Source organism: Struthio camelus, chromosome 3 (genome assembly GCF_040807025.1).
Source record: "Struthio camelus isolate bStrCam1 chromosome 3, bStrCam1.hap1, whole genome shotgun sequence".
NCBI classification, from domain to species: Eukaryota; Metazoa; Chordata; class Aves; order Struthioniformes; family Struthionidae; genus Struthio; species Struthio camelus.
The window spans coordinates 71,409,608-71,537,724 of NC_090944.1; the positions used below are offsets into that span (position 1 = coordinate 71,409,608).

Here is a 128,117-nt window from a genome sequence, read left to right on the forward strand (position 1 = left end):
TTCATATGTCGGGATAATTGCTACTGCAGCACAGAGTCAAAGTACTCATGGACGTGACAGACTTGAATGGGCTGAAAGAAGACTGGTTTCAGTACTGAAAAGGTAACCTTGTTCTTCCTATTATGAAGGTGGGTAGTTAATAAGAAAGGGGTATAAAAGTAAATACAGTGCCTTTAGGCACTGTGATAGATGGAATACACTCTGAAAAGGAAGCATTTATTTCCAGGACTGGCCTGAAAAGTCCTGAGTGAGTCCTTGGCCCCAGAGACCGGAATACCCACACCTTTCTCACCAAACTTGCAAACAGAGAGAGCACTGGATGGTGCGGTACAATGTAAAACTTCTCTCTCTAAAGATGTCCTTTCTTTCCTTTGCTCTGCTCGGGACAGCAGAAGAAAATAACTATGCTCCATGGGAAGTATCTGAGGCAAAACCAGTCAGTATCAGGGCTAGAAAATACCCTTCACATAACAGCAAGCTTTTACAAAGGGAGACGTCACATTTGCTACAGATGAAATGCAGCCATGTAAAAATAATTATCATTAAGTCTACGAATACTTCAAGCAGTTGTAGGGCCTCAGCCCTTAGGAAGAACTTGTCTCTGTGCAAAGAGAAAACCAATGCATTTGTCTCATATCAATACCTTCCTAATGACCATGTCCATAGTCCACTGAAACCAATAAACTGAGGCTTACTGGGTGTGGTGGTTTCTGGATCCGGCTGGTAGCTGCTGAAGTCTAAGTAATTTACTGGAAGAAAGAACATCTGAACCACTCAAAGCTGCTTTCGTAAAATCTTTTTCAAACTTACACCATCGTGTATGCCACTTTCTACTTTGCATTTGACATCTGCACTTCTCATCACCATGACAACATAGCAATGTGACCCATCATAGATTCTTAAAAAAAATTTAGAGCAATATATTTTATCAACTTCATAATTCTGGACTAAACCTTTCTGAACAAAGAGAACAGCAAGACTTTTGTTTGCCAAGCTGAAATGCAACTGCACAGGGTTTCTGGGGTTCATGGTAAACAGAAGTCTGCAACACTTTCAGATAAAATGATAATTATTTTGAATTACTTTTGTGTTCAGGGTGGAAGTGATGAACTGTTTTTACTTCATCTCTCATTCTCTCAAATCATTGTGTTCGGTACTTAAAGTTTTTGGTTTTTTCTTACATTAAAAATATAAAAAAGAACTAAATGATAACATGTTGGAAAATATCCAGCACTTTAAAAGACAAACATACAATTAAATGATTAATGGATTTTAATATGATTCAACTAAAATTACACAAGTTTCAAAGACTATAAAACAGATTATTCCTTTCTCCACTACATGCAATGCAGTGTAAGTTACGGATCACATGTTGCTCACTTCTCTGTTGATTTATACAAAAAAAGGAAGTCCCATTCCAGCCAAGGGGACTAACTTCACAGACAGATTCAGCCAGCCACTTGTGTTGAAGATGGGTGTACTCAAAGAAACCCATGCTCAATATAACATTCAAAGTATCTAACACTCCTGGCCATCAGTCTTCCCACTGACAAGTTCCTTAGGTCCCTGCTTGCTGCTGCGCCAGCCAGAGCAGAACCAGCACCCCACGGCCTGCATCGATGACCTACGGGGATGCACAAAGAGGCAGCTTCCTTCCCCATCCCATGTACAGGACCTGCTGTGGTAGGTAGAGTCCAACACCTATCACCTCTAGAGAATGAAAATCATGCCGCTGCTGGGCTGCCATCCTTTTTACTACCCTACTCACTTATTAGAGAGCTCAGCCGGCATAGAAAGGTCCGAGTTATTTTCTTTGCTACTTGCATGGCGCTAAACCCACACCTCCAATGTATTAATGGATGATATAGCCGTGAAATATTCTAGGATAGGGTTCCTCAAACCTTCTGATTGAAACTGTACCATTTTGCATGGGATAAGGAATGATGGGAAATGTAATTCATTTTAGAGAGCTCCCTTCTTACTTGCTGTATTTTATTGAATTATTTCTTACACATTTAATTTTCCCTATGAATATGATAAGGAAATTAATAGCCTAGAGAGAAACATGATTAAAAATTAAGTATTGCAATGGCCCATTGGCCAAAGATCCTTGTAAATATTTAGGTGATTACCTCCACTAAATCAGTTTCTTACGCAGAATTGTTCCTAACATGATATTGCTGCTTTCTGAAAGACTAGTCATAAGAATTAGGATGTTGGATCAGATATGGAAGCCTAGGAGGACTTCAGGAGTGGTTTGATCTAAAACACTCCAGTAACATCTTTGAATCATCAGCTCTAGTGATACTGAGTTATGGAAATATCTCAGCTGGAGAGTAGGGAAAAGAATCTCAAGCTTTAGTCTAGCAAATCACAGAGTGACAGAATAATTTAGGTTGGTAGGGTCCTCCTGAGGTCATCTGGTCCAACCTCCTACTCAAGGCTTGGCTACTTGTTATGTAATGCCAACATTTGCAGCATCAGGAAGAAGATCCTAAGGTATATTTATCTTACACAGTAAAGGGCAGCCTGGAGGTCACCGAGCTGCTGCTACCCTCACGTGGTGCAGCAACTCAGTTTAGCTGTGTCAGCCCAGGCCTGAAGCATCAAAGTGACACTATGTCATTCTGGAATTGACGCTGCTGCTTTAAGGCCTCACCTTGTATGCATGAATCCTACTTGGCATGTTACTCTACCATCCCTGATCCAAGCCTATAGAGGCCCTAAAAAGAGCTCTGCTTGGTCTCACCTGCAAATCACCTTGAAATCAGTATTAAAGTATTAAACTGGAGTATAACCCTGAGTAAAAGTGATTTCTTTTTTTTTTTTCATTTTTGTATTTCATGTTGGCCCCTAAAAATATGCTGGGATGTAAGTAATACATCCTCAGTGCTGAGAATTCACTGCATATAGTTTCATATAGGCTAGTAGTTAATATTTGAGACTTTTGGTAAGTAAGGTGGAGGTAACTTTGAGATTTTACCCAAGTCACTCCCATTTTCAGCCAAATCCTGATGCCTAATATTTCCTGTCAAGTGTCCTGACAGGTCAGAGTGAGCCAATAGGAAACTCTTGACTCAAGAATTTACATAGGTTTTACACACTTCTTAAATCTAGACCTAAAGGGCTGAGCTCACATCCCACTAAAGTTCACAGGACTCTTTCTATGGACTCTAACTCAAGTGTGCACAGGGGCAGAACACACTCACACAGAGGAATGTAACATGAGCACAGTGGGTACAACTATTTTATGCCTTCCTTCGCTGCTGCTATGCTTTCCAGTGGATAGTAAGAGGTATGCTAGCAACTAGATTAAAAGCCACGATTCCTTTAAATCATATTTCTGAAAGAGACTGGATAGCTGATACAAACAGAGGAGAAAAGTTGGATAGAAATGAGTAATGTCACAATTTGGCTACCAGTAATTGATGCCCCGATGTTAGACAGCAGTTTAGAGACTGAATCTGTAGGAGATTAATACACCGAACTTCTCTTCAAAAGACTGTGAAGAAGAGAAGGCTCAGAGGAGACCCTGCAGCTACCTGATCAAAGGATCTGAGAAGATGGAAGACATAGGAAATTCTGATTAGATATTGGGAAAAAAATTTTGCCATGAAGCTGAGTCAATACGGGAAAGGGGCCCAGGGAAGTGGGAGAATCTCCATCCTTGGAGGTATCCAAGACCTGACCGGACACAGCCTTGAGCAACTTGATCTGACCAGACCTGCAGTGAGTGGCAGGTTGGCGTAGAGGACCACTGGAGGTACCTTTCAACCTAAATTATTCTGTGATGATTTTCTGAATCTGTGATTCAAGAGATGCAGAACTTTGCAAGGCTGGGTCTTTAACTCTTGCTCAGCCATTGTTATGCCCACTCTCTGTGTATGTTGAATAAGCAAGTCATTTTCAGTGTCCACAGGCACAAGTAGCGACAACCTAGGCAAGGTGATACTTTATTTCATTTAAACATCCTCAACGGAATTTGCCAGGAATGTCTGTATTTCTGAACTGTTGTAGGCTGCTCTTGCAGAACAACAATGCAGGGTTTGTACGTTTCTGAGAAATGTACAAATTTTGCCAGCCCCAGACTTGGGGCCTGACACACACCTCATTGATTGCAATATATCCAGTTCATCTTAAATTTCAGTGACTTTTGCCTCAGGACTTCCTGGGCCTTATCTCAACACAAATATGCTCAAAAAGGTCCTGAATGATCACTACATTACAGCTGAAGACCTGAATGTGATGAAATTAAGAGCAAAATTCCCCCCTTGACTTGCGGAGTTGTGGGATTTTACTCTCTTTTTCCTGTTACTGGTAGGTTGTCTTTAGGATTCTGCAGAAAATGCATTGAACTGCATTAAATTGCCAGCTTTTGAGGTCTGCTCGTTGTCCATACTGGCATGCTGTAAACATCTGATACAGAAGCAGGCATTAATACAGAGGAGGCTGGGACTCATTTCTCCCACAGCCTGTACAGTCAACGGTTTCCATGAAGCATCCTCTCCTGCCAAAAGTAGCCATGGTGCTTCTGATTCCCTGGGGTCTTTCATTAGGGTTACCAGCCTCACTGGAGCTGATGCGAACACACAAAGCTTCATGGTCTCATCTGTTCCCATTCAAAGTTTATAATACCTGAATTATAGGAGGAGGGGAGCAGTAAGTATTTTTGGACAAATTGAAATACTCCATCATTTACCTTGTGCTTTTTTTAATCAGCTAGCTTTTTTTCCTTCTCAGTAATGCTTTTCTCAGAGGATGCTAGTGACTCAGACAGTAATGATGCCCTTGCTTTTAGTTAATCTGCGCATTAGCAGTCACTGATGGTGTTAAAGCAAAAAAGAATGTTGTCTTCCATAGAGTACGATTCACATAGCGAATGTTAAGCAGTGAAAGCATTTACAGCAAAAGGTTTATTGTAAGGTAGCTCTTTTACCCAGATGCCTTTCTGTTTCAACCCCGTACCAAATTCATCATGAACTATTAATACCTTTTCTCCATAAATAATAAATTCCTCTGCATTTTCTTCTCCTCTGTGGAAGTGAACAGATACACAGTGGAAAAGGAGTCTAAATCAATCCCTCTGTAAAATGGAAAAGCAAAGTTCTCAGCTGAACAACTTAATTTAAGATTATATAGGACACGTAAGAAAAGTAGGGTACAAAAGAAACTTCTGAGGAATTATCCATTTACATTTTTATATTGTCAGACTTTCAAGGCTAGAATTAGGGATCTTGATCTTGAGACCCTTAGTTTTTGACAACGGTTTTAAAATCTGTTTACAATAATGTGAACATGGTGGGGATAACCTTTAGGTACTAGCACTCTGTCTTGCTATCAGGCTAGACAGAGGATGTGAAATGAAACCCTAAATGCGTGAAGTGCTGACTGAACTTCTACCATTTTGTGTGCTTATTATTATTTCTAGTTAGATTGTCAAGCGATCGCTGTTAGCTGGGGGCAAAAGGGGATTCAAATTTTTCACTGAAAGTGCAGAGACTCCCAGTGCCAAGGAGAACATAGAAATGAATGATTCCTACTGCATTCATCTGGTGTTCCCCAAATTGTGCTATGCCCTTCTTGGGTAAGGAATAGCTGGGGGAGAAGAAGGACAGATGCTTGGGAAGTTCAGGGAAGGAATCATTTAATTTGTAACACTAGAGCCGAGGTAGACTAGTCGATCTCCAGAGATTCCCTCCAACCTCAACAATTCTGTGATTCCGTGTCGCTGGGAAGAAGGATTGCGACATGTTCCCGTGGAAGGAGGACATAAACAATACCATTTGAGAAATGCACTCATCATCTTTTCTGCTCTGTAATGTATGCTCAGGGATTTCAGCCAAGCACATTGTCAATGAACTCTCAAAGCACAACAGGTATAAATACTGCCTGTCTTGGTGTTTTCCTTTTCTTGCATTTTATAAACCATTTAAAATTGATCCCTAAAGTAAGAAAAGTAAACACAACATGAAAGAAATCTCCATCTTATCAGGGGCTTCATCATTACTATCAGACCCTGCTTACTTTGCCATAAATTTGACATTCTGACCACTGCTCATTACTGGTTATTTTTCTTCAGATTCTGTTTTTGTTTTCACCCTCCACAGCTATATTGTGGACACTTTGGGTTGGGATTCTCTCCTCAGTCTTCTCTCACTGAAATCTACTTCCCTTTGACCCCAAGCCTAGGGAGCAAGAGAGATGGAGGGTGCAAAACTTTCGAGGATTTTTTTCATTTCAACGACTCTCTCTTATTGGAGTAAGTGGAAGGACTTCCGTGAATTAGGCTGGGCCTTTACCGAACACTTATCTTCACAGTGATGAAGAGAGAAGCCCTCTATTTAGCTAACAAAAGGATACAAGAAGTGAAGCAAAAATAGATCAACTGCGACTTTTTTGAATGTTTTTCCTGAAAGGAATGAAAAAGGTAGTTCAGCCTCTGAGCTAAGGAAGAATGCCAGCACATCAACTAGAATTCCTGTTTTCTTTATTTTCTGGTTGGAGTGGAGTGGAGTGGAGTGGAGGGCAATGAAAAATTGTAGGAAAAGCCCCCTGACATTTTTCAGATAATTAATTGAAGTTACAATTTTCATTCAATTTACTTTATGATCCTTATACGATATCTGATCAAACAGGAAAAGCATCCCTCCTGACAACATCCTTGTAGGACAGAGGGGCATGAGGCAAGACCCTAGAATCAGGGGAAACTCCATAAACTCTGTAAACTATGTAAACTACGTCTTCTGCGTTCTGATCTAGTGCCTTGCTGCAAGGTGATCCGCCTCCTCCAATCTATAGCACAAAAGCTTGCGTAGTGAAGCTATTCTCTTCCTATGACTTGATGTCATTTAGATACGCACCACTAACAAAGCCTGACATCATCTCACCATTCGAATACAGAAGGACGTCATCGGCATGTTATGCAAACAAGGTTAATGCAATAAAAGTGTCCAATTCTTGTGATATTTCCAACAGAATGCGCTAGAGAATTTAAGTTCTAGAGGAAAGAAGGCAATTTAGACACAGTATCAATAACCACAAAGGTATTTAGTAAACAAGTATACATACTTCTTATTTGTAAGAAAGCGTAAATCATTTTTTAATGTTCTGCCTCAATTCTGCCTCAATTCTACCTGAACTTCCATAGAAAATCTTTCTCATAATTAATTTTCAGTTTTACTGAGTCTTGCCAAAAAAACCCCAAAAGGCTCGCTCACAGAGGAGCGTCCTGAACAAGTGGAGCCTTTTAAATATTCTTTAAAAAAACATATGTATGCTCCCTGCAAGAAGGCAAGTCTTATGCATTATTGGGTCACTTCAGAGTAGTTCCAAGAAAAAAAAAATCTATTTATGAAGAAAAGCTGGGTTTTTTATACAACCGTTATGTGGATTGTGTGGGACACGTTCTTCACCAATGACAATTTCTTTTTCGTTATTCGGTCACTTATCAGATGCAGCATTTATAGGAGCATTTGGATCACTAACACTTTAGTTCCCTATCATGTTATTTGTTTTCACACCTCTTGGCTCTAGTGTGATTCCTGATCTCCTTTTGCTGGACCCTATGTACAAGTAGGGGAGCTACTGCCCCTCTGCACCTGGATGTGGGTGAAGTGCTCAGATTTTCCAGTTCAAGCAGGAATGTCAACTCCAAAACAGTGATCAAAGTATCATAGCTCTTTTTCACCATCAAACTGTGATAAATTCATTTTTAGATCTTAAAGCATTTCTGTTAAATGTCTGCCATCCCTACACTTCCTGGCTTCATACTCCATCCCCAAATCCAGCTCTGACAATGATGCAGCTTTGACTCTGCTTTGTGTAAGCAGTCAGTCAGTCAATAAACCTCTCTCATTTAAGGCCAAAGCTGTGATCTTCAGGACAATAATATAATAAGTTCATTCCCATCTTTGGCTCATGATAATATGACTGCTGATGAGTGCAAACTAGCAAATTCACAGCTAATTAACTCACTAGGAAGCTGCTTGATGTCATAATCTGCTCAGTTTGGGATCTAAATTATTCAAAGATAAAAACAAGGCAGTTTCACACCCCCATTTTTAAAAGCTGATTTGTTGTCCTGCTCCTGTTTACCAAAAGCGAAACAAAGGCCCCACTGAAAAAAGAGTGCATAAGAGAGAGCATGATACTGTCAGATAGCCTCCTCAGCCACGTTTAAGAGAGGATGACCTTGCTCTAATGAGGGAGATGCACAGAAGCCAATAGTAAAGAATAAATCTTGTGTAAACAGATGTGCTCAAATAAACTCTTCAATGTGCTCTCGAGCTGTATAAACATTCACTGTTGGTTAGTCCAAGGAGGCCTGCCACCTTTGCAGTTGCTCATTGCCCAAAGGCGATGGTGGTGGGAACTTGCTGCGAAGACACAAGACCTCCCTCCAGCGGGAAGCAGGGCAGAGGCCAGCTCACGAGAGGTCTTGGTGAGGAAGGAGCCGGAGCGAGGCTGATGCCGTGGGCCATCACTTGTCTGTGCGGGCTCAGAGCTGTGCCAGTGGGTGAGTCCAGGCCTGAGGTCCATCCTAGGAGCGCAGGGTGAGATGTCCAGGTCCTGCTGGAAGGACAACCCCCCAAAAGGCCGTGGAGCTCCAATGACCTCTCTGCACGGGACCCTTGACTCTGTCAAATGGCAGCTCAGGAGCCCAGGGGTATTTTCTTTCTTCTTGGGTAAGTTCGGTATTCATCAGTCATAATTAGACTAATTAATCACAGCTATTTATGATGTGGTTGCCTAAGATAGTAGGGCACGGATTCAGGGACCCAGGAGGTGACTTCCAGCTTCTTATTCTAGGGATGTTTCTGAGGCGCCAGTGTGCTATAGCAGTGAGGGCTGTATGAATGTGTACGTGTTACGTACAAGAAGATTTAGAGAACAACCAGACAAGATTCATCGGTTGTGATTAAACAGGACTCTATGAATGCAACTTCCAGCAGCAAATTCTTAAACTGCTGATTATTAAAGGTGGGAGGATGTGCTACAGAGAGGAGCACTTTTTATTTGCATTATTCACCAATGCTGGGGGTAGGAGGTCCCGGAGAAATGAATTAACAGATGCCTCTACATTTGCTGCAGTTGATGTTTGCTCATATTGTAGTACTGTGCATAATATGGTGTTTTAGACTTCTATTTGTTGTACTGTGACTCTAAGTTTCTGTTTCTATAAAGAGCTGGCAGCAGTTCTGGACAAGAAGGGGCCGAGAAAGGCTTTACTCTCATTAGTCCAGCACAACTATGTCAAAAAATACCTAATTCAAATAAAATGTAAGCATCAGTTTATGTCTCCATACTGCCGTTCTGCACATAGAGATTGTAAAACATATATTTAAGGACGATTTTATATTTAAATATAAATATTAAATGATTGAAATACATTAAATTATTAAATACATAATTATTAAATTATTTAAATATGTACTGAATATTTAACAGGATTTCAGTTCTACTGAGATTATGTTTTTTATCCCATGATATAATCTTACAGAAAAAACTGTGACTTTGGTCCATCTGTTGGTGGGAAAAAAACCTCCCTATACACAGGTTTTTGCTATTCTGGTGCCTTCTTGTGGCCTATTAGATTCCCACAAGATCTACAAAATCCAGAAATTTCTGTTGTCCTTCAGAAACATTTCCTTAATCTACCTTCCACATCTTTTCTGCTGGAAAGGAATGGGAGAATTTGCAGAAACTGGAAATGTGTCACAAGGGTATATGTGCTGCGTATTCGCCTGAAGATGTGTTTTTTCCTACTAATAGTACTGTGGGCCAATGACATTAATCAGTCGCCAGAGGTGCACAGAGCATGCGTTGTGCAGGTCTGTTGTCGAAGACCCCGCGCCTGTCACCAGCGTGCTACGAGGTCTGTGCTGCACACCTTGCTTTCTTGACTGCCAAGCACCAAGGAGGAGATCTCTGTACACTGATGTGTGCCTTACTTTCCTTTCTGCTGACATCCTCATTGTAAAGTATACTTACAACGATCCTTTTTCTGCTTTTATTCTTTCTATTTGCTTGTGATTTTGTGTCCTAACCAAAGCTCTTGTGAATCCCCCACTGTGCTATAGCACCAGAATTTTAGGAGTCAGGAAAATGATAATGACTTTCCCCAGCTGAAAAATAATGTAGGAACATCACTGATCTTTACTGCTAAAATAAAACTAAGAAAAATAACTGATGAATATAAAATCTTGCAAGCGATACACTTTCCTATCTTTAACGTAGGGTTTGTATTTGTGCCACAATTTGACTACTGTTCAATAGATGTTTCTAACTTTCCCCTTTGTAACTGGGTTGTTTTAGCAAATGCCAGGTTTGCATTTGCTACATCTGTGGCTTTTTGGTTGTCCCTCTTACTAGAATACCTTGCAACTTTTTTACTTTGCTAAAATCGACGCCAAATGGTTTTAGAGCACTAGCACATCAAGGATTATTATGGCTACAGCACCACTCAGTGTAAACTTAAACATACAGCCTGGATAAGTCATCTTTGGAATACACAAAGCCAAGAGAATACTAATCTGTTACCTATCATTTGCTGAGAGTTTATTTGACGAAGGTGCAATGCTGAAAGATCATGTATTCTGAAATGGAGTATGTACCCAACTTAAATCTTTTTAAATTTTCTCAGTGAGGCAAAATCCAACTCCTTTGGAAGTTAGCAATTTATATTGAAGTAGCAGCATTATAATTATGATGAAGGTTTTAATTCTTGTATAAATCCCTGTGTTTTGACTCCGCTCAGAAAGTTATATGACTTTTTTTTAATTGCATTTTATTGATTTGGTTTCAAGGATCTTAGCCAAAAAGACAAGCAGAGGATTGGCTACAGTATTGCCAGCAGAAGGACGAGCAAAGCTCTAGAGAGGCACTGTATAGACATCTCATGGAAAAGAATATCTCAGAAACTACAGATTTCAAATTCTTGGAATATCTGGGGCTTTAGAACAGCTTATGCTGCAGCATAGTTGTGCCTAAACACTCTACTGAGGGGAATTAAGCTGTGTTTTATAAGTTACTGAAAATAGATGCAATAAGAAAGACAGTTTCTGTCCCAAGGGAACTTTCAGACCTCATATGTGATGAAACACAAGACCAACGCACTAAACACACAGAGAATTTGGCCAGTGCAAAACGACTGTGTTTAGTAAAAACATCAGTTGAAGCTGAAAGATAGTTTAATATCTCACTTGAAAACTGAGGGGAATAGCAAAGCTGAATGTAATTTTTTCCATGTAACCACCAAGCTTCTGGGACTTTAAAAGCATCAATATGTTATCCATCTTCCTTCACAAACTTCTGAACCTTTATGCAAAGTTTGCCTGACACCATCCAAACGTTTCCTTTTTCATTCAGTGGCAGCTGACAAAACCAGTCCCTGCTTTAGAAGCAGTAACTTTGCCAAGACTCTGTTGCACTTGAGTAATAATCTTTTCTTCTGAATGTTCAGACAAATAATGGAAACGTGTTTGTTATGAGAGAGGAGGAAAGGAGGTAGAGGAGAGCTAACGTGATAGAAAATAAAGTTTCTCTGCACCAGAGTTCCTGAAATAACAAATTCCAGTCGCTATCTGTTACTGAACAACCATTCTGATAAGGGTGCCAAGAGATGGCGATTCGCAGACGGTGGGGAAATCAAGTCCTGCTTCTTCATGTGATTGGGAGGGGAGTTTTGCAGGCCACGGCTGTCTTACATATTTGCCTGTTGGAAAAAAACAAGCTCTATCTGCTTGAATAATTTAAAGTTTACTTTCATTAATGTGACTGTAGTTTCTGGTTCTCAGTTATGAGTGCACTAACTCAAAATAATAATCTGAAGTGCTGAAGGCAATGAGATTAGCTCTAATGTGTAAAGCTAAGCACACTGCTGCAAGCTTAGGATCTGTATTTATAAGACTACTGTAATTGGATTAACATACACTTCTAAATATAAACCCGGGTTCCCTACACCTCAGTAGAGTGCTGCTTTTGGCACACTTGGGACCTCACAGAAATGTTGTATCTGTTGGTTTGCAAAGGAACAGAAACATTTCCCTTTTTTCCATAAAAGCCTCCTCTGTTGTCAGAAAAGGCAGGTTATCGTCCTGTCGTCACAGGTTCGTCTCCGTGCCAGACTCGCGAAACCAGCAAGGCGTATGATGACCCCGTGGAGGCACGGCCCCAAATTCGGCGGGCGCAGCCAGCTGCTGCAGCCTGGCTCGGGGTGCAGCGTTGAACCACGGGTGCTAGCGCCTTCCAGGTTCCTCATCCTCCTCCTCCTTGGGACTCGCTGCCTATAGCGGTGGTCCGACAGGGAGAAAGGGGAATTCGCCCCGTGGCAAGTGGCCGCGCTGCAGCCTGGCACCCCAGGCGGGAACCCGGTGCCTCGCGCTGCTGCTGCCTCCCAGCCCGTGCTGAGAGCTGGGGTGGGCCAAGCTGGGGTTTTTAGGAGCCACATTTTCGACTTAAAGTGGTAAGCAAGTGCCTAAGCTGGCCTACTCTTTCTGTGGGCCTCAGCTGGGAAATACTTGCCCAGAAAACATCTGATCTGAAAAGCAGGGACAGCGTAAGCCGAAAGCTGAGCCCTGCTCCCTCTTAGATTCAACGGGAGAGAGGATTCAAAAGTCTTCCCTGCACAATGTCTTCTGCAGCATTTATTTAAGAAGCAAGAAGGACTATTATTGTAGAGAAAAGTGTGTTTTACTACTGAAAGAAAACCGGCTGTCTCTGTTTTCCGGTCGTGCGTGGTTCAGTGGCGGCAGCAGCAGCCGCGGCAGCAGCAGCCATGGTACTGCATTCCTGCCTGAAGGCAGGCAGGGACTATTTAACAGTGTTAAATCACAGCCTCCCTGTGCACACTGTGAAACCCTGCTCTCTCGTCCATCCTGCGTGCGGGATCACAGGGGTGCCGTCTGCAGGAAAAAAACTTGATATCCAAACGAGCAAATGGTGGATGGGAGAGACCAATTTTCCCTCTTTTAGACCGGTGGTGTAGCTAGGTCTGAGCACTTCATAAACAAGGTGGTGAGAGAGGCTTAAAAGCACCTTTGCCCAATGCATCCCAGGCCAAGCGCAGAAAATGGCTATAGGGTGGAAAAGCGTAATGAGGGGCACCATGCGTCTGCCGCTGCGTGTGCTGCAGGGTTGCACCGCTCGCACACCAGTCTGGTTAACCGATAGGAGCTCTGCTTAGGGACAAGCCCTGCGTTTCATCCTGGACTAACGCTTTGCAGCAGTTTCAGTGACTAATTTAATTCTTTGGCTGTAAAGGGAGGTGTCCATCGTCTTCCCATTCCTGCTCTACCGCTAATCGTCCTCCCTCCATCACCTGGCTGCAAAATGAAGAACTGCCGAGTAAAGGAGACTTCCTCTTGCTCCTGCGGGTAGAAAAAGATTTTTTGCCATGGCCTGGATCTGGGGAGAGCGACCCGTGTGCTGGATTAAAGGCCAGCGGTCATGAAGGGGCAGGGGAGGCACAGGAGGGATCGGATGCCGATAGGGAAAGGCGATCACGTTGGTATCCAGGAGGAAGAAGCTGCGGGCGGATGACGGTGCTGCCGCCCCTCCGTCCTGCCTCTCGCTGTACTGTAGCCCAGGGCATGGGATCGTGGCATAAGGAAGTGGGAGGGTAATGCCAAGAATAGCTGAAAAGGCCTCTTAGTGATGGGTGACCTGAAAGGAGTGACAGTGACACTCGCAGAGAGCCCAAATAGTTAATAAATTACTAATAAATTATTAGTAATGAATGCTAACAAAAATCCACCTACCAAAGGGAGATTTTAATCTTCCGCTATCTATGGAATAATGTAGCTAATCATTGTCAAAAAATTGAGGAGAACTGAGGACTGAATTCATTCGAAAGATGAGGGGTGATTACTAGAATTGCGGATAGTGATCTCAGCATGAAATATCACTATTCAGATAAACAAGGGATGTGCAGAACAGGCTGTGAAAAAAGTCTATTACGTAAAGATGGTCACATTCCTTGAATGCTTACGCCTCCACTGGAAACTTCCTTTTCTACCCTCCTTTCTCTCAGGAATTAAAATCTGCCAGTGTTTTTAATCATTCTATACTTTGACCTGAGATTCCCAAATTGTGGTAGATCTGATACGGGGCACATAAACTATGTCAGACCACATAGGTGCTGACCAGACAACTGAAAATTTTCCATAACAGCTTGGTCTGGCATAAAAACAGGGGCAGCAGCGGATGCCTCTGACAACAGGGCCAGCTCAGGAGCAAAACAAGACTGGGAACCCTTGCAGAAGAGGAAATGGACAGTACCTCGCTCATGGGAAAAGATGCTTATAGCAGTTCAGTTCATGATCTTTGGGGTTATTTTTCTCTGGCAATCATATGGCCCTCACTGCCTCAGTGCAGGAGTGTTTTGCAGTCACCATAGCCCAGCTGAAGGGTAGAGACGTGCTATTAGCTCTGTTTTACAGATGGACAATGAAAGCACAGTGAATCTAAGAGTTTCATCCAAGTTACTTGGGAAGATGGTGTCAGAGAAGAAGAATCTAGATTTCTTTAGCCCCATCTTGTACCTTGACGGCTAGCCCATCATTCCTTTGTGGTTTGACTGCATTTAATATTTTAATTTCTCAAATACTCCCACTCTGTAATGTTTCATCCAAATGCTTTTTTAATGCTGTCCTACTTTTCTGTCTTTTAGCTTGTCTAATTTCCAGGGGAAAGACAGACAACTGGTGCCAAGGAACCCTGTAAATCACTTTATATAATTCGTAACACTACCGAAAAATCTGTTTGGGATTTATGTCGCTGCAAATAAAAGATGCCATTTGCAAGCTTCCTTTTATAATTTATTAAGCAAGTTGAAATGTTCTTTAAAACAAGCTTTGTCAGCTTGTCATCTACTGGAGTAAAAAAAATGTTTGCTGATGGATCATAGGAATTGGCTTTTTATGGAGTCCCATCTATTTCAAAGGATTTTTTTTTTTCCTCTGACAAGGTTGACACAGTATGCCACTTTGAAATCACAGCACATGCTCAAGAGCACAGTTTCCATTTTTATTTCATGCAAATATCCATCCTCTATTGTCTTCAAGTTAGCTGGGCACCTTATATTCCTATATTTTTATCTGGAAAAAAAAGCAGCTAAAGTGTGTGCTTCTACTGGGGGACCCAAATCCCAGGGCAAGAGTGGCAGGATTCCCATGACCTGGGCTGATGTTTGGCACAGGACCCAAAAACGCATGTTTGAAAGACCTTCCAATTTGACGCCCTTTTTACGCGAGGAGTTTCGTCGGTGAACGGAGCAGGGACTAGCGTACGGGCTGTGCTGGCATTCTGAGATGCAGCACTAGAAAAGCCTTTTGTGTATGACAGTTTGAATACGCAACGTGCAGTTACATATGTTTCTAATGTAAATAAGGCCTAGATGAAGAACGTATACGGAAAAATCTGTTTCACAGTTTGCAGTACTGCAGGTTCTACTTGTACAGTGGCTGGAAATGTTCTCAAGCCAACATCATCTTGGAAGCTGATTTAATGCACCATGAGAAAAAGGATATAAAAAAATAGCACCCTGATAGTTTCATTTTGTCTAGAGAGCTCATTTTGAAGAAGGGAAGAAAGCGGTGGCCCAAACTGCCTCTGAGAGAGGCAAAAGCACCGTCTACAAGCTTGATAAAACTCTTTGTAGCTTAGGTTGGCGGGTGCCACGGCGGATGCGATAGTCCGTCTCCCAGAAAGCTGTGGAAATGACACAGTGACGTTCCTTTGCAGATCCCAAATATCCTGTGCACGTTCATTTGGTAAGGTGTCTGGAAAAATAAACTAAAATAATTCAAAAGAAAAAGATTTCTAGCAAAGCTCTGGGGCAAATATATTTTATTTCATTTTTCTGGGATCCTCAAGGGCTATTTTCTATTTCCTCTGAAAATAATAATAAGAAACTGCAATAGTGAATGGACTTGTTATTTTCTTGATTAATATAATTTCTCTGGTTCTCTTTTTGAAGACAGAGTCCCATGACTTCACAAAATGGTCACTTTTATCTGTGATACCTATGCTCAGCACTCGCCTGCTTCACGTGTGCTCAGAATGAGGAGTTAAGAACTGAGGAAGGCTGAATTTAGTGAAAGCAGTGGTCAGCAACCTGCAGTGCTGCAGAGGACATCTGTGATGACAGGAGTGAGAGTGGGAGCACGGAAAAGTGAAAAAAAAGGGATAATGCATGTATGGAAACTGCAGAAAACCAAGAAATTGCCTTGCGGGTGTGTCAGGGCTGGGCCATTAGCTGGGCTGTTTTGGCTGGGCCAAAATCTACATGTTTGCTTGCGGGATGAGAGAGGAGAAACTCAGCAGTGCAGAAGGCAGGTGAGAAAAGTGAAGTCTCCCAGAAAAGCAGATAAGAAAAGAGCAAGGTGCTGTGTTTGCCTGGTCTGCAGGGCCCTCCCAATACACGCTTGCTCAGTTGTGTCCTGTACCCGGGCAGAGTTTCTCATGAACTCCGAAGCCCAAGAATTTTTAATTTTTCATTGAAATGTAAAAATGCACAGTAGGGAATTGTGAAAATCTTCAGGTCTTGATTTGTTCAGCTTCTACTTCAGAAAAGGATGAATGATAAAAAACAAGAGCTAAAAGCAAAGGAAGTCCAAAGGCAATTGGAAATAGTTACCAGGGTGCAGAAGTGGCAGAGTTCTTATCAGTCAGGGGCTATCTGTCCTTTTAAAGTAAATGTCTTTGTTTACAGTAGAATGCAGCTTTCACCAATAAAAATAAAATAAAAAATTGACATAAATTATAAATAGTAACATGAGAAGGGATGAACTTTGTGAAAGCTTTGTCCTTCAAAGATAACCAAGAGGTGCTGCCCAGGATTTTACATCATGGAAACAGGCGTTTCTTAAACATTGCAGAGGTGGAATCTTAGTCATATGAAACACTGCAAATTAACAGTCTAAAAAAAAATAGAAAACAATTACTCCCTTGCAATGGACTCAAGGACAAGAAAGCAGTAACTAATGCTGGTTTTGTGCGTTTGTTTTTTTTCTGTGGGTGGAAAGCAAAACAAATCTCCTTAGAGTAATTTCACCTTTGTTATAAATGAGGTAACCTGTTTTCTGCCAGGAAGGCAAGTGAGTCTCTGTTATCTGAAGGGAAGAATCTGCTATAGGATGTGGTTCAATTCCCCAAAGGCGAAGAAGCATGACACAACGAGTGTCAAGCTGAAGCTTTCAGCTGAAATAATTGGAGCTCCTTTTCCAAAGGGACAAGTAAACAGCATCTCTGACTTTTCTCAGACCAACATAGAAACACTTCTGCTCAGAGCATGTGAGGCTGTGAATGACGAAGTTGCTACTGTCTGTGACCTTTCCTCAAGACTGCTCATTTCTTTTGTGAGAAAAAAGAAGCATCGTTCAAAATATGGAAAATGTGTAACTAGTTTTTTCTACTGGGGAGGAATAGGAGTTTTCACAAAAGTTGCTTTTCAGACTGACATTTGCCATCTTTGTTTTGAACTCAACAGAAAGGTGGTTTTGGAAAAATCAGAACTGAATTTTGTCCAGTGTTTTGAGGAGTTTAGCCCCACAGCTGAGTATCTTGCCCCATTTCTCGTCTTTTGCCCTGTTTCTCCCTCCCTCCCCCCCAGAACTTTGCAGAAATCAAAACCAGGTACTAATATTATACTGTTGTGTGGACTTGTGCGCTAAATAATAAAGGCTGACTTTTTATTATGAAAAAGGGAGAAGTTAAAATGAGGTAACTGTATTGTTTATCTACTTACATGTGTAGCGCGGGAGGTTTGCTCTTCTGAATGATAATTTGAAGAGTGGACACTGACACATAGCTGTCTTAACACAATAAAATAAGCTTACTCAGGGTTACTTCTTCAACTGGATACAGTACATAAGTGCCTCTGACATGTAAGTTTTGGGGGTCCACAGGACTCTAGACTGCAATGTCAGAGTCTGAGTGCTATATTCAGATTTTTGTCCGTTCTTCCTTTGATTATACTGGTGAAAGGCTCAGGAGGCATTTATTGTGTGTATTGATCTGTACACTAAAAATTCAGCTTGAAGCGTATGAATGCACCCACGTAAACAGAGGGGCAGGGAAACATGCTGTAACTGGTGCAATGCAACACTCCTAAATACTGTACGTATTAGTATCTCAGTTTCACAGTGCAGCTCTGCAGTGAGGGAGGAGGGGAGTCTGGGGGGCCCGAACGAGTGGAGCAGATGGGAAGGAAGAAGCAGAAGCCAGCACTGCTGCTGAACCCTTTCTATCCTGAACCTATGCCTTTCGTTACTGCAGCAATGCTAATTCTGCAATTATAGATGGATCGCTCTCGTTCCCCTTGTTTTCTACGTTTGGAGCAGTGCGATCTGCTAGAAGAGGCCAAGGTCTAACTGAATGCAGATGACAATCTGCCAGTACTCTGGTGTGTAGAGTTAATCATCTTCATTATTTTTTTCAATCTTTATTCCCCCCCTTTTAATGACAGAAAGTCACAAAGAAGAGATCTACTCCTGTCAGGGTCCTTGAAGGCTTGTTCAGCTGGGGCCTGAGAATAAAAGACACAATAAAAAAGAAATGGATTTGATAAGCTATGATCAGGTCTCTCTTGCTAAACTGCATCTTAGCAGAAGTGGTATCAAGGAGGGAAGGAGTCTGTAGGGATTTTCCTAAAGAATTCAACCTCACAGCACTTCTGTGAATATCAAGTGATTCCTTTCCCATCTGTTTATCTCATCGCCACCTTCTAAGGCCCTTCTACATTCGTTAAACACCTCCACAAACTCATTCAAGGATATCACAGGCATTCTGCTTTTGCAGTGCTCACAAGAACTGATACGAGATACTAACAACAAAATCCAACAAATTATTCTTTTTTTTCCCCCTCAACTATCTAATTTTTCCTCCTTCTGTATACTTTATTTATAACTTAAAAATGCTTCAGTGCAGGGACTGGCTCCTTTAGGGCCTTGTATTGTGCTCTTCTCTTTGACTACATTTAATAAATAATGACATGCCTGAGTTATATCTGCAGGGGGAATCAACACTGAATTTCTCAACTCCACTGCAATCATACAGATAAAGCTATGCTGTCATTTCACACTGAAGATGTTAATTTATTTTATACAACTTTCAGTAGAGCTTTAATAACTTTAAATGTACCTGCCACTGCTTTCAAGAGCAGAGTGTTGGGAAAATGTGCTACATCAAAAAAAAAAAAAAAGAAAGAAATGGAAATGTCATGACAGATATAGTCTTTATGTTAGTGGGGAACAGGCCATGCAAGCCTTGTATCTCAGTACAAGTGTTAAACAGAGGGACTGTCAAATTTCTGCATCTGCTCATTTTTCGGTGTTTGTAGTTATCAGTTGCTGTTTGTAATGATGTGAACCATGGCACTCAGGAACACTTTAACTTCCTCTCCTTGCTTATTTTGTTGAGAATTTAGCACCTTCTGGTGGTCACTGGACAGTGTTTATACAACGCAGCTTTTGGCACCTAGCCTCCCTCAGGTCTGGATAGTCAAAATAAAGTGATACGGTGCTTCTCAGGGCAATTCAGAGCAAGAACCCAACTTCAGGGGTTTGCCATCATCTCTCCCCTGGCTTCAGAGGGAACACAGGTGCCCCACATTGGCAGCCTTCTACATTGTCTTTTTATAGCAACCAGCTAGTCAAATTCACTCTCATTTATCTGTTATATACCTTATGTGTCGTTCCTAAAAGGATGGATGTGTAGTCTAACAGCATGAGGGCATCTGTGTCCTTGCTTTATTGCTTATTTCCTAGGCAATGTTATGCAAGTCTTCGCCTATCACCTCCGAGGGCAATGGACAGGGTAATACTTCCCCAGTTTACAGCTGGGCTTTATAGATACACACGTTAAAGATCGTGAGGTGTCCAAAAACCCTACTAACAGGGACTATAAAAGTATGAAGTATACGAACCTTAGTTCAGACAAGCAATCAAGAAACTGCAGCTCAGCACTCCTCCTCTGAGAGACAATAACTAATGGTGCTCCGTGATATGCACAGTAACTTGGCTTAGCTCAGCTTGCAATGAAAGAGGATCACCTCGCACTTGTGGGCTTACAGTACCACAGTCATGTTCAAGCACCACGGTAGGGTCTGTAGATGTAACTTTAATGAAAAGCAGCAACTTTATTGCACTGAAATGCATTTTTTTTCAAATTTCTTTCTTAAACCCTACTGTTACCCAACTGCAATTTGTTACTCTAACAATGGTTTTTGCTCTCAACACTGCAAGTCTTTGTCACACACAACTCTGACCCAGACATAGCTTTACACTAGTGTAAGTAGCTCTTCTGATGAGTAAAAATCATTAGGGGAGTCACATTTTAAATTTTGAATGTCAAACTTCCAATTTATACAACAAAGAAATGAAAGGACCAAGCCCCTGGACAGTGTGCATGAAAGGATATACCTGGGCACAGGGGAACTATTTAAAAATTCCTTTCTAGGTGCCTGCGTGGCCTCCCTCAGTCTCTCCTCCTTCATGCAGCTCAGTTTTGTGCTTCAAAGGCACCTGGGTTGAAATTTCACATACAGCATTAATGTATATACAGGTATGTCCCATTTCAGCTTTTTTAATTAAAAGTTAAACTACGAAGCAGCTTAGGCCTACTGAGTGCTGAAACAGAGCTAGGTCAGAAATAAAACTTCTGCCTCTCATGGTGAGGCACAGCTCAATGGAACCCACCAAGTTCTTCACACCAGGCCAACAGCCAGGATTCCCACGTTTCAAGAGACGGGGAAAAAAAATTAAAAAGAGCCCCCTTTTCCTTAAAACAACTCATTAAATCCCACATCAGCTGCACACCACCAGGTCACAGAGTAGTCGGAGAGCTGCTGCCTGCAAAACATTAATGGAATGAAGGACCAGACCTGAGCAGCACTGCAATTCACAAGAGTGTATACGTACAGACAAAACAAAGAAACGGAAAAAAAAGACAGGATGTTTCTTTCATTCAAATGACTTGAAGAAAGAACATAGAAATGCAGTTGTGTTTCTCTGACCATAGCTCTTAGCAGATGCTTAAGAGAATAAGAAATAGGAGAGGTGGAAGGGAATCTCTCCTCCTACATGGCCTCTCAGCCTCCACTGAGCAGTACGTTGCAAATATCTAGTGTTGGGTTTCTGGATCCTAAATCAAAGGCATAAACGATCTTGTGGTCTTTTTGTGCTTGTAGTTGCTGAAGGAACAAAGACACAGTCTTTGAAAAATATTCAATTTCTGGAATTGCAGACAGTAAAGTTCAGCACTGCATGAGCATTCAAATGCTCATGCATTATTTTAAGATTCCTTTCAGCAGTAGGCATGATGGAGATCAACCGTTGTGGGAAGTCACAGGAAGTTAAATTAAGAGTCAACACAGCCATCTGCAATGATACTCTATTTTTGTGTACTTTCTGAAAGACTGCATGAACTCAGTTAGCCTACCAAACCACAAATACTAGTTTATGTTCTAAAAAACCTTAGTGCTAAAAATCAAAATACGTTCAATCGTTTGCTTGCTTTTCGAGGTGTTTTAAGTATGAAAAATCTTTCATCGGCTCAGTAACTATTATATGCACTAAGTGACTGACATTTAAAGAAAATAAATCTTTTTAACAATTACAAAAGACTAAAAATCCTTTATTCTCTCCATGGTATTTGTAGCAGTGTTTCTATTTTGTTAATCCTTCTCTCAGTTTCTCTCTGTACAGCCACATCAATTAAAAAGAGGGAAAAGCATGTGTGACACATTTCTTTTGTGTCCCAGGTGCATTTTTTGGGAAGATTTTGCAAATCTGGTAGCTTTAGGGAGTCCCCCAGCAAATTTGTATGTAGGGAGCGTATTTTAAACCTCAAGGATGATAGTGTAATATAGCTTATTGGTTATTAAATCTTACACAAAACCTTTCACAGATCCAAGGAAGATTTGACAGTTCAGGATGTTTCATTATACACACAGTCAGCTAATGATCAGATTAAATTTTGTGAAGAAATCTCCCTCTGGTGGTTGAAGAGGAAATGCAAACTTTTTCCATCTTCCTCTTTTGACTCAGCTGGCCATATTATAATAGACTGTTCAAATCTCACTAAATAAATATTCTATATAAAACTCAGATAAGGTGGGGGAAGCCTGGGGCTACTGTGGCGATCACGTTCATCTTGCTATCAAAATCCAGCCCAGATACTGGAATCACTCAATTTTGGAATGGAATATCATAAACCAAACATATAGTTTATGATAGGCAGACATGGTTTTATACCAGACTACAGACTGAGTTTAAGTAAGATCACACACAATTTACTGTTACTCAAGTTACACTTGCCAGAATTTAGGGTTAAAGTACAACGCACATGACGGTAGTTTCCAGCAACGTAGTTTTGCTGTGTGGCTGACAGCCTTCAACAAAATACTTTCACTCATTCACCCAACAACTCCCACCCATAACTACAATTTTTTTTTTTTTCTCCTCATCAAAAGATATAGCCACATCTACAGCTGTTAAGAGAATGTGAGATATGGAAATACACCTGATATGGTCACTCTTCTCTTCATTTTTAAACTAAGGGGCATGGAAAATAAATAAGCTTAACAATACTATTAGTCTTTTCAAGTTCTTTTAATTAAAAAATCCTGTCAAATAAGGTGAATATTTACAAAACATCCTTTCAATTTTATCAAAACCTGCTAAACACAGTACACAGATAAAATAAAGACTGAAAGTAGAATATTATACAAATTTAAAATATAATAAGATATTAATAAAATTCATGAGATTGACTTAATAAAAATTACACCATTTCCCAAATAGGAAAGATAAAATATCATCCAGCACAGCTTTTCTGAATATACATATTTTCAACAGAAACAGCCTCTGGGTAATAATCTAACAGACTGGTTATTCATGCTAGATGAAATCCATTGCTCATTTGTTGAATGTATACTGCACATAAGAAATTCATAGAAATTTTCCAAGGGTCATTCTCAATCTTTGGGGAGATGCAATTAACCCAGTAGCATTGGTTGCAATGGCTTAACTTACATTATCAAAAGATAGGAAGAATTTAAATTCTTCCGTGGGACAAAAAAAATACAAACTTTTCATAAGGCAAAAGCCAGATTTAAAAATAGCCAGTATCAGGCTACATAGGCCAAGTATGATTTCGTATCATACACAAAAACAAAGGGGGGGGAAAAAAACTGAGATGACTCGAATCAGGATAGGGAGCAGGATACTTTAAATTCTTTAGAAATCCACCTACGTGACTGCTTGCAGAGAATCTTTACTCAGTGCTTTCAGAGAAAGGCAACATATACCTCACCTAGTGTCTGACATAAATAGATAGGAAAACTGGCATGCATATGATTAGACAGCTTCATTATGCAAAATGAAACATTAACCTGTACATTGTTATCTTCCCTGTCATATAGAAGATGAAATTTTAGATCACGTGGTTTCACCTTGATCAGTAATTAAAAAAAAAAATCTTCACATCAAGGCCAGCCTAAAACTTCATTTTACTGTGTTACTGGCAAAGCAACATTAACAGGCACTTGGCTAGGCTGTGGTGCTGGTGACCCATTATTGATAGGTTGCTGGGAAACGGCAGCTGGTTCCATTTTGCTGATGTGTGTTATGAAACGCAAACGAAGTTTCAAAGCTGGTCTTAAATTACAAATGATTTTCTCCACCTGTAAAATAAAAATAATATAAAAATAACAGAAATGCATTTGGTAAACAGGAATATTTTGACATTTTTTACTACCATATGTGAACATCACATTAGAACAATACAAAAGGAAACAGATAACAAATACAAATATGTACTTTATTTACTATGTTAACTTCTGGACCTTTTCTGATAACTCTTCCAGCAAAACAAACAAACAAACAAACAAACAATCCTCCTTGATCTAATACTAATAGTTGTATAACAAAGCTTTGCAAAATGATTCACTCAATTCACACTTGAAAAAAAAATGCCTATTGTAATAAAATAAATCTGAATCAAGTGAATTATTTTTCCACTGAATATGGATGAATTTGAACTTGAAAGGTATGGACTGAAATAAGGAAAACTTATGAAACATTCACAAGTTTATTTAGCTTTATTTCTAGTGGTTGCTTTAATAGTAGCACTCAAAGCACCCTCAAGCTATACCTCGAATTTCAGATCACAAAAATTAATCTCGTAATCTGAGACAGTCTTCTTATCTAAAACTTAACTGTGCAAACCGTACAAACTTCCTAATTTGTATTTATAGAGAATAGTCAACTGTTAGGGGTTTTGTTGTACTGCCAAAGGTGAAGACCACTCATAAAAAGATTGAATTGTCATAAAAAAAGAGAATTAAGTATCAATGTCTATTGTTTACTTACTTGGTCTTTCACACTGTCACCTGTAAACATGTACTTCATATGATACAGGAAATCACATATAGGATCCATGTAGTTCAGATGTGAGCTATACCGATCCGCATTCAGGAGCATTTCATAGAAGGCCACTCCAATCTGTTTCCACAGACACAAAACCCACCCCAAACAAAAACAGGTTTTAAAATGTTTCAGACAGGAAATACAGTTAAACATTATAATACATACATGTATTGCTTTTTAAGTATCTGAGATTCCTAACTACTTACCTTTTATCCTTGCAAGAAAGTGAGTCTAACTCATCTCATTATAACTAATTAAATGATTCTACTTTCCCAAGTTAACTTTCAACCAGTATGACAACAATATTTTGGTACATGCTGTATAAACTAGTGCTTAAACATCACTGATTGCAATATGCTTTGAATAAACACCTATGCAGCTGACAAAACTAGACCTTAATAAATAACTATGAAAAGCTGAACATACAATTTGATTCTTCTAGAAAGAAGATATCATGGACTACTGTGTTTAGCTTGTATTTAGACTTAAACAAGGTCTCAGCAAAAGCATAGAGTCCTTTTTAATGATTCAAGCATTCTCCACAAAGAGTTTATGATTAGACAACAAGTTTGAGTATACCTATTAAGGAAGTGTTGTGCACAAACATATGTCAGCTTACGGTCCTTTAAAAATGCCAATGAGAAATTTGAACTTTGTGATTGGTCATTTAAGATCATTTAAACCACATGGTAGTTGCTGCCCACTCTGAGGGCAGCAAGTCAGTAGGATTTCCTTAGACTGAAATCAGCTCCTTGTATAGGAAAAGAAGTGGCAAGAGAACGTTAAGGAACGCGGAGAGAAGACAGCTTTTTAACTGTTGTATTTAGGTGCAATATACAAAACATAGACCTAGAAAAAAAAATCCATTTCCTTCCTGACTGAGGAAGGAAGGAAGAAAAAAAAAAAACCACAGTGAAAGCAATATTTACTAGCTGTTTATAGCACTCTACAGGAATCCATAAAAAGATACTGCCCCACGCCTAAGTGGTGTTTTCTGTTGCTCTCTACTGCTTTTATTTAGGTACCACTTTATGAAAGATTTTTGAAGTGCGCTTTATTTTTTTATTATTTAAAACTACAATGAAAATATCATGGATTCCCAGAGGATGACATATTTATTTTGTTTCATATTTCCAAAGCAATATACCAAAAAAAAAAGACAAAAAAACCACCCCACACCACAGAAGGCAGTAGCAAAACTAAAGGAGAAATGGAAACAAGTATAGAGTAACACTGCCATATGATTATTTAACTACCTGATATAGCTGCTTACAGTGTCCCGAGTTCATGATATAGCCACACATTTGGAAATAATAGTGACTAAATTCTTCTCTCAGCGTGCACGCATCCCTGCATTTCATGACCTGTTCACAAAATGACTGGGGGTGGTGGGGGGGGGGGGGTGGTGGAATTTTGCAAGTACAGCTCCTAATGGGGACCTAAGAAGGTTCACGGTGAAATCCTCAACACAGATACTGGCAATTGAAGATGAAAAAGTATTACAGGTTATGCTGGTCAGACAACAGAGGGAGATGAGATCCATATTTGCCATGTAGGCTTTGCAGAAATTTACTGAGAGCAGACAAATTCAAAGACTTTGGATTTCCAAGTTTCGTGCTTCTTTCTAGAAGAGACTCTCCTGCCTGCAGGTTTTTAGCTCTTTTGCCTACTAGCCACATCTGTTTCATTTCTCCTCCCCTAACCTTATTCATATCCACATGAATGTATGGAGCAGCCTGTGCTCCACCATCCCTGTGATCCTCAGCTTTTGCAAAGCTTCCTTCCCCTGGCGAGAGGCTTTAGAAACAGGCAACTGGTCTGATGCACATTTTGCATGCCATCTGAGAGCCAGATAACATGCGTATTTGGCCCAGACAGCCTGGCTGTGACTATTTTTGCTTGTTTGTTTTTCTGAAGCGCTAAGTGTTTTTTTATCCTGACCCAAGCTGAGAAGACTTTAATTAATTAGGTAGCTGGATCCCAACACAGCACTTGAGATCCTTGAAAATAACACTACATATATACAGAATCCAGTGCTGAATCTCTATCAGAAATCTCACTCACTGCTTTGTTTTAAAATTGCAAGGCAAAAATAAAATAGATCGTAAAAATCAGGCCAAGAGCTACACCTTACCTCTATCATGCATCGTGTCCTCTCCTGCTGGAACCGTTGTAGAAAAGGACCAACAAGATGGTAAACATAGAGTAACTGGAACTCTGTTTTCACTATGGGTATCAGTACTTCTGTGAGGAACCTGAAGTATTTCCAAGATGTTTATTACTTCAACTGGACCAAGCCGTCCCAAATTCTGCCCAAAATATCTCATTGTCTCTCACAGATTTGGGCCTTCATTTCAGAAAATACAGTGAAATAATTGTTTGCTGAATTGCAACAAAGCTCTGGAAGATTTCCAGGCATTATTACTAGACTAGAACAGGCAACCTTGTCCCAAGGAAACACAGAATCTCACTCAAGCTCAGCAAAACAACACGTAAAATCAAAAAGGCGTCCTCCCAAGTTTTAACACCGGAGTCAAAACAAGGGTCACTCTTTGACAGGAACACATCTTTAGAGGAGAACTACATAGATAATAGTAGCCTCGGAAGGGGAAGAAAGGGCTGGAAAAGAACTTGTGATCTAGCTGGTAGCCTTTGGTGCTTCCCCTGTATGTGTAGGCTGGTATAAATATTACAGGTACAGCTTAGTTACCTATAATACGCATGGAATTTTAAAAAATTAAATTACCAAATGTCTACACCTACTTGGGAATAAGAGAAAGCTGTCCAATGCTAGAATGATGCCAGACAGCATGTGCCAAAGCCAAAGTGTAGCTACAGCTCATCTCAGAGTAAGATTGGTGACATGCTGTGAAGTCAAACAGCTGGAATGGGTAGCCAACCCACTCTGTCTCCGATGTCAAGCTGGGACTGTTGATAACACTCACAATGCGATCATGGAGAACAATCCAGTATGGCTCCTGGGAAAAACAAAAGGCCTAAATTATTTCTGAGAAGAGGAGCATCTAATACCGTGCTTTCGCATCTCTTCTCTATTATTGTATTATAAAGTGTTCTCAACTACATGGTATTTTACAACCCCGCCTGGTAGACATCATTCTTAAGTTACGAAGGATAATATGTGACATCTCCATGTTAGCAGAAAAGGGTGTGGCATTATCAAGACATATTTAATGAATTTAAGTATCTAATGAAAGAACGTAAAGGGCTCCAAAAGAAGTAGAGTGAAGGGTGAATACCACAGTAGAAGATAGAATTTTCTGAGTATAGGCACAAAAACCAGACAAAAATATCCAAAACGGAAAAAGAAAACAGGGAAAGGTGCAAACGTCAGGGAACAATATAGATGAAGGTTCAAGGACAAGAAATAGGCAGGACATATAAAAGCACCGTATCAAAAATAACAAGAATGAAATCTGTGTTGGCTCTTTTCCAAGGAAATGAGTCATTTTACTGAGGGAGAGAAGCCACAGGGAAAGGCTAAGAGAACTGTTGCACATATAAGCAACAAATAAACAAGATCAAAGTTATTCAGACAGCCCTAGTGTTGAATGCAATCAGCTATTGAGCCAATATATTCAGAAGATCAAAGTTTCTATAGAAACATGAACTCTTATACTGCACATATTTGCTTTTGCAGTCTTAGCCACATCTCATTTACATGGTTTAAGAGATATGAAGTGTGCAACTACAAGCGTTAATGCAAAATTAGCTTTGCATCAGAAACTCATTTCATCGCTTGTCCTCAATTCATACTATGCATATAGCATTTAATCATGTTTTCAAAAGGAATGATTTACTTCTTTTCACTCTAGCCTCAAAACATAATAGGAAAAAAAACCCAACCATGGCCATACTTTCAATGCTGGAGTAGAAAAAGATGTTTTTCAAACACCCAAATGGCCTTCAGAATGGCTTACTGAGGAATCTACAGATGCTGGCTGTCACACTGCAAACTGCAAACATTCTTACAACGTAACCCTAGAAAGGTAATAAACCTTATACGGAAGAAGAGATTTTTATCATGGAAAGAAAGAAAAGACAAACGGACTCACTGGTAAGGCTGTGATAATTAGTCCAATAGCATTCATCCAAGCTGTGATATTCTCTCTTGGCACCAGGGGCTGACTACAGACAGAAAAAGTAAATGCAAACCCTGAAATTCATAAACGCAATCTGTGCTTTTGGTATACTTAAAGAGAAAACGCATACGTATGCGGAGAATTTTCCTTGAGAAGTTAAGAGCGCTACACAGACACATGAAGCTATCTAAAAGAGGCAAGAGACAGTATGAATTTTTACGAATTTGATACTGCTGGCAAAATTTTGTTTAGATATGATTTCCGTTTTGCAGCATGTGTTCTTCAAAGGTTGCTTTTATGCTCTTCTTCCTACTGAATAACCTTGAGTGTTTAAGTGTTACTTATCCCTGGTTGATCCCTCCCCTCCATGTGTCTCAAACAAAGCAAACAACAATAAGGAACTAAGCTGAATAAGGCAGTAAAGGAATAGTTTGTTTGCCACTGTTAATCAGAGACTACATCTGAATCACTGCAGAAGCGTTAGACCCTCCCCTCCACTGCAGTTCTTTTCCACAGCGGCCAAGCCAGAAATCAAGAGAAAGAACTATGGGGTCCGCTCTAACGCATCACCACAGAAAGCTACCCTAGGAACACTAGTCTGTTTCAAGATCTCTCTAATTTTATACTAGCATCAGGAGGATTCAGAGTACTGCCAGTCACTCCTCACTCCTCCTTTGCTTTCAAAGATCGTGTGATGTTAGCTCATGAGGTCTCCCCACCCTGGACGAAGGGATGATAATTCCTTCTCAGCCTTTGTTTCACTGAACCCACTGGAGGACTATGCAGCCAGTGCAAGATGCTCCCTCCATTGATTCAACAGGATCATGCTGAATCAACTGTTCCTGAAGCAAAGAGTTGTTAGGAAAACATGGGAATCCAAAAAGTTATTCTTCTGCTTGATCCCTACAGCCCTGTTTGTTCTGCAAAAACACTTTTTATATAAAACTTTAGGTATTAATACTTAAAGATTTACAAGAAACTAAAGAAAATTATGATAACAGACTACCTAAGCTGTAATTGATGCATTATAGCTTGCACAAAACAGTTTCAGAGAGCCAACATACCTCTTCAGCACAACATTTAGTAGTGCATTGCCTACGTCCTTCCCTGGAACAGCCAGAGCCATGAGCTCAACGCATGTAACATGGAGAGCATGAGCAGCTGGGTTAGGAAACTCATTGAATCTCCAGTCACAATTTGGAAATGGACCAGGAGATTTGCCTGCCATAGGTAACAATGATTAAGGAAAAGAATCATCCTCATTAAGGATCAGTAAAAACCGCAAACTGTTTTAAAGTACACCTGTACATCCCACATACAAAATTAAATTGAAGTGAAAGATAAGCTACTGATAATGAATAACAACCGCAGTCCATGAATCTAAGACATGAGGACAAAAGTATGAACCTAAGGCAATGAATGACAGAGTCACCAAAAAACACTGAAGGACTACATAAATACACAGCTATAGATATTACTGCACATACAGGGTCATGCAAGGAATATATTTTCCTGATTAAGCGGAACAAAACACTACCAAATATCTCATTCACCATCTGCTTCCAAACCAAGACAACAAAAAATAACTAGAATTTTCTACTCTACATAATCTGAAAGTATTAACTTGCCTCACTATAAGGTTGCCCAGCAGAATTCTAAGGTGAAGTCATGCAACATGAACTACTGCTTAGTCTTTGAAAATTCTCTACTTTCCAGAACGAGATTAGTTCACGTTAGCTGCATATAGGAAAGATCTCTTAACACACTTCTGATATTTACATAAAAGTAGTATAGTTACTTAACTTGTGCTTTCCTCAGGGAGATCGAATAACCTTCTTCCAAGCTACACATAAGAGGCAAGCTGCTGAAGAACTATTGAAGGAAGAGACACGATAGCCAGAAAACTGGCCATCTTCAGTAAAGCTAACCTGAAGACAAGGTGTCCACGGAGATTCACTAGTTCTGTTCTCTAGAACACAACTGTATGGGTTCATCAGTTATTCCAAAAAGTAATTTACAGCAGTTGTATTCATAATTGTAAAAAAAAAAAAACCCACCAATAATTAAGTAAATTTAGGCTTGTGTTAAATATAATTTCTAGTTTTTCTTCCTAAAAAAAGATTCTCACTAATTAATAACAGCAAGTATACAGAATCACAGAATCGTTGAGGTTGGAAGGGACCTCTGGAGATCATCTAGTCCAACCTCCCTGCTCAAGATACTGCTCTTGACTGCACACAACCTGTTACATAAAGTCTTAAATGTGGCACTGCTGACAATATTTTATTCTTAATAATATTGATAATTGCATTAGAAAAAAATAATCTCATTTTCTAGATTATTTTTTAAACACTCATGCTTTTATGTGGAAACTAAAATTCAATTTGGAATGCATTAGCATCATTGTTTGTATTTAGAAGTGAACTAAAATATTTATACTGAAATACTTACATAGCTGTACTGTACTTATTTGTTTTCATTATATCTTCCAAGAAGTTACAACTAGGAGAGCACAGTCTCCCTGTAGAATAAAAATAATAATAAAAAACCCCACAAAACAAAAAAGATTACAGATTTTCAGCTTCCAAACAATTTCTCAAATTATGAAGCACTGCTCTGTACTGGCAAAAGTGGCCACCAATATCTAATACTTTATCATCATCTCAAATCAGTTCCGTCTGCTTACCTAATTCACTGCTTTGACTTTCTTCACACCTCTAGCAACAAACCCACATGGTTCAAATATACTGAAGCACACTGAATATGAATTTAGCCCAACATGTTCAACTAAATAAAACCCCCAAGCTTTATTTCATATCTTAACAGATGGAAATTGAACTTTATGTTTTGATGAAAGGAAGCTGCAAGACATTGACACACCTTATTTAATACAAATTTTAAGAAGGATATTGTCTACTAGTCTTCCAATGAGTTTGCAATAGTAAGTGTCATCAGGAATCCATGGATTATCTTCTCGGGCATTCATAGCACATTTGAGATAAGTATCACTTAGACACCAGCCCAGAGGGCGATTATCTTTCAGAGAGCCAATAATGGCATGAACAAGCTTTCTCTTGAGGTTTGTGCGCTCTCTGAGATGCCTCTCATAATAGTGAAGAGTGTTGTACAGGTAAGTCACTGGACGATCTGCCAAGGAAAACAATTCAAAACAACAGTAACCAAAAAACCCCCAGAAATATCTTCTAACATCACTGTTATAACTGTGGTGGCAAACATAAAATTCAATCAAGAGCTCTGCACAACTAAGTTGTATGTACTACTTCAAAATATAAATAGAACTCATTTGTGCTCTTAAATTAAATACAATTTTATTAAAAAAAAAAAATCGATTTGTCTTTGTCCTGTACATATACTTTAATGTGTGTGGGAAAGGCTAGAAGTGACCAAGGAAAAAAATCAATATTGCTAATTGTTTATGTATTTACGGTAATACTAACATAGTCATAAACAAACACTCTAAGTCATATCTTCATTTAAAGGTATTAAAAAGGAAGAACTCATGTATAAGATGACAGTAAAGAAAGAACATTGCTCTGTGATGCTCAGGCATTTAGCAATGTCAGCTATACCAGCTGCAATTATAAAAGCATTAAAAAAAACAAACAAAAAAACCCCCCAAATCTCCCCAAACTACACACACATTAAATTGTTAGAACTTTAAGGTAAAAAGGGACAGATGGAGAAACTTTTTCAGATGTTTCAGTCTGGGCATCAGGATTCTTAGGACAGAGGAGGCCCAGGTACCACTACTGGAAGGCAGCGAAAGAGAAAGGTGAAAAGGAGGAATGAGCAGAAGTTACCCGAATAAAAGCAAGTTTATTGTTAGTAGGCTGAAGTTCGCTCAACAGGGATTGTGTCTCTAGGCACAGATGTGGCTCACAAAATAGGAAAGGATTAAAGGCCACTGTGCTAACAGAAGAAGGTTCTGCTCAGCAGTCAGTAAGCTAACGCAGCCTGCTATTCAAGGTCTACAACATTTTCTTAACAACATGCTGTAATAAAGAGAATAGAATAACTACAACAGGAACAAAGAGTTTATGCCCACAGATAACTCACCATGGAATTTGTATAAACCTCCCAGATGATCCAGTAAAGTTTCTAGTGATTTGGACACCGGAAGCAATTCCAGAAATCTATGGATTACAATGTCAAACACTGGCAGAAAGCGCAGGCATACATTTCCAAAATAAATTGGCAGGTACTGGGGCTGGATCTGAACTGGGGGGTTGACTTGCTCTGCCAAGCCTTCAAAATACAACTTTTCAGGATATTTCTGGGAGGGAAAAAACAACAACAAAATTAAAAGCTCTTTCTTTAAAACCATTAGGTTAAATATTCAATACCTACACTGCTTTAAAAAGACACAATCATAACCATCACTGTCATGTAAGAGTACAATAACAGACTTCCAATGTAAAACTTACCAAAGAAAATTCATCTTTGAGTGAACTATTTAGTGATTATGAGTAACGTATAACTTCTTGGAGAAAAGAGCAAACATATGGAGATTCAGCACCACTCAAAGCGGGCATAAGAGATCATTGAGCGTACTAAGAAAAAACCAAAAGCAGCAGTCAGTGCTTGTGTCTCCCTTGTAAAGCATTTTAAGGGAGAGCCTAGGGGAAATTCAGCACTTTTGAAGTGTTCTGCATCACGTAGTGAATCAGAACACGAGAAATAATGAGCATGTAATCACAGAATCGTTTAGGTTGGAAGGGACCTCTGGAGATCATCTAGTCCAACCTCCCTGCTCAAGCAGGGTCACCCAGAGCATATTGCCCAGGATCACATCCAGTATTGCCCAGGATCACATCCAGAATCCCACCCTGGGAAACAATCAGAGCGTACTCAGATACCAGATGAGTACAGTTGAAGGCTGAGCTTGTAACATTTTACCTGTGACTGGAATTTCTATATGCCAGCTTGGGTTTGGTGACTGCACAGCTATGTTACAGCAGTGCCCACGCTAATGCTTCCCAGCTACACTTACAAGTTCAGGCACTGCTAAAACAGCGCACTGTTAAGGCTGAAAGCTAATATAGACTAAACTTCTGCATCAAAATTCATCTGTTTAGCTGCAAGAGAGTTCGCTCATATCTGCTTTGACTTGGTGTCAATGTACTGCCTTTGGTTGAACGTTCCTGCTGCTATATCCTTTTTCTAGTCAGCAGAACCCACTACCTTTGGAGCAGCATTAAAATCAAAGCAATCCTCTTCCCTAAGATGTTGGGGCTCTGTTCTTGCCAGACAGGAGATAGTAGAAGCCTTAATAATAATTAAGATAAAATGCAACAACAATTAAACCTAGTCTTTACCAGAAGTAAATCCATCTTCCCTGATGCACAAGAACTATGTTCTAAGTGAATTTTAGTACAGCCAACATATTAAAATGACTGGATTTAGATGAGCAATAATCCCCAATCTGTCAGCTGCTTCTACTTTGGAATACCACTGCATTATTATTTAAATGTTATTCCATAGACTTAAGTGATTTTATACTAGCTCAAATAAATTTCTAGCAACTCCAAGAAAACTTAGAGAGCAGGCCTATAATTTTCAAAACAAAAGATTCTTTGGCTAATCTGAACTGCACAGAAAGTATAATAGCAATTAAAAAAAAAAAAAAACACACCACATGAGCTTTGTTACCTTGTGATAACTCATATGCTTAGTATGCCAGTCATTCTGCAGCCAGTGCTCTGGTGAATTCTCCTTCACGAAATCACTCACTCTGTTTCTGAAATCGTTAGGCTTGAGTAAAAGTAACTGAATTATGAAGTAACAGACTTGAGCTTCATTTCCTTCATGACTACGCATGGCCTTTAAACAAAAAGGATCAGAAAACATGGAATTACAGCTGATGCTACCGTCTGCTTTAGAACCACCAAAATACTGTCTAAGGAACGTGGCTGCACATGAGACATATCTGCACACAAGTTCACATTGAACATATGGTCTCTCAACTGTATTTTGGCTGTGAAGACACAGAACAGAAGCAGGCTCCCTCATGTGCTGTGAAAAGCATCCATCCCATTTTCTATTCCACAGGCAGCAAGCCTCACAAAAGTCCCAGTGGCAGCATGGTGTTCAAGAACTCCAATTCCTCTTCTGGTTGTCAGATCTCTTTGCAGTGATGTCCGATTAATGATAAGGAAACTAAGCTTGCTTCAAAGTTCTGGCCACTTCCAGAATCATATGCATTCAGTTGGCTAACATGTTTGGCCTTCAGTTTGGAAAAAATCAAACTAAAATCAAAACCATCAGCTTTATGTTAGGAAGAGATTTTAAAATATAAGTAAAGGATAATTACTGAAGAATTTAATTCTCTGGATAGCTTCATTATTTCACAAGGTAAACTGAAAAGACAGAGAAAGCAATGTCACCTGCTTTTCTGATGCAGCAGGCTGAACTTTAAGCAAAGACACCATTCTCTCGTACAGCTACACGACTTTCCATTTGTTTCCCAATAATGGCATGTCATACCCCTTCTATCTTTTCGGATTGCAGAAATGATTGCATTATTCTGAGGTCAAAAGATTCAGAGCACTAACAGCAACACTTAAGAACGCCAATTTAATGGCTGCCATTATATAATCAAGGAAGCTTCTCCTGAAGATTCAAAGAACTGTAAGACGCTGAATTTTCTGTCTCTTACAGAAGCAATCCATCATTTAACTTGATCATTGGATTAGCAAATATTCACTCTTTAAAAATCAATGCATTTTTAAACAGATGGTTCCTACAAAAGTGATTCAGAAGGCAATGACCAAGAATTGATAAAAGAAACTTCTTGCATCTGATCTTTTTGGTAATACTTACCAAACATAGTATCAGCCTATCCAGTGTTACAATGTTGTATTTCCATACCATATCATTGAGTATCTCAATACATTTGTTGAGCTGCTGGCCTCCAGCTGAGGTAGAGAATTCATACACCAAGAAATCTGCAAACGTCCTGACATGTGCCACCAAAGCTCTGGCCCCAATTCTTTCCAATACTCTAACAGAGAGAAAAGGGGAGAACGAAAAGTCAAGCATGCTCACACAAATAAAAACATATTAAGAAAAGAAAAAACAATGAACAATTGTTACTAACTGGTTTATTTTACAAGATTGTTTTAAGAAAATATTTGTACAAAACCTACTCAAACAACCAACCACCTCCCTTGAGCTAGGGGACGCCAAAGTCTAGATACCAATTAGATGAAACTCTTCAAGTACACCAACATATGTCTGTAGTGTTCTTCTCAGAATCCATGCATCACCTAGATAGAACTGCATTTTCAGTTATACACCTGTTAGGAGAGGCTTCACCAACTTACTGTTATTCTCCTTCAGTGCATGTTTTAATATAACCATAGCATTAAAATATTAGTATTTCCTCACTGCACAGAAGACTAACACATGCTATATCACAAATATTAATTATTTCAACAGACCCTATGAAGCCTAAAAGAAAAAAAGAGTAATCTGTTATTCCTGACTCTGGAGCTGAAGTTGTTACTACTGAGAACAACTATGGATAATCGTAATACTACTGCCTCTATAAAAATCTTCAGCTTAATCTAACACAGTATTATTATTTTAATATTCAGCCTTTATTAACATATAAAGGCTAAGTAAATAAATGCTATTTTTTATTTATATATATAAAAACATATATATAAAAATATATAAATAAAAGTTCCTTTCTATTTATAATTGTATGAAATACTAACTCACTACAAGTAAATTGCTTAACTCAAACAGCTCACACCCTTGTCTGCAATTCTCTTACCAGGAGGAACATGCCTCGCTGATCTCTACATGATAAAACACCTGTAGCCAGGAGGTGCTAGCAGTCTTAAATATTGCCCTATTATTAAGCTACGCTAATATCTAGCTCCACTTCTTTTTTCCATGCCTTGAATTCCATTAAAAAACAAAACAAAAACAACTTTGAAATAGCACATCTTTTAAGCTCACCTGTAACCAATCTGATTAATGTGATCAGTCTCTAATAACATCTTCCATAGAAGACATAGGAAAAGAGGGGGTGAACCTTGCATGGAAAAGTGTGTGATTATATCATTCTCATTGGTCATAGATTTCCACTTTCTATATTCCTCTTCCACGTTCTTCTTCAGGTTAAAACGGCTTTCCTGGGGTACATTATTTTGTTTGAAGAATACCTGAAAGGAAGCAGGCTTTGTTGTGACTGAAAGCTCTAAAATAAAACATTAGAACAGGTAAACTTTACCCTGATTTAAGAAGGGCATCTTATGATTTTTTACCTTCATGTACCAAAAAAAAAAAAAAAAAAAAAAAAAGAAGTACTAGATAGGGTTGTTGCTTCACTGTGACGTCACAGTGATTGTCTCGTCAGTAAGTTATGTGACAAGTTGCCATGAGGGAGAGGGGTTTTTCTATAATTTTTTTTTTTTCTTTCAAACTTGATTTACTTTTGACTGGCAGAATCAGCTGGCCAAACTTGACCTTAGAATACTCCAGGAAAAGCATAATGCACTTCTGAAGAAATATCAGCGTTACAATCATATTGCTTTCTTTAGTGAACTGAGGTTGATGTAGTCCAGACAGAAGAATCCTACCAACTAGCAAAAGGCACAGAATCCTTTTAAGAGTGTGAATTCTCCCTATTTCTACTTAGAAAATTAACAATTTGAAACTATTACCTGCAAAGGGGCTGGAAAACAGCTTAGTGTATGTGACGCCCAGTTATGAGGAGTAAAACTCATGATAGTCTGCAATATGTCCTTGCACCAAGTTCCCTGAATTGAATCAGAGCCTGTGAAAAAATCTAAACCAACATTCAACATTAATAAAGCACAATGGATTGATGATATGAGATTTTCGTACCAAGACACGTTTCTTACTGGTATTCCTTTCACAGTCACATGGATCAAGGCTTTGCTGATCCAACAGATTTATCTTTTTGGCCTTCTTCCCCAATCCTTTCCTTTGAACCTTATTTGCCCTGTAGAACAAGCTGGATACTATCTTATTTATGGTGTAGAACAAGCTGGATACTATCTTATTTATGGTGTTAACAATAATGAAATTATTTTTAAGTTTTGAGCTAGAAATAAAGCAAGCATGATTTTAAGGCTTTATATTTAATTTCCTGTAATGACAATAAGATAAGCTTTTGCTGATTAACTGATAAGTCTTCATTTAAAAAATCCTGAGGAAGATGATAATCATAAAATTGCCAGATGCCATTTTTATAGATTTGGCTTAAACAAAAAAAAAAAAAAAAAAGGCCCCCTCCCCTCCAAAACCCCGTTGTTGATGTAACACTGCAGGTAGAACAAAGATCAAATAAAAAAGAAAAAAAAGAAAAACTAACATGAACCTCTTCCCTTTCAAATTTTCTCCCTGTTTTGGTGAAGTCACAACTGGTCTAACTCTACAGCAAGTCTCCAGATTAGAACTGCATTTTCAGTGTAAATGAAGGAAATGGAGAAAATATCCCTCTGAATGCTAACAAAAACCTGTCCTCTGTCACTGCAAATTGTTGAACATTAAAATCCACAGGAAATGCTTCCCTTACTCCCTTCCCCAACAAAACAAACCCAAAACTTAAACTACATTTTCTTGAAGAGAAAGAAGAGAAAGAGAGCACGGCTTCTGCATTAAACAATACACTTGCATTGAACATTCCATGTTTTTAAGGTATCCATCAATAAATCAGTCCAAACATTTCAAATTAAAAAATGAAATCAGAAATAGAAGATAGTGGGGGGAAAAGCTAGTTACACTGCATCTGTGCAGCAAAGCAACTTTTAAACAACTTCTGACTTCAGCACTACTTTCATAGTAACTTCTTTCTCTAAAAATATTGCAATATTTTGAAATAAAACTAAACTAGACTTCAAAAAAGAAAAAAAAAATTATGTGCAATGTTCTATTACGGTGTCATTTCCAGGATACAGAAAGTTGTTCTGTTCGACTGTATTTTAGAGAAATGGCTTGACTTCACCTTTCACTTACATGTTACCTCAAAGTACCACTATTACCTGTCACATGCGTTGCTCTAGCTAGAGTCAAGATCAGAGCCCTGTTGAGTTCTTCTGATTCTGCTGAAAGAACAGTTTTGGGATCACTGAGGAATCGTGTAAACTGTGGCTGGACCTCTGAGCTGCCCAAAGCTGTGATTAGCCGTAGAGCAGTACTCTCAACGCTAAAAGAAGGAAATAGTCCAGTTAGCAAAGCATGCTTATACTACTGCTCCTGAGACTCCAAAATATACACTTTTCCTCTGTTTTTTCCTTCAATTAATAGGGAAACACTTGCTTTGGAAGTGATGTTCTTAACAATTTGGAAAAGTTTGGGTTTTCCACCCTTTAATAAACTTGTTTTCAATCATTTAAATATTTAATTTCCAAATAAAGCTCCCAAAAGTTGCAATAGTGATTTCTGGATACCTGTATTTAAAAATATCCATAAAATTCCAGGTGCAGGGCCCCTGAAAAAGATCCTTAAGCCTCTCCAATTTACATCCTCCTCCTTTTGTTTGCTTTCGAACATATTTATATCTGCTAGTCTAATAAAGAAGTAAATACAAGAACAGAAGAAAAAGGCATAAATAACACATGGGAAGTTGCAAAGCAAACTACTTCCTAGAGGCAGACAGCACTAAACTGTCTTTATTAAAGTAATCAGGAAGTACTGCTTTTCATTTCCACTTTTATTTTCAACTGCTCTACTTCAAAGCGTTTATCACACTAGCTAGTTTGAAGCAATTTAGGACATTTATAACACTGCCTCTCAAATCCCAAAGCTATAGATTAGTTAACTCCAATCTAGCTGTACACATTTCAGGTAACAGATTACTGTCCAGGTTTTATATTTCAGTCTAACAAGACAAAACAAACAAAAAAAAAAATCAGTAAATACAGCAAGACCTTGAAATTAAACAGGAATGTATCCTCCCTTGTTCTCCTTATTCTTAGTAAAGGATGAGCAACTTTTAATTGAGTTTGGACTAAGAAACTACAGTGTAATTAGACCTCCTTGATATGAACGCTATGAGTGCTCTCTCTCTCTCCCTTGCATCACCCGCAAGAGGTAGCCTACTCTATCTGAATGGATGCTCTTTCCCCCAACTTTTCTACACCTGGATTCTGCATGTAAAACCATACCTCATACCCTTCTGCAGCTTAACATCTTTAATAAAGGCATTTTAAAAATAAGTTAAACTCAAAGTTTTTCCTTGCAATTAGCTGCATATCAATTATCAAGCTTCTTCACCTAGTTTTTCCATCTTTCTTGTATCCAAATTGGCTACTGGCTTATGCTGATGCAAGACATGCACTAGACAATGCAAGGGACAAACTCTTCTCTCCAGTCCTACTCATATACCATGCGAACCACCGTATCTTTGTGCTAACTAGCTCCTGTACAGCTGCAGGATGAATCATACTGTCTCACTGATCTGACTGAAAACTAACTTTGCTAAAGAAATTAGTAGAACTAACTTAATTCTTGTAATGGAATTAATACCTGCTACAGGACGAAGAATGACTAGTCCCTTTGGCAGAAGCCAATCGCTGGTTTTTCTACTGTGACTACAAGTAGCAGGCACTGGCCTTCCTCACCTGCAGTGCAAGTGACTCGACCTATCCAGCACTTCTTGACATGATGGTGCTGGTGCACATTAACGTGTTTAGACCTGCAAGACTGCTGCCACGTCTGTGTGAGAGGGACTCCCTCCCACAACTCTGCAGAGTACTACTATTAACGTTTAACTCCATTCCTGAAACACAACCAGCTGAGGTGCCATAAAACTGAACCTAGCTACACAACTGAAAAGACTGGGAAATACTTATGTCCTATTAAACAGGGTTCTCACACAACTTTCAACACATGATTACAAAAGACTCTGAGATAAGGACTAAATATGGTAACCCTCACTCACCACAGATGAAGCTGATTCTGATTAGTCTGTGGCACAGCAGCCAAGGAATGAAGATGGCTAAGCAGCTGGACTCTGTAATGAGGCTGGATGTGATGCATGCGATAGCTAAACATTTCTAGTAGAGTGTGCAAAATTCCCCAGGCGTGGGATTTAAACACTGTTGGCAGGAGCTGACCTTATGAAAAAACAGAGTTTGTAAAGTAAATTTTCCAAGTGATTACTCTTTCAAGCATACTTACAGGGTACACTGCAGATAGACAGTTATATTTAGCTGCAAGTCAGATATTCATTTTGATAACTATAATACCTCCAAAGAGCTCGTGTGCAAGCAACTATCTTTAGATGTCAGAACTGTGTAGGGCTGAATAAAAATAATCTTTTGACTGAACATATACAGTAGACATCCAAATTATTTTAAAGAGTGCAAACAAATATCACTTGCATCTGATTAAGTTCTTAAGAGTTTCCATAAGCATGTTATTGCACAATAGAGCAAAAACAGGAAAGCCCTGACCATACAAGTGACAGTGTCCCCATAAAGGGGCAGAAGCACGCTTATCTGAAATTTATTACAACACTAGGGTTACTGCTGTGAGGTTTTTTTTGTTTGTTTGTTTTTGTTTTTGTTTTTTTTTTTTTACATTAAGCTAATTTATATATGTATTTAATATGTTACATCATTAGATTTTGATTTTTTTTTCCCTATGGTTTCCAGTTGCCATTCAAAAACAGAAACATTACTGGGGGCTGTGGGGAAGAAAAGGATTTTCTCTTACTGATAAAGCCTTTGATGCCCAATGACTCTATTTCCATATAAACCAGCAAACGGCTGTAGGTTTCCACAAGAGCTGGTGCCAAGGCCAGACTAGATTTTGCATGAGCCAGTTTAATTACCCTTGTAGCTATGCTATGAATCAGACTGGGGAAAAAGAGAAAGTATTTTTAATCAAAATTATTTACTTTAAATTTAAATAATTTGTTATACAAATCAACAGCTTTATACAAGACACTGTGAAACAAAATAAAGGCTTTCCTGCTGATAATTAGTTACATAATGATTTACAGACAAAAACTTACACTCTCCACCCCCCCCTCCAAACCCCAAACAACTGCATACCGTACCTCATTTTGGCATGAACTGTGAGTGAATCCAAGAGGTTCATCGGCAATGGGGTGATAGACCCTGAGGCCATGCAATTAGTCCCTGGAAGAGGGATCCTCATATTGCCATTTCCATAAATGGTCTCTACTAGTACACCCATGGGCAAAGTGAAACATTCTGAATTGGTTGAATATGCATTGCATAACAAGGCAATCTTGTAGTCATTCATCTGTAAACTTTTATTTCTCAAACTCTGTTGCAAAAACCTGCATATCAAAGATAGATTAAATATTGCGGAGGAGCAGGTGGAAATCAAGTAGAAGAACACACAAGCATTGCAGGATTACAGTCAAAATAACCCCTGCGACAAATCCATTGTAAAACAGTGGAAAAATCAAAATATTTATCAATTGTACCACATCAAATAACTAGATTTTAAGCCCAGTTAGTTACAGCTACTGTGTGCCAGAGTGACATAGTTGGAGAAAAACACACTTAAAAAAAAAAAAAATCTTTCCAAATGAAAGCTAGTCCAATGTACTGCTTATCATATACAGGTCACCCACACTTTGTCTTTCCAAACCACAGCATAAACAAACAGAATACTCAATTTGCTTTCTGATTCTCCAGCACTAGAAAATATTTACTGCTCTTAGTTGTAATGTATGATTTAAAGTATCAAAACCGCATTTCATTTTTTATGAAATTTATTTCGACTTTGAGCTCTTAGTACTCCTTTGTTCCTTTGATTAGCCCTCTTAACAGGGCTAAGTTCCTCTTACAGAGTAACTGAATAAATAAAACTGCATCCCATCACACAACACATTCGGAATCCAGACTTGGAATTTCTTTTCCCATTATGTCTAGAAACAAAGCAAAACACAACAAAACACCCCAAACCTACTCGTGGTGAAGCTTAAGAGAATGAGGAATGGGAATCTGTAACTTGGAGTTATCGCTATGAGCCTTCCGATTCAGATGAATCCAAATACACGTCATTGCAAAAGCGTGAGTTGACTGAGGTTTGTTAATATCGGGTACAGGAATACACTAAAGAAAGAACATATTAACATGACATAGCATATGTATTTATGTACAGAAAAACAACCTAGATGAAAACTTGACCTTGTGAATACTGGCTTTTTCTGACCTGCAACACTATAAACAACATACTGAAGGGATAGATTCTATTCTCATGTATCTATGCAGTTATAAATCAAGGTATCTGGAGGAGAACATGACTGTCTAAAACCTCAGCAAAAGGAAGTTCATATACAAATTCAAGTCATGTAGTTACAAAAGAGTATGCTTTTACTTCCAGCCTCAGACTTGCATAAGATATGATTCAGAAATACTTACCCTACTTGCTTCCAAGCACTGCACAGAATACAGTGGTTCACTAGTTTTATCTGAAAATTTAACTTTTCTAGCCTCACCATTAAAATTAAAAGTCAATAGCCTTCCCATCAAAAAGAACAGGTAACACTCCAAAACTCAAGAAATTTTTGGTTACATGCTCAAGTATTTTTGTGCCATTGAAAGAGGCATTCTGGCTCTCTCCTTTTGCCAGCATCAGCACTTCTTTTTGGTATGGTTACTACTGCATAAGCATCACTGTTAGCACCTAAGTGAGACAGCAGTAACGCACAGTCAAGGGGAAAACAAGACAGATCCTTTAGGAGCAACAGCCTTGCATCATGTTTAAGCTGCTTGTGAAATTTCATCCTGAGGAACGCTCTAGTCCCATAAACACTTAAAAAAACAAAAAAACAACAACAACAAAAAAACCCTGCATAACTCAGAACCCAGAACTACAGCTGAAGTAAACACTCCTGTCACTCTCCCCATATTTGGGGAGAGGCCATGCAATAAATTGCAGCAAAGAATTTATCTGGGTTAAAACTAACCTAAAAAGGAAGGCGGAGGAAAAAAATAATAATAATTCATAATCCGTATTGCTTTGGTGAACCACACAGCTGTGTTAACCTGACCAAAACCAGAGGTACTGTGATAAGAACAAGCAGTCAGGTCCTAGTGCTCACAATGCTCAATGCTCTCAAGGTGAAAAGTTTAAGATTTTACACTAATTCCTCGTATCCCAGACACCTTCACTGTAGTGGAACGTACCAAGCACAACTGCAGTTTGCTCTACTACTAGAGAAACAGTTTTAGGCAATAATTAATAAGAAAAAAAATTAAGTGCCACGTTCAGTTCTTTTGCTCACAGAAAACATCACATAGTGCATGATTTTATATCAGCCCAGGTGAAACAAAGAAATTCCTCGCAAGGAAACATCAAGGAACATTGTTCCTTGACGGTATCCTCTGGTTCTTGAACAAATTCCTCAAAACATTAATTGAGCTGGGGTCAGGGAAGAGATGAGCGAAGAAGGTGGTTCCCCCTAACCCTTCTTCACAAAAATCACTCTGTACAAAGGTAGTTACGGAAAAAAATTAGCTAGGGGATACAGAAATGTTTCATTTAACTATGAAATGTGGCTCTCCAATTATGCAGCACACTGCTGTAACACTAACTCAAGAATGGTAGTAATACCTAGGTATGAAGGTCTTGGGTTGAATAATAATTGCATACTCAAACTTAATTTCAGAGAGAAGACTTACTTCCTTCTCAGGATACAAGAGGTCAAAAAGCTTCATAACTGGGAGAAAGTCAGCCAGTGCATTCTTCTGGATGCTGCCAGAGATGAATTGCAGTAGCACCCACATCAGATGATCTCTTCCTTTAATGAGACCACGGCCTGCCAACTGTCAAAAACACTCAGGAACAGACAAATACTGCATACAAGTTAAAAATAACTGCAAAGATTCCCATATAAGTAAAAGGGCAGACTAAAACAGCTCAATTTCCCACAAATTGTTGAGAATGCTGTAGCTGCACCTGGGCAGAAACGTAGGTTTTCAGGAAGACAGCAAACAAGCATGTTAGTCATAACCCAGGAAGATAATCTGTGAGGCTTAAAACAATTAATGGTAGGATTTAAAATGTATTCAGGTCTGGAGGGCCACAGTTTTAAAAAGCAGAAACTCTTAAATATTGAATTTAACTTACCACATTGTAGCCCTGTAGCCAAGCAAATACAGTATTGCCATTGCTAGCAGCACGCCACAGGCTTTATATTAACTCTGTAAAGTCTCAGAACCAGAACATCCCAGGCTTGCTTGATCTGGACTTGTCTTGGCCTGCTTGGATTTTTTTTGTTATGTGTAATAACAATCATCTAATAGCTAGGTTACTATTACCTAGTTTGTTTTAGTTTTAGCTTAGATTCGTGCAATTGCCTATATAATGCCTATTGCTTTGATAATTTTGATCTATTTCACTAAAGGTTAATTAATGGTCTTTAAAGGAATGCAATCATAAGACCTTGGTAGAACTAATTTTAAGGATGACAAAGAGAACAAAAGTATCCAACAAACATAAAACATATATCCGAATTTACTATGTACGGTTACATAGAACCACGAACAAAGGAAGACGGAGCAAAGCATACTGCATGCTAGGAACTGTATCTAAAGAGTTGCAAGTGGATCCTAGAGTGAGTAGAAAACTCCTTTTTCCCCTGCCACCAACATCATACTCTGAAGGCACCAGAGAGGAGAGGAGCGGTTACAGCAAGTTATTAGCATGCTGAGGTCTTTGCTGAGCAGAGAAGCATTTAGGACCACAGGTTAATTCTAGAAAGGTAAATACTAGAAAGTGTATCAGTTGTAACTGTATTATTATTATTAGGAACTAGCAATCACTAGATAATTTGGACTATAATTGCTAGCATCATGGTAACTGGACAAATACTTAAAAAAAACACATTGCAAATACTTTCATTAGACCAACCAACCATAATTTTGCATCTGCTTACATGTGTTTCTTTAGCTCACAAACCGCAGTTATGTTTAAAAGTTGGCTGTAATTTGGATGCTATAGTGTCATTTGAATTTCAGGTCATTTGAACTATGTCAGTTTATATCCTGATTTTAGCTACTTATATACTTTGTGTCCAAATATAATGCAATATCCTGTAACTGAATATACTGCAAACAGACATAACTCACAACATACAACTGGAAAAAGTGTTTTACTTCCACACGGCATAACAATTGAATTGAATTCTTACATGCAAGATACTTGACAGGGTACGACTATTCATTTGTTTTTAAAACATGTCTTACCAAGTAGGAGCGATGCAAACAATTTACCTTTTGATGGAGCGACAGGACCATATGAGGAAAACTTGCAAACTGAAAGAGCACAAAGAAAATAAGCTGGCTGGAGAGATGTTGCCATAAAAGCTGACTGGTTCCACCATCATCATACTTCTCCTCAGTCTCTGACCGTTCCATGGCATACACCACCAGATCCACCAACTGGTCCTCCAGCACAGGGCAGCGCTGCTTGTGCTGTAAGGCAGAGATCAGATACAGTATTCCAAAAGCCTTGCAATTAATTTCAGAACTACTACAGTTGCAATTACAGTACGGTATTTTGACAGAAGGCTGGGAAGCATGAAATGAAGTCTGAACTTAAGTTAAGGATAAGCCAGTGTATTAAAGCTGCACTATGTTACAGGTCACAATGATTTCTATATTTTAAACACACACTACGTAATTCCCTACTCAATCCCAATAACATAGATCAATGCCCAAGTGGCACTTTTTTTTTTTTAATTAAATAAATTCAAGGACAACGTTCTTTCTCTCATTTGCTGTTCTAGAAAAACAAAATCCATTCTTTTAACACACTTTCCCCCCACCCCCACGTCTACGTCAAAAAGTAGGGATCTACATAAAGGACAATTATCAAGCGTACCACTAAAACCAGAGGAAGCATCCCAATACACAGTTAAGCTGTTTTATGACTATTTCTTCTCTTTTGGGTACACCTACAACTAGCAGCAGAATTAACATCTAGTTAGTATCCCTGAAATCAGATGTCCTACTGATACGGCACCACTTACATTGTTGTTACAATACAACATTGAGACGACTTGAAAATAATTTTATGAGAGTGACATGTTCTAAATAGTATATAAAATGGAAATTACATATCACAGTGTGTTTTAGACTGCCACAGTCTCCACAGTGAGCTATGCAAAAACACAGATCATTTAAAATACACCTTCTCTGATGACAAAATTGTAATAATGACCAAGAAAAGAATGCATTATATAGTCACATATGCGTGTGTGTGTGTTTGTGTATGTATGTATGTGTATATGCATGCTATCTATATGTATGCTATAAATAGGCATGCCACCGGTAGTTCGGAACTCAGATTATTAGTCTTAAATTTTAGACTGCTGTGTATAAATGCCATAGTGCAAGAACCTTGTATTACCCTGTATTAATTTGGTTATACTAGTACAAACTACTGCTAACAAGGACAAAAAACCGTGTGGAATTAAACATACTTCAGACAGAGTTAACACTTCAGAAATATCAAACCTCTGATTATGTCATTAAGATCTTGATTTAAGAATGGTCACATATATATTTTCTATACCTGATGCCTGTAACATAATGCAGCCTTAAAGAAAACATTATTACTTTAATGATACAAAAGAAAAGGAACCGCTCAAACACTAATCATGAAAATGCAGTGTCCCTTTCTAGAGGCAAAAAGGCATATGTTAAAAAAAACAAACATAAAAAAAAAAATCATCCAAATATTCATAAAACATTTTAGAGATGCCTTAGTGAGTTCTTTGACTTATTAGCCAGGCAGCCTAAAAACCTTTTAATTTTAGAAATGTAATAAATAATAAAAGATAAGAAAGTTGCTGAAAGGAGATGCTTGTTCTAACCTTTGCCAATGACAGTCATTTGCCATGAAAAGGGAATCTCTTCAAATTAAAAATATAATGCAAGAATGGGAAAACTTGACAAAATATAATGAACAGCATCCCCTCTGTTACATGCTCTTTGCCAGCTCAAAACTGCAGAAAGCTACAATTCTAGCTGTGCTTTCTGGAAGCATGCTTAACACAAACTTCTAACTGAAATAGAAAGCATCAATTACTGTTTCACCTTGTCTTCCAATACACAATGCCATTGTCACAGATCAACCACGTTACAGGTTTACAGAGAGCAATATTAACATCACAGGTCAAGAATACCTTTTTTTTTTTTCCTCTCCTCCCCAAAAGCAACTAATTATGAAGCAGAGCAGGGTGCAACAGACAACACTACAGACTAGTTTATAATCCAGCATGCAAAACTATGATGTACAGGGCTTGAAATTTAATAGTTTGCTAAGCACTGGGTTAATGTCCAGAAGCCTAACCATGTTAGGCTATTTCAATTTAGAATAAAGTTATTCAAAGAATATACCAGGAAAATATTTCTGTTAAAAAGAAAGCCAGAATTTCCAGTAGGAATTTTCACTATTCTGTATAATTCTGAGACTGGGAAAAGTTTAGGAACCAGAAAATTTAAAGAATAAAGTCATCCCTTTTTCCTGAAATCATATTTTTAAAGGATAATTTCCTGAAGAAAAATATAGCAATGGTTCACAGTCTATCTCAAATTCTTTAATTATCCAGCAGTTTTTCCATATTTTCACTGAATATACTTCTCGCATAAATTTTGTGTCTAAAGTTTTGGTGCACTTAGGAGAAATAAAATATTGTGCTTAGGTAAGAATTTGCAGGATTGAGGCCTTGCTTTATTAACTTTCATAACTGAAAGACAACAACCCAATACGTATTGGGATACAAGGGTAAAAACATAAGTGAAAGCTGATCGTCTCAAAAATCTAGGAATTCATGTTTTGGTAGTGTTTAAGAATAATCCAAACAAATAATTGTGATCATTTACGGAAAAAAAAAAAATACAGCATCCATAGTCATTACATTTTTGTTTCTAAAAATCTATTATTTTAAAGAATAAACATGTTTGTAATTTAATAAATGCACATACTGCATTTCACTCTGTAAACAGTCTTTAAAGAAAAGTCAAATATACAACCTCATTGAAAACATTATTAAACAACAGAAATACAGAACATAGAAGTACTATTGTGACCACTGGATACCAAAATTTTTCTCAAGACCAGCCCTCTAATGGACTAGCATCATCTTTTTTCAGTAGATCAGAGCTTCAACTGTCTTAACAACAACGAAAAGTAAAAGTGTTCCATTAAAAAAGAAACAAAGAGTATTTTGAGGAGTTACTAAGGCTAGCTGCAAGCTAGTATAGCTTTCAAATACTTTAGAGAGATCTAGCTCAAAAATGTTTATAAATACTGCATACCTACATTTAAGAAATGGATTAGTAAGATCAAATTTTGGACCCCAAGATCCCTATAAAGGGTGCCTCCTAAAGTCAGATTCAAAACGTGCAAGTTAAATGTCTAAAGTAGTTGCCAGGAAGGAGAATTATAGACCCCTCTCTCACTTCTTTTTCCAAAACTGTATATTACTAAGACTCAAAAACAGCCTTAAAGCCTGTTGCTTAGATTGTGCCAAATCTTATTTCTACCAAGTTCAGTGGGCATTCCATTTTTAATGAGAAAAACTTCAGAATGAGAATCAACATGGAAATGGCACTCAAGTATCCTCAACACACACTTGTATAAGTGGAAATATCTCAAAAATAAAGTAATTGATTCCTAGGTCTAGGTACTTAGCTACGCTAACACTGATAACACCAGAAAGTTCAAGTTCCCAGTATCAAAAGACAAGAGCCTATGAATATAAGGGAAAGGAAAGTCAAGTTTTGGATACTGCATTATGTCATTACTTTCACTTGATGTTTTAATTCCACTTCCACAGTGGTGGCCTAATATGAAATACAAAAACCTTCCTCAGGCAAACTGTTCTGGTCTGAAGCTATGCCAGCATACAACTACTAAGTCACGTAAACAGCACATGGTATAGATAATTTCCTACTCAAAGCTGCGTATCACCATTGATGGTTTAAAAGCTGAACAGCCAAGTATGCTGCTTAAAGAGCAAAATCATTAACACAAAAGCTGCTAATTAGAAGTGTGTATAACATTATGGAAACAAAACATCTGATAATTGCCTTTCTTTTCAATACACTCCAACCCACAGAAAGCAAAGTTTAAGTTAAACTTAAAGCCAATTTCATTGTTTAGAAGACAGCATCATCCAGACTGTAATTATGCAAGCAAAAAAGACATTTTCTTTTTCATGCAAATCTGTACATACAGAGAAGGTGAAGATGTAAACCAGAATTTTCAAGTGACTTCGTGACTAGCTGAAGACATTAGTAGAGCTAGATTTCAAGAAACAAAAGTTCTGAGAGCTCTGAACAGGGGCCTGTAAACTGAATCTTAATTTGGCATCAGCAACATTAATCACTTTTCAAAAATAAGTTGTTACATACCTTCTCAAACTTATTTAAAGCTAAATAAGTATTGGGAGAATTAACCCAACTAATAGCAGAATATAAATTAACATGATGAGTTTATGAGTTTAAACCTCTACTTCCTATAGATCAGCTAGACTTCCAACAGCTATACAAGAGAAGGCAATATCCCATCTGGACTTAATGCTATACACTTGATATAGGTAAAATAATAATCATAATCTCCTAAAACCTCACAAGAAAAAAAAACTAAAATCCTCCAGGGAACACGTATGCACCTATAAGCAGGTCAAACTTAACCTTCCTGTTTCTCTCTGCAAGGTTAACAGGGCAGATGAATTTCTGCTTTTTACACAACTCAAAGAAGGTTAAATGACCATATTTTTAACGTAGATCTGCTCAGTTGAAACGGAACCCAAGAATTTAGCTGTTCATCTTCAAGAGTATTTGAGAACTAGGGTAAGTTTCCCGTTTAGTTGAACCACATCTAGTTTGTGACACCAAGAGAGTCAAATGAAGGCTCCAATCCTGCAACCAGATCTGTGTGAATAGCTGACAGGGCTTACAAGTAGCTTCACTTAAATAAAAAGGGTCCTGATCTGTAGGTGTTTCTGTATTTATTTTGAAACAAGCTTGGCACTACTTGCATTTCTGCATAGTTTTTATTACACTAACAATCCTGTGCCCTTCAATTTATTCACGTTAGTTCAGTTCTAAAAGTGCATAAGTTATACAAGTGTTTTACTGAAAGCACCAATATAGCTACACAACTTCTGAAAAGCATCACGCTATTATTTTTCATCAGGTGGCTACATTAACAAATACAAATTAACTTGATGTGATGGCTGTATCTAAACGTGTACAATTTTTAGATTTTCCACAGTTTTAAGCAGAGCATAACAATGTTTAAATAGAACATTTAGCATTTCCTCTTCTATGCCACTATAGCACCCTACACTATCCTTATACTTTCATTGGCAAATTTTCGACAGCCTATATATCTTTATGCTGGTATAACTGTAGTAGCACAGCTATAGTTCACGTTCTGTCAGCATTTCCTTTATAAGCTACATTCTTCAAGTTTGTTCCTTGGCCATAAAAAGTCATGCCAGGTTGAAACTTTGTGTAGAAATTCCTATACTAGAAAACAAATTTTAAAAAGTATACCTCAATATACTTCAATTGAAGTTATGAATTGAATTTTCATCAGTTATTTTTAGAGGATGGCAAAGCAGGAGTTAAAACCAGCATTTTTAAAATCAGTATTTTTTGACCTGAAGGCACAGACCATCAATAAATAGTTAGAAAAATAAAGTGTGCTCAATATGCATTTTAGTCTAGCTCTTGCATTATTTACCAGCTACAAGATACAGAGGGATAGTTTATTATCTAAATGTAGACAACAGAAATAGACACAGAATACAAATACTACTCATTGGAACACTAAATCTAGCAGCTCATTTCCAAGGTTTACCATTTCAGCTGCTTTAAAAGTCTCAAATACAAAAGACTGTTGTATACGACACCAGAGTATTGTTTGCCAAGATGCAGGAATCTGCGCATTCAAAAACATTGTCCAAATCCAGAAATAGCATTACTTTATTTTACTTACAATGGGAAATATACACAAGGTTTCAGAATCACGTGAATTTTATAGTCAAGTTACAAATCTGAAAAAAAGTTCTTAAATGGAAACACTGACACAACCTTCACTATAGTATTGCAAACAGTAACGCTATTTTATACATCTTTAATGATTTTTTTTTTTAAGTACGTATGGAATTGATTATTGTACCAAGAAGGGATCAACTATAAACATAGGACCTATATTTCAAATTTTAAATGAAGCCCACTTGGTTGATTTCTTCAGGCCATGAATTGTTTACAGGTAGACAAATTTTGTAACTACTTTTCCCCTGGTATTTCTATCATCTTTTCTTCACCTAGTTTAGGAAATATTTAAATTTCACGTTGGGAAGTTTGTTACAGAGGCTTCCTGAGAATAAGAAAACTCCACTAGCAAAGCTCATTTCTACAATGGTTGCATTTAGAATTTTATAATTTTACAATTGAGCGCAGCGGATGTTTTTCCATCCGTATACAGAAAGAAATCTTCAACTAATAATCTCTCCTCATCTGAAAATTCCAGCGGACAAAAGTTCTTATGACAGATAAGGGAAATGGTAGCAGTCCATTCCAAACAACATCTTAGAACCAAAGGACCACTGACTATCAGTTTTATCTTGTATCTCTTACATCGCAAGAGATTTGTAATACGAATTTGCCCTTGTTTACTATTTCTGCCAATTTCAAGCCCTGACTGTACACGTATTCTCTATCTGGAATCAGTGGCTACAAAGCGGCCAGCGTATCGTTAGTCACAATACAACAGTAAGGTTGTGAACATACCTGAGCAATGTTCAAGGTCTAGAGCATTGGAGGATGGGCAGGACAAGACAGGACAGAACAAAAATAAAGGAAGAAAAAAAGAAAAGACAAAACAGTGACTATGAGGCCAGCCTCAAGGAACCCCAAGTCAGACCAAGCCCTCCCATTCTAAGATATAAAAAGAAACAACGCAAACAAAAAAAAAAACCCACAAAATCCAGCTTTCCAATACTCTAGTATTATAACATGCCAATATAGAAAAATATAACAATTTTTTGGAAACTAATGACATGAACAACTATTTTCTTATTTTTTGAGCTAGTCGTCTCCTATTGTCTGTCAAAGGTGTACTTGAGGCTGGCCTTATAGGAAAAAAAAGCAATGCAAAAAAAAAAAAATCATATTTTAAATCTCTACTTTTCGATTTAACATTGGTAAAGCAATATACAAATGATAGGAACAACAGTGTCCAATTAACCTAATATGATCTCATTAAAAAAAAAAAAGAATCAAATCACCATCTGGACCTAAACTGTTTTGCTTAGTTAGCTATAGCAAAGAAAAGAGAAAAAGAATAGTGCAGATTCTATGCAGAATTAAATCATGTGTTGCAGCATAGTACAGTACCTGCTTATTCAGACCTAGCATATTGCAGACCATATCCCTTGAATACGGTTGTTCCAGCACATATCTCAACAAAGCAGTCTGTGGTTCAAACAGATCCTTCAAGAAAAAAAAAAAAAGCAAACACATACAAACATATATTGCCTCAACATTAGGTTTAAAACTACCAATTAACTGAGTTAAACAATAAAAGACCGAGTGCTTTTCTATGCAGACATGTATCATCGGGTGGCCAATCCTTTTGCTCTCTGATACCCAAAAGGAAGGGGGAAGTAACCACACTGTTAAGTACTGGCAATTTTATGAGGACCAAGTAGAGGGAGATTCTTTGACCAAAAAAATGCTGGTAGACTAAGAACACTACCTATGCCATTATATATCCACTATCTATATATTCTTTCTTAGACACCTAGAATACTGAGGATGGGATACTGGATAGGGTGGATTTTTGTTCTGACCCTTTATAGTTCTTAAATGCTTTCATTAAATCACTATTTCACATTCCTGGGGTTTAATTTTAAATAGAATATATTTAAATTTGAATTATGAAGTAAGCTTCCCTATAGAATAATAAAGAGCACAGAAAAGAAGAAATCACCTTCCTATTCTCCTCCTTCTCCTCATTGCTAATCTAATTTTCAATCCATTCTCTGCTCTCACTTGCTCTCTCACATGCACACACTCACAAAGCGCATGAAACATGTCTTGCTCTTCAGCACCCAGGGCAGAAGTCACACCACATGCTACTTTAAAGATCCTCCACGTATACTTTGAAGCTACTGAAATATATAACAGTGAAAACATCTACATCTTCAGTGCTAGCCCAGAGATTCTCGAGATTCTAGAGATTCTCATTTGAAACGCATTAATTTTCCCTAATGACTTAAAAGTTTTGCATTTACTGAATATAACTTGTTTCGGAAGCTTAATAAAACATACCTTATCATATGGTAAGAGACCTTTCAAAGGAAAACGAAGGGTTGTAGGATCCAGCTTCCATGAGTTACACATGGCACCCGAGTTATTTACCACAGGAAGAAGACTACAGCGACCTACATGCAATGAAACATTGTAAATTCTAAAACAGTGAAATGGGCCTACAGTTTAAGCATTCTGATACAAAAAGCACCCTCAGCCACCTTTATACTTTCATCAAGCTTCCACTAATTGAAAAATCAGCTTTCTGTTGGAAAAATAAAGCTTGAAAGCTAACTTTTTGTCTAAAAAAGTAAAATCCAAGGAGTTAAATTCCTAATCTGCTCAGTCTGGATATCACCAGAATTAAAATATTTGAAAATATTAAGCTAAGTGTGACATCAGTTCCCAGGGGAAAAATCATAGCATTTCATACTATATGCCAAACCACAAAAAGTTCTGCTCTGTACATTAACAGAGTTTTATTTCATCCTTAGAGGAGCAATCGCTATGCCCACAAACTTTTTAGTTTACCAGAAGACTATTCAATCGCCATTGCCTGACCTTGGGATGCAGTTTTGGTACACTGACTCTTTCCGAAAAGAAAATGGCATTACTAATATATGTATATAATTTATTCTTTCTATTTCCTTCGTTCTCCCCATAACAAAGACTGTGGGCAGGATTCTGTTCAAAATTAAAACAGTCAAATGCGATTAGTCTCCAGTTACAGTCAAAGGAGATGTAGTCAATTCAGTCAGTGTTGGCCAATGGGATTCAGCTGATCAGGCACCTAGAGTCTTTTGCAGGGTAAGTTTAGATTCTTTAGTTAGTGTAGATTAGACATGTGGGATTTATTTCAGTTGCTTAAACACAGACATCTGAACTGAACCCCTAGTGCACCTATATGCAAGCCAATGAAATCTAGTGTTTTAACTCTGAACTGAATCTAATTGTCAGACTGCTTCTATTGTTCAAACTGGCCATATTACTATCAAAAGAGAATAAAGCAAAATTTGTTTATATTTCTAAAAATGTATGTATGGATTTATAAAAATGTATATGTAATCCCTGAGTCATATGCATGAAAGCTATGCCATGTTTAATAAAAAAAATAACCACATGCTTTTGAAACATAAAATTTTGGGGGGACATTACAGACGAATTTACACCCTTTATCTCTGCATTAAAGAAGTTTAGTCACAATTAACCTTGTTCAGAGCTAAGAAATAATACTGCTGTTATTAAGTGACTTAATCTTCCAAGTATACAGAAGATATTTTTTATCCTTTTAAAGGAAACAGCAACAGACATCACAGTTAAAACATTCAAACTTCACTCTTCAGATTTCTAACAAGAAATAAAGTTGAGCTTTTCTTTCCTGGAATAAGGGTGCCAGTACTCATCCAAGCTATGGGATGTTCACTCAGATGTCTCCAATGATAGGGATAAGGCTAAATAGATGCAAAAGCTCCAGAGGAAATAAGAAGTCAGAAAACTTTCCATGACTAACATACCAGTGGATCTATACTAGCTTGAAATCCTTAAATATTAGAAGAGCTGCAAGTTTCTTAAGGTCTACTGCAGTTAAATAAAAAATAACTCCAGAGGCCAGATCAGAAACTATATAGCCATGTAGCAAGAAGTCCACTTCCACTATCAGTTTGTAGTCAAAAATGATTTTGAATTCATCAATATGGCTTTTGCCCTTCAGTATAAAAAACTGAAGAGAAGCAAGTCTGAAAGTAAACTGCCAAGAGGAAAGATGTTACATAAAACATATTCATCTAAGCAAAATGCTTCAGAGCTTATATATGCCCCAAAAGGTTACAAGAAATACACTTATTTATTTTCAAATCATTCATGCTTTCATCTCTTACCACAAATTGAATTTATTCTTGCTGTGGGTCTGAAGGTATCCACAAAATCCGATACTAAATTACCTAGTAACTGGGTGAGAAGAAGGGAAAAAGTAAGTTACATATATTGATATAAAATAATAAGACTAAAAAATAACTCACGTATTTTAACAAAATATACAGGCAAAATAACTAGTTTCCTACACATTTCAACAAGTCAGAAAATAAATCCAGAGACTAAAATCACAAAAGGAAAAACGTAGCCTCATAAAGATGAGGCAAGCAGCACTCTGACCTCGCACTCAAATGAGAGTTATCATATTAACTTTCTTGTAAGTGTACCATATTATTTCAGTGCACATAAATTGTTTTAGTTTCTATGTTACTAAATAAAAATTTATAATTTCTGTGTATAGCATTCCTCTATTTTCCTCTAGATAGCAATTCCACAAAGGTCAAGCACTCAGTTTACTACACCCTGGATTAAATCTTGGCTCAAGTGAGGTCAGTAACAGTTTTCCTATTGATTCTAGAGGGTCAGGATTTTATCCTTTGGAGATGTCTAGCTATTTTAACAGAATGTAAAACGAAAGACTGAATTAATATCATGTTTTTAAGGAGACATTGACTGTTTTCATTGCACCAAGTCTCAAATATTTTTGCATAACTGAATTTACACATATTTAAAAAAAAAAAAAAAAAAAACACACCCACCACACACACAGGTCTAGAAGTCTGAGTGGTTTCTTGTCCTAAAGCACAAAGCAAGCACAAAGTGGGAGCACCACCTGCATTTCCAAACTTATTCGACACAACCAACTTAGCTCTTCAAGAGTTTTCAAAAATCAGGCTAGAGGTCCAAATTATGCTTTCAGTTCCAAGCAAGAACACAGGCAGCTGCTAATGCAATTATAACAAAACTATAGCCTTAAATGAAGTGCCTAAACACAGAACTTGTTGTTAAATACAAATTTTTAAACCTTCATTTAAACCTTTGTTTTGCATGGAAACTAACTCCAGATTACATGATTTGATATCATCATTACCCAATGGGGAAGCTTTCCTTCAGGATATAGTTTCCTGATTTCTGTAACTGCAAAGTAGGCAGGTAACAAACATGCATTTCTTTCCAAAATGTAGGCTACCACCTATGAATAGAAAAATATACCAGCATGAAATATTTTAGACAAAATAACCAAAGGTGTGGTCAGCTTACCGGTCTGAAGAAGTATCATAAAAATAGATATCAATAGAAATTTAAATATTTTTTCTCAATTTGTACTCTGATATTACTACATTAGATTATAATCTATTTTTTATTACAGAACAGGAAAAGAAGTTAAACTCAAAATTAATTTCATACAACTTATCTTAGTTAAGTCAAACGTGAGGTTTGAAATCCCTTTAGGGATTGCAGTGGTTTTCTGTAACATCCCCAAAAGCGGCTCATAGTTTAAGGTTGAAAATATATTTACTGAGAAGAATTAGCAGAACATAAAAAAAATAAGCCTTTGCAGCTGATCTGTACCAGCTCTAAGAGAGCCATCTCAGTCTATTAGAAACTGATGAATATCAAGAGAATGATGCCCATTTTTTTTTTTTTCTACAGTAACATCACATAAAATTTAGATAGCTACCTCTCTTGCTGCTAAAAGCTGCTGCACAACAGCTGAGCTCACAGTGTTAGGAATTGTTAGGATTTTCTCCAGGATCACTTTCAACAGATCACGCACACCCTAAAAGAAAGCATACAAAATTAACACTCTCAGAGATTCTTTATTTCTGACAGGAAAACTACACAATGAAAATTGTAACACAGTACTTTCAGTGAAATTAGCTCTGTGCCTCTAAGCGTCAGTAGACACTTATGCTATGGATAATACGAATGCTAATGACATTAAATCCTCTATTGAGCCTCTCAATCTCAGGCTACCCCAGAACAGAAAATAACTGTTGAAATTTTGATGTGCATCCAGAGATATCCAACTTACAATGGCCTGTTCAGATTGCCCAAAGCACATTGTTGTATTATCCTTTTTTGCTCTAACATGCCTACCTATACTCATGCCGGAATCTTAGCATGCTGAAGGCCCAGCTTTCAGGGCTTTCCCCCTACATAGCAGCAAAGGGAGGAGATGGGAGAATATCAGGCTTAGTGCTTGATAGTATTACTTTTCCGTATATGCAACTTACATGCCTGAATTAGGGTTATCTAGCTTGTAAATGAAAAAAGGATAGAAGATGACCGTGAGGTAGAGAAAAAAGTGGGAGAGGTTATGCCTCCATAAAGTATTATCTATTACGGTAAAGCTCAACTATGAAAAAGTATTAAGAATGGTTTCACTGAATTATTTTTTTCTTTGATTATCAAAGCAGACCTTGAAGCACTGGAAGTCAGCAGAATAAAATTGTAAAAACAAAGCCAGAAAAGAATGCGTCTTCTCACAAAGAAAAGAATAGGGGAAAGATACCTTGTAGTCTACACCTCCAATTATTTTCCGGACCAGTTTGAAAGTTAATGCCCACAACTGTGTCCTTTCCCATTCCAGTGTATCGGAGTTTATCAGAGATTCACAAACCATCCTAGTGGAAGCAGATAATGCAAGAATGAGTGACAGAGCATAAGCACATGCTCTCCAACAAAACCTTTATAATGCCATCATAAAACATCCTCCAATATTACAATTTCCATGTGCCATATATTGACTCATTCCCCCTTAGCTTACCTGGGTGGCAATAGCCCAGTTTCTACTGCCATTGCTAAACAGTCATAAAGAAAAGAAATTCTTTTAGGACTGTGCTGGTTATGAATGAATCTTACAATCCATTGGACACACTGTTCATGGGATTCCTGAAAGAAAGGATAGAAGGGAGAAATTATTTTTTTGCCGATGGTGAAATAAACTCTAAAACATCATATACTGCCCCACCATGAAGAAATGAAACTGACAGAGGGTAAGAACTCAAGATTTGGAACATGAGGAGTCCAACTCCCTAACATCCAGTTTTCCACAAGTCTTTTGATCTTATTTTAATAGGACATCTGAAATAATTCCTTCTGAAGTCACACCTCATAGCTGAAATGAGGATTTTTCGAGTCAGTTTTGTTTTTCACATGTAAATTTTTCAGCACAGAGTAGAATAAAATAGACCTCTATTCTGCATTATTCCTTCCTTTTCACAGTTATAATCAAATTCACTGAAAATGAGGATGACCAGGTCTCCAACTACAAGAAGAATGCCTACAGGTATCTAATTTTTGGAAGGCAAACTTTACATATAAACAGTGTTTTTCATTAAACATATCTGTTTTCTACATTCACCTCTACCAGAAATTCTATGAAAAATTACCTTTTTTTAAAAAAATGACTGTTCTACTTCCATTCGGTTATCTTTATAAGGACTGCATAGCAACATTTTCTAAGCAGCTATATAATCTTATTGATGTAAAAAACCTTTTTTCTTGCAAAGTCTTTTTATATTCTATATTGTGCCACATCTGAAATCAGATTCTGAGTGACAGGAAACGGACTTTATAGGTTAAGTGCTTGTCTACCAGACAAGGTGCTGCCACATTATAAAAGTGCATCTATACAGACAACAAATTAAAAGGTAACCTGGGAAAGACTGCTCCAGAACTGTCTAAAAGCACCCAAGCAGCTGATCAGTTTGGTTCTCTCATCTTCAGGAGTGTCCATAAACATACTAATGCAAATGAGAACATTAGTTATTAGCAGTTCACCAACAAAAGAGCACAAGTAGAAAATATAATTACACAGAAAATCATGCATAAATAAACTGTCATTATACTTACCCAGGGAAAGCTTCCTCAATTACTTCTGTTTTCTGTAAGAGAAAAACCCTCAGTGAGCCTATTGTGAAAAGATCTGTTGGGAGTGCTGTGCCACCAGGATAAAGCACTAGAGAGTAACAGTTCTACTGTTACGGGGCTGTATCAGAAGGCCTTGAGGCAGATTTATGTTTTTGCTAGGCTTGACTCTTTAGAAGTTGAAACTGCTTTGTTTTTATGTAACATTTTGAGGTTCTACATTAAGGCTCTTTCTTCTTTTCTTTTAAAAACCTAAAAATTAATTATATCCCAATATTGGAGAAATTATTCAATTGTGTAATTGTGGCTTGTCTTTCATATTTTAAGGAATGAAACCTATTCTGAATAGGATTCAGATGTGGATAGGATTAAATTTTTTGTCTCAGTTATGTTCTGTCACACTGGGTTACATAAACCAATTATGCAGAGAGTTGCTTCCCCTTCTTAGTTTAGATCCATTGCTTTTTAAATTTCTATTTAATGATCATAAGGTCTTGTCCTGTGAGAAAGACTATATACAAACACCTAATTTACCTCCTCTATAACATTCATTTTTATATGCCATTTTGCTCAAAGGTTTCTACATCATTATTCTAATTTATCAAAAAAGAGCTCTGGAAAACACTACTCTATAGGTTTTTTTGCCTTCTTTAGGCATTCTGTATTATACTGCGATGTGATGTCTATAACCCACACATATTTTCATCCTTACGTGCTAGAGGTAACAACAAGTAATAAAACAATCTTTCCAGTGATTCTTCTCAGTTGTAAAGCCTCAAACTAACTGCCTCTGCTACTTATAGCTTTCTCAAGAAGCAAAAGGGAACCTGATACTAATCTGTTCTGCACAGAAAGTTAAGTGAGTTTCACTATTGTCTGCAAAGCTGGTAACAGCAACAGTGAAAGTTACAACTTCCTATGTTCTCAGTTATGGCTTTAAAAAAGCCGGGAACACAAGAGAGGTGTTCAGTATCACCAACAGTCACATTTAGATTCAATAGTTAATCATTTTACCTGACTAGGGTAATAAACATAATCTCAAACCAGAATAAATAAAACAAAACAACCCCATCAGCCTCTCAGAAGAGGCAATGAAAGTTTTTCAGGGACTTTTTTTGTTGCTGTTCGAGACAATCACAAACAGTGACAACATAGTCAAATTACAAAGTTAAACACGTGAAAGCATAATCTGAATGACAGTGCCCAAAAAACTCATCAAGTATGGGCAACTTAACATTATAAATTGCATGATATCCTTCTCTATAAAGGATAGAACATATATGCAAAAGAAAAAGAAGAAACACAGCCTTTCATCTATTGAAATTAAACTTTTGGACTTTGTTATCAGTTCAGTCTTGTCTAGCAGGCCTACACATTTATTGTTCAAATATAGCCAGTTCCACCAGATTTTCTTGTCTTAGTCAGTTTGAAGCTCCCATTCAAGTACTTATAAGCTACTGACAGGCCAGGGCTTCTGACCATAACACTACTAGCCACCAAGTACTCAAATCTACCAAAAATTGCCAGTGGGATCACCTGCCTGATTCATAGTACTACTCATTTTCCTCTTCTCTACTCCACTGCTGGCTAGTCTTGCCCCTCCCAAGCACCACTGTACTAGACACAAACTTGTAGTAACGTGCTACTCAGACATTTTAGCTATTTATAGTATACAAAACGATGACTTCTCGATCTGCTGGACCATGCTTTGTGTTGTTGGTGCCACTGTGAGGCTCATTTCCAGGATTCCCTCAAGTCATTCCATTTATTTAAGAAAAGCACCTTCTCAAGACACTCATTTTCTCATAGTCTCTTCTTAATGCCAACTTAAACCACGCTTATTTTAAAGCGAATTCAACACGTCATAGTTCGGCTTTGGGTAAGCAACCTACCTCCCACCTATATCATGCCCGATTCTACCCTGTGTCGGACTCGGGCACACTATAAAGACACACCAGGCGAGAAATGTGTGCTTCAAGAAACTCTCTCCCTCTACGGCTCCGCAGGGCACATCTCGCGACGGGCCCGACAGCACGAGCACGACGGCGGCGACTCACCGCGCAGAGGTGAGGACACAGCGACTGCATCAACGCAAACACCGCGACGCTGGAGACCTGTTTTTCCATGTTTTACACCCGGCAAGATGCACCGCCCCTAGGGGGCCCGACACGCCCCGCCCGGGGGCCCGCGCCGGGCCGGGCCGGGCCGCGCAGGGGGCCGCAGGGCCTCACGGGCTCCCGCCCGTCGGGCCGGCAGCTGCGGACACCCCTCTCCGCCCTCCCCCGCGCCTGGGCCGGGCCACGACAACGCCGGCGGCCCGCGCCCCTCCTCCCCGCTGGCGGCAGGCCGGCGGCGGACTCACCACCACCTCCTCGAAGATGCTCTGTAGCTGGGTCTCCATGGGCACCATGGGGATCGCCATGGCGGCGCCGCCGCCGCCCGAGCCGGACCGCGCCGAGCCGGGCGGCGCAGCCCACGGCCGCGGCCTTTGTCAGGCGGGACGGCGGCGCAGCCTCCCCTCCCCCGCGCCGGAAGCTCCGTGCCCAAACCCTTCCCCTTCCCCCCCCCCCCCCGGAAACCGACTTCTCGGCGAGGCGGTTCCGGCGGCGAAAGCGTTCCGCCCCCTCCCCCCTCAGCTTCCTGCGGCGCGGAAGGGGGCGCGAGGGCGGATAACGGCCGCCGCGGCCGTTGGGGGCGGCGGCTGCGGGGCCTATCTGCGGCCCAGATGGCGTGGACGAGGCTGGCCGGGGCCGGGCCGGGCCCGCCCGCCCGTGGGGAGGCGCAGCGCTCCGCCCGTAGGCGGCGGCCGGGGCGTCCGAACCCGTCAGGCAGCTCCGGCCTTTCGCGTCCAGCTGGCGCCTGCAGCCTCGTTGCAACACCGGCTGTCCCAGCAGCTTTCCTAACAGGCCTTGGCTGCCCAAACCCTTTAAAACCACTTCCCGAACTTAAACCTCCTCCGGGCTCAACGTTTCAGGCCCACGCCAGGCCGCTGATGGGGCTTCAGTGCTGCGTCCAACTGCGTTTGGCAGTACCCATGTATTGGGTCTGTATGGCAAGCGGCCAGCGTGGCTTTGTGACCCGCGTGCTTTTATTTTATTTTGTTTTATTTATCAGAAGAGAAATTACTGTAAGCACTGGAGATGTCATGGCTGCTGAGGAAGTGAAAAGACAGCTCAGTGTGGGCATATATACTGCTGCCTCTTCCATTTTGTAGGAACAGCTGCACGCACCCCCCCCCCCCATCCTCTCTGAGTCTTTGCAGAATCTAAAAAGAGAATAAGAGAATGAGGAATAAAAGAAAGAGGGAAGAGGGGATTGTAAAGCCATGTAGTTGCAGAAGAGGGAAGAAATACCACAGTAAATTCCATGCAAATTTTTTACTTAGGCTTCTTTGGTTTTAGAATAACTTGACAAAATACACGTTGTGGTCCTTCCTTTCAGTAAGGAGCCCTTACATTATTACAGGACAGTAGTTTGCTGTAATTAATATAAAGTCAGAATTACTCATTCCCATTAAAAAAGTTAGAATAAACTCAAAAGGTTTTTATTTGAAAGTGTTTGATAATACATCGTATATATGTAGTGCGTTTTAGATTAAAAATAAATGTAATTACCAAAGCAAAATATTTTTAAAATCTTGTAGCTCTTTGACGTTGTATTTTCTGACCTCTCTGTCTATGACCATTTTGACTGCGTAGTCTCCTGAAACAGCACTGAACCTGAATTCAGCTAGCACTGATAACTAGATACAGGCTTATGTCTACAGCAGAATAAAACTAATCTTCCCAAATTCTAGCTGATACTTGAAGGCCTCAGAGCAGTGAGAAATGAAAATTTCCAGATTTGAATTGAGTGGAATATAGCAGGATGTACCCACAGACCAAAACCTCACATTGAATTGGATAAATTATTTATTCTAAATGTAAACAGCTTTGGTGTAAACAGTCCCAGAAGAATAGATAATGTAAGCACTGAGATGTTATAAATAAATTTTAAAAATAAAAATTTTCAGGAAATTGTGCTATGAGTGGCACCAGGAATTACACTGCTAGCAGAGATGCATGTTGTAGCCAATAGTAATATGCATAACTGAATCAATTAGTGTATTATTGTCTGTAATGGGAAATACCAGGTTGGGAAACAAACTGTGTGTGCTTGTAAGCTTTTTACCTACATATACGTAAAATGAATGATCACTGGAAACAGAGAAAGGATCTGATTGAAGGTCCCTTTACACTTGTTTGTATCACTTTTGTAATTGGATTGCCAGCTGGCCTTAACAGAAAAACACGTATTCTGGTAAGAACTGTCATTCCTTACACTCACTCTGTGCTTATTTAAAGTGTGTTGCACAGAGATCTGACGTGCACTTGGATGTCACTGCAACTTCCAGACACAGCACTTGCCCACACGGGACGGACTGGATCGTTATTTATCAAAATAGCAACATTCAGAACAGTGTATGCTCTTAATTCTCTGCCAAATTGTCTGTCCATTCCCCCAAATGACTCGTAATGGAGCCCTGAAGGTGCTGTTTTACTTAGCATTATATCTTATCTTGGGGACCAATCTACTATTCTTACTTTCATCTGCATTAGTATTAGGTCACACTCACAGACCACAACCATTTTTAACCATGCCTTAGGCTCTGGTTAGGATCTGATCACTGAGGTAGGACCGAGGCTCTGAGACGCTACCTAGTCAGACCTAAGTAATGATGGTCCTGCTATGTCTGAGGGAACCGAATATCAAAGAGAAGAAACAGTACAGATCTTAAGCACTGAGGTGACTCTTAGGTGCCTCTGCCAAGCAATGAAGCCCTGTCAAACTGTGTTTATTAGATAACGTAAAGCCTTAGGCCTGACCAGACAAGGAAGATCAAGAAACTTTTACGTGAGAAAGAAATGACCCTCTTAATCCAGAGAGAGAAAAGAAAATATACATTTCAAAATGATTATAAAAAAATTGAGCAAACATTCTGACAAGCAACGTTGTACAATTGCTTCACAAGTATAACAAGGAAGTTATTCATCCACTCCAGCTATTGGGTTAGTCTTTAATTTAAATGTTCCTCTGGCTAATTGATACAGTATCACTTCTTTTTCCGAGCAAAACTAGCATTCATTTATTCAACAACCAACACCTCATTTTTGGCATCTAAGTGGACTTTAATTAATTGATTTTTATTATCATTCTGACCTTTTATATTAATAAAATTAATCTGTAGGCAGCAGTAAAGCATACTGGTATGTTTCAGAACATCAGATAAGACTATTTGGCATTTTTTGGATATGAAACCAGTTCATCTTGTGCTCCCTTCCAAGATCTCCGCCTTTTAAATGCAAGCTTTTGAATTTTCCTTTTGATTGAAACCAATCCAAAATAGGTTCAGTAAGTATTGTCTATGAGACAGGGTACTGAACTGTTTGAATGTTGTAACGACATCATTCTGCACAGACCGCACATTTTTTGGGACTGTGCCGTATCCTACACATATTTAATATAATAAGTGAAAGCAGCAGGTAAGTCACAGGTAAAACTGTGTAGGCTAGAGCCTTAGTGAAATTGCCACAGTTCCCTGTGTGTTAAGTTGTATGATCCAGAAATGGAACATGGCAATTTCATCTGCTGTTTTATGATACCACAGACTTCAAATGCTGTTGTGGAATGTAAGATGTACGAAGTCTTTAAGTCAGGATTTTTACTGAAATAAAATAATTTGGCCTTCAAGAGAATTCATGAAAGATGCAAAGTGCGTGTGGAATAACGAGTATCTCTCTGTATACAGCCTAGTTGGTATTTCAGTCCTTTATTCAGGCAGAAAACCAATCACCATTTGTTTAAGAATGGTAAACATTTATGCGAGAAATGGTTAAGATTTCTTTCCTTTCTTGTGTGAGTTCCATTCCTTTTGGAAGAGGGATAACAAAAGAATATGAAGGTGCCTTTTAATTTATGAGGAGGATACCTGAAGCCTATCTGGTTCTTGATGGTCTTCAAACACTTTCAGTTGCTGTAATTTATGTTTAGTAGCTTAAAACGACAGGAAGTATAGTGGAAATTGAAACTGGCTACAACACAGTGCTACATTAGGTCTTTCTACTTGTTTCCCCAAACTGCAGATTAACACATATATGACAGCGATGTCCTGCCTGTGTTGTTCTAAATAGTTTTCCTGTTTCTGAGCATGCCAGATTTACCGAGGACTGCGATTTGGACTGTAAGTAGGGCAAGGGATGCATCTGTTCCCTAGACCTGCGTTTGCATAGTATGCCAGACTCTACGCGGAGCAGTCACTTAAATTCACAGTTCAGTGACTGAAAAAGCAATGTATGATTTATAATTCTTTCCTTCTAAGTGTGTTGCCTTCTTTGCTCTTAAATATTCTCTTATGGATTACTTTTTGGTGTGAATTGTCTTTTAGTATGGCTGAAAAAAAAGTATTTTTAAACATGTGTGATGCCCAGAGTCTTTAAACTGAAAAAGCTAGTCAATGTTCATGAGGTTTTATGTTCTTACTTTATCAGTAGGAATATTCATAGAAACCTGTCCTGGGGGTAGAAACGCTTCTGAGATAAAGGTGGTAATTAGGTAAGAGCAATAAAATCAAATATATGGCATCAAATCATGTTCCATTTGCTAAACTATTTTCTTTGAGTTCATTAGGAGCAGAAATGTGCGCTGACAATTCATGCTCTCAAAGGTCAAATTTGGCAGTATACTTTTTTATGGAATACATCTAGCACTGCTGGAAGAAACGTATCATGCTGGAAGAAGTGTATGACAAAGATGGATTAAAACTAAAGGGGAAGATCCTCTGCGGCTGAAAAAAGGAAGGGAGCTCAAAACATTGGCGTGACACTGATACAGAGCAGGAGTTAAGAATCCATCTACTTAATGTATCGGTTTTGTTAACGCTTCCTTTGAAGATTACAAATAACAAGCTGAATGACAAGCTTTTAGCCAAAGATGTGAGTTTCATCTATGTTTTTTGCATTTTATTGCTTAGCAACTATTATTCCTAATCTGAGGCTGGAGTTTATCTAACACGATCCTTATCTTGAATTTGGCAAACAGCAATCCAAACATAGTTTCCCTGTACCCAGACTCTGAAATGCTTTTCAACCTTTAACCTTGCTGAGGTGTTTTCCTGGTTACTTTGTCTTCCTGCAGACCTATCATTTAAAAACTGTGATCTCAGTAGAAGCCCGTGAACAAAGTGCAGTCACACGCAGGCACGCATGCACACGCACACTTGGGGCAGTGGTATCTGTCACAGCTAGCCCAGCGGAAGAGGCAGAGGAACACAGCGTAACCACCGTGCACAGGCACCGCTCCGCAAAATGCAGCCTCACTCTGAAATCGTCATGAGTCAAAACAGCTATTCCGAAGAGATGACTTTACAACTAGGAGAGTATATTCAGAAAAAAAAGCTCCAGAAATACAAGATCCTCTGTGTTGTAAGTAGGGGCTGTTCAGGGCTGGTCTTCTGCTTTATCCTTCTGCTTTATCTAGACGCTGTTTTAACAGTCTCAGATCTGTAGAATTTTTGCTCGTTTCATTGTAGGCATAGAATGATAGATAGTCAGGGTGGTTTGGGGACTCATGCTTCAAGTTTGACAGCATGAATGCATGAACTTCACTGGCAAATTTCTGAAGTTCTTGTTGCACTTATCCAGTGGTTTTAACACTGTCAAAACTGCTGGTTTTTTCCTGGCAACTAACTGCACTTTTTGTTCCATTGTGATAAATTGTCCGCCCTTGTGCATGACAAATAGAGTACTTCAATTATTTATATTATGCATTTGTTTAAAACGAGATCAGTTGTGTCTTTGGCTAAGGCAGCCCCAATTCATTTTTGTTTATTTTTTTATGGCTTGGGATTTGTCATTAGCAAAACATGATATGTACACAAGGCGTTGGTGAAAAACACTCCAGCAGCAAGGTATAAGAAAAGTCTAGTTGTTTCATACAGTATTGTGAGCGCCACATCTCAGAGTTCTTATGTCAGCTTCTTCCTCCTTCCCCAATGCTTTAAAAGTCATACAACTACCTTGTAAATAATTGTGTAATTTTTTTATTTTTTTAAAATCTTTCAGTATAGATGATACACATCTTCAGGCTTATTTTTGTGACCACAAAAGAAACAAACATTTACAAATAAATACGTGTTATGTATAGGGGTGTGTGTGTGTATGTGTGTATTGCATAGGCTCTTAAATCTATGAACTGGAATTTAGAGAAAATGCCATATATTGATTTTGGAAAAACTAAAAACTTAATTTTAAGAGATGCAAGAGAGGCAAAACTTTTCAGCATTATGTCGTCAGAACAATTTCATATAGCACAACAGACATTTTTCCTTCAGTCTTCAGGAAAAATAAATGAATCATGAGAAACTGTGAGAAAAAAACAGAATTCTGAAGGAAAGTGCTTTCAAGAGGGACTTGGAAAAGTAGAGTTTAGGTATCTTGAAACATATTGATTCTTCCAGTTGTGTTGGTTTTCAAATACCTGCCTATATGAAAAGCAAAATGTCAGTACTGGAAGTTTCAACTGTTAATATTCTATACCATTCTTCATCCACTTTTTTGACAAACTACATGCATAAATTGTGTTTTAGTGAGTATTCACACCATATAATAGGACCTCCGGAGGACAATCAGAGAATATCCTTAAGGAACAACTTTTTTTCTGAATAAGAAGCTATAGTTCTGAATTTAGACATAGAAGTTAGTTGTATAAAGTCTAGTGATTGGACTAGTCCCTAAGAGTGTTATTTCAGCTTAAGAATGAATGTCTCCAAATCAAGGGCTTCTGTGGAAATGCTATACTAAAGTGTAGTACCTCATCTGTTATACATGACTTTTAGTTTTCACTTCAGTGCCCTTATGCCTTGCAGCAGTAGGAATGTTTGGCTGCTGTAATGGCTAAGTGTTAAATCTAGTGTCATTGATTTATTTCAATGAAAAATATAACTTTTAATGAAAATGGAGGATAAAACCGTAGTGAACCTGGAGATGAAAACCGCATGCCGTATTAAGTGGCAGGATTTGCATTCAGGGAAACAGACTGTTGTGCTTGCCAAGTAATACTATGCATCCTGTTAAAGCTTCTGTCTAGAAAGAGTGGAAAGTATTCTAGCTCAGATGTGACCCCTAATTCTCAGTTCTTGCTGACTAGAAGAAGGGTTAAACTGCTGCCTACACACCTGTGGCCTGGAGACTTCACCCTGTCTTTTTTGCCTCTTTGAGAATTCCTTCCAATTCGTATTTATTCCATCTCTTTCTCTTACCCTGTTCTCTCACCCTTTCCATTCCTACTTTTGGGGTATTTCTTTCTGATTGCTGTACAAAAGCTAGGGAGTGAGCAGCACCAGGAAGCAAGTGAAAGTGGAAGAAAGAAAGGACAAAAGCAGTAACTTTGGGGTTGCTGGTGTTTGGTGTGGGCTGGAAAAATTCTGTGACATGAAGCTGGAGTGGGTGGGCAACAAAGGAGAATCAGGAAATTCTCAGCTACGATCTGACAGAGCATTGCAGCAGGAGGAGAAAGCGTGAGGTCTGGAAGGAGCCCCTCCAACAGCGTTTACTCTGAAGAAAAGATACGTGCCGCACTAGAACCACAATTAAGCCTTCTGATTATCCCTGTTAGAGGGCCAGCTGCAGTGTGCCACACTTTGACCTTCCACCTTGTGTACTTAGATCTACCCAGGTTTTGGAGAAGGAATAATATGCGCTTGGACTGTGTCCCAGTATGGAGCTGCTCCGTGGCCAAATTGTACAACGGGAGCCGAGCACTGGGCAGCTCTCTCTGCTGCCACAGTGTAGCAGGGTGTTGGGACAGGACAAGCAGTAAATAAGAGCATAGGAGACTGTTGTGAGCAAGGATGGGCAAGAGGAACGTATGAGCACTTGGTTGTATCCTACCCATACATAAATTTTCCCTGCTCCTTATTATCACTGTAGTGTCAGCAAAGTAGCTCCATTACTGCGATACAGAGTATGAAGGTAAACTGCTCTTTCCCCGTGGGCCACCCTCTGGTAGTTTCCCCTAGATTGTTAAACCACGGGTGCACAGTACGACAACCTTTCTCACCCTTTCAATGACTAGTTTTATTCCTCTCCTATTTTTAGGCTCAGAATGTCTCCAGGGTTTTAAAGATGAAGTTCATAGGAAGAATCATCAGCTAATTAATCTCTAATAAAGAAAGCAGCTTATCACAGTTATGAACTTGAAGTTTTATGTGTCTGTGTGACAGGTTCTGCTAGTTGCCTTGGTGGTTATGTCCCTGGGACTAGGTTTGGGACTAGGACTTAACCGTGGAGACCAGGAGCAAGGTATGTTTATGATACTTTCAGTATAAATTTCACTTCAGCTAGATCTAGAAAAGGCCTTCAGCAGAGGCTGTTTTATAACTTAACCAGGTGTTTTGTGAAAACTAAAAGTTCTTGTCTTTTTCAAGTTGGATTGCATAGAAGCTCTACACTCACAGTCTATGTGTGAAAAACGTACTCTAAAACACTGAATGCCTTGTTTCTCTTTCCAAAAGTGTTCAGCCTACTTCACAACAGCTTTAGAAATGTTATTATAATAACATTATTAGGAAATTCAATATAAGAATTGCCTTACTGTATGTAATACCTTGCAACTGTGTAAGCAGTATATTTCTTAGAAGACATACCATTGGACCGTCTGTAGGACTTATGCTTTGGGTGTTTCTGCCATAGTTCAGGTGGTTAATGTTAAAATTGATTATGAATTTTCTGTCAAAACTTCAATTTCTGTAAAGCTATGGTAAAAAAGGGGATGATGCTTTTATTTGGTGGAATTTAATTTTTTTAATTAGAGAACACGAAATAGAGTGTTGATGCCAGGGGTCTGATCCAAATAGGATCAGAACAAACAAACGTATGATGTGGTGAATTGAGTAAAAACACTTTCTTTTGAATCAGAACAATAATAATCTGACACTGGAGGAGTTCAGGTGAGCAGAATCTCTTTCTCATTCCCAACTCGTGTTGAAGTTGTTTACCTACTCTATTCATCAATTCTTGATTCCTTCTGAGACCTTCCAGTACTATGGACCCAGCAAGTAGTTCATGATGAAACTAATTATTTTTTGATGACCCATTTGTAAGTTTTATAACTTGCTATGTAAAAATACAGATACCTGCAGCTTGAGTTTTCACTGGCTGTTTTACTAAAGGAACTTGGTCATAGTTAGGGTAAGTGAATGGAAAGTGTAAGATGGCACCAAATCTGAATGCTAGCATTTTGGTGCCTGTGACTGTAGATGTTACAGAACACTCCTAAATATGGACTCACTAACTTTATTTACTGCTTTCGTAATCGGATTTTCTTTTGAAAAATGAGGTAGCAACACACAGTATTGCACCACAGAGTGGGAGGGGAAGCCTTTGACCACGAGCAGCAGGCACCTGCTTGCAGTTGTGTTTGCTGCAAGGGCAGTGGGAGCGAGCACTGGCATTCAGGACCGGAGGTAGTTGTGGCTGGGAAGCTTTCTAGGGGCACTGCAAGAAGGGCCGTGTCACATGTGTGTCACATGAGTGTGCCTATGATTCTGTACATGTACATGTATGAATAGCACAGTTAGAGACTGCGCTTTGTGATAGTGCACTTGATGTTTGGCAAGTTTAGATATGCAAGCTAAATTGCATGATAGCTCCTATGATTGTACTGACTATTCCAGATAAAACGTACAAAATACTAAATTCCTGACCTCACACGTTTTGTGTAAATATTGTTAATAAATTAGAGGTAGGGATTGTAAATTATTATGAGTATGAACACTTCAGTTTCAAACAGAGGAAAAGGTTAATATTTTTTCTGACTTAGACTCACAGTGCTATACTCAGTCATTTGAAATTAGGTGGACCATCTGATTGTAACTTTGAGTTGTTCATAGACCAACGGATGGAGGAAAAATTAAATTAAGCACTTTAAACGTCTATCTGAAAACAACAAAAAACTGCCTGAATATGTTTATGCACATTTGTGCATAATTACAGCTCTTCCTTGACAGTGCAGAGGCCAGTCATAAAACACTCGGTTTTTTCCATTTGTATTTTTCTTTTATCAGGTCCATCTACAGTCGTTATAGATATTTGTTTGTTATTTTAATTATTTGTAAAATTTTCTTATATTGGACAATAATTATTGATTTAAGCACTTTATGGTAAACCTTGAAAACTTTCTACATGTGAAACAAGTTGGATGGCCTGAAAAACATTCATTTTAGCTCAATATGAGTTATACGTAGCGGGTATTGAAGGCTGGATTTTTTTACTTAGTACATACCTTGCAAAAATATGAACCGTTTTTCAACTGCAGTAGAATTACACAACCAAATCTGAGTAGTTACACCTCCTGCTACATGTTTGTGTGTGTATATGTGAATGAGAAAACTGGAAATGTAGATGCTTTGAGTGTTTCAAACAATTCTTCTCTAGTACACGAAATAGAGACACAAGGCTTGTTGTGGCTACCTGTGCAGCCTGGAGATTTGTAGTTGTCCTAGAGCTGGCTTGAGATGTCCCAAAACCAGAGCTCTCCCCTCTCCTGCATGAAGGTGTCAGAGCTGTGGTGTGGAACTGCATGTCTTGATTTCTTATGCGAGAGTCTTCATTTGAACGCTTTTCTTTCTTTGGATCAAAACATCCAAACCTACAGATTTTTAAAGCACCTTTTAAGGACTAAGTGGGAGAAATACATTAGGGGAAATGTCCGTAGTGGGAATCATTCTTTCTTTCAGCATCCCAGACCCAAAAATGAGCAGGGGAGGCTCTAGTTTCCCCCTCCCAGGCTAGAAGAATGGGACACCCAAATATTGCTTCCCTGTGTCGCGGGTCCTCAGGAGAAGTCCTGCAGAAACAGCTCCACTGGAGGCTCTGGAGTAGTAGAATGGAAAAAAAACCAAGGACCTTCAACATTCAAAGAACTTTCAACAACTTTCATTCTGCTTTATCTGTCTTGTGTGTTATTAACCGTATTGAAAAATGACTCAGGAAGTTGATTTACGAAATTAATCAGTACATTTTTCTCTGTAACCTGTGTCTATGTTTGTTATTTTGACCTGGCCAGGACAGGATTATCTTTAAGCTTGACTGCCGAAACTTTTCTTCCTGCATTCTCTTTACAGTCAGCTGCAGACACAAATGTAATGAGCCATTTAAGAAAGAGATGTCAGGCTGCCAGTGTGACAGTGGGTGTAAGGACCGTCAAAACTGCTGCTGGGATTATGAAGACACCTGTGTGGAGCCAAGTATGTGCCCTGACAGGCAGTGCTCATTAGTGTAGATATTTTCTGCGTGGTAGTAATAGGAAAAAGATAAATTCTCTTGTTTACATGGATATATAAAAAGCCTTGTGGCCATTTAAAAAAAAAAACATTTAAGGCTTGTTACGTCACATAACACCTTGGCGAGGGAAGAGGGCGGTGGTGTTGGTACTGCATTCAAATTGTTAGAAGGCCATCACTTAGTGACTTGACAGGACATGAAATCTCATGTGTCTTTCTCAAATGCTTTCCCCATATTTTTGTTATGGAGATGTATACTTTTTAGGTAAAAATATTTATTCAAGTAATTTTTGTGGGTTTCACGCATCACGATAGAGCGTGATAGAAGACAACAGAGCACAGCACAACACAGCAAAACAAACTTCTTCACAGACTACCAGAGCATTTGCAGTGTGTATTTGCTGGTCCGGATAACCTTATGGATCAATGTGAGTGGAATGGTAGGTTTTCTTTGACCAGAGGTCCGAAATGATGCCTGTGTGCCACGATCTCTTGTGCTGTCAAGAAATAATAGGTGTTTCCCGTAAAGTGTATTCACAACACATGTAGTACATGATGATTCCCTGGGTGAGATTATTGGCGTTAGAAGGTTAAGTGTTCTTCCAGGAAGTATGTCTGTTTCTGCATCATGTCCAGATTCTTTTCCAGTTGGTCTCTATGTTCTCTTAGGAGCTGCTCAGAGTTTTCTTCATCCATATCGCTTTCTGCCTGCTTCAGCCCTTAAATCATTTTCTGCTGAGAATCGCTCGTAAGAGCAGGAAAAATGTTCTCTTTCCTCCTTTTTCTCTTCTGTTAAAGGAATATGGATTTGATTTTGTCCAGATCTTCCTGGAATGGTGGAGGGCATTGAACAAGATGACCTTGAGAATGACTTTCTAAACAAAATTATTCTATAATTCTGTGTTACCGTTCAATGGAAGCAAAAATAGGCTTTATGTGTTGAAAGAAATGTTAGGTTTTCCTTTCAAATAAAACTTTTAAGGCCACTCAAGTAGGATGTGAAAATAATAGTTTAACAGGAACAGGTTTTTTTTTTCCTTTTCTTATTCGTAGCATTTCAACATAAAGGAGTTTACACAAGGTTCTGTGAACTGAACTGTAATCTTTTTCTTCTAACAATTTTTCAGCCCAGTCTTGGAGATGCACTAATTTCCGTTGCGGTGAGACACGGTTAGCTGGAAGTTATTGTTCTTGTTCTGATGACTGTTTGCAGAAAAAAGACTGTTGTGTAGACTACAAAAGTGTTTGCAAAGGTAAATCAAAAGTTGATGTGATATTAAACGGATATTTACATTGGTAAAGATTTATATATACATTTTTCTTCAAAATACATAGATGGGAAAACCTGGCAAATATGAAGGTAGATGCATTTATTTTTTATGTTTAGATTCTTCTCTGCATAACGAAGTTTTAGAAGATGAAGAAGTTTTGAGGTGAAGCTTTTAGTGTTTTTGACCAGAAAGAAGAGGATTTCTGGAGAAAAATGTGGGATATGTGACATAAGATAAACAGAATGTTCTTAACATTGCAATAGTATCCAAAATGTATTTTTTTCAAAAAGAGATGGAGATATGGTTCCTGTTTCAAACGCCATACAGTCCCAAGTAAATATTATCATAATCTTTCCTAATTTAAACTTTCTCATCCATTTTATTGTGAACTCATTTTCAGATTGGATTTCATTATTAAATTTGAAGTTTACGTATATTAAGCGTATAATGGAAAGAGATGAAACTATGAGCTGAAGAGAACATCATTTGGTATATTGTGCACACTGGGTACGCCCTGAGAACATATCTCTTGATACTTTACCTCTGAAAACACAGGCTTCTTCCATCTGCCCCAAAGTTGTTTTCCTTTTGCTGACAGCAGTAGTTCTTTTCTGCTCTTTCAGTATCTTGCCTCTGTGTTTACTACTACATGTCATATCCTTCTACTTCCTTCTTGAGAAAAGGCACAGACCAAATAGACAGGGATACGTAACATCAGTACCAGTGTAAAGCAATTCCTTCATTTAAGTCTTCATTACTAAAAATGCACCAATCAAAAAATGAAAAACTTATTGAAAATCTTTAACTCTGAACTGTTGAAAGGATCTTTTAGATTATAAAGATATTCTAGCTACAGAAATTTAAACTGTAATTTAAAAAATTCCAAACTGGTATTTGTTGTTAGTAAGTTCTAGGATTTTCATTTGACCCAAATAAATAATAAAGAAGCTTGAAATTGGAATCCAGATCTATGTCGAGGCTTCTCAAATCAAATATCTCTCTGGGGCAGTTAAGATCTATGAACTTAATTATAACTAATTAGAATTTCAGCGAGTATACAGAGAAGGTGGGTAGGAATTACATGGTACGTTCATGAGAAATTGGTGGCATGTTTTACTTATTTCTGAATGTCTTTGTTCTTAGCTGATTGTTTCATGCAGACTCTGACTAATAAAGAATGTCATTGCTAAAACTAGTTTTACAGGTGTGGTATACTGGTTACAGAAAACATTGTTACCAGAATTCCTTTATTTTGTGATGTGGCAGAGATTTAGGGCCACACCTGCAATATTTGATTTGTCATCTAAATGCAAATGAAAGGTAAAAATGCAAAAGGAAGTGTTTGACCAGGTGCTAAATTATTTGAGCACAGAGTGCTGACCTTGTAGTTAAGGCCACTGTATATCCCTGCCTGCCTTTGGTTGCTTATTAGGAGAGAAGCTTTCTGTAGGGGGCTGAGAACCTTAATGGTTACTGCTTCTTCTCTTTTCTATATATTTTTTCCTTTTCTTTCATGCCTTCCTTCTTTCTTCTCTTATTGATCTCCCTTATTTCTTCTGAACAGATTGGCAGATCGTTACCATAAATGAGTATAGCTGTGAAGCAGCTGGAGAATATTCATAAGAGAGCAGAAAGAATTATTTGAAGTCTAGAAGCTATGGTCAAAAAGGAAGGTTGAAGGAGTTTCTAAGAAAAGAAAAAAAGAAAAAAATGAAAAGGCTAAAGGGAGACCTGGCCATCATCTCCACATGCATAGGGAATAGCTGCAAAAAAAGAAGACGATAATACAGTGTGGACAGAACGTAGCTTAAATGTATTTCATTTAAGGCCAGATAAAACCTACTCTAAGCTTTCAAGGTCATGTCTTTTCCTATTTTGTTTGTTTGCTTGTTTGCATAACGTGTGTTTTGTTTTTAATTTTTGCAAGCATTAGCCCTTTCAGTGTTTTATGGGCTAATAGGTTGCACTAGATAGTTTCTCAAAGTTATATTTAGCACTACTTTTCTATCATTCTATATTAAAGATGAATGAGTTTCAATAAGAGCTCTAAAAAGATCAACCAGGAAACTTTTGTTGCTTATATTAAATTTTTAATGCTGACTCAGTATTTTCTTTTGTCCTTTTCAGGTGAAACACCTTGGGTAGAAGAACCGTGTGTGTCACTTGAAAATCCTCAGTGTCCAGATGGGTAGGATAAAAGAATTTTATCTTCTTAGCAGTTCAAAATATTGTGATAGTCAGAAAAACTCCAGCGGGCTGAAGTAGGTCTTCATGAGAGTTTGTATCTATTGAGAATTAGCTTACTGCCCTGGGGAATATTCTGTACCTGCAGAGTATGGCTAACATAACCTTTTCTCTCTAAAACTGGGCCTGCCTTGTTGCACATTCTGTTAGCATTTCTAGTTTAGAGGAGAATACAGGAGTTCAAATCCAGACTGAAAGTCATTTTATCAAGACCTGGAAAAATATTTAGAGTTAAATCAAGGTTCAAGTATCACAAGTTGTTCATAGTTCATTTTTGTGTCATCAGTATAGTATCTCTGATAATTCAAGTCAATAATCTTGCAAAAGCTTATGTAAGCTTTAATACCGATTAGAATTTGTGATTGCCATCCTTTATCCAAGTAACAGGGTTTTTTTTAACTGAAGTAGCTGTGGGAAGAAAGAGTAGTTAAAGGCCTCTAAAGGACTGTAGACAGAAGAAGCCCTGAAAGCAGCCACATATCTGCAAAACCTGGAATACTGAAATTCTGACGTTTATCTGTAGGCAGTTTGCAATCTGTGCAGTATTGCAGAATCATAGATAGTGGCTAGGCAGAAGCATAATTTAAAAGTTGTTCTCAAAGTATCGTGGGTTCCTTTCTGGTTCAGCTATGTTATCTATGATGTTACCCGTTATGTTATCTAACTTATGGCCACTTTAGCCTCATTTATAACAAAGGTAGCTTTAGTGGTATGGTCTCTTTCCAAAGGTCATGGGTTCCTGCATGCAACTGCCAATGTACCTCTACAAATTCTTAGGTTAACAAATAACTTGCTGAGTTAACACAAATTCATAGTCGAAGGCTTGGAAACCGGTGGATGAGTGCTTCTTTAAGTGCCATTCTCTGTAAACAGCATTGCTATGTAAAGCTCTGTTTAATTTCAGATTCAAATCAAGAATCTGTTTTATATAGGCTGTTTTTAAAGGGCTTGATGCCAGTGTACTTCTTCAGTGTTTTTGGAAGACCACAGTGCATGAGAAACAAACTGGGTTGTTCATTATTGCCTGATGTGAACTTATAACATTTTTTATAATAATCAATCACCCTGAGCATTACTCCAAAAAATTCTTTGGGGTCAGTTATCAGTAACTGCATTTAACTAATCATTGTTCTGTCCTCGTGTTTCCTATGCTTACAGAGCAAACCATTCCTATAAATTGCAAATAGACTTTTTTATTTACATGCTATGTATAATGAAACCTACTTCAAACTACATTTGTCATTTCATTGTAAGGCTTATATGTTTCTAGGGAGACTTTAAAATATATAATGATGGTTAGCAGTAAGACAATTTCAAAACTAGATGACTTGATCCTACTGATTTTATCACTTGGTGTTATGAAGAAAAGTGCTATAACACCAGCACTTTATATCTACTAATGTATTTTTTCTTTAGGAGACTTACTGATTTGTTGTAAGAAAAATACTTACTAACTTAGAAGGTTATTTTCACAGCTAGTGCCTCCTAATTAGAATTTTTATAACAAGAATTCAAACACTTCTAGAGATCAATTTCAGTTTGCACATAGTTTATGATAACTACTCTATTTACGGAAGTCATTTAGATCTGAGGCTCTTATCCTTTCTTCTTTACATAAAATCTTACTGAAAGCTTGATGCTAGTGGCTACACTGTCTTTGTAGCTTTGATGAGTTCAGTTTGTCAGTGGCCTCAAGAATATTCTCTAGCTCAGTGAGAACTGGGAAACTCGAATATTTTAATGCACACGAAACTTGGACTGCTTAGTAATGTATTCACAAAGGAAATGTGTTAAGAGGTTAGCGCAAACCTAGCATCACAAAGAGATTTCATTCCACAATATCGAGGCCAAAGGAGCGTTACTGCCTGCTGGGTGATCGCTATGCTTTTAAAGTCTTTGTCAGCTGCTCCCAAAGAGATGGTATTCCACCTGTTACTCTGTACAGAAAGACTTTGGCTGTTTTTCCCTCTACCGCTTGAATTTGGATGCTAGTCTATTGGTTTATGTTTATCAGTTCTAAATATAGTGAACATTCTGTATTTTATAGCTGCAGGAGTTTTCTCAGGAGGATTGTGTATTTACTTTCAAAATTGAACTAAGTATTTATCCCACCCTATGGAAAGTGTGGATCCTGCTTTTAAAAGTAGAATTCTTAATGTTATTCAAGTTTTCCCAACAAGCCACCAACCCTCCAAACTCCTCTCTGATGACAAACTCATGTTTACTTGCAGGTTTGATCTGCCACCACTTATCCTTTTTTCAATGGATGGTTTTAGAGCAGAATACTTGCAGACTTGGAGTTCTTTACTGCCAAATATTGAGAAACTCCGTAAGTCACCAACAGTGCTCTGACTCTTTTCTTTAAAACACTTGTCCAGTTCTTTTTGCTGCTACGTCATGCACATGTTTTGCTCAAAAACAAGAAAAGCACAGATCAGGTCTCCTTCTTTCCCTCTCCCTCATGTCATGTGCTTACATTAGAATGTATGTGTATTTCAGTGCACGGCCAGCATAATTTTCTTCGCAAGGCCTCTAATACTAGTCTGCAGCCTTTTATTAGATAAATATTGTGAAATGCATATTCAAATACAGTTTAAGACTGAAAAAAATTCCACAGAAGGATTGATGCATTTTCTGTTGTCCATAAAAAACTGTAACTGATCATGAGACCATCATTAAATTATAATATTAAGGGAAAATAGATTAGATTACTGGGAAACGCCACTCAAGCATGCGCTTTTTCAAGTCAGCTATTTTAACCTGTTAAAGAGGAACTGCCTATTTAAAAATACAACAGTGCATATTATTATATTAGACTGAATGTAATGTAATTTTTTGTATATTTTATAATTTAATATATTGATATAATTGTGGTAAGGCTGAAGTAGCTGTTTCCTAGTGGTTCTGAATACTGGGAGAAGGAGTAAATCGAAGACCTTTAGCCTGCTGCTGTAGAGGGCTCTTCAAAATGAGACCCATTAGTGCAGGCTTCTTATTAAAGTTCTCTGAATATTTTGGAGCTCAGCTCTCAAGGTACTTTGTGCCTAGACAAAATGTATGCGTATTTATTCATTTGTTCTCAGCAGTAATCATCTAAATTGACAGTGTTTCCTGTATTCTGCTTCTAAAGTGCACATTTGAAAATGTAGTATGGGTGCTGCAAAGTACTTCGTTTTGCTGGAGAGCTAACAATCTGCTTTGTGGATAACGAGGGCTATCTGGAAGACCAGACTAGAAGCAGTGTGCAAACTGTTTGACTTCCTATGCAAATATTTTATTCTTTGCTTTTGTTCTGACAATGGAAGGAGCCTGAATCAGGGAAAAGGGAATACCCATTTGGCATGCCAAATGGCATGACAGCTAAGCTAAGTGTATTTCTAAGAAATTCTTTCAAGAAAGAACAGTTTTAATTCAACATTAATCATGTCTGTGGTCAACTTAAGCCATTATGTATGCATATTCGTGCCTATGCTTTTCAGAAATCCAGAGTGAAAAGGAAAGGGAAACTCCTTTTTTTGCAAAATAAAGACTGCAAAGCTGATTTGTACCATAAAATATTTCCTCTCTAATAACTCCGTAAATGAATTGTCCAAAAAATCTCCTAGTGTTTTCAGTAGAGCCAATCAAGCTAATTGTTACATAAAATATTCTCTATGAATGGAACTCTTTTACCACTCAAAACCAATGCATAAACAAATTCTGTTGATTTTTCTCGCGCATTTGTCTATTTTTCAGCCCTTCCTTACACTCTTTTATGAGCCTTTTTTCTGTACTGCACTGGAACAGTTTTGTTGAATAATTAAAGATTTCAATTGTTTAACTGAGTTTATTCAGTTAAAATCAGTTTCTTTCTGCTCTTTACCTGAAACGTTGTACATCAAAGAATGAATTTTATTTGAATGTAAATCAAATAGAATCAGCTAACTACAGCTTAATAAGGAACTCTTTCTCCACATGCTTAGTTTTTCCATTAGAAGATGGCATTAGGACATTTTCCACTCCTCATCTTTATTTTGTGGATAAAGACATTGAATGCTGCAGCGCATTTAGATACTACAGGTGTTGAGGCCTGTTAAGTACCTTAGATTGTTGAAAGGTGGTGCAATGTTTGGAGATAATGGGTAGGACACCTTTAGTAGGATTCACTCCAGAGTAGGACATCTACATTTGGGTGTCTTGGAGGTGTCTTGGAGGTGTAATCAATGGATTTATGGTCACTGCGGTCCATACAGTACAGTGCAGAGCCTAAAGAGCAAGTCAGCTCAAGCCTACAGAGGATGCTACAAGACAAATTCAGCTGCCTAAACCTAGATGCCTGGTATACTTTGAAGTGCTGTGGCATACCCTAGGTGGCCTTCAGCTGCTCTATCAGAAGGACACAGGTCTTGCATCAAAACTATCAACTTTCTGCAGGGGTATTGAATATCTGAGGGTACATCAAATGGCCCTAAACTCTTGCATTTAGGCGGTGGAGTCCTTTTCATGCAGGTGGTCACCAGGCAGCTCTGCAGAGTATCTTGCCTGGGCTGCCCTGACGCTTCAGTCTGGCTGGATAAACCCAGATGTCCTGTGACATTTTTGGTGACCTGAAGTATCTGAGACATCCATTTGGGCTGGCATACAGTATGCAGGAGCAGCATCTGGAGGCCAGATAGGATCATTAAGGATATCTCAAATGGCCCTAGGCACCTAGGTTTAGGCATCTGCATTGAGTGTTAGATGTGCATTGACTGCAAGGGGAGCATAGAGACTTAGCTCACAAGGAAACAGCAGAAGGCATGTGTCTTAATTTGGAACCAGATTTCCCCCTTCATTCCACAGTGACTGACTGTGCTGAGTTCTTTTGTTTATAAGACTAGCTGTTAGTTTTTAATTAAAAAAATATTTTGTAAGCAAATTTGTATTAATTCCATGATCTGTTGCAGAAAAATGTGGCACTCATTCAAAATACATGAGAGCTGTTTACCCCACAAAAACCTTTCCAAACCACTATACTATTGTCACAGTAAGTGCAAATTTACTATTTTTGCTTTTCTAGGCAATGTAGAAAGGATACTGTCATGCCAAGGAACTGGCAATCCAATCTTTTTGTGGGACATGGGAACTCAAATTATAAACCTAAAGGAGAGACAGAGGCTGAGGCAGTACGTGCAGTAGTCTAGAGGGAAAGGGGAACGATCTATGTGCTTATGTGTGTTTGTTGTCTGATTCTGGCTTGTGAACAGGTTATTTCTGGCCTTTATCAGCCTAATTGCATAAAGATAAGTGTTGATGAGGGCACTGCCATTTGACAGGAGTTTGGATTAGGATGGGTTTGGCTGCTGATACCTAGCCCCACGGCATATATGGTACTTCATGCATAGCACATCAGTTTTTAATTGAACCGAAGAGAAAATAAGGAATCTAAAGGGAAGCTGACAGGCACGCTAAATTCATTGGCAGGAATCTGATGATCTTTGTGACTGGGAAAGCTGACAGCTATAAAAATCATTGCAACAGTGTGCACTGCAGCATAGCTTAGCTTTCATTTGATTTCAAGGATCATATTTTTTTGTTTATTTTCATTTTGCAGGGACTGTATCCCGAATCTCATGGTATTATCGATAACAACATGTATGATGTAAACTTCGACAAGAGTTTCTCGCTTTCAGGGAATGAAAAATTCCAACCTTACTGGTGGAAGGGGCAGCCAGTAGGTGTCTTTCTCCTTACTATATTCCTTTATGTCTAGAGTGGCTCATGTGTCATAAACAAAGCAACCAAAAAAAGAAGCAAAATGCCAGGCTGTGTGATATGTTCTGCAGTATGTGCTAAATATCTTGTTCGATTTGTATTACAGGCTACCTAAGAAACAGTTTGCTTATTATGACAGTAGAATAACTCTTTAAATGTTAATGCTGGGATTGAAAAAATTCTCTTTATGTGACAGTTACTAAAAAACCTTAAAATATTGTGATTAGTATTGAAATAGAAGTCTTGCCATGGGACTCCATAATAAATTTTTGATGGGATTTTATTGTATTTTTTTCAATAACCGTAGCTACAAAATCATATCTGAAAATCTACTTCCAAAATATATCCATTTAATAACAACACACAGGGTCAAGACTATCTTTGTCTGAAATACTGCTTGCAAAGTCCAAGAATAAAAAAGCAAGGAAGAGAATAGCAAAGAACTTCACTTCCAGCAGAATGAACACTCATGTATAAAATATGGCACGTTTCATCAAAAAGCCACCCAGTTGTACCTACAGTTATGATTAATATTACACAGTTACTGGGAATATCGAGCTGTAAATACAACACAAAAAATATGAAACACACTTAGTATATAGTATACAAACTGTGTACCATTAGTGTTAGTAGTATAGAATACACAGTATATAGTATATCTATTTTATACCTACATACACACACACACACACACACACACACACACACACATATATGCACATATGTCTGTCTGTGTAGTTATGTTTATAGTATACTCAGCTACTTGTTTTTTGTTGCTATTGTTTCATTTATGATTCAGGCAGACTTGTAATAGGACCATAGTTGCACTCTTCTAAGATGGAGAGAAATATGTCCTCTTATAATAAAATCATATAACTAGAAATGGTATCTTCCACCTTCATGATCCATTCCACCAGCATTTGTAATTGGGAATAAGTAAAAAGATCAGTACCTGTCATCAGTTATGGAAATATCTGTATTTTTTTTCTGTGCTGAGAATATCCAAGGAATAGCAACCGCCTGTGTTCAATGACACTAATCTTTCTTCAGAATGTGTAAGTAGAAAACAAACTTCAATTCGCATTGTGACACAGCTGCATGGCATGAGAGAAAAGAAAATGAAATGCATGTCTAGACCCCATTTATTTCTGATCCAATTAGGTAGTTTGACTCTGGTGATCTGAGGTCCTCTGGTGGTGTAAATGCTGTAAAATCATTTATTTGTATCTTTACCTATAGATTTGGCTGACAGCGATGTACCAGGATTTGAAAGCTGGCACCTTCTTTTGGCCAGGCTCTGATGTTCCTATTAATGGTACATTCCCCACCTTGTACAACGTATACAACAAGTAAGTATTTATAGTGCTTGTAGTAAATTCCTGTAAGTTACTCCAAAAAATCCAAATTGCTATGTGATAGCTGAAGGAAATGGAATTAATACCTTTTTAAACAACAGTCGAAGGGACAAATGCCATGTCAAACTAACTGCCTTATTTTTGCCGTGGAACTACCATTAGTAGTGGAAATTTTTAAATCCATTTAGGGGATTCGCAATGAGAAAGTCAAAGGGTACTGTATATTCTCCTATTCTGGACAGCTTTGAAAGTTTCAACCAACTGCAAGCCACTAATTTCCCACTCAGAAGGCATCCTATAATTGATTAGTAACCACCTCTGAGCTATACGAAAGATTACCATATTTTCACACGTATCATCTACAGATAATATACAGTCCTTTAAAAATACCTGTACTTGAAAATAAGTTTTCAGATAACCTGTACCCTGAGATAACCAACACAAACCTTGAAGAGGGAATAGAAGTCAGGAACTAGTGGAAGAGAGGGTGCTGGACAGGGAAGCTACTGAAGGAAGATGGGCTCTGAGCTGAATTCCCTCTGGTATTGCTTGCACATATGATAAGGAGCACACTCTTCCTGAATTGTAGTTTTCTGTTTTGTCCAGTTAATTCACATGTGAAAAGATAACAATTACCTTCATAATTATTCTTTTTCTTACGGAAGGCATTGTTGTTAGCATTTTATTTCTTAATTTTCACAGTGATCTCAGTAAATCTTTCTTATGAATCTTTATATTTACAAAGCTAACAACATGCAAGTATATCTTTTTGAGTCTGTTTAGAGAACAAAGGTTTTCCAATGATCTGTAGGACTGGTACTCAGAAAACACCTTATTACTATACCTAGTTAACATGAAGCTTGTGCATGACTTTGAGGAAAGTAAAGCTATTAATGAGTAAATTCCTTTACAGGATACAGGGCATGACCTCAAATATTTTGCTGGGGATGCTACTTGCTTCTAAAACATGGAAGTCCAAGGTTTATATATGCTGGAAAAGAATAATAAAAATTAGTCTTACTTATGCTTCAGGTTTAGGTCCTGAACTTGAAAATTATTTTTTTACATATACTTATATGAGTGGTCCCATCAACATCGTATGTTTCTGTTTGCAGGATCACGATTTGACTAATTTGCCATTAGAAATGTGTTACACTCAATCAAAAAATGAGAATAAAACTGAAAGATGATACCCTATTAAGATACATTATTCTTGAAATCCATACTTGTGACGTTAATGTGTTGTTAGAGATTGGACTCTCTCTCTCTCTCTGTATTTGGATTCCAGGAAATTAGAAAGGGTTGTTGATAATGTGTCTCTCTTTTTTTTTTTTTTTTTTCTTCAGGTCAGTTACATATGAACAGAGAATTTCAGGGATATTGAAATGGCTTGATAATACCAAATCTGAGAGGTAATGCTTAATAATATCCGGCTAGTTTATGAGAATACAGGTTAGAATTATTTTAATGCTTAGTAGTTGAAGCTTCTGTTCGTGTTTGTGAAACATAGAAGAATCTCCCTCATCATCTCAAATGGTAGTTTGTTCAACTTAAGTCTATTTTATAAGTATAACTAATCAGTTTCAGGATAAATACAAGATATGAAGAGGTGTCCATATGTTTGAATAGGATGTGCTGATGTATAACTTTTTTTTATTGTCTTGTGTTTTGTGTTGGTGTGTGGCCTAGAGGAAACATCTAACATTCAGATTCTACTCTTAAGCATATGGATGAAATATCTTATATGGAAGATTTTTCACAAAAATGTTAAATATGTGAAAGTAATTGCAGGCAATACTTCAGGATGAAGAGCAGATGTTAGTGCTTGTAGTGGTTTGGATAATTACTGCATTTGCATATGCCCGAGAACGGCAAACAAGTGGAAGACTTTTACAACTTCTTTGTGACAAGAGATTATGAACATTGTAGTGAGCTAGGAATGTAATTTGGCAGTTAGATGGCCAATTGATTCCCGTCTGTTGTAACAGTTTAAATGAAATAACGGTAGCTGAAGAATTAATATTTTTCATATTTAAATGGAATGAGAGATTACCAGGCTGACCTTTGTGGCAAGTAAACAAGTGAAATCTTTTGTATGATGGTTTGTTAGGAAATTCCTCATATATTTGCAGTGAGGAGATGATTTCTAGAGCCTCACTCCGTAAGCAGGAAGAGGTCCTTCAGGTGATAGTTCCACTTGTATCTCAACAAAGAACGGCTTTCTTTGCTGTTTGGGATCTTGATGTTTTTAAGAATGTTTTCTGAATACCAGTTAAAGATACTGCATCCTGTTTCTGATACTGTAGCTCCAAATAATCCATGTTGATTAATTACAAAACTGAGAGAGATTGGATGATTATATTTGCTGTAAGGATTTTTGTTAAGGTTTGAGGAAGCTGTTTATAATTCTGCTCATAGTGTGTTTAAATTTTTTTTTAATGAAAGTGTTCTTTTGCAATGCTATCTCCAAATTCTCATAATATTCTTTTCTTACTTATTTTTAATGCTAGGCCTGATTTTTACACTTTGTATATTGAAGAACCAGATTCTTCTGGACATTCATTTGGACCAGTTAGTGGTGGTGTAAGTAATTTTAGGGGGTTTTCTTAAACTGAGTTGCACCAAAAATAGTGGTATACTATGAATTTATCCAATTTATACACTTGGAAAGAATAGCAGATCAAAAAATATCATGACTGTTGTTATGAGTTCTCATTAAGTTAGACTCGCTTGTGATTGAGCCTATTGTTATGATTCTGACAGTGTGTGTGAACCAGAAGAGCTGTAAATCAAATAAATTGGTAGAAAATCTTTTCAGATCATATTATTTAGAAATATTTTTAAGTTTCCATTTTACTTTATTTAGAATAAGCTTTAATGTTGTTTGCAAGTGTTATTTGGAAGCATGTGGACTGGCAAATTCTCAGAATTGTTTTTTATTTATTCCATACACTGTGCTTCAATATTTTTTAATTTTTAACTCAAAAATACTACATTTTTAATTGCATACAGGCAAAAAATTAATTTTTTAAGGAACTTAAGGTTACCATATCAGATTTTTACTGGAGTGGTCTTGTTTAATGCCTTTGAAAACACCCTTGGCAGAAAGCTTTTTTGTAGTGGACAAGGGCAGGAAAACTGACCTCTGTAAAATAGTTTTAGGCTCCTTATTTGAAAGGGTAACTCCATTCCTAGAAACACAAAGGACTTAAAAACTGTTTGTTGTATGTAAACATTATATATACGTGCATAATCCACACGTGCCATACGTTCAAAAGAACGCAGCAGAGTTAGAGGAACAGGAGGGGTGCCAGGGCTCAGCTGTAGAGTCCTGGTAGAGTCAGCTGGGTGTCGTCCTTGCTCTTCTCACTTTCAGGAAGACTGTAGGTCAGCTATTGCAGTTAGAGGGAAGCCATTCTCCGTGAATGGCTACAGGATGGGTTGTGCTGGATTTCTCCCATGTTAGAACAGTGGTAATCAGTGGTTTTCTGCATGGTGTTTAAAGGGGCTCTATGTGGGAGAAGGACACCATGCTGTTTCAGATGCTAAACTGGCCTTGTAGATAATATAAGTGCATATAAATATTCTTGAAACGCTTCTTACTGTTAATAGAATTACATGTTCATAATACTAAAAAATTATAATATATTATAAATCTGATATTTTATAGAAATTTGGGGGTAAGGAGCAAATTTGATCTGAATGTGCTACTCTTTCTTTTAATAAAACATACTTTAAAGTTCAAATTTTCTCAGATAATAGAAAAAATTTAATGTGATTCTTTTTTAAAATTAGTGCAGCATACAGTGTTGTGAAGTAGCGGGATTCTGCATATCTGTACTGTAGTGGCAATGGTAAATTGCATTGCAGCAAAAAAAAAAAAAGAAGCAGCAATATTAAGAACCTGAAATATGACAGAAAATACTTTTGTTAACTTTGGTGTTTGCATTTAAGTGAGATCTTGTTTATCTCACAGGTAATCAAAGCCTTGCAGCTAGCAGATCAAACACTGGGAATGCTAATGGAGGGACTTAAACAGAGAAATCTGCACCACTGTGTAAATCTCATTCTTTTAGCTGATCACGGTAATGTATATAGTTCAGTTTTTCAATACAAGTTTCACTGAGTCCTTGTTTTCTTCCTTTGTGTAGTATGTGTTCTTACTTTTTTCAAAACATTTTATAATTCACTTTATCTTTCTTGTCATATGTTGTATATAATAAGATAACTATTTGTATGTTGTTTAGGGATGGAGAGGACCTACTGCAGCCAATTAGAATATATGACTGATTACTTAAAACAGAGCGACTTCTACATATATACTGGGCCTGCAGCTCGCATTCGAGCATACGATGTTCCAAAGAACTATTTCACTTGTAAGTGTGGACCAGTCCTGTAACTGCACAATCAATATAACAGAAAGTAAATAAATAGGGAAAATGGATAATCAGTATCAATCAGTAGAGTGAACAGCTGCCTATTTCACCTAACTAGGCTTAAACATCCATGGAAATATTTTTTTGCAAGAATTACCCTTTTAGATCAAACTGGATAGGAAAGCTAGTTACAGACTTTGATTTGCATTTTCTTGGCTTGCAGAAAAACGAAGTACAGAGAGTTTTGTAGTTTTGAATTGGGACTTCAGATCTTTCATAAGCAGGCTGCTCTTCACAGATTTCTTGCGCAACGTTGGGAGAGGCGCTCAGTCTTTTTGTAGCAGTGACTGTTTCTAACTGTGTGTGTACAGTTATAGAATCTGAATTCCAACACAGTGGGATCTGAGCCTTGGTTGAGCCCTTGAGCTAGTATCATAAAAGAACACAAAATTAAAACCATGTGAACTGACTCTGAGTCAGAATAGAAATAATGCTACTAGACTGAAACCCCCCTCCTTGAAAAAAACCGAAACCTTTCTGTATTAGGGAAAAGAATGGATTGAAGTGAAACCATGAAAGTGATCTTTTCAGTGAGTTTATAGAATTCAGAAAGCATTCTAAAAGGCATGGTTATTGAGGATTGCAAGTAGGATCTTATTGCACTTTTATTTTAGAATTTTTTATTTATCTTTTCTAATTGTATTTATATTTGCAAGCACAACATTTATACAACATAAAACAGACTTTCCTTGCTTTGGGGAGCAGGCAGTCTAAGTCAGACAAGAACAGAGTAGCAAGGTATTCTGAGTAGTCTAGAGGAGAGAATAATGATGTTTGGCATGTGTTTTAATTTTAGTATAATTGTTGACTCATTTCCTCTGACAGACTTACTCTGTCTAAAGGAATTTTCCTTCTGTAAATTGCCCAGATTTGTTTTTTAGAAAGCTAATGTCAAAAGGTTAAAGTCACTCTTCTAATATGTGGAAGGTTAAAGCAAGAAGGCAGATTGGATTTTCTCTGTGACTGCTGCTGTAAATGGAATACAAGACAAGTGGTCCAGAGCCAGTTCAGTGTAAAATAGATATATTTCAAAGAGAGGTTAGATGGGAGAAGAAAATTTCATTTTGATGATTTGTCTGCTTTGGATGTAGGCAGTCATCACCACAGCTGTTTTCTATGCCCAAAGCTAAAGATGTTATTAGCTACCGGGTACTTCCACAGGGTACCACACTTATAGGCAATTACCCTTGGAAACATAATGTTGCTGCCTGGTGACCATAATCTTCACGGGCTAATAAAGAATTACTCAGTTTTACAGAAGAAAACGTGTTGATACTTCTCACATGAGGGTTTGGACCTTCAATTGTTTGAATGTATGTTAATTTATCTTTTTTTTTTTTTTTTTAAACAGTTGATTCAGAAGGAATTGTTAAAAACCTTACAGTGAGTAAATATTTTAATAATTTTTCTTCATAGTTTCTCTTAATAGTCATATGATCAAAAGATGCTCATAAAGTGATCAAAAAGATCATTGGAAGTTCCAAAAAGGATCAACATCAAAAAAATTTTATGAAAAACTGAAACTAAAGTGCCAGTTTTCAGTGGTGTATTAGTTCTAGTTCTAATTCTAGAAGGCAGTTCTGGAAGTTGCTCAGATATGTTGCACATAGGTTTGGCATGGGGGATCTCTATTCAGAGCAGAGGCAATTCCTGTCCTTGACATTGAAAGGGAAGAAGCGGCTGTCTTCAGGTGGACGAAGTAGGGCATATCTTTGTTATACAACAGAATGTGACCCAGAAATGCATTAAATAATAGACACCCTGTTAGCTGTGGACCACAAGCACTGCACCCAGGCTGGTTTAAAGCAGCTTTTCCACAGAGCAGATAATGACATTGTTGAGCACAGGGTGTCATAGAGGCTAGAAGCCTAAATAGTTATGGAGGGTGTTAGACAAATTAGTGAAAGACAGGTCTGTAAGGAATATTAAACACCATCCACATGAAACGTCTGACTGACGCCTACAGGAAACAGAGAGGGTACAAGAAAGAAGGCTCATTCAGTACTTGACTTGTTCTTTTACACTTGCCCTAAGTATCTGATCCTGGCTACTATTGGAAATAGAGTGCTGAGCAAGATGGACTCTTGGCATGATGCGGTATGGCTGTTTTCAGGATCTTTTATTACGTGGCGCTTGGGTACTTGCAGCACTTTCCAGTATTAATACACCTGCACTACTTCTGGGCTCATACTGATAGTTCTGCATGCGCCTTGACCTTACCATGTGGATGAACCACCCCCGAGGAAGTCCAAGCTTAGCTGTGTCTCCAGTGTACGCTATTGTGCTTCGTGGGTACAATCGCTCACAACTGAGCTCTGCAGTAGGTGCAAAGCAAAGGGAGACCAAGCCTACTTTTTTTACTGAAAAGTGTTAAAGGGCACACACAGTCTTTCAGTGCTGTTTTTCTTTATATTTTTTAAGACAGATAATTCTCTGCCTGTATAGTGTTCAAAATCTGTCTTAATATATGTGGGATGAACACGGTGGTCAGACTAACCTCGGAAGCTTCACTGTATTTCTTTACATTTATAATTTACAGTGAGTTAAAAGTTTAAATAGATCGGTTTCCATGTATTGTCATAGTTTCCTCTTCTTTCATTTATTGCTAGTTCATTTTCTATTCTGTGACTAGTCGTAGTCCAAGCAGTAGCCAGATGTTCTAATATTTTTGGAATGAATATTCACAACTTGGAAGAATTCTAGGCTGTCTCAGCAAAGTATATTTCTAATCAGTCACTAGAGGTGACAAGAGGTCTTCCCGCAATCTGTTGAACAACTCCGTTGTGCAATACTGCATGTAGCTTTTTGTCACTTAAAATCTAAAGAGCAGTGCCCATTCCTGCTTAAATTATTCTTGATTCTGACTACCTAAGAACACATTGTTTATTCGTCACAATCTTATAATCCAAAGTAGACACAGGTGCTGGATATCAACAATTGGGAACAGAGGAAAGAGATTTTTCAGTGTTATGTTTTCTACCATGTTGTATGCATTGGAACATGTCATCCCGTGGAGCATTAGTGTGAGGGTAATAGCACATTTTGCACCTCTTCAGCCCCAGTGAAACTGCAGCTGCAAGTGGTTAAAGAAGAGATATGACAGCTCTGCCATACAGGAATAGCCTGGTATCTGGAGACTTTCCTTTTCTGTTCATGAGTAGTTGCAGCTTGCATATATTCTCTCCTTCAGGTTGTTAAAAGGAGAGTTTTAAGCAGAGAAGGGAGTTGTGAGCTGTATATTAATTACTAGTATCAATAGACATATATTTGTATTACAGGATGTGGTCATCTATTTGTTTCCTTTAATTAGACTACCCTTTGTGGGATGACCTCATCTCTTGGACTAGCAAACCCACTGATCCTATTTTTCCTGGTCCTGTGTTCTCTTGTGTTCTTTTATGACTACCCAAGCACACTTACTCTCATTTCACTTGTTAGTGTACAGAGTATACAAGTCTAGCACTCAGGGGTGAAGATGTCACGTCAGATTCCAAATATGCTATAGTCTCATGTACTGCTTGTGTCTTAAAAGAGGTCCTTTTCTCTGGCTTAACCAGCTTCCTAGAAACTCTTCCCTCAGTGTTTTAGATGGCCTGTAATGTCCCAGTGCTGGATTCCTGAACAGGAGCAACACCTCTGAAACATTGCCATGATGCTTGCAGTCTATTGGAATGGCTGCTGATGGCCATCGGTGGATATGGTTATGTGATTTGGCTCTCAATGTCAATCTTATTCGTAGCATGCCTGCTAACACAGCCGTTTCACATTCATTTTTAATGTGTTAGTATAAGCTAAGGCCTTTGGCTAATAGCTGGGCACTGGACATTTACATACATGTTCAGTCTTGTAACTAAAACCCTAGACTGTGCTATGTTATGGGTAGAATCACAGAATAGTTGGGGTTGGAAGGTATCTCTGGAGATCTTCCAACCCCCTCTGCTCAAACAGGGTCAGCTAGAGTGGGTTGCCCAGGATCATGTCCAGATGGCTTTCGAATATCTCCAAGGATGGGGACTCTACAACCTCTTAGGGCAATTTGTTCAAGTGGAATTTCCTGTGTTTCGGTTTGTGCCCATTGCCTATCATCCTGCCACTGGGCACCACTGAGAACAGTGTGGCTCCATTCTCTTTACTCCCCCGCATCAGATATTTATAAATATAAATAAGATGTTCCTGAGCCTTCTCTTCTCCAGGATAAACAGTCCCAGCTCTCTCAGCCTGTCCTCGTATGGCAGATGCTCCAATTCCTTAATCATCTTTGTGGCTTTTTGGTGGAATCGCTACAGTAAATGCATGTCTTTCTTGTACTAAGAAGCCCAGAATTGGACCGAGCTCTCCAGATGTGGCCTCACTAGTGCTGAGTAGAGGGGAAGGATCACCTCCCTTGACCTTGTGGCAACGATCTGCCTAACGCAGCCTGAGATGCCATTGGCTTTCTTTGCCATGAGGGTTCATTGCTGGCTCGTGTTCCTCTTGCTTTCTATAAGGACTGCATGTCCCTTCTCTGCCAAGCTGCTCTCCAGCGGGAGACCAGCTTGACCCCAGCCTCTACTGGAAGATACTTGGGTTTTTTAAAGTGTTTTCTGGAGTACTTGATACAGGAGTACAGGGCAGTTTTAGGAGGCCAATGCAAGCTCTACAATATACCAAACTGATTGGATGGATGTGCGCAGGCTTTACTACAGATTTTTCACTGTTGCAAAGGACCTTAGTGAGCCAGGCCTTTGCATGGGAATCTGGTGTAACCTCAGTTCCTCCCTGACCTAGCAGAGGGAATGTGGCTTCAAGAGAAAGGACATGACTGAGGCATTGCTGAGGAATATTTCCTGGGAGCAAATCAGAACAATCCTGAAGTCCCTTAAATCGGTGTATCATCTGACTCTCCCACTTTTTCTACCTCTGTTTTGCCACACTTACAAATAACTGCCCCATTGTTCATTGCTGCAGTAAATCATTGTATCAGATGTCAGCAAGCTGGTATCTGATTACGTTCCAGAAGTCCAAATTTTCTAGATTCTTTATACTCAGCATTTTCCACTAAGAACTATTGAGAGATCTTCAGGCTTTCACAATTGTGCTACCATTTACTTCTATGGTGCATTTCAAGTATTTGCTATTTTTTAAGGACCTGCTGACAAATTGAAAAAGAAATGATCAGAAAGTCATTTGTGAAGTGAGTTCACCATATCTGGTGACCTCTTTTTTATGCTTATACATTTATAAGAAAGCATTCCAGAAACTGAACATTTACTGCTTCCAAGTTAGAGATTCAGCTGCTTATAACTTTAAGAGGTTTCAAAATGACTCTTCATAAGCATGGAAACAGATAAGTTTTGCTTTATTTATTGACTGGTAAAGTCTTCTATTAAGAAGATCACAGAAAAACATAAACTTCCAAGGAACTTTCTCTTGTAAAGTGTAAGTGGATATATCAGAAGCTAGTATACATTAGTATTAACTTTAGCACAATATTGGTGCACTTACTGTGTGTATTATAGCAGTATATTTTCAAACAGTTCCAAGAAAGCCACTTTTCCTTCCATTGCCTCTTGGGCCAAAACTGATCAAGTGTAAGAGAAACTATCCATGAATGATGTGTTTTGTGCTTACGTTCTCGTCACTAAGATGTTTGTGTTAGTATTGAATGGTGGGTTTATGATGGGTTTACTTTTGATGCCGAACAAAACTCATGACTCTTTCCTGTTGCACAGTGCAAAAGATCCCCCCAGCACTTCAAACCTTACCTGACACCTAACATGCCAAAACGATTCCATTATGCTAACAACATTCGTATTGACAAAGTACATCTTTTAATGGATCGACAGTGGCTCGCTGTGAGGTAACATAATCTCTGTGACTGTTTTCTTATCTTTTCCATCCTTTTCTCATCCTTTTCATTTCCTTCACAAATGCCTCATTTTGTTTTTGCTGAAGACTTATAGTGTTGTACTTGAAGTCTTATGGGTAAAAAGGAAACACACCTTACACATAAAGCCAAGAAACTGCTATTAATATGTTTCAAATATTTACAGTCTAATGAAAGCATCATTACTAGTCCAGATCTATTTTTTCCAGCAAAAGAGAGAAAAAGAAAATAAAGAAATGAATACAACTATAAGTCTCAAACATAATACAGCTGAAATTAGTACACATCTTTCTTAGTATCTAGCCTTTTTCCTGGTGTTATGCTCACCCTTCCACTGCCTCTCTGGGTCCTAAAGTTGATGGCTTCTTCTCAGTCTGTGATCCAACTGGGATCATTTTTGCATGTTTGTTAACACATTTCTACACCTTGCGCATTTTTCATTAGCCTGCAAGTTCTCATTGCATCCGAATTTATTATATATGGTACATTTGACATATATCAGATACTTGTTCTTTCTTCTCTTTGTTACACGTAAGCCTAGTTTTTCTGAGCTCCAGGTCTGCATTTCTTTAACTGACCATAGGTAAGTTATTTCCAGCCTTGGGGTCTCCAGGTCCAGCCTATGCCCAATCCATTGTTATCCCATGCCTGTACTCCTTTGCACTGCGGCGTGTGTCCCCACTTTTCAAGATATCTATCATTGTATTTCTCTATACTACATCATTACATTGGATTTGTAAATCTCTCATTCTACATAGAATAACTACTGGTTACTGCTGTCAATAGAAAAACTGTGGTTGTGCCATGCGAAGATAAGCAAAAATAAAATTAGACATAACCACCTAATCATTATTAAAATTGCCGTTATAGCTAAACAAGTGAAAACAAAGCTGTGAGCAGGTCAAGAGAATTCGGACAAACATTTATTCTGAGGCTTTGAAAACTCAGTACTAAGCCTGAGCCTGCAGTGTGTTACTAGCAATACTGTACCACTGGGCTACAGTAGCAAAAGCAGGAGCTGACTTGGAATTTCAAGAGCATTCAAATTGTAGAAAATGCTTGATTAGTATATGACTTATTCATTTGTGTTGATGCAACTAAATAATTGTCCTAGACATACAACAAGAAATGCCCATTTAAAAAATCTCTTATTCACACTTTCTCAGCTGTGCTCAAATGTTCTTGTGGCTCTGAAAATAGGATATATGTGCTGACAACTATGCATTGAATCAATATTGAATGACTATCTCTTTATCTTTCCAGATATCTCAGTAATGGGTAAATTGGCAAGTGTTAGTCATTATAAGTCCAAATATTCTGGCATGCTATTAATTCTATACCCTCCCGGTCACCTTTTAATGTCTGTGAGGAAATCACACACTTGTAAGGCAAAATCCCTTGCAATCTTAAATTGTTCCAAAGAAGCTAACAGCTAGGGTCTCCCATTGTAAGTGTTATATTAAAATGAAAATATTACGAAATATAGCTGCAAATATAATTCTTCCTCATCAGATTACATTGTTTTGAAACTTCTTGATGGGCTTCAGTTCAAAAATAGCTGTTTCTTCAATTAATTTCCAAAAAATTGATTCATTGTGCGCTCAGTAGCTACATAGGATGTATTTTATTTCTGTCCAATACAATCTCTGTTACTTAAGGGGGAAAGAGAGAGATCTTCATAAAAATCAACACTGGATGAGCAAAAAACAGTACAATATTATGTTACTCTGTTCTGAAGACATGATCCAGGGTCCAGTGATTCAGGATGACAATTATTAACTAGTTTTAATTGTGCCATTTTTATTTACAATATATGATGCTTTCTCCTTAGAGACAAAGGATACAGTAATTGTGATGGGGGTAACCATGGCTATGACAATGAATTTAAAAGTATGGAGGTAAGATAGTTCTCCTTGGCTCTTGCATCTTCTCACGTAGAAAATCATTATGTGCTGGATAAACCACTAGAATATAGAATACATGGTAATTTTTGCAGTGTGCTTTTTTCTTGTGTGTCCTTCAGGCATCTAAACCATGAATGCATACTGTGCCCACATACTGAAATTACTTTTCATTAATCCATACATATCCTGCCTCTGTGGGGTGCAGTATTGAAACTTATCATGGCTCACCTTAGGTCTATGGAGACAGAGAAACTACAGTAAATCAAGCATACTGTCTTTAGATATGGAATATTAATTTTTTTCTTTCGTTCATTCTTCTGCTGGAGCAATGACTGAAACATCGCTATACACTCTGGAAGTTAAATTGAGCATCTGAAGGTCTATGTGCTTATCTAAAGCTCCTCTTCTCTGCTTAACTTACTAGCCTTGGTCTTGTAATCAGGGTAGAAAAGTTGCTGAATAACCTGTATTGCAATTTCCTCTCATTTTCACTTCACTGGTTACAGTGAAAATGTTTTGTTGTGTTGAGTTTTTAAGATGGTATTTTGTCTATGTTCTGTGATGCAATCCTTTAAATAAGCTCAAGCCTGCCACTACTAGTCCTGTATTCTGTGCCTGGCATATTTTACTTACAGTAACCAACTTCAGCTGGATCTTCAAACCATTATTATAACCATATGCCAGTATACTGATGAGAACATTCCTGAATGTTTGTACGGCACAGAAAAGTAAAAGTCCACGTTAAATCATGGAAATATTAATCATAGCTAACCTAATCCTGGTGACATAATGACTAAGGAAAATTAATTCTTTATGAAAGAGTAATATGTCTTAATGATGTTTTTTTAAAATATATTAAAATTTCTTTCCTATTATGAGGACATAGGAACGTTATTTCGGAAAAGATCATTCTCCTGTTTAGTCATGTTTCCTGTATCTTATAGCAGGCAGCTGAGGAGGCTTATACAGTATTAGAAACTGATTTGAGAGTGTAAGTAGCATCAATGTTCTGCTGGACTTCTTTCAGACACAAGCAAAGGCTACCCACCATTACATTATAGCATTGGTGGTACTGACTCCGGTCTCTGATAAACTTGGGATATGTGTTCCCAGCACCTTACTCCCTGCTGTAGCCATGGCAGCAGTAGCCTATAGGCTGTTATGCTACCTAAAGACTTTTGAAAATGTAACTTATGGGTTAACAAAAACCCAAACTTATATTCGTGGGGCAATATTAACCTTTGAATAGGATCTGTGAGTGTCATAATTTGGTATTTGTTGAAATGGTATTACTGTTATCAGCCATTGCAATGAAAACATAAAAGCAATAGCAAACAATAATTTCCATAAGTATACACAGAAATACTAAAGAAAACAACCTGGATTCATTATGTAGTTGAAAGTAACCTGAGAAATGAATTTATGTTTTCCACTTTTCTTCAGATTATATGTAATGAGCAAAATTTGCCTTCTTTACCAGAACAATCCTCTTTTTTAACTCTTATGACCGTGAAAAGCTATATTTTGGTCCCTGGCTCCTTAAAATCCCACCCATTTGTTTCTGAATTTGACTTCCTTTAGATAACAACTTTTTTATTATTACAATCTAGGCTATATTCTTAGCATATGGCCCAGGTTTTAAAGAGAAAACAGAAGTGGACCCCTTTGAAAACATAGAGATTTACAACCTTATGTGTGGTGAGTAGTACTTGAGATGATCCAGTACTTGAAATGATAAAGCAACAGTGTTTTCAAATACTAGTGTTGTGAGAGCTAGAAGAGGAGTAACTAAAACTTTAGTAAATTTATTCAGAAGCTAAGCTTTTCACACAAAGCACCTCATCTGAAGTCATGCTGCAGTCTAGCTGTCTGTACGGTGTTCAGAGATTAAGTACCAGAAGTTGCTCTGCTTTCAAGGTCGTTCTGATTGCAGGCGTCTGCCAAAGAATCACAGGGGAAAGCGCTCCTGCCATGTGGGCCTGCTGTTGGAACGGTGCCTGTGGGATCATTTTAGGACAAGAACCTTGTAGAGAGTTAAAGCTATCACTCAGAAATTGAGCTGCACCTTTGCAGTCCTGGCACCGAACAATTTGGGAATGCGTGCCTCAGGAAATATGAATTAAAGCATCACTCAAAAATGCAGTATGCTAGTATGCTTCATAATATGATACATTCATTCATCTGCTGCAATCACAGCTGTTTTCTGCATAAAATCCCACAGTCGTCTTTATGTGATAGCACTGTACAATGCTATATTAACACTGCTCAGATGCATAGATTACCAAATCTTGATGCAGTGGAAAATACAGCGAACCTTCATACCTAGAAAATTGCGCATTGTTGGTAGCTACCATAATAGTTTAGATAACTGAATAAGGTATTTTTTTCTGTTTAGAATAAATCCATATGAAATGCGTAGAAATGGAAAGATGATGCCTTTTAAAAATGCCATTTTATTCTGAAAGTAGCTTTACAATATGTTTTTTAAAATTTCAAATGTTTCAACAGATCTGCTGCATATTACACCAGCACCAAACAATGGAACACATGGCAGCTTAAACCACATTTTGAAAAAACCTTTTTACAATCCTTTACTTGCAAAGGAAGAATCATCTCTTTCTTCATGTCCAGTTGTCAGTTTGACTCTTTCAAGTGAATTAGGATGCACGTGTGGTGAAGTAAGTAGAGTGTTCTTGGATCTTTTAACCTTCTTTGTCAAGTATTTTTTCTTTTCTGTGATTTTTCTAAACTGGAGATTCCCTCTGAATGGTTCTCTAATCTTTTACAGATATCAAATGTTTCAGTAATAAACAAGAGGTTAAATCTCACCACAGAAGAAAGTAAGTAGTAAGAAATGAATGGGACAGCAACAGTTTTCAACCTATGCCTGTTTTAGGTTCTGTGTTACTGGTTTCTGTGGGAATTACAATTTAAAGTGAAGTAGGAGAATCTAATAAGAAGCATTATTTTTATCTTGTTTCTTTGCATCTCTTTAAAATATGCTAATAGATACTTTTATAGCAAGATTTCTGCACAGGAACCAGATCCAAATCTCATTAAAATCTTGGAAAGAAATGTACAGGTTTCAGTGGACTTTGGATCAAGCCTGAGCACTGTATGCCATACCTGTTGTTGCCCACCTTGCAAGGATAAGTTTGCCCTCCTCTGATCACAAACTCCCATAGATATTTCTGTGTGTCTTCTGTGGCATTTCTCACTCCACTGACAAGATAACTTCAAAATAATTAGTTTGAAATGAGATTGCAAAGAAATGGGAATTTGCACATCTATCTACTATATTGATTTCCACACATTAAAAATAACATGGAAAATGTAGAATATATTTTTATTTCACTCAGAAGCCAATAGCGTAAATCAATATGTGCCAGGTTTAGTGTCAGTTCTATTTGTATTTATTCATATTTATTCATTTATTTACATTTTATTCCATCTTTTTCCTCTCCTTGCTTAAACGTTTGTGCCATCAAAGATGTTGCAGAAGAGAGAATCAATAATTATTGTTTAAATTCTAGTAAAGAAGACAAACTCCTATAATTTGCCATATGGGAGACCTAGAGTTCTTCAGAAGGAAAACACCTACTGCCTCCTTTCCCATCATCAGTATGTGAGTGGATACAGTTACAACATCTGGATGCCACTGTGGACTGCATACACTGTGAATAAGCATGTAAGTTATTAGCTACCCATACCATTCTTAAACATTAAATATAATGGACAGAAAATGTGGTTCATTCATTGGGAATTCTGATTATGGATTGGTGGGTGTTATACGACTCAGGCTTTTTTTTTTTTTTTTTTTTTTCCTGAAAAGGAAAGGTATCTTTAACATTCAAAAATCCTAAAATAGTTTTTTAAAAGAGGAAAAGGCCATCTGTTAGGAATACAAAAGATATAAAAGAACAGAGCTCCTATTAAGCTGGTCTGTTAAGCTTGTTTTGTAAATTGGCAAGCTGTCAAGATAGTGCTCCAACTTGCCTGTCAATTCCTGAGAGAAATCAGGCTATGATTTCCAAAAATAAAAGCTTGTACATTTTCCTATAAATAACATTATCTTTTTCCCATTGACAAACCTCCCAAACGTGTACAATCCTTCAAGACAGTTTGTACTAATACATTGTTCTGTACGTTCTGTTTATTTTCTCTCTATTACATTATATAATTTCAGAATGATATAATTATAGCTGGATGAACCTCAGAGAGTTCATGGGTATGTGAATCTCTAGAATAAATTATACAGATTCCCAGGGTCAGTAAACTAGTGGACATTCACAAACTTATTTCTACATATAATTTGACCTTTTTTCTTTTTGACTCTGTCCTTTCTACTGATTTTCTCACAATCTACATAACGAATCAGAATCCAACACTAACAAGGTTTAAAGTCTACAGAAGCAGATATCTATTTCAACAAAGATTATTTTTACTTCATCATATCTGAAGATCTGATCTCATAGCTTACTATGAGAGTGCATTGCCCTAATGAAAACCAGTTAATTGTGGACAGAATTTTTCTTTTTGGTTTAAAAAGATTCTTAAACTGCTTTTTAAACTACTCATTTAATATTTCAGCAACAGCAGGAAAAAAGCTCAAACAAACCAAATAACTTTTCACAGACATTCTCGTATGTTGAAAACCAAATTCTCAGTTGGAAAAGAAGTGTAGAAGAAAATTCTTGCCCAATATTGCATCTAAGTCAACACTATTACATATTTATGAGTTTCTTTTAGTAGCTTATGCCACAATATGGGGAAGCGGTGAATGCTTAAGACAGTGAAATGTTGTATAGTTCATAGCAGACTGTAATACATTGATGTATGTTTCCTATAGAAAAGCTAGGAAAGAATAAATTTCCTCTATAACACTCTCAGAGACACAACGATAAAGGGTTATAAGAGTCAGCTCACTCACTAGCTTGTGTTCTTATACAGTAAACTGAAATCATATGTATTTTTTTTCAATTACAACTTATATTATTCAAGAGAGAAAGCTTCAGAAGTTATGACAACAGTGGAAGGACAGAGGGCTACAGCCACCATTTTTATAAGCTTTGTGTACAATGTATGGGAATGACAAAAGACTGGAATTTCTGCAAATTTCTTAATGCATCTTAGGTTGCTCCTGTTGTGGATAAAGCTTGTGCAATGATTGCACAGCTTGTGAGGTGAGGTATTTCTTCACAAGCAGGCATCTGCCCACTATAGAGAAGGGCCAAACGTAAAACAGTTTACATAAAAGGTAAAACAGGCCTGAGTTTTGCTAGCTTTGTGTGATTTGCTAACGTTTTAAAACTGGGCTGGCTGATCAAGACAGCACAAAATTATTGCATCTGCATGTGATATCATAATTAGGTATATTAGGAATAACTTCTTATTTTTGATTGGATATAGTTTTAGACCTTAATTAAATGATGTCAGATAGAGTTTTAGTTACTTATTATTCTAATTCAAAGAAAAATCTAAGGTTGAAGGACATGTATTTCCTCATCTGCCAGGGAGGTAGGCAGATTTGTTTTGCAAAAAGCTAACCACTGCACCTGTCTGCAGATACCTGTGGAATTTAAAACCCGCTTTGCTACGTATAGTAGTTTGTGAATTCAGTTTGTGCACTAGAATTGCAGTTTCATTTGCGTTTCTGATCTTTCAACAATTCTTCTGTATGTGAATTTGGAGCATTTTTATGGTTAAAGAATATTACATATAAGAATTTTTATCTTTAGTATAAAAATGTAAATTAAATTAGCTTTTGAAACTCATTCATTAATAGTCTAATCCATACTGCAATGGGATGAAAACTGCAACGAAACTTGTCTAAAGTACTGAGATTTTTGAAATTAAAGCTCAGTGCATTGGAGTTGTAGGTATTTTGTTTTTTTGTGGTTCAGTATTTTTTTCTTCTTGATTACCCAAAAAAGATTCCTGGAAATGGCTGAAGTTGACATGACAGACCACAGCTGCTGCTGCAAGTATGCCATATAATGCAAATAACTCATATTTCTTGATGTTAATTACTATCTAGTGGAAAAAAAAAAACTGCATCAGAAAATGTAATGCATGAAGTGGCAGGCAAAGCTATTTTTTACAGCTGTTAACTGTCTTTCTTTAGAATCTATTATGGTTCTATGACCTGAAAGACAGGGAACCAAAGGGCTAAAGAAGTTGAACTGGTGATGAAATTTGTTTTCTGATTCTAAAGTCTTGAGACAGAGAAATGAGACAAGGTCTCATTTCTTAATAAATCACCATTTTCAATGGCTTCTTTGAGAATCTTTCTTCTATCCTTTTTGATAGACTATTTAAAAATAGCTTATTCCTCTATTTGAGAAAAAGAAAGGAGCAGGTCATGAAAGAGAGTATTTAGTAAATGGACCATTAGCAATTTGGCTTACGTTCTTGGGTTGCATTGACTGTTGATCTCGTTGTACTAAAAGGTGAACCCAGAAACAGCCAAGCTCTGCTATCAGCAGCTGTTGACCTGCTTGTAGATTCTAGAAAAAGCAAACTGGACTACTTTGAGTGGTTGCTTCCTCATAATTATGTGAGTTCATAGGTTCATTAAGAATTCTTGATTCTTCAGTTGAAGAATTTTCTCCTGTGATGTCCAATGGAAACAGCTATGAGCAGCCTTAATCTCCTAAATGTACAGGATTGTTTTTGAAAATATTAATATTAATTCCTTTAATATACAACTTGAGCATAAGATAGACATATACAGAAACTCTCACAAAAATAAATAAAGTAAATCAAAGAGTGCAAAGAGGCACAAGGAGAATGTTGCACTTTTTTTCTGTTCAGCTTCGACCAGTTAAAAAGACAATGATGCGCTAAATTTCAATTCAGATGCTTAACTACTGTTTATAATAAAGAAAAAAATCAGAAAATATGTTCCAGTCTTACCAAAAGGAAAACAAATAACATATAAATGAGTTTGAAAAACAAAGTACAGCTAAATCCCAAAAGGCATATTCTGATGTTCTAGTTAATGCAATCCTAAAATATGAGATTGATAGAAACAGTTATACTGGTCAGAATCTCTTTTGGCCAGATCTTAGCTAGAGTGCGTGTTAACATAGCTCTATTGAAGTTAATGAAACTAGCCAGTAAAACGGACTGAATTTACTACTGATTTATTTAACTTTAATCTTCCACGGCACAGACTCATATTATTGAGGTAGCCTTCTCAGATGGTTTATATACTACCTGCTTGGCATGAGAACGTGAAATAAAGTTTCTGTTTCCAGAAACATGTGAAAGTGATGAATGAGCCGAATTTGTCACCTGTTTTTGGCCTAAGGCCTTACTTTTGCAACTGCAATTTTACATGCTGCATAGGGATTTCCCTGAACTTCCTAAAAACAGACGTAGAGGAAAAACACTAGGCAGAAAACATCAGTGTCCATTACTTGCATTACCTGATTCATTATGAAAATAGGAAAAGATTCAGTGAAGGCCGTTCTAGAAAGTTAGAACTGTACAGGGCATTAGGTTAGCCACAGCCGTGGGTGTAATACTCTTTTTTTTCCGTTTTCACAGGAAAACACATCTTCGCTTCCTCCCACTGTTTCAGACTGTCTGCGGGCTGATGTTAGAATCCCTGTTGCTCAAAGCCAGAATTGTTCCAACTACCCAGATGGGCTGACCTTCACCCGCGGTTTCCTCTATCCTCCCAGTGAGTATGGTTCTTTTTATAGCCAGAGCTTAGAAAGTCTTAATCAGCTGGATGTGGGTTTATGTTTAAACATATACCCAAACACCAAAAAAAACTTCTTGGGATCAGCATACTGGGCAGAAAAAGATTTCCAGTGTTTGTAGACTGACCAAAAGTAGGACATCTGCTACTTGTGTTTAAATATTTTCAGTTTAGAACATTTAGATTTTTCTTTAAAAAATGGAACAACTTGAATTTGAGAAAAACTGATAGGAAAGATGTAAAGGGTTAAGAGGTAAGGGCTGTCCCTCTTCCTCTATAAGAATATTTATTTCCTCGTGTCAAATTTGATAGTATTGTATTGAACAGGTTGCACATACAGTTGTGGAGATGTTAGGTTGCAGTAGGATCGTATGCCCATGCTCAAATTCATCAAGTTAAGTTACTAATGAATAGGAGGTAGACAGTCCTTGCACAGAGGGAATCAAAAGAAAACACATCTCTTTAAAGTTGAATGGCCTTGAAAAGGTAATAGGTAATAAAAACAGTGACCTAATGAACTGATAATTCCTTTCTAGCCTGGTCCATAAACAAATAACAGAAAATTTTTCTCTGAGATATTACATGTGAAAAAATTCGCTGTTTATCTGGTTGTATCTGCCAGCGTCATGAAAGAAGCCTTCCATCCAGCACAATATGCTGTAAACATGACTGTGTCTTTGTTTGTGGTTTCATATATATTTATGTTCTGTCTTCCACAAACTAACAGGGAATTTAAATGTTAAGAAATGTGAAGTATATACCTGCAATTTATAGTGACATATGAGTCAAACGTGTAGTATTTCATTAAAGTATGTTTGTTCTTTTACATGTGTGCATACAGACTTCAATTCATCTGCTCTTGAACAGTATGATGCTTTACTCACCAGCAATATAGTTCCCATGTATACCGCGTTCAGAGGTAGGTTCCAAGGTTATGATCAATACATTTTGCAATTACTGAAGTGGTTCTACATTTGATATAGCTGCGACAATGATTGAAAACATTAATACACAACCTGTAGTGTATCCACATCTTGTGCAAATTCTTTAAAAATTTTTTAAATTAGAGATGAGAAATGTTAAAACACACTCCTGTAAGTCATATTTTTCTGTATATAGTCCTATCTGAACTCTTCTTAGGTATATCTGTTCACTTTTGAATTTTTTCTTCATCTTCTTCATGCTATCCTAACAGGAAATTTCCAAGGAAAACTCTACAAGTGATTTCAAACTTACCAGAGGTTTTTAGATCATAAACAAGGGGTAAATCAGTAGCCCTAAATGTTTGATTTTTGCCAATATTCATCTGATTTCACTACTTTATGTCCTACAATTAGTATGTGCTCAGATAACATCTGTGAAATAAATCAAATGGCCTACTGATGTTCGACCTGAGTTTTGTAGACTTAGACTAACTTTCAGGTGGTTGATATTCCTTTCACAGAGTCACCATCTCAGTTTGCACTAATTGGCACAGTTGTCAGTGCTAGGAAATAGGCCAAAAATGAATGACTTTTCAGCTCTGGAGTTGTAGGCTTTAGTTTCAGATTGAATGTGTATCTCCAGTAGTAGAAGGGAAGCTTACAGAAGTGTCATAGCATTTACCATACCTCTTTCAGTGGTGAATAAGAGTACATCCCTTCTAAAGAAATCTAAATGGTATGTAACAAAGAGTTGATTTTACAGACAGTTTGAGCTTGGAAATTTTTATTATCTACCTACAGCAAAAAAAGGGAATATGTTCTTTGCCTTTAGTGGTGAAATAGCTTCAAAATTATGTTAACCGTGCTTGCATTTTCGTTTGATGACAGACATATGGGACTATTTCCATAATGTCCTACTTCAAAAGTACGCTAGAGAAAGGAACGGAATAAATGTTCTCAGTGGACCGGTGTTTGATTACAATTATGATGGTCATTTTGATACTCTTCAGGAAATTACATTGTAAGTACAAGGAAATGCCAGAGGTCAAACTCTGGATTATATCGCATTGTATTTCCAGACAGATAAACTTTTATTCAAAAAGAACAAAAACAAAGTATCAAGGAGAATTGATTCTTTCCCTTATAATCCAATAGCCACTCATTTAAAAAAAAAAAAAAAAAAGAAATACTCATAGCAATACTCATACAAAAGCAAATGCTCTTGCAAGTAGATATATCGTTTTAGAAATTCTAGTTAAGTTCCACAATTTTTCTTTGCTCAGATAATATCTGTGAAATAAATCAAATGGCCTATTGATATTTGACATGAGTTCTGTAGACTTAGACTAGCTTTCAAGAGGTTGATATTCCTTTCACAGAGCCACCATCTCAGTTTGCACTAGTTGGCAAACTCAGTAAAGAGAAAAAAGCTTGCAGTTACATGTGTATCTATCTATACATGCACACATACAGATATGTACTGTGATACCATATCAATAATTTACTTCCCAGGTTTATGTGCAGTCTTTTGGCTTCCAGAAATATTAGAAGAATATATGATGCATCTAAATATGCAGAAGATATGCATAATCATAATTTTCTCACTTTCATGTTGTGCCCATTGACCTGTTTATTGTCCCTGTTGTCTCAAGCTGATACGTTTTGTCACAGGCCAGATTTCTTTGTTTAATATAGTCACTGAATCATGTAACTGGGCAAATAACATGTAACATTGCTGAGTGGGAAATTTGCATAGCTATAGTACAGATTGCTTGGAAGTCTGACTAGTTCTAGATACATTTTAGTGAGCTCTAGTAGCATAGCAAAACACACTTAAAAATTCATCTGTGTGTAGAAACAGGACTAAAGGAAGACACACATAAAACAAAATTATATAAAGGAGAAATATAAAAGATAAAGACTAAGTATTTATATTAGTCGGTGAGGATGCGAGGAGGAACAAAACAGAATAAGAGCAAACAATAACTTAGACTCTTCCAAATATAGGGAAAAAGCCTTTTGACAGTAAGAACACTTATGTAGAAGAACAAGTGCTGGGAAATCTGCACAGTTAAATGCTTTCACTGGAGATTTTGTGTTTAAGGCTAGACTTAATACCACATCTGTCAAAGATGGTTTGAGAATGGTAAAATCAGCTCTGCCACGAAGTAGGAGGGTGGAAGGGATGAGCGACTAGAGCTTCCTTCCAAGCAGAATGCTGTAATACCCAGTCAACCGCATAACGTTGTCTACAGTTTTGAACAAGCATGTTTTATTCAGCGCGGTTAGTCATATTAAATCATATAATGATTTCACTGATGGTGTTTGTTTAAATATTGCAGACATACAGGAAATTTAGGAGGCATTCAGCTCTTCATAAGTGTAGACACAAAAGTGAGCCTGCTAACAGAACGGAGGAAAAGATATTTTGAATCACATATCCTAAAACGGTTCATATAGCACATAGCCACAAGCCAGCTTTCTGGCATTTCTTGTTGACCAGGAACCAGAAGCTAGTTTTCTCTTCATTCTTCTTCAATTCAGTTTCATATAGCTAAAATTTTTAAGGTAATGAAGGTCACTTACAGTGCTCTATCCTGCCTCTTCTAGATGTAGAGATCTTTAGCTTTGGCAAAATAGAGTATGGAGCACATAAGCAATCCTTTTGATTTCAATGGGATCGCCTGTAGCAAAAGGACTAATCCGTGCATGTTTGGCTGTTAAAGAAACAGAGAGTGAGACTGTCTATCCTGTCAGATATTTATTTCAATTATAAAATAAACAGAAGTCATACAATAGTGAAAGATCTAAGCTGAGATGTGTTCCATAACATACCAATGGCATCAGTGTTTTTATACTTTATTACTGCATAAATCCTTTAATTTTTGTTTTATAGGCATGTAAATAATACACAAATCCCAATCCCAACACATTACTTTGTGGTTCTGACTAGCTGCAAGAACACATCTTTTACTCCACTGAACTGTTCAGGGTCCTTGGATGCTTTATCTTTTATCCTTCCTCATCGACCTGACAACACTGAAAGCTGTGCTGTAAGTATAATTTTATGCTCCTCTGGGCAAGTGGGCTTTGTGAACTGTGATCCCTAGTGGGCTCCACTCATCTGCAGAATCTTTAGGTCTCTAGGTATTTTAGGTAATTTGCTCCTAGTGAGTTAACTGAGAGTGAGCGTATGAGAGGCTTGTATATGATTTCATACGAATCATAATAGCTGTGAGCTGTGAGCTGAAGGCATGACCAGGAGAGCCAGGAGGTGCAAGAGAGGCTGCAAAGCACGTGAGCTGACTGGAGGAAAAAGAGAAGAAATGAGATTTTGGTAAGAGAACTTGGAAATGTTGTCACCTCAGAGGTGAGTAGGGAGAAGGGCTGAGAAGAGGCACACAGCTGACAGAGTGATAAGTTAGCTGTGTGGAAGGCTGTAGGATAAAATTACTCTAGGGATATCAGAGAACTTGGAGTGTTACTCCCTTCAGCTAGAGGAATTAATCCTTTATTGCAGCTTTGTCAGAAATGAGACAGTATGTATTTCGATGGATGGTTCTGGAGTTGAAATACACAGTTTACAACCAGAAATACATACTTTAAATTAAGTAAAAGGTATACTGTCCACTAAAAATGTAAATCTCACATTTTATAGCACACAAAGAAAATAAATTAGCCGAGTCTAGCATGTACTGTTGAGTCAGGTGGGTGTCTCTGCACTCCAGGATGCAGAAGATTCCTTAGCTCAGCGTTTTCAGTACAGAATCTCCCCTACACAGATGCAGCTATACAGATTTGAAGTGGCCCTCAAAGCCGTACACTTGTGTTTAGTTTATTTATGACTTTATTTGTACGCATAACTCCAGACAGGTGCAAGCTAGCTTTGCTTAGAAGAGACCTGGCCTTGCATTTGCGGCATGGATAATCCACAACTGCTCAATGAACTTCTAGGTAGCTGAGAGTTAACTGAATGTACAAAACAAAAAATTAGGAATAGTCAAGAATTAGTCTTGATACTTTAGCAATTAACATCTGCTATTTCTAAAGCTTAGCAACAAACCTCAAATGTCGTTGTACTTCATATTGTTCACTGTATCCTGTGGTAAGTTAAATTTAGTGAAACACTTGTATTGCATCCAAAGCAGATATTGGTAACAGAAAAGCAAAATACCATCTATGTGCAAAAAATCTTTGTAGCGAAAAGGTGGCATTTTGATTCATTAGTGTTGATATTTACAGGGCTGTTTTGTTTCCTTTTCTTTTGGGGGTGTTAAGTCTCTGTCTATCTAGCAACTATTTTTGCTGTCCAACAGTAAAGACCGAGCTGCTGTAAGGACTTTGTTCGGGTTGACGGGTGCCTGTTGTTTGGCTAGCCTGAGTATAGCAACTAATTTATACAGCAACTATAACTATCCTGACCTGTATGTTTAAAATATGACTCAACTGCACTTTGTAGTTAAAAATTCATTAAGAGTCATACCTACCATTTCAGCAGTATTTTGCTTCTCTGTTACCTCTGATTGCTAACAGTCCTTTCTTCAAATACTTTTTACTTAGAAATTGGATTTAGTGTTAAGTTCATGCTAGAACCCTCATATTCCGATTCTACTCATCTGCTAAGACAGCTGACGTAAAAGGTAGCTGACAGGAAGTAGGATATATTGAGTAAAACCAGTGCTATCTGGAGGTAGAGTCTATGGTGGGCGGGTAGGGAGAGGGGACATCCGTTTGACGCTGTTCAAATGAGATCACCAACTGCAAGGCTGCAGAGATGTCTAGGGAAAAATGAAAGAAATTTTATGGCATTAAAAGCCTTTAGTTTGTAAAAGACACTCTATTGTTTGGTGGTGGTGTTAGACAATAACCGGTGTTTGAACATTGCTCCTGTTGTGTTGGCAGGAAAATAAGCAGCCTTCCGAATGGGTTGAAGAAAGAGTTCGGGCTCATGCTGCACGTGTTCGAGATGTGGAACTTCTAACAGGGCTTGACTTTTACCAGGAAAGACAGGAACCCATCTCTGATATCTTACAGCTGAAGACATTTTTGCCAACATTTGAGACTGACATTAACTGAATATCTGTAAAAGTGTCAGTACTTGGAAGAAAGCAAACCTGAGAAAATTAGCTTTTTCTTTGGTTAAGTATGCAGGAAATGTGACTAAAGCTCTTATGTAAGAAAACATAACACCTAACCAAAGAATGAGAATTTGAAAAAAGGATTTAGGTGTTCTGTTTTGTGCCAACTGAATAAAAATTATCAAAAGTAAATTAAATCCTCATTGATGAGCCAGGTTTTCAAAACAGAGAATATTTTGGTATCAGTGATTTGAAAAAAACTGCAAAAGTGGCATGTCTTGTTTTGTGGTAGAGAGACCCCAGAACTATAATATGTAAAGAAAATATTTCTGTAATTGAGCTACAAAGTGCACCATTCTGAGCGGAGTGCCTATGTTTTTTCACTTGTCTATATCTGTGAAGTTATGGCTATCTAACACTGGCATGTCCTGCAATGTTCTGCATTTCTCTTTCACCTTCTGTTAATTCACATGAAAACTGCTATATATTTAACAAACATTTTCAGACTCTCAAAAAATCTGTACACAGTGGAAGTGTCTTCTATGATTATCCACTTGCACTTGGGTAAATTTATTACACTAGGAACATCTGAAGTGAAATTAGAGTAAATGAGCTATATTGTGTACTCCTCAGAAATCTTCAAGTGTTCTGAATAAAAAGAGGTTTAAAAAAAGCCCTCTAGCTGGAGGGATTTTGTCCAGATATTTATCTGTATTTGCAAACATTTCCAAATGCCTGGTAGTGTCAAAAATATTTGTGTTTATTTTTAAATAGTCAAACCTGAGATGGGAGCCCAAAATTAGTGGTGACATGTGAAAAATGGCCAATGATCCTTTCCGTAGTGACTTTATACAGAAAGAATCTCTAACTGAAACTGTGTGTTGTACACAAATTACTGCTGAGGGCAGGTAAGTGGGACAAGGCTGTGGAAATTCCCAAATTCTGCTACTACAGAAGTGCCATGTGATAACTGAATGTTAAGCTGATTTTCTCCACTGAAAGAGCTGCTGAGTACGGGTATGAATAGCAGCAGACAAACGAGCATGTGTCTAATTTATAGGCACATTGGAGGTATTTTAAAGAAATATGTCAAAGAGTGTTTGAATTTGTAGCCAATTGTGGACTGAAGGAGGCATGTCTGTTTTAAAGGAGAAGCCTTAAAATTCTATAGAGAAAATTTGTTTATTTTTTTCCTAATTTAGATGAGGAGTGTACATCATACGTTCCAAACGTAGCTTAGTAATATTTATCTTACATCAGGATGTAGGATGACACTAAACATGTCAAGATTTGAATCTTTGGTTCATTAGGATCCTTGCTGCTATGGTAATATGAATAATTCTGAGCATTAAAATTAAGCATGTAGTTCCAAATTAACTTCTTGTGAAGCTGACTTGAAAAACTGTTCCTCTTTACATAAACTTTTCTGCTAATGGAGTCTGAAGATGCAGTTATTCTGAGAAAGTAAACGCAAAAGTGTTCTTGCCAGAGTCATGTTTATTTCCCCTAGTACTCATTCAATTGTCATTAATATCTACCTTTTAAAAGCACACAGGGTCATTTACAGATGAAAGTCTGGAAATTGCATAGGAAGATTAGTTCTTAGCTCTGTATTCTTCCCTTGACACTGACTTCTTGCTACTGTTTTCATGTTGAAGAGTCTTCAGGCTTTCCAGTCCCAGTTCTCTGTGCAGCATCCTAGAGCTTCTGTCACACCCCGTGACACAAACTGTGCTATAAATTGCTTTGGGCAATATCATACTCTGTCCCTTTCTCCCCAAGATTGTTACGTCCCTCTGTTAGTTGATCCTGTGGTCTCACAGGCATCCTTAAAACTAACATTTTCTGTTATTTACAGGAACAACCCTGCAAAGATTTTTTTTTCCCTCACTACTAAGTTCAACAAGTAAGTCAAATCACTGACTAATTTAAAACTTGTCTGGATTTCTAACTGATTTGATGGAAAACTGTGGGGAAAGTTTTCCTGCTCTCCCTCGCTTAAGTTACATAAGCCCGTGCCTGCACTGGAGGTTGGGAGAACTGTTACTGAAGTCTATCATGTGCAGTTTGCAATATAGCCAGAGAAATCTTGCAGCAAACAAACATGCAATTTTAAGAATAATCCCATTTTTTTCTGTGCCTGGGGATTCTAAATAGAGCATGTAAGCCAAATACCATGTTGAAATGCTAAGCATTTACACTAGTGCAAAAAATTATTCAAACTTGTAACTCCAGGTACTTGGCAATGACCACATCTGAAATTCTTTCATTAAATAGGCAAAAATTTTTAGATTACCATCCACAGGATTTGTTTCTAGATCACTTATAGTAGGTTATATGGTTATTGTGCAACAATAATTATTGTAAGAAATCTGGATTTGGTGACTCCTAATAACTTCAAAGGATCAGGTTGATAGAATGATGATTTTGGGAGAGATTTGGCCAACACCCTTGTATCACAGAATTACAGCTGTGCATGAGAGGAAATGATTAAGGAGCTCTCAAACCCTGGAGTTTTATGTAAGAGAAATTCATTGTTGTTTATGCTTTGGAGACCTTAACTAACATTTTTAAGACATTCATAGGATTTAACAGGCATTTTTGTTTTAACTTGGGAGTAAGTTCAATGCCTTATTCATTGCTAGTAATTAAAAAAAAAATCTGTTGCCAGTTTATAAGAAAACACTCAGTTTGCAGTATGTGCATATATGATTGCATTACTGGTGGAGGTATGGCCTGAAACTTTTGCGCTTCCCTAAGACATTTTTACAGATCTTTTTGAAATGGATAACTTCTGCAGTTTGCATGGTGATGGGAATGAATAGCTGTGTCAAACAAAAATCATATGCCACTAAAGCTACAAACTACAGCACAGAAATACGCTGTTTCTGAAAGTCTCCAAGTTCTCGAATGTGCTAGGGAATATGAGTGTAACTTTCCAAAAATGACAAGCCCTTTTTTTTCTGTGTTTTTCAGCCAATTTTGAAAGAGCTAAGTTTCATAGATGTAAGCTGGTTTACTGACCGTATACAGAAATTGTTGAGTTCCAGCTCTCACGACACCTTATGTGTGAGAATTAAAATTGTAAATTTTGTGAAATGTAGTTTTCTCTTGACCACAATGGAAGCTGAGAAACTGAATCCTCCTATAGTCATTGAAAATCTGAACTCAGGAAGATCTGTCTGTTTTTCTCTTTTATCCAGATTTTTCACGGTTTTAGAGTATTAGAACCAAATCTGCAAGGAAATATATAAATTTGGCAGTACCTATGGCTCGTCTGCTTTCTGTGACAAAGCAAGGTAATAACAGAAGAAAACAGATAAAGAAAATACAGCCTACCTTGCTCCAGAAAATCGTACACCTAGAAGGAAAAGTCTGGTAGACATTTTTTTACCAAGTGCTACCGTATTTCCCTAGCACCACGCCCTGGCCCTCAGAGACCGTCACCAGTCTAAAACTTAAACATATTTTTCCTTAATATTTATTACAGAAACTGCTGGGTTTTTGTCAGTTCCTTACTGAAGGCTACCTCCGAAGTTGAGTGTAGACATTTAAAAGGTGCAGAATATCCTTGACTCCTTTCTTGGACATCCATCCCTAAAGAAAATAGCATTAATAGATATAAAAAAGGCTGTTTTTTCCAATGACCTCCCACATTGATCCCGCAATATTTGTACATAAGAAGATGGAATTTGTCATATGCAAAATGTGCAATTGTGTTTATAAATACTGATTTTTTTTCCACCCCAATTGTATGGGTGCTGTGCAGCGTGGGGCAATTCCCACCTGGCGCTGAAGAGCTGTTGATAAGGAGGCAGGCAAATCTCATGCCTCTGGAGCCGATGCAGTTGTTTTGGGAAAAGTGGGGGTTCAGAAGTGCCTGCCTCCTCTCAGCAAAGCAGCTCTTCCCTGCCGCATCTCATTTTCCCAGGGAAGGGGGAAGTGAAGGCTCTCTGGAATGATTTTCCTTCCCATAGTCTGGAAGTAGAAGGAAAGTTGAATCCTTCCCAGTCCTGGGAGGCAGAAACTGAAGAACATATATGTCCTCAGAGGACAGAAAGCTGTGGATAGAATTTGATGTGGTATCGCTCAGGGTTAGGGTTTAGGACAGCTCTGGGTTTGAGATCAGCCAGACGTGAAGGGGGGGTGCGGGGAGGAGTTTTTGCTAAGGACTGGAATTATTTTCACCTGTATATTAAGAAGATTTAATGATGTCACATATAAACCAAACTGCCTAGTGTCTCCGAAGCACTAAGGAATGAAGCTAAGTCACAGCCTGCAGCGTCTATAACAGTTTGGAAGTCGAAGGGAGAGCAAGCGCTTCCCTGCTTCCCGAGCCTGACTGCACAGAAGGGCAGATCTCCAGGTCTTACTCTATGTGAGAGAAATGCGGCTGGGGAGAAGACGACTCCTGTTTCCCAGAGCCTCCCTGAGGAAAAGAAAACTTGCTGGGATTTGTTTGCTGTCTGGCTTGCCTCTTATTGCTGAGTCATATCGCTGCCTAACAGAGGGAACAACTTAACGAATACCATGTGTGTTTTTGCACATGTTGAAGGACTGTAGAGGAAGTTATTAAAAGCTAAGAGGCAGAGTGGTCCCATTTGGGTGGATGGTGGACACAGCCCTTCCTTTAGAAGACAGAAGAGGCTCAAGCAATCTAGATATTTAATGATGTGGAAGCCATTTCTGTGGCAGATTGTATGACAATAGCATGTGGTTATAGTCACAGTAACAGCAGCAGATAATTTAGAAAACAATCTCTAATGAGATCCATGACTGGACAAGTGAATTTTGACTACACTGTGACTTCAGCCAGATCAACAGTTCACAAACAATCATACCAACCATAGCAACTCTAGCTGTGCTTGCAAGGCATACCAAAAAAGACAATTGAGGTCTTTTCAGTCATTCGCATGACTATAGCGCTATATGGCTGGAAGAGAAGTAAGCTATTTTTTAGGCTCCTCAGTTTGATGGGAGCTTGCTAAGTCAATGCTGAGTCGTTTCATTTCCATAAAGGCAAAACTTTACAGCACTTGTCCTAATTCTGCCCTTTGGCAACCTATGTTCTTCTCAACATGTTTCAGGCAGGGTATCGTGGCTATTCAGGTGGCTCTGAATGTGTGTACTCTGAATGTGTATGAGGGCTGCTTGCAGGGTAAGATGGAAGAAAGAGAAGAAATTACTTGTAATCTGACAATTAGTCTTAATGCATATGCTAGGTCATTGCAAACATAGTTGACCCTAATACACTATTCTGGGGAATCAGAGAGTCACAGAGTTGTTGAGGTTGGAAGGGGCCTCTGGAAATCATGAAGTCCGTCTGCCCGGCTCAAAGCAAGGAAGTTTCTCAGGGATGTATACAGTTGGGTTTTGAGTATCTCCAAGGATGGAGACTCTACAACGTCTCTGGGCAACCTGTTCCATCCCTATAGTAAAACAAACAAACAAACAAAAAAAAACCCATTATTTTTCTAAGTGGAATTTTCCTATGTTTCAGCCTATTGCCTTTTCTTCTTTCACTGGGCACCACTGAGAAGAGTTTGGCTTTGTCTTCTTTACTCTCCTCCATCAAGTATTTATACCCACTGATAAGAACTGCCCCCCCTAAGCCTTCTCTTCTCCAAACGGAACAGTCCCAGCTCTCTCAGCCTCTCCTCGTATGACAGATGCTCCATTTCCTTTATCATCTTCATGGCTGTTTGCTGGACTCACTCCAGTATGTCCACGTCTCCTCTCTTGTACTGGGGAGCCCAGAACTGGACACAGCACTCCAGGTGTTGCCTCACCAGTGCTAATGCAGCCAAGGATACCAGTGGCCTTTGTTGCCACAAGGACACGTTGCTGGCTTATGATCTACTTGTTGTCCACCAGGATCCTCAGGTCTTTTTGTTATTCTCCAGTCAGTCAGTCCCCAGTTTGTACTGGTGCAATTCCTCCCCAGGTGCAGGACTTCGCATTTCCCTTTGCTGAGGTTCCTCTTCAGCCATTTTTTCCTCTGAATGGCAGCACAACTATCTGGTCTATCAACCACTCCTCCCAGTTCTGTGTTGTCTGCACAGGATGCTGAGGTGTGTTCTGTCCCATTATCCAGGTCATTAATAATGATGTTAAACAGTACTGGCCCCAGTACTGACCCTTGGGCTGCACCACTAGCGACTGCCCAACAGTGGAAATGCCTCAAAGTCTGCATGGCTAATCGTGCCTTTTCAGGACCTTTTTGGAGCCAGTGGTTTTTATTTATTGTTAGAAAATTTTCTTGGTGGCCAAATATAACCCTGTTCATATACTGCACACAGATAAAAGAGCTTTCTTACTAAAATCCTACATTTCAGATTGCCAGACATTTTTGTATGAGCAGTGTAACATTCAGCTACACAAACAAGAGCTATATCAATCAGCTATGAGTGAAGTATTCAGTTTGATCAGCCAAAAAGCTTTTTATCAAAACTATGGGAACTAACAAGTTCTTCATCCTTCACTTTATCAGTATTATCATATGCAGGACATGCCACAGAACTATGTGTTGAATCTCGGGAGTAACATTCAGCTCTCTGGGGAAAGAAAGAGGATGGAAGAGGAATGGCTGAGAAAAAAACATTTTATAAAGGAGCGCTCCTTTTGCTTTACAGAATCCAGTCACGAAAGCCAACAAATGTAATTTCCATCTATTCAGCTATTCTGTCTTTTTTCCCATTGCTATTTGTTTTCAGGAAAAAAGCTGACAGTTTTGTGTCTAACTACCAAAACTACAGCTGTGAATACCATTTCTGTCATCTCAAGAGCATTTGAAGGATATTTCTATTAGCCAAAAATGCAAAATGTGCTTCAGAAATGATAGTTGTTTTTAATTTATCCACATAAATTTATTCTCAATTTTAGGCAAAAGGATGCCTCTTCTGTGTCTGGGAGCATATTTTTATGCAGCAGTGGATTCCAAAGAGATTAGTTTGCAGCCCTCCTTTCCAGTCTTCCCTAAAGGGCATTGTCCACATCTTTTCATCTGACCATTTTATATTCTTCTAAGCCTTGTGTTCAGATTATAGATGCTAGATATCTCCCTAGCACCATCACACGTTTCGGATGCATTTTCTGTTACAGGGGAGAAGAAGGGCAGAAGCAAAACACTGTGTGAATGCAGAAAAAATTAGATTATTCAAGCTTTTGTTCCTCGGCATTTTTAAAGGCTTAACTGCAGACCCATGGGAAAGGTGAGTTTAAACTGTTGCTTAATCAAATTCTTTCCACAGTAGGAGAAATCTTGCCTCATTTCCTTTCCTCAGTTATGAGCTGGATCACAGTTTATGTGGTACATTACATAACTTAATCTTATGAGCAGCACTTAGTTTTTAAAACAACTTAGCTGCATAGGCTTAGGAAATGCACATAGCATGTTAGTGCAACTTCTAGTATTTGTTTTAATATGTTTTATTTATGAAATAAGTCATTGTCAACAACTTTCTGGCTTTGACTGCAATTTTAAACATGTTTCTGTCAGTTTGGCAGTGATTAGTTTCCTATAATTGTGGTTCCTAGAGGCACAGTCACATGGAGTGACAACAAAGAGGCAGCTGTCTGGTGGGAAAGGAATGAAATGAGAAAGGAGAAGGAAATGGCAGAGGCATGTTTCAAAAAGGTAACGTTTCCCTAGGGGACTGTGTTGTGTAGGACATAAGGATTGACCAGTAACCCGTATTTGTAGTTCACCCACAACATTAAGCATAAGAAGCAACAGCAACAATTACTTTTGCTTGTACAGCATGTCACTGGTTATATCTGCTGTCCAGCATCTTCCTTTTTCCCTGGTTCCTGCTTATTATCTCTCTGACTCCAATGTGTATCTTCTCCTCCTCTGAGCCCTTACCATGCTTCTCCCCCGCACCTTTCAGTGTGATCTTTGGCTTCTCCAGTTGTTGCCACTTGCAATTAAAGGAGTCCCCATGCCTTTCTCCAGCTTGGCCATAATCATTTGGTCCAGCTGTTTCTGTGCTGGTCATGTTCTTCAAATAATTATTTTGGAATAAAATCAGTACATAAATGAGCTCCTTGCTCATCTTTGAGTCTCATCTTTGAGACTGTGACCACTGCCACTTATGCTTTCTCAGACCAGAAATCATGCTGCTTCTGCAACTCGTGGCTTTCTGAACGCTTAGTGTAAAAGTGATGGAATCAGTTGTTAAAATCAGATGGCTAAAGAAATAAGGCGAGCTTTGGGAAGCCCAGAAATAAACCATTGTCACTGACAAAAGGCTTTGGAATTTATCATAACGTGCATGTCTTTATAACTGTTCTCTGAGATACTATTTTGATCTACCATACTGCTATAAAGATTCTCAGATAGAAAATTTCTGTTGACCTGAATGACTTGTGGATGATTACATACAAGTGAATACAACAGTGTGAGAAACACTATAAAACTGTATGGGTTACAGAAGTCTTCCTTTGAAAAAAACAACATGAACATTTTCAGGAAAAAAAAATAGAAGTAAAAATAGAATAAAACAAAAAAGAAAAGTTGTGTTGCACAAAGACAAGAAATATATCGATCAAAATAGTAGAAATATTTAATTGCTGATAGTGTAGTAGGGAAAGCTCCTTCTTTTCCAATCGTGAACAGCTTGATACAACCATGGATAGACTGCTGTAATATTACTTGGCAAAACTGCAATTTTTTCGCTGTAAGAAACTCATTTGGCAAAACACCACTAATGAATAAAATGACGTTCAAAGGGAAGTTGGCTGTTTGATTTTTGTAATATCTCAGGAACTTTCTGAAACTTTCTATGAGAAAGATTATAATTTCTTCGACAGAATTGTTTTTATAGTTTTTGATTTATATTTTGTGTAACTAATGCAAAATAACAGCAGAGAAAAAGAACACTAACATACTTTGTATATTCTGGCTAAAGCTTCTGCCCTGATGAATCACTGAATCCACAGTTTACTTCTTGTCTAACAAAACTAGGTAGCAACCTGGACAGCTATAGCATGGGATAATGATACATGGGACATGACACATCAGTAGGTTGTGTATACTCAGAGATTTTCCTGTGTGACACTGTGGATGGTTTCCTGAGGCTTGAGGTTAAACTGAAAAAACAATGATTTCCTCATGGCCCCTGATAATTCATCTGCTTTTTAACTACCCAGTGTCATTTGTGAATTGCTGTCAACTTCTAAACATTACTTTTAATACAAACAAGCTGTTCTATGTGTATTGGTGTTATATTTATATAGCCATGTGGGCTTGGCTGGAGTGAGAGACAACTGCAGTGAAGCCATAATGACTGGAATAGAGGAGAAGAAAAGAAGAATTGTGTAGTTACTTCTTTAGATATTATTTCTGGTTGCTTTCACATGTAGCTACTCACTTGCAAGTTTGGCCTGCTCAGACTGGCTGGCAAAAGGATTGTGTTGTAGACCTGGGATGACCATCAGTGACAGTGAAACTTTTAGGAAAATGGTTTTCGTCATCCTGAAGTCTGTACAGAGTTCACTCGGATCTGCAGCAGTCTCATACCTAGCCAAAATCTCGCTTCAAAGTGAAAAAAGGTATAACTATCACTAGTGGCACCTCCCCATCTTAGATTGCTAGTCATCAGCATGGTGGCTTGGTAAATAGTTGTCCACATGGTCCCCTTGAGGTAGGTGCTGTAGGTGACAGAGCAGAGCTGATGTAAGGCTGGCTAATGCACGGTAATGACTGGTGTTCAGTAGGTGAAGGGAACTTCACACGGAAGTAACTTCCAGTTACTAAAGAGGTGATTTCAGTTTGGAGGGGGAGCAAAGGAAGGATCCTGCTATGATACGGAAAAGGAAGACTCTATATTCTTACCTACTCTAATCTCTTTTCGTATAATAAGAGATTCAAGAATTTTCTCGTGTTAGTAGAGCAAACCAGAAGCTGAAAGGAGATAAATCACTCTTTCTAACTGCATTGCTAGGAGTAGTAGTAGTGATGAACACCACAGAAAGACAAAAAGTTTCTTATACTACAGAACAATGTTGGCACCAGGTAGTTACGTATAAATTTGCTAGGAATAGATTCCACCTGGAAATCAGAAGACAGATTCTTGCCAGTAAGCTTCTGGAACTGCTACTCAATGGAAATTCCTGGGGAAAATAAAAAATACTTTTAAGAAAGATCTTAAGCAACTTGCAGCTTGAATGACAGTTACTCATGACAACAGGGAATTACCTTAGTGACACAATTGGATCTGTATCCATTGCCTCAATGAATAATGAATAAATGAATAAAAAGGCATTTTTACAGTAAAAAGGTAATGCAACACCTATTTGATTGCCAGAGAATACTCAAGGATGTTTAAGAGAGAACACAGAAAGACCTCAAGGTCTTTCTTGAGAAACTTACGTGGGTTTATTGTAATTAAAAAAAAAAAAAAGGATCTGCATTACCAGAATCCCTATGAGCGCTCCCTGTGCTGCCATTACTGCAATCCTAGCTCACGCTCTACTTCCAAGGCTTGTGAATCATCTTCCTGAACACTTGGATAGGAAAACTGTTCCCTGCTTGCTTTGCTTCCATCGAGGTTGGGAAGTATGTGTGTGGATGACTGAAGGCAAAGGGGAGGAGTGTTATTCCAAGGGTGGAGTTGTATTGCAACTCATCAATATCTCCTTCCTGCATTGACTGTGTTGATTGTTTTGCAGAGTATCTGCAGGAAGGAGCGATAGAGAACCTCTCTGAAAAGAGGAGGTGTTATGCAAAGCCAGAGAAAATGTCTGTACAAAGTGCCTTTGACTAGTTTGGGAAAAAGGGCATGGACAGAGTTGGTCAGAAAAAAAAAAAAGTTTTTCTGAATTAATCAGGTCATTGAAATTAAATCATTTTGCAGCGTCTGACTTTGCTTTCAGTGGCACCCCAACACTACCTTGTCAGCTAAACAACTTTCAGAGTGAGCTTAGATTCCATCATATCATCCCCATGACTTTTTCAGGCTCCCCATGAGCTGACAAGCAGCCTGAACTCACTGAGTCCTGGCTCACAACAATCTTGCTATTGGCTGTTTGAGTTGACAGAATCTGAAGTTCGGAGCAGTTTGCAGGCGCAAGCTTGATGCTGGATTTTGCACAGCTTGAGTGAGTATCTTAATAACCCCCTATTACTTGTTTTGATGTCTTTCTATCTGACTGCTCTCCCCATTTGAAAGATGGCTATGACCTCGTACAGAATGTGAGACTGCCTGAAGTCTGCAAAATTCCCTGAAGATAGGAAAGTTCTTTCCAGCACAGCATTTCTGCCATGAATCTCTTCTTCAGCTCATCCCAGACCCATGTTGCTGTCCTTACTTTCTTTGCCAAAATCCTATCCCAGCTCCTCAGAAGAAAAGGAGACGTGAATTTTAGTTGGAACATACACAGAGACCAGGCAGGGCAAGGCAGCCTGGCTAAAAAGAGCTCTGAAGTAGGAAGGAGGATGTGGTTGTTGCTGGATATGCTCAGAAGCTTTCACTGCAGACAAGCTGCCTTACAGGTCGTACCCATTTATATCAGCTGAGAGCAGAGTCAGCCAGAGGCTGAGGTGAGATGAAAGAGGTTGAAGACAATGGAATATATTAAATTTCATGTGACAGCTGATTGACTGAGTGACTAGTGCGTGCTTATCACGATAGCTGAGTCTCTGCCTTTGTATCATTTTGGATATAGCATACTGCTGTTGATCACTATTCATCAGTGCCATTATTTCACTAGTGATAAAAGACTACACAGCTATTATCCTGGGGTTGCTGGGCAGTTCACAGTTGCCTGTCTGTTTTATGGCTTGCAGATTTCTAGAGTAGTTGAAAAAAACAGATGCTGCCTTTCTGCCCACCTGTGAAGTATCCAGGTGACACACAATGTGTAAGATCATACAAGAATTACTGAGAAATCACCTCTAGAAAAAGATCAGAGGGAAATTTGTTTATATGCGTGAGCTGATGTATAAATGTGTAATTGATTTGCTGGAGCTTTGGATTTTTGTACTGTAAAGGGGGAAGATGAATAGATATACTGCCTTGTAGCTTTTGTATAAAGATCACTCCAAGTTTTTTCCTGCAAACCTTGTAAGGATTTAGAATTTATATATTAATAAACTGTATGGTAGTCTTTCTCTGAAACTCACAGGTATTACTAATGCTGACTTATCTTTGCTCTTCACATAACACTTCTAAAAAGATAGGTGTCTCGCCTGTACTTCAAAACATAAAACTAGTGTGCAAAAGGGAGTATAGTCATATTTTTCTTGCATCCTTTAAACGAATTCCATTAATATTTACCTTGCAATAAATGGTAGGGAAGCTAAACAATAATATTTGTCAACAAATAGGCTTTTGTTCATAAGCAAAGCGCAGACTGAATGAAGTACAAAGGGAGTGGCATCACTGGGACTAGCCACCAGTGTTTAAAGTTCATCTCAGATTAAACCTGAGTATCTGATCACAAGTAACTGATTCATTTTTGGGACTAGTGGTTGGGGTAAGAGACCAGGTGCTACATGGGTGGAGGCCCGGGTGTCTTTCCTGTACAAGGAGGCCTCTATCAGGAAGGTGTCCTGACGGGTCTCAGCATTATTGTGCAGGAATTCCTCACGCTAGAGAGAGGCAAGTCATGGAAAGAGCTAAGTTTGAGTCTCCTGTGCTATAAATCAGACTAGTCAATGGCTTAGATCCTCACTGGGGAACTTCTAGTTAAAGAGATCTGTGCCAAAAGCCAGAGAAAATGGCTCTATGAGGGATCAGGAGAAAATAATGTAACAAGAAAACTATGACTTGTCTACAGGGGGAAATAGTCCTATATTCTTTCTGTGGAAAAGCTAATCTGCATTTACAGAACCCTGTTAGACCATTGCTCTCTAAGAATGCCAAGAAGAACATGGAGCTAAACCCTAATGTTTTCCTTATTTCATAATAGCTTCCTTGTTTATGCTTGATCTAAAAAGGCCATGGATGTATGGTGGATTGCCAAGTCAGAGGACTAATATAGGCAAGGACTTCTGACTATAAATTACTTCATGTTAAGGAATTGCCCACCTTCCCCTCTCCCCTTCCCCCCCGCTCCCAGAGAACAATTCAAAGCAAGCTGTGGACCTTTTTCCATGCAGGTTTGATTAAAAACATGATTTTAGATTCAAAGAATAAGAAAATCCTGCCTAGCTGTTTGATTAATGGTACTAACCAAGTTAAGATTTGCTGAATAACACAGACTCTTGTAAGTGATGGACTACTAAGATACTGCGGACAAGCAAAAGTGAGCAAGGGAAGCAAACATGGAAGGAGCAAGTCTGTCTCTGTGTCTGAAGATAATCTGGTAACGGCATGTCGGCACCAGAGAAGGGCTAAATTAGTTTAATGCAGACACCTACAGAAGAGTTTGTTGAGGAATTTGACAAAAATGATCGGAGAGTTTTAAAAGGGATAGTTAACACTACTTTTCAGAACTTTCCTTTGCAAACTAAGCTTGAACAAAGAGTGAATTGAATAGGGAATTGGCTGAGAACTTTCTGCTGCCTGAAATCCCCACTGTGCACCCGAAATCAGCAGAGGGCGAGCAGGATATCTGGACCTGAGTGGACCTCAGGCAAATGCTGACATGACAGCTTATGAGAGACGTTTATTCCTCACAGTAGGAACATATAAGACCCTAATATTAGATCGTTTTTTGCATCAGAAAAGAGTCACAGCTCTTAAACAGTGCTTAAGCTTTCAAAAATGTTTGTACACAGGCATGTCAGATTACAAAGCCAGATGTCCAAATAAGGCTGTGATGGTCAAGACTCCAGAAGCAAGGAATATTTGTTGTTGTTGTTATTGTGAAGCACAGAAAAACCACAGCTAGATTACTTGGAGGCTCTTTGGCTGTGCCTTTATGGAACAGATATTTGCTCTAAACAACAAAATATTTCTATAGGTGTTTTGTTCTATTGAATATGATCATCTCCTAAACTTACAGTGCTTGTACGCACATTCCTGAAATTCAGATGAATGAGAAACAGCAACTGAAGTATTAAAAAGCAGTGATACAACCTCCCCTCTCTTTCCTCCCAGGTGTTCCTTTCCTCCCATTCCCCTCTGAGTATCTTTCAGTTATATATTTTCAGTTTTCCAGTTGGTCTTAATATTGTATTTATCAAGTCTTTAAACTCCTGTTTTTGCCTTTGCCATTTTTTTTCTGAAAAGGAATAACAAATGGAACACTTCTCATTAACCCTGCACAGAGAATTTTAATTATTTGTGTGGATTTTATTGAGTAGTATGATATTGTGGAATTCCAGATGTTTCCTTAAACATGCACCAAGTTTCTGGAGCATTTGCGGTCTTTGCAAACAGTGGAAGAAACAAATTGCGTTGTGAAGCTCACAAACATGTTTCTTTCATGATCATTTGAAGCAGCCAGTCTTAAATCATCATTCTGGGAACTTTTTGAAGCAAAGTCTTTTTCCAGAATCTTGTTTTGATGACATTTGAATATGTCCATATGAAATAGATGTTGTTCCAGCAGTGAAATACAGACTTGGCATTCCATGCACTTACTTCCAGTAAAAAGGTTAAGAATGCCAGCGACAGTACTGTGGAAAAGGTCTGTAGAGAAAAGCAGCACCTGAATGGTAATGCTGCTGCACAGGACATAGGGCTTTCTCAAACTGCTCTGACCTACATTTTTTTTTAACATCATGGCAATAAATATAGCAACAAATTGACCTTGCTAAGGCTGGTTATAAATCTTCTGGGGTTATGAATCTTTTTTATGGCATAGTACTTCACTGAATTGTAGCTCAAAACTAGGGCATGGGTTTCAGATTGATGTTCAGATTTCACTTGGCTTATGAAGGTGTGGACCAGCAGCATTCCTGACTCAAATATAATTTTCAACTTACTTTTGAATAATCATTTGTCTGGAAGATACATGACTCTTAATTACCGCAGTAATTTTTCCATTGTAAGTGCAAGTGTATTATTCTTCCTGGTAATACGCTTGCTTGTGCAGACCTCTGAGATACGGTTGGCAGATTAGATATTAGAACTGTATTTGATAGAGAGATTAAAGATGATAACAGTGTAATTTTCTTATAATGATTGTTTGCTTGGGTAGTATTACAGTATTCAAACATCTCTCACAAGTATTTTATTAGGTGATAACTGGTGCTTTCCACCAAATATTGCCAACATATTGTCACTGCGTCAGCATTTTATAGTTTAAATGGGTCTAACAAGTTGGCCTGAAATCAGATAAATATATTTTTATATAGCTTACAGAAACAGGCAATCAGAGTTTTCCTGTTGCTAAAATAAAGGCTTTTCATAGTTCGCTTGTATTGTTGCCAGTAGTCTAAAGCTGCAGTCATATTAAATTTGCAATAAACCATAATCAACTAAAGACTGAAAATAGAGAGGATTGTGACATTTTTCAATGATCCAGGAAATATTAGGGGATCAGACTATTATCCTTAGATCATATTTTCCCTGAAGATCAGTAGAATTGCCAAAAAAGTGGGTAATACTTTGTAAATACAATTTTCTTTGTATACTTACCAAAAAATGAGGCATTTACAGGGCAAGATTAACAGATTCTGAAACAAGCCGTTAGGAAAGAAGATTAAGTTATTCTAAGTTTTTTTGCCTGACAAAGAGAGAAAAGTTCAGAATCTGAGTCTTGCAATGTGTATCTTGGAACTTTATCTTGCCCTTGTGTCTTGGATCTTTGCTCAGTTATGTGCTATCTGAAATTTCATGAATGCGGATTCTACAGATATAATTCTGACAAATACAGTTCAGTCCAAACTGTTCAAAGCACCCGTAAATGCTGTGAGATTTCTGACTTCCTCTTAGGGATTACTGCAAGACACAAAAAAGCGCTCTATTTCAGATATATCTCCAGGAAAAAGCTTTTATTTTATCTGGTGATCTCATCATATTCTCCTCTGCCAGAATTCTAGTAGCAGCTGGGGTAGGTCTGTGAACAGATCCATGATTCCTTGTAGGTGAGCAAGGTTCAGCAAAATTATGCATTTTTGGACAACACGTATTCATCTTGTCATGGCACATGTGGGTTTTTTTTGGTTGTTTGGGGTATTTTTTAAAAGTGCATGCAAATGGTCAGTTTTGTAAGACCAAGGTAGTTGTTAGTTTGAGGCTGTGGAAGATTTGATACAGGCAGAGAGTTCAGTGAAAGAAGGGGTTTAAAGAGCAGTGGAAATTATTGTCTGAGTAGTTCTTTTGCCAAAATAAATTATTGATGTAGGCTTTCTTTGTGGGAGCCAAAGAGTGGTGCTAGACTGAGACTGCAGCAAAAAAGTATGCCTAGAACTTAGTCTGCTTCTGTATCTCTGGTTTCACCTCTGGAGGAAATTGTACTATAGTTTCTGAACATCTACTAGTTCTTGGCAGAGTAATACTTTTGCGATACTGTTGGTCAAAGAGGCAAAAAAAAAAGTCTTGGCTTAAAAATGCCTTAGACTACGTTAAACAATGATCCCTTTTATAAGCAGTTCATCTAAAATGAGAACCTGGAATATCAGAGATGGAATATCAGAAATTTTCCCTAAACTATTTTGTGAAGTGTTTTCATAAATAGCTCAAAAATCTTCTTTCTTATTAAGTATAATTTATACTTAATACTTTATATATATTAACTATACAGTATATATAATCTATATATATATACACTATATACTATACTCCAACAAAGGTTGGGGTCTAAAGGAATACAGTAGAAACTAGGTATACACCAATGAGCTTTTTGCTTGGTCATGAAATGGAAAATGTGAAAATCTGTTTACTACAAAATGGTGGTATTGTAATGAAGAATGAAATCAGTAGTCTGAAAACTCACCAATTATCACAGCACTATCTGTCACAGAAGATAGGGAAGGGACCTTACAATGTCATCTGATCCATTCCATCTTTCTGAGGCTGGAAGAAGTGGTTTAAACCATTCCTGATCAATGCAGATTCTGCAATCTTTTTAGGGAATCTATTCTAGTACTTCACTCTATGCATTACTTTTTGCTCATGCCTAATCTAAATGTCTGTTACTGTATGTTAGGCTCATTAATTCTTATTTTATCTAGCTTGGACAAGAAGAACTGCTGATCCCATTTTTGATATATTGAAAGGCATGTTCTCCATGTGTTTTCTCTTCTTTAGACTAAACAACTGCATCTCTTTCAGTCTCTCCACCTAGGATATTCTTTCTGGATCTTTGACCAACCCTGGTGCTTTTTTCTGGCCCTTTTCTCATCTCTCCGTCTCTATGCTGTAATATTGTAAGCATGCATATCTATCTAACCTCTCATGCTGTTCATCCAATTGTGAAACAGATGCTCTTTCATCAAGGATTTCTTTAATTCCTGTGAAGTTTTAGACATACTTTGAGTACTAAATAAAACTCTAGGAATGTTGTCTCAGAAACTAAGAAAAATACTCATTTTTTCATTGATTTTTAGAATAGTTTTACAATGTAGTTCTCATATAACAATGGCAAAGAAGTCCTTATACTGGAAACAGCAGCACAAACTTCTTTCCTCCATCTGTGGGTTTTGGTGCGTTCTTGAATCTCCTTCGGTTTGGCAAGGAAATTTAGATTTTGAGGGTGAGGGGGTGACTTCCTGAGGTGAGTCTAGCTCAGACAATTTCATACTCTCTCACTCTACTGTGGTAGAGACATGACTTTTAACAGTTTGGATCCTCCTTTCATTAGCAGATGCAACAGTTCTCGGACAGAGCTGAGAAACAAAACTTGATAAGCTGTCATTAGGCTGAGAGTCCAGTGTTACACCAAGAGGTAATGTTCTTTAACATGCAGCTTCAGACTTTTAGTCTCAAGCTTCTGGTCTTTTTTACGGCTACAGAAATTTTGCTGAGGATTAGAGACAATGTAACAATAAATAGCTGCCACAACCACCAACCACTGGGAAAAGCTTTATGCTGCAACTTAAGGGTCAAGACCCAGCCAGACTGGTCTATTATCATAGGACATGTCACATAATGGCACTCCTCTGTCTGCAAGCTAAATTCATCCCTCTTCTGAGGGAGTAGCAAGGGTCTCCATGCTCTGGCTGAAGTGAAGGTAGCTGAGGTGAATGAACAGTCCACTAGTGCATTGAGGTGTAATTTACACCCTTCATCCCTAGGCCAGAGTTACTATTTGTGCTATAGCCAGCTCACAAGCAAGGGTCAGACAGGCTAGGGTTAAACGTTTTTTGTTCCAGTCTTGCTGAAAAACAGACATCCAATTTTCATTCTATCAAGGTATAAACATTCAAGTGACAAGTGTCACAAGCACTGAGATGCAGCAGTGTGCAAATCTCCTTATGGTTATTTTTATCTCTTAGCACATAACTTCCTTTGTCTTCCCTGTTGCAGCTAATGGCCGAATGACAAATTAAAATTGAGAAGGTCTGACGGCTCCCATTACGCCCCTTTCCAGATAAGGTCTAGAAACGCAAAGCCATTTGTAATGCTTTTCTCCCTTTGCATTTTTTGAGGCAGCTTGCTTCAGTCAAAGCTTGAGTTGCAGGGCTGACAGAAATCCTTGCTCCTTCAAAAGCCTTCTCCGTTTCTGTTGAAATGGCTGCAGTTTCCAATGGCTGCCAATTCCGTGAAATGTGGATCTGTAATCTTAGAAATCATCACAATTAATTAATCGCACAATTACCTCTTTTGTCACAGATTTGTTAAAATTGCATTGACCAATATTTCCCAATCCCCTCCCTGGGAGACTAGGCAATTGGAAGACTTCTGAAGGTTTCAGAT

The 128,117-nt window shown here is 38.1% G+C and overlaps 2 protein-coding genes across 9 annotated transcripts; one reads left to right on the top strand and one right to left on the bottom strand.

Moving 5' to 3' along the window:
* Positions 1–22,591: 22,591 nt before the first annotated feature.
* On the bottom strand, positions 22,592–62,109 carry MED23 (mediator complex subunit 23). 6 transcript variants are annotated; one of them, XM_068938321.1, is made up of 30 exons: positions 61,892–62,090; positions 59,515–59,546; positions 59,318–59,405; positions 58,427–58,551; positions 58,172–58,283; positions 57,338–57,436; positions 56,747–56,848; positions 55,722–55,791; positions 53,866–53,978; positions 52,930–53,025; positions 52,324–52,341; positions 45,784–45,984; positions 44,191–44,334; positions 42,473–42,618; positions 41,589–41,834; positions 41,243–41,385; positions 40,467–40,641; positions 38,566–38,729; positions 37,222–37,346; positions 36,515–36,720; positions 35,369–35,549; positions 34,199–34,369; positions 32,606–32,822; positions 31,439–31,675; positions 29,593–29,758; positions 28,502–28,574; positions 27,192–27,406; positions 26,563–26,683; positions 24,372–24,503; positions 22,592–23,683 (listed from the first exon to the last, which is right to left on the bottom strand). In XM_068938321.1, the coding sequence occupies exons 1-30, from the start codon at positions 61,949–61,951 to the stop codon at positions 23,510–23,512; spliced, it is 4,152 nt and encodes a 1,383-aa protein (XP_068794422.1). In that variant the 5' UTR covers positions 61,952–62,090; the 3' UTR covers positions 22,592–23,509. The 6 variants fall into 6 exon arrangements, with proteins under 6 accessions (XP_068794422.1, XP_009687121.2, XP_068794425.1 ...); XM_009688826.2 differs by lacking the exon at positions 61,892–62,090 and adding an exon at positions 61,587–61,693; XM_068938324.1 differs by lacking the exon at positions 61,892–62,090 and adding an exon at positions 61,422–61,439.
* Positions 62,110–66,189: 4,080 nt separating this feature from the next.
* ENPP3 (ectonucleotide pyrophosphatase/phosphodiesterase 3) lies at positions 66,190–112,633 on the top strand. 3 transcript variants are annotated; one of them, XM_009688827.2, is made up of 26 exons: positions 66,190–66,500; positions 66,703–66,989; positions 69,788–69,866; positions 72,689–72,811; positions 73,975–74,100; positions 76,246–76,306; positions 78,594–78,691; positions 81,288–81,367; positions 81,935–82,054; positions 83,335–83,444; positions 84,797–84,862; positions 85,961–86,033; positions 87,427–87,535; positions 87,698–87,826; positions 89,238–89,269; positions 93,598–93,725; positions 95,584–95,650; positions 97,267–97,354; positions 98,165–98,334; positions 98,445–98,496; positions 99,190–99,344; positions 103,208–103,343; positions 104,206–104,283; positions 105,176–105,308; positions 107,184–107,340; positions 109,190–112,633. In XM_009688827.2, the coding sequence occupies exons 2-26, from the start codon at positions 66,873–66,875 to the stop codon at positions 109,361–109,363; spliced, it is 2,661 nt and encodes an 886-aa protein (XP_009687122.2). In that variant the 5' UTR covers positions 66,190–66,500; positions 66,703–66,872; the 3' UTR covers positions 109,364–112,633. The 3 variants fall into 3 exon arrangements, with proteins under 3 accessions (XP_009687122.2, XP_068794427.1, XP_068794428.1); XM_068938326.1 differs by lacking the exons at positions 66,190–66,500; positions 72,689–72,811 and having other exon boundaries at positions 66,710–66,989; positions 109,190–112,629; XM_068938327.1 differs by lacking the exons at positions 66,190–66,500; positions 72,689–72,811; positions 73,975–74,100 and having other exon boundaries at positions 66,732–66,989; positions 109,190–112,629.
* The last annotated feature ends 15,484 nt before the right edge of the window (positions 112,634–128,117 follow it).

What these genes read in the sequence shown, in the direction of transcription:
- MED23 (XM_009688826.2), bottom strand. Translation starts at nt 61,655, where the DNA reads ATGGAAAAACAGGTCTCCAGCGTCGCGGTGTTTGCGTTGATGCAGTCG. An exon ending in TCTCTTAAGCTTCACCACGA is followed by an intron (nt 41,835 to 42,472) that starts GTAGGTTTGGGG and finishes TTTGATATGCAG; the next exon opens with GTTTTTGCAACAGAGTTTGA. An exon ending in ATTAATCAGATTGGTTACAG is followed by an intron (nt 35,550 to 36,514) that starts GTGAGCTTAAAA and finishes TCTCTCTGTTAG; the next exon opens with AGTATTGGAAAGAATTGGGG.
- ENPP3 (XM_009688827.2), top strand. Translation starts at nt 66,873, where the DNA reads ATGCAGCCTCACTCTGAAATCGTCATGAGTCAAAACAGCTATTCCGAA. An exon ending in GATAATACCAAATCTGAGAG is followed by an intron (nt 84,863 to 85,960) that starts GTAATGCTTAAT and finishes TTTTAATGCTAG; the next exon opens with GCCTGATTTTTACACTTTGT. An exon ending in CATACACTGTGAATAAGCAT is followed by an intron (nt 99,345 to 103,207) that starts GTAAGTTATTAG and finishes CCGTTTTCACAG; the next exon opens with GAAAACACATCTTCGCTTCC.